This window comes from Atractosteus spatula, chromosome 4 (genome assembly GCF_055471065.1).
Source record: "Atractosteus spatula isolate fAtrSpa1 chromosome 4, fAtrSpa1.hap1, whole genome shotgun sequence".
In the NCBI taxonomy this organism is placed as follows: Eukaryota; Metazoa; Chordata; class Actinopteri; order Semionotiformes; family Lepisosteidae; genus Atractosteus; species Atractosteus spatula.
Window position 1 is genome coordinate 70,472,433 of NC_142709.1, and position 121,896 is coordinate 70,594,328.

A 121,896-nucleotide genomic window follows, 5' to 3' on the forward strand; every position below is an offset into this window, starting at 1 on the left:
GTCCTGGCTTAGTTATGAACTGAGCTTATAAAACCAAGCCTTATTAGGTTTCCCTGTTAATTCAGGTGATAAATGTGTGCTATGTAATAAGTTATAATGTCTGCCTCATGTCACCCAGGTTGTTACACTTCAGCAGTAGTATAGTAAATGAGGTGAGGAAGCACCTATAAATTTAAAATACTTTTTAGGCGAAAAAGCACTGAATAAATGGAATTTAGTAAGTGTATTATTATTATTATTATTATTATTATTATTATTATTAATTTTGTTACTGTTGTTAAACATGACATGACAGGTTCCAAAGTCAGTGTGCAGTGAGAGCTGCCTTCCTGGGACTCGTAAGGCCATTGAGAAAGGGAAGCCAGTCTGCTGCTTCATCTGCATTCCCTGTGCAGAGGGAGAGATCAGCAACACTACAGGTAAGAAGTGGCAATGCAGCAGATGAGTCAATCAGTAAAACTATTTATTGAGCTGATGTTAATTTAGAGCTTGTCACCTGAAATGCACGCTGGTTGCATGTGTCAAAAATGTTATAAACAGTAACACTACTGATGGCACCAATTGGAAACTTATTCCATGCTAACATAATCCATATTTAAGCTGCATTTGCAAAATTATTTCTTCAAACAATTTTAAAGTGTAATTAAATTAAATCTCACCACTGTTGTCAGTGAGCCAGATGTATTATTTTGCTTATGAGTTACAGTCATGAGGAGGATATAGAAAGTACAGCAGGTAAACAATCATGGATAAAAAATAAAAACATTAATCTGTAATGAGTATACTTTTTTTCTATTTTCAGATGCAGTGGACTGTTCTAGGTGTCCTTTGGAATACAGATCAAATGAACAACGAAATCAGTGCATCTTAAAAAACATTGAGTTTTTATCTTTTGGAGAATTAATGGGGATACTTTTAGTAGCATTTTCATTGCTTGGAACTTTCTTAACCATAGCAATAGCTTTAATCTTTTTCCAGTACAGATCCACTCCCATTGTTAGAGCCAATAACTCTGAACTGAGTTTCCTTCTTCTCTTTTCATTGACTCTGTGTTTCCTCTGTTCACTTACTTTCATTGGCCAGCCCTCTGACTGGTCCTGTATGTTGCGCCACACAGCATTTGGGATCACATTTGTCCTGTGCATCTCTTGTGTTCTGGGGAAAACAATAGTGGTGTTAATGGCCTTTAGGGCTACACTACCAGGCAATAACGTTATGAAATGGTTTGGGCCGACACAGCAGCGCTTAAGTGTTCTTGCTTTCACACTCATACAGGTCTTGATTTGTGTTCTTTGGTTGACAATATCACCTCCTTTTCCGAACAAGAATATGAACTACTATAGAGAAAAAATTATTTTAGAGTGTGATTTAGGATCAACAGCTGGATTTTGTGCTGTGTTAGGGTATATAGGATTCCTCTCTGTCATGTGCTTTGTGCTCGCTTTCCTGGCTCGGAAGCTGCCTGATAACTTCAATGAAGCCAAATTCATTACATTCAGCATGCTCATATTCTGTGCTGTCTGGATCACTTTTATCCCAGCTTATATCAGCTCTCCTGGGAAATTTACAGTAGCTGTAGAAATATTTGCAATTTTGGCTTCTAGTTTTGGGTTGCTTTTCTGTATTTTCATACCAAAATGTTACATTATTTTATTAAAGCCAGAGCAAAATACAAAAAAACATTTGATGAGTAAAATGCCCTCAAAATCACTTTAATATTATCTTTTTATTTATATATATATTGCATATTCACAGTAGTTTCAGAACATGCTGTCCTTAATTAAAATGAGTGAAATAAATATTCCTTTCCATTACCTTGTTAAAAATGGTATGCATTTTTAGAACTGGGGTTTGTAATTTTTTAAATAGAAGAAAAATGTTCTTTCTTAACTGTATTGTGCATGCTGCAGTTTAAGATTATTATAATTTTTAATTATTTATACTTTTGGTTTTGGAAATGAACTTCTAGTTGTATGTTCATATCTATCTGAATATTCGTTCCAGAAGCAGCTTTTCACAATATATAAGAAAATCCTGAATTAATGTATTGTAATTTTAAATTTAGTTTGTATGTCAGAATTCAATTATCTTTCAGTTTTTGCTGTTGGCCTTATTTTCCATTTCATTCAATGCACTTTTTGACATTCTATGCAATCAGTTTAGCTTAATGAACCTGCTGAACATTGTAGAATTGTACATTGTAGAAAATCATGTCCTGTGATTTCAATTGCATGCACTATATCTCAAACTAAAATTACATAAAATCACACCTTTCCCCTTCTCTAAACGACAGACTAATTTTTTTTCTAAATTCTCTCTATTCATTGTTGGTTTCATTTCACACCTCTCTTCGCCTATCCTGACTTCACACTACCTGATTGGCCACTCTGTCTGTCTCCTGCTCCCGCCACCCGCCCCTCCTCTCTCCCAGCTTTTGTTACCTTTGCTTACTGCCCAGTCTTTCTCACACCTGAAGGCGGCTCCACGGCCAAAACGTTGTGTTTTCTTTCTTCTCTTTTCAGCATGGAATAAACCCTATTACTTGTTCCTTTGCAGCCTATGCATGCTGACGCAGCTACCCACCTGAACTCAATTAATGATTAGCTTATATACCACCAAACTCAAAACTTAAAACCTTTTAGAAAAATGATGAATATGCTAAGTCAAAATACTGTACTGGCTATAGCTGTCTAGCATTTCATTTTAAGAACTAATGTGAAAACTGGAAATTGACAAACTTTAATAAAATATTCTAGGAACACTGTTCTTCTCTTGCCTCATGACTATTATTCAATAAGATTGTATGTATGTAACGAACAGTTCTTTCCGGACCCTATGCGGACGACACAGTCCGACGGAGTGGGGGAACACTAGGGAAAAGTCATGCAGGAAAACGGGGCTGAAGACAAGGGGGCGTGTCCAAGGTGCGCTGGTGCACGGGGGAGGCGTGGCGTGGCCGAGGCGAACAATCCCAAAGAGTAATCCATAGAGTATCCAAAACATGAAGGTAAGTCCAAAACCAGGAGATCCATCAGAGGAAGGAATTAAAAACCACGAAGGCCGGGTCGGAACCGGCGGACGGGGAACAGGAACGGGAACAGAGGTTAAAACCTTAACGGGACCAGGCGCTTCCAGGTCCCGGACTCGCATGATATGGAAATCAGATGCGGAGCCCGGATGAGCGTCAGCGCCTGGCTTTTAAGGTGGGCTGGGAATAGGGAACAGGTGCAGAGAATAAAGTCTTAGTGAAAGGGCTGGAGCACCCTTAAGGAGGGGGGACTATAATCGTGACAGTACGCCCCTCCTTTTCAGGGCGGCTCCGAAGCCCTAAGAAAAAAAAGGGGAGAAAAAAAAAAAACTGATGGAATCCAGGCTGCCAGGGTGCCGTCCGCGGGGTCCAGGTGTTGGCTCCGCATTCTGTAACGAACAGTTCTTTCCGGACCCTATGCGGACGACACAGTCCGACGGAGTGGGGGAACACTAGGGAAAAGTCATGCAGGAAAACGGGGCTGAAGACAAGGGGGCGTGTCCAAGGTGCGCTGGTGCACGGGGGAGGCGTGGCGTGGCCGAGGCGAACAATCCCAAAGAGTAATCCATAGAGTATCCAAAACATGAAGGTAAGTCCAAAACCAGGAGATCCATCAGAGGAAGGAATTAAAAACCACGAAGGCCGGGTCGGAACCGGCGGACGGGGAACAGGAACGGGAACAGAGGTTAAAACCTTAACGGGACCAGGCGCTTCCAGGTCCCGGACTCGCATGATATGGAAATCAGATGCGGAGCCCGGATGAGCGTCAGCGCCTGGCTTTTAAGGTGGGCTGGGAATAGGGAACAGGTGCAGAGAATAAAGTCTTAGTGAAAGGGCTGGAGCACCCTTAAGGAGGGGGGACTATAATCGTGACAATGTACACATCGAGAGATAGTCTTTGAAAAACTATACTGTACAACTGTTCTTGTTGATAAATAGGCACAGTACTGAAAACACTTATAATAATAACTCTTGAGCAAAAAAAAAGTAATCTTTACTCTTGGTAAAACTATCATCAACTGACCCCAATTCTAAACTTAGTACAGTATGTTTGTTTGTGTGAAAGGAAGAGTGTTAACATAGCAAACTGGCATCCTCACCATACTGTATTGTGTATTCCAGCCACAAAATTCTGTCACCACAATGCAGCACAAAATGTGATAACCCGCCACAATGGTGTGAATAATGAGACATCACTTACTGTATTATATTATTATAAATGATAATAGTAATTATTATTATTCTATTGCTTATTTGTAGTTTGCTCAAACAGTGGCCAGGCAGCTGGTGAGTCTGCACACAGCCGTCGCACCTTTCCAATGTCAAAAGCCCTTGATACTTCACACCCAGTACACACAAGTCATGTAATGTGCACATCAGACAGCTAAACATTAAAACCGAATGTTTCCGATTGTTCCTTTTTGCATGTGGTATCCAGAACATTTGCAGCAGACCCATACTCTCTGGAGTTAGTCGGGTGGGCTCAAATAAACTTATTTTTTAATCATGTTGTTGTCCACCACAAAACAAGCAACACAGCTAAAACCTACTGGGGAATAACAGCACATGTAGCACTTGGGAGAAGGCTCTATGAGCAATTAGCAACAGACAGTTTATCTGGCTCTCTTCTACAATAGTGTGTGGCATTTTTAATGGATTAAAAAGTGAACTCACCTCGTGAGATTTGGTGTGCATTTCAGTTTTGCTTTGTGTTTGTCATGGGAGATCTAAGCTGAAGTATATAAGTGTTTCAAAGTTAATCATTGGAGCTCCAAACTGACATGTTGCTGCTTGCAGGAATAATTTTAGCCATCTCTGTGGCAAGAGCTGAAAAACCTGTTTGTCAGCCATACGGGTCGCAAGAATTGCCTCAATTTTCAAAAGAAGGGGACATCACAATAGGAGGAATTTTGTCATTCCATAAAAATCCTATTATTTTGAGGCAAACATTTAAAGTAAACCCAGGGAATATAAAATGCGAAGGGTAAGCAATATTTTCAAACACTTTCTTTCCTGAGAGTATATGATACATTTCAATTAAGTATTGTGAATATTGCAATAGTATCTGTGATGATAATTATAATAACAGATGTTACAGATAATAACAGATAACAAAAGTACTTTTCTTGCAGGTTAAATCCAGGAGAATTACAATATGCGCAAGCTATGATCTTCACAATAGAAGAAATAAATAACAGTTCCGACCTTCTTCCTGATGTTTCTCTGGGTTATAAGATATATGATTCCTGTCGCTCTGTAGCTTTGTCTATAAAAGCATCACTGGAGTTAATGAATGAGAAGGAAATAGATCCTCTGTCTGACCTGTCCTGCACCAAACCGGCAGATGTCCAAGCAGTCATAGGAGACTCCAGTTCAACACCAACAATAGGAATTGCAACAACTGTTGGACGTTTTCACATACCAATGGTGAGGATCTACTTAAGCACAAGTAATCCTTGCATTAATGAACATTATTTCTAAATCCAAAAAATGTTACTTTTTATTTACATTTGTATTATTTTGGTGTAATTTCCATTCGGTATTTTTAAGATAACAGTAGGCAAAAGAAACTAAAAAAAGTATATGTAAGGTTCACATTTTATGCACTTGCTTCACATTATTCTCCCTTTTTTTTCACTGCTGTAGATCAGTCATTTGGCTACATGTGCCTGTCTCAGTAAAAGAAACGAGTTTCCAACCTTCTTCAGGACAATTCCTAGTGATTATTACCAAAGCAGAGCCCTGGCAAAGCTTGTGAAGCACTTTGGATGGACCTGGGTTGGGACCATTAGAAGTGACAATGATTATGGTAACAACGGGATGGCTACATTTGTTCAAGCTGCCCAGCAAGAGGGGATTTGCATTGAATACTCAGAGACAATTTACAGAACCGATCCCAGAGATAAATTCCTTAAAGTTGTAGATGAGATTAAAAAATCAACCTCAAAAGTAATTGTTGCATTTGCAGCTGATACGGATATGGATGTATTAATTAAAGAACTATTCATTCAGAACATTACAGGTTTCCAGTGGGTGGGCAGTGAAGGATGGATAACATATGGATACCTTGCTTCATCTGAAGGCTATAAAGTCCTGGGTGGGGCCATTGGCTTTGCAATTCCAGAAGCAGAAATACCAGGTTTTAAGGCATTTATTCTAAATTCACGGCCATCAAATATACCTGGAAACACAGGCTTAAATGAGTTTTGGGAGAGTATGTTCAACTGTAGCCTAACTTCCAAAACTAGTGGGAAAACTAAACCATGCAGAGGAACAGAGAATCTAAAAGAAATAAATAACCAATACACTGATGTATCAGACATGAGGATATTGAATAATGTACATAAAGCAGTGTATGCTATAGCCCACTCATTACACAATCTCCTGAAATGCAAAAATGAGCAAGAAACTTTAAATGGCAAGACATGTGCAAACAAAAGTAACACAGAACCATGGCAGGTAAAGGAATGTATTATACTTTATGCATTTTAACCCCAAGCAAAGATGACATAATCTGACAACTCATTTTCCTTTACATGTAGGTGCTTCAATACTTGTCAAGAGTTAACTTTACAACCAGGAGTGGAGAGAAGGTGTATTTTGATGAAAATGGGGATCCAGTAGCACGATATGCAATAGTAAACTGGCAGCAGAACAAGCAGGGAATCACCACTTTTCGTGTTATTGGTCTGTATGATGCTTCTTTACCAGAAGGACAACAGTTTGTAATGAATGGCGTCAGTGCTGTGTGGGCAGGTGATCATGATGAGGTGTGCTATTGTCCCTGTATTCAGAAAATCCCAATAGTATTTTTTTATGAGTATGAGATATGTTTGATCATTTTTGGTGTAGCCATATATTAAGCTTCATTATCAGTCAGTCTCACCCTGTTTCAGGTGCCAAAGTCGGTCTGCAGTGAGAGCTGCCTTCCAGGGACTCGTAAGGCCATTAAGAAAGGGAAGCCAGTCTGCTGCTTTGTCTGCATCCCCTGTGCAGAGGGAGAGATCAGCAACACTACAGGTATGACATAGCAATGCAGCAAATCTATTGAGTCAATCACTAAAACTATCTATTGAGCTGTTGTTTAGCAAGTAAAAATTAAGTCTGGTGATATCATCAATGATATCTGAGTTTGTCATGGAACATGGCACATGTCTCATACTTAAAATATCTTACCACTTTTATATTCATTATGACTATATTCAGTAATATCACAGATAAGCAATCAAAAGAGACAATTTAGTTCCTCTTGCATCTTAGTATATTATATACTTACTGTAAATAAATATATACAGGTAGGAGCCACAATCAAATAAACAGATTTTCTTAAAGGACCTAAATCCAGTTCCAACCTTTTGTTGCTGCTTGTGTTATCTGAGGTTGCATAGAACTGTATATAAGATAGAATTATAGAATTTATAAAATTGTATCTTCAACATACAATATATAATAACATGATACAAAATATACAATTACATCATTTGTGATCACTGAGTACATATTTCTTGAACTACTAAAAAAAATCACTTGATAACTGACTTGTGATCAGTGAGCTATGTGGTTTCCACTACATTCCAACAACTGGTATTCAATCAGAATGGATAATTTTCAATTTAAATTATAAATACAGTATAGTAATTTTTACATATTTATAATTTAAGATTAAAATTAGGCCTATAGTATAATGCAGGCATTTAAAGAGGAAAGAAACAACACAGGAACAAAAATAATTATACAATATTCTTTTTTTACTTTCAGATTCATTGGAGTGTTTTAAGTGTCCTTTGGAATACCGATCAAATGAAAATCGAAATCAGTGCATTTTAAAAAGCATTGAGTTTTTGTCTTTTGGAGAAATAATGGGAATACTTTTAACAGTATTGTCTTTGCTTGGAACTTCTCTATCTATAGCAATAGCTGCTATTTTTTTCCGATACAGATGTACTCCAATAGTAAGAGCCAATAACTCTGAACTGAGTTTCCTTCTGCTCTTTTCATTGACTCTGTGTTTCCTCTGTTCACTTACTTTCATCGGCCAGCCCTCTGACTGGTCCTGTATGTTGCGCCACACAGCATTTGGGATCACATTTGTCCTGTGCATCTCTTGTGTTCTGGGGAAAACAATAGTGGTGTTAATGGCCTTTAGGGCTACACTACCAGGCAATAACATTATGAAATGGTTTGGTCCCACACAGCAGCGGTTAAGTGTTCTTGGTTTCACACTTGTACAGGTATTGATATGTGTTCTTTGGTTGACAAAATCACCTCCTTTTTCCAACAAGAACACAAAATATTATGCAGAGAGAATCATTCTAGAGTGTGACCTGGGATCTGCTGGTGCATTCTGGGCTGTGTTAGGGTATATAGGATTCCTCTCTGCCTTGTGCTTTGTCCTCGCTTTCCTGGCTCGGAAGCTGCCTGATAACTTCAATGAAGCCAAATTCATTACATTCAGCATGCTCATATTCTGTGCTGTCTGGATCACCTTTATCCCAGCTTACATCAGCTCTCCTGGGAAGTATACAGTAGCCGTGGAAATATTTGCAATTTTGGCTTCTAGTTTTGGATTGCTATTGTGTATTTTTACACCAAAATGTTATATTATTATATTTAAACCAGAGAAAAACACGAAGAAACATATGATGGGTAAGGTGCCTTCAAAATCACTCTAAAATACAATTTGTGCATGTATAAGACCCAAAATTCAAATTTTACCAAAAGTAAATACTACATTTTTTATAATTCTACCCATACTGATATTTATTTAAAGAAATTTCTAAGAAATATTAAATAAAAGTAATTCTTAAATCAGTAAAGGAAAAACTGTACATAGTAATTGTATATGAAATCTGTTACTTCTGATGTTGTGTCTAACGTCACAAGTATTTGAATAACTCTCAGGTTGTGAATTTTTAGGTGTTAACCATAAAATACATTTTCTGTAGCCCCATCTTGAATATTTTCTTATTGGATCTAAATTTTACACAGGATCTTTCAGTTCAATGGAAAAACACCTTGAATGCACCAACTTATAAATATTATGAGGGAATTAATGTTTCCAATTAAAGGCCCATTATTATTTAACCCATTATTAAAAAATATAACAGAGTAGAACTAGGCTCTAACACAATGTTACTCACCTTTTGACTTCACATTCTACTACAATGTAATAACCCATAGACTTGACAATTAATTCAGTTTCATTAAGCATTGGTTAAATTTATATTTACCCTAGACGTAACAGTTACCAGCAATGAACTAATTTCTATTTTGGTATCTTTCTAGAATCTTGTCTCACCTAAAAAAATAAAAGAATATGAATAAAATGAATTTTTCTTTGCTAAAATATGTTTATTTGTAAAATGAATACTATTAAAAACATTTTATAATGTCTTAAAATGACATCACTACAGTCCAAAATGAAATGTATGTGTCAACTGTGAAGCAGTTGAATGTTTTTGCAATTCTAATGTTCTTATGTTTGTAGTTATGGTCTTGTAATTGTCTTGTATTTTATGTAATTCCACTTTTAATTTGCATTGTTTGCAGGACAGGACCTCATTTTAAATCAGCCTTGTGGGTTAACTTGGGCTATTTGGAATTGGATTGGGTATTATACAGTAAACAGTATACAGTATGTCGATTTATTTGACTCATAACCACTGTGTAAATGAATCAAGATAAAACATAAGAAGAAAATGTGTAATTATAGGTTTCATAACTACAGCAAGACTGACAGCTCTGCACGGAAAACTATTGACCTGAATGGAAATTCTCAAAAAAGGCCTGATGTCTGACCTCCTGACAAATGTCTGTCCTGATCTTCAGCTATCCAAAACTCTAGTTCCTTGCTTTCGGTTCACCTGGCACTGCTTCCCACACTGGGCAGGTTGAAGCAGTGTGTTGAGGAATCTAGTGGAAGAGGTATCTTCCTTCTGGGCCTCAAGGACTTCTTAGAGCTTTCAGCTCGGCTCTCAGGAGAGGGGGTTTCTTGAAGAACTGGAGTTGGGAAACTAAGTTCAATAAGTTTACACCCTGTTATCAGGGAGGATGGGTTAGGAATCAAGTAATGAAAAATCTGTCTGATATTCCAGAAAAAAATTATGTATATTTTTTTTAGCATTACAGAGACATCATGGGTGGTTGTCCTCGCTAGTCCTTCCACAAGCGCCAGGTGCAGCATGAGGTTTCCTCCTGGGTCTCTGCTTCCCACTGCTGAGCCACAGCATGTGTTAATGACCTATCCCTGCACCTCTGAAGCCAGACTGGTCTTGCTCCCACCTGGTTACAGCAGCATAGTGTGTATGAAGAAATCAATCTGCCATGTTTGCTCTGCTAGCGGTCCTACTTCTTCTATTTTTCTCTGCATTTAACTAACTCTTAAATATCAACTAGTTGATAAAAGGGCTGCATGGTCCCTAACTGCTCTCCAGTGCCTCCACAAGACTTGGACAACATCGTTCACACAGCACCAGAGATTCTCACAGTTGTCTTCTTCCCCTGCTGCATTTGTTTGTTTTTTTGTATCAAATGAGTTTCTTTGGTTTACTTTGACACAGTATGTGCAATTGATTATATTTTGATCTGGTTTAACGAACATTTGAGTGTTTCCATCATTTCTCTTCATTGTTTAATTATACAATAGGTTTGATGTACATAATTAATACTCATGCAATAGTATTGAGGTGGCTTGTGTGATTTGTGTATTAAAAAGGTATGACTGTATTATTATTTTTGTATTGTGCCACTTTCTATTTAAAAGCAATCACTTAAAAATAATTAAGATTAATGAGTCAAAAGAGGGACTGAAAGTGAAGGGAGTGTCAAATAAGAAACAAAAAAACAGTGTTGGCTGTGAAGTACAACCGTAAGAGCAACGACAGTTTCAATAGCCCTTGAGGTATTTTAAAACACAGTAAAAACCTAAAGGCACAGGAGCTGCTAAAATATTTGTATCATCAAATAATAAAACAAGGAGCCAAAGTAAAACTGGAACAATGTTAGCCTAATTGTTTGATCTCTTCAGGAAAACGTGTGGAATATCAGGAGAACAAGAAGATCATCACCCGTACAGGCCCATTTACATGTCCATATGGAACAATTAGGAGGGATGACAAATAAAATAAGGAGCCGAAAAAGACAGATAAGTGAGTTAGATCTTAACCAAAAGTTGTTGAATCTGGGTTTAGATTTCCTCCAGAAGCTGCATCTTTCTTTTCTCCAATGTTTCAAATACCTTGCACTGCACATTCTGATTCTAGTTATGCAGAAGCAGTAGTATTTTTTTACAGTAGTAGTTTATTTTTTATTAAGTATCACACAACTAGAAGCACAGTTAAAATCCACTGGGAAATAAGGACGAATAAGGTACAATGCATGAGCAGGGCTAACTAGTAACAAACAGATTAACTGGTTCAGACTTGATTATTTATTTCTTGTTTTCTTTCTCTTCTGAGCTCTCCTCTGAGAGTTGATGCTTTGAGACAAGCCTGAATGCCACTTCATGTTAAGCATGGGAGATTTGTATTGCAATATATAAGTCCCTTGAAGTATGAAGTGAATGATTTTGGCTCAGTACAGGGAGAGGAAACACACTGAGATGTTACTGTTTATAGAAGTTGCATTAATTGCTTTTCTCACAAGTGCTGAAAAGCCCATTTGTCTTCCATATGGAACACAAGACTTACCTCTGCTTTCAAAAGAGGCTGATATCACGATAGGAGCCATTTTCTCATTTAATAAAAATCCGGATATTGTGAATCCAACATATCTCTACAACCCAGGACGCATCAAATGTGAAGGGTAAGTGATATTTTCTATAAATCTATGAAATCTTATGAATTCTGTTTCTATAATTAATATTAAAATTAATAACAATGTAAAAACAACAACAATAGATGTTAAAGACGTAAAGCCAGTGAATGTATTTTTTACAGGTTAAATCCTGGGGAATTACAGTATGCTCAGACTATGATCTTTGCCATTGAAGAAATAAATAACAGTACAGACCTTCTTCCTGATGTTTCCCTGGGCTATAAGATATATGATTCCTGTCGCTCTGTACTACTGTCTATAAAGGCCTCTTTGGCTCTAATGAATGGGCAAGCAAAAGGATTTCTCTCAGAACAGTCCTGTACCAAACCCTCAACTGTTTGTGCTCTCATAGGAGACTCTAACTCCACACCGACCATTGGAATAGCAACCACTGTGGGCCCTTTTCAAATACCACTGGTGAGAAACACTCATTTACTCTGCAAAATAAATAAGTTACGAGATGGGAAAATGCATTTGGAAGTTGGCATGTGGAACTCAATCTTTAAATTAATCAGAGTTTAAGGTACAGAATATGTCTCTTCTTATTTTTAAAACTACAAGTACAATACAAGGTATTAATAAGGCAAAAGATAGTCATTTTAAATAATCTAATAGCAAAATGCCATAGATCTACACAAACCAGTCCTAAAACGATTCAATGAAATGTCAAGCAAAAACATGGTGATGACTCAACGGTCAAACGTTATTCTGTATATTGTCCTTCATCTTCATATCACTTTCTTTTTCATTTCCTCAGATCAGTCATTTGGCTACCTGTGCCTGTCTGAGTAACAGAAGGGAGTTTCCCACTTTTTTCAGGACAATTCCCAGTGATTATTACCAGAGCAGAGCCCTGGCAAAGCTTGTGAAGCACTTTGGATGGACCTGGGTTGGGGCCATTAGAAGTAATGATGCCTATGGTAACAATGGGATGGCTACATTTGTGGAAGCTGCTCAGCAAGAAGGGATTTGTATTGAATATTCAGAGGCCATTTACAGAACCGATCCCAGAGAAAAACTCCTGAAAGTTGTAGACACTATTAAAAAATCTACTTCGAAAGTAATTGTTGCTTTTGCAGCTGATACGGACATGGATTTATTAATAAAAGAATTATACATTCAGAACATTACAGGTTTCCAGTGGGTGGGCAGTGAAGGATGGATAACATATGGATACCTTGCTTCATCTGAAGGCTATACAGTCCTGGGTGGGGCCATTGGCTTCGCAATTCCAAATGCTGAAATACCAGGACTGAAAGAATTTATTCTAAATGCTCGTCCATCAACCACACCTGGAAACAGCAGCTTACAACAGTTTTGGGAGAGTTTTTTCAATTGTAGCCTAACTGATGCAAACACTGAGCCATGCCCAGGAAAAGAGTTTTTGAAATTGATTAGCGACCAATACACCGACGTGTCAGACATGAGAATATTAAGTAATGTGTACAAAGCAGTGTATGCTGTGGCCCATTCACTGCACAATCTGTTACAATGCAAAAATGGACAAGGACCTTTTTTTAATAAAACGTGTGCAAAAAAAGATAAAATAGAACCTTGGCAGGTAATATAAATATCATATTGTGGTGAATTTGCTACGCTATTATTAAGAATGAAAAAAGTAACTGATTCTGTAGACCTTTGGTTTTACTTCTAGGTGCTACATTACTTAAAAAGAATTAATTTCACAATATGGAACACAGAGAATGTCTATTTTGATGAAAATGGAGAGCCAGCAGCACGATACTCATTAGTAAATTGGCAGATGGACAAGAAGGGAATCACAACATTTCAAATAATTGGTCTGTATGATGCCTCTTTACCAGAAAGGCAGCAGTTTATAATGAATGGTGTCAGTCCTGTCTGGGCAGGCGATCAGGATAAGGTGAGATTATCCTCTCTGACAAATACAGGGAAAGGGTGCGTGTTCAAAAGATACTTGATAATATAATCGTGATCATCTGACTCAACATCGCTGTGTTACAGGTGCCAAAGTCAGTGTGCAGTGAGAGCTGCCTTCCAGGGACTCGTAAGGCCATTGAGAAAGGGAAGCCAATCTGCTGCTTTGTCTGCATCCCCTGTGCAGAGGGAGAGTTCAGTAATAGTACAGGTCTGTTAAAAACATATTAATTTATCTCTAAGTGCAAAGACTACTTACTGTAAATGATAACACCATTTAATTTATTATGACATTGTATATATCTTTAGGCAATTTTCTTTTTCATTCTGTTAGATTAGTAGAACTATTATATCTGATTAAGAATAGTGTTTAATCGTTTTTTCTATTACCAGATTCAGTGGAGTGTGCCAAGTGCCCTTTGGAATACAAATCTAATGAACAAAGGAACAAGTGTATCTTGAAAAGCATTGAATTTCTGTCATTTGGAGATTTGATGGGCATACTTTTGACAGCATTTTCTGTGCTTGGAATTTTCCTAACCATGGTAACAGCTTTTATTTTTTTCCAGTACAGATCTACTCCAATAGTAAGAGCCAATAACTCTGAACTGAGTTTCCTTCTGCTGGTTTCATTGACTCTGTGTTTCCTCTGTTCACTTACTTTCATTGGCCAGCCCTCTGACTGGTCCTGTATGTTGCGCCACACAGCATTTGGGATCACATTTGTCCTGTGCATCTCTTGTGTTCTGGGGAAAACAATAGTGGTGTTAATGGCCTTTAGGGCTACACTGCCAGGCAATAACATCATGAAATGGTTTAGGCCAACACATCAGCGGTTAAGTGTTCTTGCTTTCACACTTGTACAGGTCTTGATATGTACTCTTTGGTTGACAATATCACCTCCCTTTCCTTACAAGAATACAAAATACTACAAAGAAAAAATAATTCTAGAGTGTGATATAGGATCACTAGCAGGATTTTGTGCCGTATTAGGGTATATAGGAGTCCTCTCTGCAATGTGCTTTGTGCTCGCTTTCCTGGCTCGGAAGCTGCCTGATAACTTTAATGAAGCCAAATTCATTACATTCAGCATGCTCATATTCTGTGCTGTCTGGATCGCCTTTATTCCAGCTTATATCAGCTCCCCTGGGAAGTTCACAGTAGCTGTGGAAATATTTGCTATTTTAGCTTCAAGTTATGGGTTACTCTCATGTATTTTTATGCCAAAATGTTACATAATTTTATTAAAACCTGAAAAAAATAGCAAAAAACATTTAATGGGTAAAATCCCCACAAATTGCCTCTCGTAAATTAGCCAAAGTTTTGTATTTATCTGAAAACCAGCCATCCTTCATCAGAAAGCTTTTTAGTCCTGGTGAGGTTTCATAGCATTCCAGAAGAAACCATAAGACACAAGGTAAGATGCACTCTGGATGAGACATCAGCATACAGTATGTAACTCTTGAAGTGTTGTAAAATATTAAATGCAATCAGTAGTTTTGTATTATAGCTGTTAACAAATATGGGGTGTCAAGTGTGAGAAGACACAAATTTTACAAATTGAACATTTCTATTTGAGGCTTCATTTGAGGTTTCTTCAAATGAAACAAAATGTATAAATTCTAAAATCATTCTTAAATGTTTATACGTCTATACTTAGAGAGAGCTCATCAATCTAAAACATATTTAACACGTTTTCCCCTTAAATTGGTACTGTACCCATTCCTGAATTCAGCTTTGTCTTTTATGCCAATATTAAAACTCTCCCTCAGTAATGCAATGTGTCTAATGTGGGTTCTTCCTCTTGTGAACAGATTTTTCTGTAAATACTTTTTTATTATTCTAATAATATCAGTCAAGACTGATATGTCTACATGCACACAAATTAGTTCAGTAGCTATCTGTTCTGCGTTCACATATTTTTGTTTTAAGGGATGTGTCTTTTAAAACACTATGAGCCCACAGGTACCTATCTAGTGCCAGAGGTTGAAGTTGAGCAAAGAACTGAGGAAAATCTACCCAGCTCAATATGCAGTATCCAACATCTGCAGCATTTGACCAATTGTTTGCTGCCATGTGGGAGTCCCAGTTCCTGTCAGCTAATAGCACTGCCCAGCCTTGATTGGCTGATGCCTTGATCGGTTGGTGAGCTACTTGGAAGCATTTGTTTGCTTTAATACTTTGAAAGAAAGTCATTTCTACACATTGAGATCCAAAATCCTTAATTACAGCACATTATATTTAAGGACATGCTTATCACTGACAGACTTGTGCAGAATAAAGAAAAGTCTGTCTTCACCAATGTGGGGAGCTTCATTGTGTTCTTTGCTCTCTCCTGTGAACATTAATCCTCCAGAAAAGTGTTTTAAGTGCTTCCTGCTCCTTCCATCACTGCTATAGACGGTTTCCACATGCTGTGGGGTTTCCTCAAAACACTTTCAGATATTCTACTTAGTAATTTCCCTAGGTAAACTCTTATAGCAGTTTTGGAAGTATTCGCTAACACCCTCCATTGGCACTAAGTGGACCTTATATACTTTATATACTGTACACCTCTGCATAACTGTGGCAGAGACCATGAAAGATTCTCACAGTTCTCATGTCCTACACAGATAGAAATATTTAAATTCTGTTTGAGTGGGAGGCCATGTCAGCATGCAAGCTGCTAAGAAACAAGTAGATGTTGATTCTGCTCTGAAAAACAGAAGAAGAAACAGAACATTTCTGCAGTGCGGTTTTTTCAGGCATGTTACTTTTCAGCATGGATTTAACATCTGCTTGTTTCTTAACATTCACATTAGTCATGCTTGTGGCCCACCATTTTGAGGACCTTATACAACGTTATGACTAAAATGAAGTCATTCCTTAGGAAAATAAAATTAGCTTTTATAGATACCTGTGACATTTTTATAAAATTTAGGTTAGTTTTGTAAAGAATCACACATGGTTCCACCATTCTCAATCACCCAAAACTTATTTTTGAAGAAATATAATAACTATCTGCAGGCAAGATAAGTAAATGTACTAACAGTTAACACATAAATACACTAAAAACAGATAATAAATAATCACCTCAATTCTAAGGGGACCCATTTTGATTGGACTGAGAACCATGAGCCGGCTTTTCAACACCACTAGCTTCCATGTGTTACGCCAGGATGAGCCAGAGGTCACAACTCCCCAACCACAGAGCCACACACCTCCCGGTGCCGTGAGAACATGATCAGGTGATCCAGTCCATTCCACCTGCCCCCACTTATCGGGTAATTGCCTCACCAGCAGCACCACCAGTAATTACCGGATACTTCAGCCCTGCCCTGTCCACAGTCAGACACTCTGTAATTGTGTTTTCTTCCTGTGGAAAGAAGTGCTCCTTGCACGAACCAGCTTTCCAATTATTCGTCCTGCACTCCACTTGCACCCATCTGGACACTTCTATTCAGAAACCTTAGCCAGGACCTGATGACCATCTGGTTTCCCGTCTGTTTGCTAGTTTGTCCATGAGTGTGGACAGCATTGTTAGCAACCTCCCTGACCTTTCAGACCTTACCCATACAGATATCACTTCCCGTTCATTTCCAATCGGTGGAGGAACAGACTGGGTCCAAGCCGAGACACCCTATTATGCCAATCATGTTCAGTTGGGGATGGTGATGCATTTGGGCCTAACCAGTCCCATTGGAGACCACAGAGACCAAGTGCCAACACTTCAACATCTTCAGCCCTGGATCTGTGGTTAGACTTGACTGTGATGGGTCAGCTCCAGGCTGAGGGCCAAGTGCTGTTGCTGTTGGTGATACAGAGGGCAGGGTACCCACAACCCTCTGGGACACCTTGGAGTTGTAAGATAGAGTGCTGTGTCGCTCCTGTCCTAGAGATGGCATATGGTGCTCCAACAAGACACGTTGGATTCTCATGAAGAGTAAGGGGGCTTTAGGTTCCCCATGGAGAGATATTTTGGTGATGAGGAGAGGTCTGGGTACACAGGTCTATCATCATATTTCAAAGCCTCCAATACATCTGGCCTCCATGATCTGGCTCTATGACAGCTCTATGGGGCAGCCTAGACTATTCAAAAAAGACATTCTGACCTCAGGCAGGGGAAGTGTAGAGGGTATGGGATGCAGGAGCGTGTGCTGAGACTCTGACTCCCAGGGGGGCATCTTCACAGAAATAAACTGTGCTGGGCAATGCTTAGTGGAAATTTGCTTGTTGACCATGCAAAACTTTAAGTCACATCAATGGAGTAGTTATAAACAAGTATTTCCTGGGCTTGGAGTGTCTGTGCTGTAATAGATCAAGTGACATGTTTTTGCTCTACCTGCTAATTTGCCTGTGTTTAAGGTTATCTTGTTTGGTAAAACAAAGTTGCTTTAGACAGTAATTTCTAAGAGGCGTCCCATGTCACATGCTAACTAGGGGTACAGCAATGTTTTTCTTCATTCTTATTAACTTTTGACTATCAGTGATTTCTAATGGGAATATGTTCATAAGGGCAGAGATTAAATAATTGTCCTGGGGCAACATGAAAATCAAACCTTTGAGAATTCTTGCTTAACAGTGTCTGAACTTCTCTCAGTCTTGATCTAACCACCCCTGAGACTTCTCGCACAGTATAAAAGGCAACAAATGATAGTATTGTGTATTATACCCAGGTCGAGGTGTCTCTGTTCATTATAGAATGTTATTACGAGCAGCAGTATTGATGTTTGTTGCTGTTTTGAATGCAGCAGAACAGCCTGTTTGCAGGATTCAGGGGAGAGCTGCTTTTCCACATTTAACTAGTGAAAGAAACATTATGATTGGTGGCATGTTTTCAATCCATAGCAAGACTGACGACAAAATGCATCCTTTTACAGCCAAGCCAGAGCCTTCAGAATGCAAAAGGTCAGTGGGGAAAAATATTCCATTCATCCATCCATTTTCTAACTGCTTGATCCAATTTGGGGTCATTAGTATTATTAAAGTAATACTATAAAACACAATAGTAGTTATGCTTTTAAGTAGCATTTTAAATAATTTTAATTTTAATTATTTTATTTTTAATGCATTTATAAAATAGAAATTTTGAATGTTTGTCTTTGGCTTACATTAATCTGAAATAAAAATGTGGTGATTTAAACATTCAGAATCTGATTTATATAAATATACATGGATATAGTCCGGGCTTGAGCCCTAGGTCAGCTGGGCTAAACTCCTGCTTGCTGGAACTCTCCATAAAATGAAGTAGCTACAGTATGAATAATGGATGTCTATAGCATTTTTATTTCAATCTATATGTAATTCTGAATGAAAATTCCTTAAGCACAAACTTTCATACAATTTATTTTTTCCTAGTCTAAATTTCAGAGAATTTCGATTTGCTCAGACAATGATCTTCGCTATTGAAGAAATAAACAACAGGACAGATCTTCTTCCTGGAGTGTCTTTGGGATATAAAATCTATGACACGTGTGGCTCAATACCTTTGTCCATAAGAGCAGCCATGGCTTTAATGAATGGAAATGAGGAAACTCTCTCTGACACCTCCTGCTCCAGACCAGCTGCAGTTCAAGCTATAATTGGAGAATCTGGATCATCACCATCCATAGCAGTGTCGTCAGCTGTTGGACCTTTTCAGATTCCTTTGGTAAGATGCGCATGTTTTTTAAAACACATATTACATTTTAATTTTTTTATCTGGATCATACAATTCTTGGAGTGAGTACTCCTTTACTGGTTGGGTCACTAGCTAGCCCCACAGTAGATTGTTTAATTGTTTAATATATCTTTAGGTTATTTGTTTTATGTATGCTTCAAAACTACTTGGAAACCATTGTTTCATTGTATAAAATCATTTTTTCCTTTGCTTTTCAGATAAGTCACTTTGCTACTTGTTCTTGCTTAAGTGATAAAAATGAGTTCCCTACATTCTTCAGAACCATCCCCAGTGACTATTATCAGAGCAGAGCCCTGGCAAAGCTTGTGAAGCATTTTGGATGGACCTGGGTTGGGGCCATTAGAAGTGACAGTGATTATGGCAACAATGGGATGGCTACCTTTGTACAATCTGCCCAGCAAGAGGGGATCTGTATAGAATATTCAGTAGCCATTTACAGAACTGATCCAAGAGAGAAAATTCTCAAAGCCATTGATGTTATTATGAAGAACACAGCAAAGGTTATTGTGGCCTTTCTTGCTCAAGGAGAGATGGCTGTTTTATTAAAAGAATTATCACTTCAGAATGTGACTGGTTTCCAATGGGTTGGCAGTGAATCATGGATAACTGCCCGAAACCTGGCCACACTAGAAGGTTACAAGATTTTGGGAGGTTCTATTGGATTTGGCATCAGAAAGACCAAAATCTATGGGTTAAAAGATTTTCTGTTGAATGTCCGTCCATCTCAGATTCCTGAAAATACTCTTGTAAATGAGTTTTGGGAAACTGCTTTTAGTTGTTCCTTTTCACAAAAAGAGAATACAACAAACAGAAAGTCATGTACAGGATCTGAAAGCTTGGGAGAAATAAACAACCAGTATACAGATGTGTCTGAACTGAGAATATCCAATAATGTGTATAAAGCAGTGTATGCTATAGCTCATTCACTGCACAATCTGCTTGAGCACAATAAAATACACAGTGTTTCTACCAACTTTAGTATGGCACAAGAAATTGCAGTTGCGCCATGGCAGGTAATGGAGTTTTACAATATATTAAATTGCCCAGGAGCAGCCACCTTTATTTCTAGAAAATATCCCAATAAATTGCCTTTACTTTGTTTGCACAGGTTCTAGAGCAACTTAAAAATGTGAACTTCACCTTAAAAACTGGTGAGCACGTCTTCTTTGATGATAATGGAGATCCAATTGCAAGATATGAATTAGTGAACTGGCAGCTTGTTAATGAGAGCAATACACTGTTTGTGACTGTTGGATACTATGATGCTTCTCTGCCAGCAGCTCACCAGTTTGTCATGAATCATGTCAACATTGTGTGGGCAGGTGGTGAACACAGGGTAAGAGATGCACAGCCAGAAAAAATGTAAAGAGCATTACATTTTACATTTATGATTTACTATGTTATTACTGAGAGTAATGAGGACAAAAAGTACAGTACTTGCAGATAATTTTTAAATATATAATAAAATATTTTTTGTGGATAGCTGAATATTCATTTTAATTCAAGGTTGGAAGTTTAAACTACACGATTTTGTAGCAGGATATATTGTATATTAAATTATTGTTTTCATTTTGTAAGTATTATATGGGATATTTTCCATTTAACCAATCACAAATAATGATATTTTGAGGTTTGCAATATAATATCGTTACACAAAAAAATCCAATTGTGTTTTGAAATATACAAATATCTTCTTAGAATCTCTCTTATTCTACGTAAGACAAAATCTGGTTTTCATTATTTTACCTCTTGAGTTTCATGTAAATTCTCTTGTGTACTTGATCTTTATGAGCATAAATGCAGGAGCAATCTGCTACAATTCAATAGTCAGCAGTGCGTATCATACTAATTTCTACAGATATGCACTGTGTTGTTTCTTGTTTCTATGTAGAAACCTGAGTCAGTGTGCAGTGAGAGCTGTCTTCCAGGCACTAGAAAGGCTGTTCAGAGAGGAAGGCCTGTGTGTTGCTATGACTGTATTCAGTGTGCTGAAGGAGAGATCAGCAATACTACAGGTAAACAGCATTATTTGAAATGCAAACATAACAGTATTTTATGTTTATGCTATACAGTATATACACTGATGTACACAGATTTCTCCATTTAATCCAATTTTATTTTTTTTCTCTTATCACTGGTGTCATGATACATAAGAGAAGTTTTGAAACATGGTGCTTTTCTAAGTAGTTTAAGGAAAGCAGAGAAAAGTGAACAAAAACTAAGAAGAATTTTTAAGGATTACTGTTTTAATATACTGAAAAGGGAACACAAATGAAATATCACAGGTACATCTATGCAAACAGAAATTTAGAATTATAAAGGGGCTGGTATTGCATGTAGAATAACAAACAACCATGGAATTTATAAATAGGAACGTTATTATAATTTTTCTGTTTCCCTGAATTTTCTTGCAGACTCTATCATTTGTATTCAGTGTGATCTGGAATATTGGTCAAATGGAAAAAGAGACAAATGTATATTGAAGGCCGTTGAATTTTTATCTTTTGAAGAAATTATGGGAATACTACTTATAATTTTTTCATTGCTTGGCGTTTTGTTAACCTTCGGTGTAGCATTGGTTTTCTTTCAGCACAAGCATACTCCCATTGTCAAAGCCAATAACTCTGAACTGAGTTTCCTTCTGCTCTTTTCATTGACTCTGTGTTTCCTCTGTTCTCTTACTTTCATTGGCCAGCCCTCTGACTGGTCCTGTATGTTGCGCCACACAGCATTTGGGATCACATTTGTCCTGTGCATCTCTTGTGTTCTGGGGAAAACAATAGTGGTGTTAATGGCCTTTAGGGCTACACTGCCAGGCAATAACATCATGAAATGGTTTGGACCCACACAGCAGCGGTTAAGTGTTCTTGCTTTCACACTTATACAAGTCTTAATTTGTGCTCTCTGGGTGACAATATCACCTCCTCTTCCTTATAAGAACATGAAATACTACAAAGAAAAAATCATTCTGGAGTGTGACCTGGGATCTGCAGGTGCATTCTGGGCTGTGTTAGGGTATATAGGGTTCCTCTCTGCAATGTGCTTTGTGCTCGCTTTCCTGGCTCGGAAGCTGCCTGATAACTTCAATGAAGCCAAATTCATTACATTCAGCATGCTCATATTCTGTGCTGTCTGGATCACTTTTATCCCAGCTTATATCAGCTCTCCCGGGAAGTTCACAGTAGCTGTGGAAGTATTTGCAATATTAGCTTCTAGTTTTGGTTTACTCTTTTGTATTTTTTCTCCAAAATGTTATATTATTTTATTAAAGCCACAGTATAACACAAAGAAAAATATGATGGGGAAACCTTAATCAAAAATAATTTAGGAATGATACAATATTAGGATATTTTAATATGTTAGATGATCTATTCAGAGAGTGTATTGTTGAATAATGTGAATGATAATATATGCTAACATTCTGTTATTGAAATAAAAATATTAGAAATAACCTGAATGTTTTCCTTTAAAGTTACATACACTGTATACTGTTTTTTTCTTTCATAACACATAAAAAGATGTATGTGACTTCTAGTAAAATTCAGGGTTATGTCCCCTTACTTCACTGCAGTCACCTGCTTTACTGCAATACACACTTAACAGTATCACATTTTGTTTTCAGAGAGGTGCTTTTGCACATTGTTAAGTCAATCACCCAACAACTGTTTTCTCTGGAAACAGAAGCAGTGCTAATAATACTACAGCAATTTCTAACGCTAACCAGTGCTTTGTGAACTAGGGCATCTGGTTCTCCAATCTGTATATGATAACAGTAACTGTATTCTGCTTTCCACAGGCCATATACACACCTGCTCTCCATTCAAACTCTGGATAAAACTCTGTGGACTTTTGCTGAAATGTGCACTGTGGACTTGCATTGTATATTATTTATTCAGAATTAACTTGGATTTTATTATTCTGAAAATCAAAGAAAACTACTATAACATTTAAAGTTATGTACAGTACATATCCACTGTAATTCTAAAAAACCTTGCACAATCTTTACTGTACTTAACCACAACGAAGCTGTCATGGATAAAAGAAAAGAACATCTGTCATACTAATGCCACTGCTACTGTTACTATGACTGTAACTACTACTGATACTTACAATAACAACAATAAAAAAAATAAAATCTGATAAAATCTGAGAAAAGGCAACTGACATAATTTTTTCTTCTCAAATATACTGTAATTATCAAAACAGTAACCTTAATTACTAGGTTATGTTCTTCTTTGTTCTAGACTTGTAGAATCAGAAAGGGGGTTGATGTGATGTGAGTGTAAAATGTTACTGATAAGTATCTTAAATGTGCATTTATGCATTTTAATAAGATATAAGAAATGTACTGACTTGATCTAAATAATAAGATTAATTTATTAATTTTATTATATTTTTTTAAACTAGTTTCACCAGTTCTTTGACTGAAAATCTTCCATTGGGAAGTACAGTACAGTGAATTACTGAAGTTTTATTCCACTAAACAATTTCTATGACCTAAGCATTGTTTAAAAACAAAAACAAACATGGGAGTAAACTACAGTGATGCAGAAAAACAACAGTAAAGTCTAATAAAATTAAACAAACTGTTTCTTTCAAGATATCATATACATTTTCAGACATCTTCAGAAAATTATTATCATAACTGTGTTTTGTTTAAAACGTTCTGTACTGTTGTAATACTAAGACCTCTGTAATTAAACTTCAAGATGATCTTCATATCACAGATTAAACAACCATGAAAGAAAACCTTCGTTCACAGAGATCACTTCAAGAGTCTAAAGATACAGGCCTTCAAGAATAGTACAACACCAAGCAATTCTGCGAAAATCTGTGGTGCTGTTTAACATCAGCACTGTAATTCCTTATTTACCCTGCTGCTATACAGTAAATGAAAATTCAATAATTGTTTGTTAGGGAGCTCTGTTTGTAATAGCATCATTTTCTCCTTAAAGTAACAAGACAAACTGTATATATTGAAGAATTTCAGTAGAATCATTTTTACCTCAGTTGATAGTGCTGTAATTAAAAAGCACATTCCTGACTTACAGTTCAAATCACATGATTATTATTCAATAGCTCTGTTTCCCTTAGGGGGTTAAACTGCTGAATTTACTTCTGAGGATAAATGTGCTTTCCTGAGAGTGAGAATCTTTACATTCACCACCTGAGACTCACCGTGTACTACTGTATATATAAGCACATCGAATCACTGGACTGTGACTTCGAGGAGAAAGACCAATTTGAAATGTTGCTCTTGGTGGGAGTAACATTGACTGCTCTTCTCATCAGAGCAGAGGAGCCTGTCTGCATCTCCGAAGGGGGAAAAGAGCCCCCCATCCTTTCACAAGAAGGAGATGTTATAATAGGAGGAGTCTTTTCATTTCATGACCACCTTGTAGTTGAAGAGCAATCATTTACAACTGTGCCTGGTGCTTTAAAATGCAGAGAGTAAGTAGAAGTTCTTTAATAATGTAAATTCTACTAAAAGCTATATTAATCATAAGTTAGAAGCTGAAAATTTTTCTCGAACCTTTCCCTGTCTTTTCAAATGGATAAAGTGCATCTTAAAGTATACAGTATGTTTTTAATTTGTCCTATCTATTATTAAATAGCGCATTTTGGTAACACTTCATACTTCATTTTTTATATTAGGGTTTGTGTTTTTTTCACAGTTTATATATAAAGGAATATCATGTAGCTCTGGCTATGATCTTTGCCATTGAAGAAATAAATAACAGTTCAGAAATTCTTCCTGGTGTATTATTGGGTTATAAGATATATGATGCTTGTGGTTCCACGTCTTTGGCTATAAGGGCAGCAATGGCTTTAATGAATGAGCCAGCAGAAGCACTTCAATCAGACCAGTCCTGCAACAAGACCTCCTCTGCTATTGCAATAATAGGGCAATCTGGATCATCACCCACCATTGGAGTTGCAACAAGTGTGGGACCCTTTCATATACCTGTGGTGAGTAGCATATTACTTACAGTATATTTCTTCTGTTTCTCTATGCCACGTTCAATTCAGAAAAAAAAACCCTTAATTGTTTATTTCTATCATTCCTTTCTTATATCATTGCATTTCTATCATTGCTTATCATTCTGCATACATAGTTTTCATGACAGGTAGGTAACTTCCATCTGTCTTTCTCTTTTGAAAATGTATCAGTTTACTAGAATAATAATATTAGTCAAACAAGACAAGAAAAGCTGAAAAACAGAACTTCAATTATTTCTTATACTCTATTTTTTCTCTTTTATTACAGGTGAGTCACTTTGCGACATGTTCTTGTCTCAGTAACAGAAACAAGTATCCCACATTTTTCAGAACCATCCCCAGTGACTATCATCAGAGCAGAGCCCTAGCAAAGCTTATGAAGCACTTTGGATGGACCTGGATCGGTACCATTAGAAGTAACAATGATTATGGCAACAGTGGGATGGCTTCATTTGTACAAGCTGCCCAGCAGGAGGGGATCTGTATTGAATATTCAGAGGCCATTTATAGAACTGATAACAAAGAGAAGTTTCTTAACATTGTGGACGTCATTAAAAAATCTTCTTCAAAAGTCATTGTTGCTTTTGCGTCACCTATAGATATCGATTTTCTAGTGAAAGAATTGCTTCTTCAAAATGTCACAGGCTTCCAGTGGGTGGGCAGTGAATCCTGGATTACAGACAGAAATACTGCATCAGAAAAGGGTTATAAAGTACTGGGTGGGGCCATTGGCTTTGCAGTTACTAATGCTGAGATACCAGGCCTGGAAGACTTTCTACTCAAAGTCCACCCACTTGGTACACCTGGTATCACTGGGTTAGCAAAGCTTTGGAAACATGTTTTTGGCTGCACTTTCACCATCCACGACAATAACGAAACTGTTAAACTATGTACAGGGATGGAGAATTTAAAAGAAGCCAGCAGTGAGTACAGTGATGTATCAGATCTCAGGATACCAATTAATGCTTACAAAGCTGTCTATGCAGTGGCCCATTCATTACATGCTCTGTTAATGTGCCAAAGTGGTCAAGGACAGTCTGATAACACAACACGTGCAAGTAAAAAGAAAACAGAACCTTGGCAGGTAAGATAACCACTTACATATTACATTATCAAAAATAAAAAAAACGTATATTGTTAATGCTTACAGCTTGCCTTTACCTAGGTACTACATTACTTGAGAACAGTTCAATTTACGACCAAAAGTGGAGAGAAGGTCTATTTTGATGGAAACGGAGATCCAGCAGCACGATATGCATTAGTAAACTGGCAGCTGAACAAGGAGGGAATCACAACATTTACGATTATTGGTTTTTATGATGCCTCGTTACCAGAAGGACAGCAGTTTATAATGAATGATGTCAACATAGTGTGGGCAGGAGATCAGAAGAAGGTAAGTTCTTCAGGCTCACATTCACACTAATCGAAATGTGTTCTATCTAAAAAGATTTTTTTTAATAAAAGAGCACCTAACTAAATAGCTCATAAAAGCTCATGATGGTTTTCAGAAACCATTGTATTTCTATATGCTTCTGTGGCATTAGTGTGTGGATCGCAGTCTGGTTGCTGCTACTGTATGTCTTTTACTGCCTGTAAAGAAAGCTCTCAACCGGTCTCCAATGGGTTTCTAGGTGCCAAGATCAGTCTGCAGTGAGAGCTGCCTTCCAGGGACTCGTAAGGCCATTGAGAAAGGGAAGCCCGTCTGCTGCTTTGTCTGCATCCCCTGTGCAGAGGGAGAGTTCAGCAACACTACAGGTAAGTACAGTACCTGTCTAAGAAATGTTGTGTTTAAGTCGCTCTGAAGTATTTCAAGCTGAAGTAGTTTTGAAGAAATTATAAATTTGCCATGTTAGGACAAACTAGTTTTGCTTAGGTAACATTATTATGGAAAAACTAAAAGTCAAATGCCATTTTTAAATGAACATTTATAAGCTGAAATGCATAAACTGATCTCAAACTTGATTGTGAAAATAGAAAAGGTGTAAAACTGAGATTTTTAAAACATTTGTAAGAATTTCAGAAAAAAATAGAATTGAGGCTAAGACAATTGCATTTATTAATTTCCTAAAGACTTTTATTTTATGTTATTAGTGCTATTGAGAAAATAATAGCAGAAGAGCAGAGGCCTCAGCCAGTAATACGATGAAACAAATAACAGAGCTAAAAGAGTGCACATTTTGTCTTTGTGGATAAAATGAACCACTCTCCTGTGCTAAGCATTCTGTATTTTCAAGACAACCCAAACTGTTTCAACAGAGAACACTGTGTTAAAGCATATTGCTGTACAGTAGGTCTTTCACATCTGGACTCTGAAATTTTATATTGTTTCTATTTTACATTTACTATTTTAGCACAACCTCAATAGTATTTCTAGCAGTGCATGAGAGGGTTTTAGGTACAGATAAAATGATAGCCATCTCACATCAGGAAAGTAAAAATCAATCAATTTCCCAAAAATTTAAGTAAAATATAATAAATCAACATAAATTAAAATCTCTTTTTCCTTTTTTGTAGGGAGAATGTGTAGGGAGGATTTCAGAAAAAAAGGATTTTTCTGTTTAATTTCCTAATGACTTCTATTTCACGTTCTTACTAATAGCAGAAGAGCAGAGGTCTCAGCCAGGAATATGATCAAACAAATAGCAGAGCTAAAAGGGTACACACAATATTTAGTGTAGATGAAGACATTCTTGATTTGTTTTCATGGATAGACTGAACAACTGTCCAATGCTATGCCTTAGGTCTTTCCAAGACAGCTCAGATTGTTTCAACAGAGAACACTGTGTTGGGCTAAGACACATTACATTGCAGGTTTTTCACACTGGGACTCAGAAAGTGAAAATCAATCCATATCACAAAAGGTTATAGTAAAACATAACAAAAAACAGCAATTAAAATCTCTGATTCCTTTTTTTTAGATGCAGTTGATTGTGTAAAATGCCCTGAAGAATACAGCTCTAATGCTGAAAGAAACCAGTGCATCCTCAAGAAAGTTGAGTTCCTTTCATTTGAAGAAATAATGGGGATAATTTTAGTTTTTGTTTCTGCGAGTGGAGCTTGTTTAACTATAATTACTGCTATTATATTCTATAATAATAGAGACACTCCTCTTGTAAAAGCTAATAACTCTGAACTGAGTTTCCTTCTGCTCTTTTCATTGACTCTGTGTTTCCTCTGTTCACTTACTTTCATTGGCCAGCCCTCTGACTGGTCCTGTATGTTGCGCCACACAGCATTTGGGATCACATTTGTTCTGTGCATCTCTTGTGTTCTGGGGAAAACAATAGTGGTGTTAATGGCCTTTAGGGCTACACTGCCAGGCAATAACATCATGAAATGGTTTGGACCCACACAGCAGCGGTTAAGTGTTCTTGCTTTCACACTTATACAAGTCTTGATTTGTTCTCTCTGGGTGACAATATCACCTCCTCTTCCTTATAAGAACATGAAATACTACAAAGAAAAAATCATTCTGGAGTGTGGGCTGGGATCTGCAGGTGCATTCTGGGCTGTGTTAGGGTATATAGGATTCCTCTCTGCCATGTGCTTTGTGCTCGCTTTCCTGGCTCGGAATCTACCTGATAACTTCAATGAAGCCAAATTCATTACATTCAGCATGCTCATATTCTGTGCTGTTTGGATCACCTTTATCCCAGCTTATATCAGTTCCCCTGGAAAGTACACAGTAGCTGTGGAAATATTTGCTATTTTATCTTCAAGCTATGGGTTGCTTTTATGTATTTTTACTCCCAAATGTTACATTATCTTGCTAAAACCTGAAAAGAATTCTAGAAAAAATCTGATGGGCAGAATGCCCTCAAAATCTCTGTGAGAAAAAAGGTTCTTGTTCTCATCACTTACATGTTAATTAAATTTTTATATAATCTAGAATTTTAAAATTAGATACCACCTTAATAGAAATGTTTATTTTGTACATCAAACTTCTGTACTGTTTTTTTGATGATAAGAGAAAGTATGCAATCATAATTAATACACAACAATGTACTGTAAAAGTTTCTGAGACATTTCTGCTAAATATCTAAGGGATTTTACAACAAAAATCTCTGCCTTTTTTTACTATACCCACCCAATCTAGAACCACCGCTTGTCTATTTTCACTTCTCGGCTCACAGCAGTAAAGCCTGTGTTCTCACACAGGGGAGCAAGTGCAGGCTGAGTTGATAGCATTCGCTCCTTTACAGCAAATCAGTGGCAGTCTGTGAACTCCTACATCACTAATCCTGAGCAATCGTTAATTACAGAGGTCCAAGAAATGTGTTAATCTGCTAACTGGACAAACAACAATAAAACAAATATGAGTATTTTTAACTGAATACAATTAATTATTAAATTGCTCATTAAATTTTCAAACATTTGTATTATGATTTATTTAAAAATATATATTAAATGTTATGCTTTTAAAGTGTAGTGTCATAACATTGTGCTTATGAAATAAAAATATCAGAGAGAATCTGAATGTTTTCCTTCAAAGTTACATATACTGTTTTTTTCTTTCATAACTTATAAAAAATATATGTGACTTCTAGTGAATTACAGGTCATGTCCCATTACTTCCCTGCAGTCACCTGTTTTACTCCAATACACACTTAAGAGTATCACATTTGGTCACATTTAAGAGGTTTTTAGAGAGGTGTTTTCATGAAGTGTTACGTCAATCACCCAACAAGCAGTTTCTCTGGAAACAGAAGCAGTCCTAAAAATACTACAGCAATTTCTAAAACTAACTAGTGCTTTGTGAACTAGGGCATCAGGTTCTCCAATCTGTATATGGTAACAGGAACTAAATTCTACTTTCCACAGGCCATATACAGAACTGTTCTCTATTCAAACTCTGGATAAAGCCCTGTGGACTTTTGCTGATCATCCTGTAAGATGGCGAAGTTGTCATTAATGTTCCTGGGAAGAGAAACGATGTCAGGGCGGCATGGCAACACCAATGGAATGCAGTTGTTACTATTTGGGTTGATGAGCCAAGGGCTGTTTTTAGCTCGGGTGAGGGCCCTGTCAATTACATGCGTTTGGGTATCTCCTGTCAATGAAAAAAGAGTTCATTTTTAGAGCTTGGTTATGGAAGTCCATGTCTTCACTGCATAGTCATCAGACCTTGAGGAGACAGGAAGAAGACTGGCAGACCATTTCAGGGAAAAACTTCCCCATTTTACAGGATGAGCCCTCCACTGGCACCCTCTTTCCTGAGCACTCCATCATATCATCTCATATCAATGACCACCTAATCTGCGCAATTTTCTTGTTCAAAGCTCACAGTGTAAGCAGCGTTTGTGATAGGTGACAGAAATGGGAGGGAGGCTCCAATGATCTTTTCAGCTGTTTCCACAATTCGTTGCAGGGTCTTGCAGTCTGAAGCGTTGCAATTCCCAGGCCGAACAGTGATCCAGCTGGTCGAGGTGCTCTCAATGGTGCTTCTGTAGAAAGTGGCAAGAATGGGCGGGGGAAGGTTTGCCCTCCTCAGTTGCCACAGGAAATACAGACGCTGCTGTGCTTTCATGGCTAGGGAGGTGGTACTGAACGACCAAGTGAGGTCATCTATAATGTGTACACCAAGAAACTTGGTGCTTCTAACTGTCTCCACAAGGGAGCCGTTGATGTGCAGTGGGGAGTGATCAGCGTGGGCCCTCCTGAAGTCAATGATTATCTCTTTTGTTTTGTTTAATTCAAGAGATAGGTTGTTGTTTGTGCAGCAGTCCACTAGTTGCTCCACCTCCTCTCTGTTTGGTGACTCCTTGTTTTTGCTAATGAAGTCCACCACTGTCGTGTCATCGGCAAACTTGATGATGCAGTTTGAACTGTGCTGGGCAGTACAGTCATGAGTCATCAATCTGAACAGCAGTGGGCTGAGCACACAGCCCTGGGGGGTTCCGGTGCTCATTGTGATGGTGCTGGAGATGTTATTACCGATCCGGACTGTCTGAGGTCTCTTGGTCAGAAAGTCCAGAATCCAGTTACAGGGGGAGGTGTTAAGGTTCAGCAAGCTCAATTATCTGTCAGCTTCTGGGGAATGATTGTATTAAATGCTGAACTGAAGTCAATGAAAAGCATTCTTACATAAGAGTCTTTCTTATCCAGGTGGTACAGGGACAGGTGAAGGGAAAGAGATACAGCATCATCAGTAGACCAGTTGGGGTGGTATGCAAACTGAAGGGAGTCCAGAGGGGTAGGGAGTCTGGACTTTTTGTGGCTCATGACTAGTCTCTCGAAGCACTTCATGATAATTGGTGTGAGTGCCATGGGGCGATAGTCATTGAGGCAGGACACGGCTTACCTCTTCGGCACTGGTATAATAGTGGTGGATTTGAAGCATACAGGGATGACTGGCTGGCACAAGGAGATATTAAAAATATCTGAGAGGATGTCAGCTACAGTAACTGTTCTGCACATTCCTCGAGCACGCGACCAGGTATAATATCGGGTCCAGCAGCCTAACGTGGATTAACTTTGGCTAGTGTCCTCCTTACATCAGCTGTAGACAGGCAAAGCACCTGATCATTGGGAGGAAGTGTGGTTTTCCTCGAAGACACAACGTTCATAGTTTTAAATTATGCACAGAAGTTGTTCAGCACATCTGGGAGGGAGGCATCACCGTCACTGACACATGGGGTAGTTCTGTGACCAGTAATGGCCTGGATGCCCTGCCACATGCGCCGCATGTCTCTGGTGTCCAGGAAGTGACCATGGATTTTTTGCACATACAGTAGGTGTGGTTTGCCTCCCACGGGACAGGTTGACCCTCGCCGTACGGAGGGCTGCGTTGTCACCTGATCTGGATGCAGCTTCACAGGCTTTTAGCAAGTCTATACACTTACTGTAGGCGCGCACAGACACAGTGGCTGATCTGGGTCTGGAAAAAACAGTGCAAAATGTTGTCCCAGTGTTAAATGTTGTCTCGGTCAAATTTTTTCAAATGGTTACGATCGCCTGACCCACCTGGAAATTGAAAAACGATGCAAGGACTAACCGCTGAGTATTCTGATGGAGAAGCTAAGTAGCCTTGGCTTACTGAGAGCATCAGGTCCTGGTACAGCGGCACAACCTGGTGCAGGTGTCCGAATGAGGAGGCACCGAAAGCGGTGTGAAAGAAAAGAGAAACGAGGCAAGAGGGCTGGAATCTGTTGCAGGCTAAAAGCCAACCCTAACAGACCAGACCGGCTCTCCCACCAATTTTTCTATCCAATGTTCGTTCTCTGGAGAACAAGCTGGACTACCCAAGATTGCAACAGGCTGCTCAGCGAGAGATGAAGGAGTGCTGCGTCTTTTTTACTGAAACATATACTAAAGGACAATATTTTGGATACGGCCATTCAGCTAGATGGACTGACTTCCTTCCACGCAGACAGGAAAGTTTCAGAGACCGGTAATTCTCGCGGAGGTGGTTTGTGTGTTTATATAAACAGAAAATGGTGTGGAAATGCTGCAGTAGTCTCTAGTTACCGCTCACCACTAGTGGAATTTCTTACGGTTAAGTGTCAGCCATACTATTTACCAAGGGAATTTATAATGGTTATTATTGTGGCTGTGTACATCCTGCCCAGCACTGACTCTAAAGAGGCGCAGTGAGTGCATCAGCGATCATCATCCTGACAGCTTTGTCATTGTTGCCGACGACTTAAAGTTAGTTCTCCCTAAATTTTATCAATATGTTAACTTTGAAACCAGAGAGGTGAACACACTAGACTTAGTTTATACAAACATCCATGACGCATATAAGGCTGTTCCCCGCCCCCACCTGGGCTACTCTGACCACATCTCTGTTATGCTAGTCCCAGCATACAGACCACTGCTCAAACGTGCCATATCGTTTGTGAAACAGATCAGAGTATGGCCAGGTGGAGCCATCTCAGCATTACAGGACTGTTTTGAGCACACAGACTGGAATATATTCAGGGATATCTCATCAACTTAGAGGAGTATGCAGCATCTGTGACTGGCTGCAACTGTGACTAAAGAGAATTAAGGGCGAGAAGAAGTTTTCATTACAATTGGATGAGATGACAGACATCTCAAATGCTGCGCAACTACTTGTATTCGTTCTCTACTGCTATGAGGGAAAAATGCTTGAGGATTTGTTATTTTGCTGTGCACTTGAAGGAACGTGCACAGGGAAGGATATTTTTGATAAACTCAATAGCAAATTTGATGAAGAGGGTCTATGCTGGAATAATTGCATCAGTGTGTGCACAGACAGAGCAGGTGCCATGGTAGGGAAAAATAAAGGACTTAAAGCAATGGTTCATGATATAGCCTCGTACGTTCACTTCAGCCATTACATGATTCACCAGGAGGCCCTTGCAGCAAAAACGCTCCCTTCAGAGTTGAACAGTGTGCGGCAGACAGCAACACAAATGGTAAATTTCATCAAGTTCTGTCCGAGGTAAGATGGCTTTCGAGCGGAAAATTGCTTCAGCAGATATTTTCATTGCGAGATGAACCACGCATGTTTCTGCTTCATTGTGCATCTCCCTATGCATAGTATTTTACCGAACCGAAATGGCTTGCACATCTTGCATACCTGTTGGACATTTCTGATAGACTTAATACTGTTAATTTGTCATTTCAGGGCACTGACAGTGATTGACAAGATCGAGGGGTTTGTGACCGATGGAGAACGCAGCTTGAGGGGGGAGATGTGGACATGCTCCCCACCTTGGAGGTATTTATAACGGGAAATGAACTTAGCTTGGAGGCTATGAAAGAGGAAATCAGTCATCATCTACAAGCCCTTTCTGAATGTTTCAGGAAATATTTTCCTGAGCAACAGAGTTGGGACCAGCACAACTGGGTTCGTAACCCCTTCATTACCAACACAGGGTGTCAGCTGTTGTCAGACCAACTGGCTACTCTTCTGGAAGTTTAAAGTGACCGCACACTGAAAGCAGTCTTCAGTTCAACCCCACTTGCGGAGTTCTGGTTGTTAGCCGAGGCAGAGTACCCCGAACTGCCAAGACTCGCAACTGAAGCACTTTTGCCTTTTGCCTCGACTTGTTTCTGCGAAACAACATTTTCTGTACTTACTTACATTAAAAACTAATGCCGCTCATGATTAATGACACTGGAGGATGATTTACGACTAGCAGTGTCTGGAATTGAACCATCATCACACTGAATAAGGTCAGTTGTAAGCTATAGTATCCTCCCTTCAAGGTAAATTAATGAAAGGCGCTGAAATGCATGTACAGTAAGTATACACAAATGTTAGTTATATGCGTGAGTGGGTGTGACGAGGTTGTTCGCATTGTTTACTCAATGGGTTTTGGGTCAGGGGGTGAAAGTTCAAAGTTTTGGGGGGGGGGGGTGGACGCATGTCAAAAAAGATTGAAAACTCCTGGACTAGACAACCATGAGATCACGACAAGAGTTTGAAGATACAGGCCTTCACAAATAGCGGAACACCAAGCAGTTCTGAGAGAATCTATGGTGCTGTTTAACTTCAATATTGTCATTCCTTATTAACCCTCCTGCTTTATTGCTAATAACTGTTTGTTATGGAGTTTAATAGCATGATTTGCTCCTTTAATGTTATTTTACAAAATGAACTTTAAAGGCAAATTAGAAAAAAAAAGGGAATTATAGCATAAGGATGCATATCCACAACCATGGACGAGTGATAAATGCTTTTAAAAATATCTACATAATGTCTACATAAAATATAACCATACAGTGTTTCTCAGCATGAGAGTAGAGAATAAAACACTTTTCAATTCAAATGAGGAATTTGAAGGTTGCTTGATTAGTGTGAAAAATCCAACACATCTACTGTAAGTTATTGTTTACACCTTGAATTTAACATATTAAATATTCTTAAGTGTAGTTACATATGGTACATTAAGTAACAACTTACATTACATACAGTACAGTGCACATCACATGATTATTATTTGATCGCTCTGTTTCCCTTAGTGGATTCAAATGCTGAATTTACCTCTGATGATAAAGTAAATGTGCTTTGCTGAGAGTGAGAATCTCTTTATTCACCACCTGAGACTTACACTGTACTACAGTATGTACAGTATATAAAAGCACATCAATCACAGTTCTGTGACTCTAAGGAGAAAGAACACTCTGAAATGTTGCTCTTGGTGGGAGTAACATTGTCTGCTCTTTTCATCAGAGCAGAGAAGCCTGTCTGCAACTCAGAAGGAAGAAAAGAGCCCCCCATCTTTTCACAAGAAGGAGATGTTATAATAGGAGGAGTCTTTTCATTTTACAACAACCTTGTACTTGAAGAGCAATCCTTTACAACTGTACCTGGTGCATTAAAATGCAGAGAGTAAGAGGATTTTTTTTACTAATGTAAATTCTGTCAAAAGTTGTATTAATCAACCTTTTCCCTGTTTTTTTCAAATGATTAAACTGCATCTTGAACTATAGTGTACTATTTAAAGTTGTATGATTTATTATGAAACATCACACTTTGTTAACACTTAATACTTCAATTTTTTAGACTAACGTTTGTACTTTTCCACAGTTTAGATATAAAAGAATATCACGTAGCTCTGGCTATGATCTTTGCCATTGAAGAAATAAATAACAGTTCAGAAATTCTTCCTGGTGTATTATTGGGTTATAAGATATATGATGCTTGTGGTTCTACGTCTTTGGCTATAAGAGCAGCAATGGCTTTAATGAATGAACCAGCAGAAGCACTTCAATCAGACCAGTCCTGCAATAAGACCTCCTCTGCTATTGCAATAATAGGGCAATCTGAATCCTCACCCACCATTGGAGTTGCAACAAGCGTGGGACCCTTTCATATACCTGTGGTGAGTAACATAGTATTTATATTTCTAAATTTGTTCTAAGCCATCGCTGCAAAAATTTCAATCAATTTAAAAAAGAATCACTCTAAAGTATATGAGGGCAGAGTTAATTTCTGTAATTGCTTTCTTATAATATACTTAGGTTTCATGACCAGTAGGTATTTCCCATCTTGAAAAAATGTACTAGAATAATATTAATCATATAATCAAAATCAACACAAAATATTTTTTACAGAATTCTTGACAGGGAAAGCTTAAAAAAACAGAACTTCCATTATTTCTTATACTCTATTTTTTCTCTTTTATTACAGGTAAGTCACTTTGCGACATGTTCTTGTCTCAGTAACAGAAACAAGTATCCCACATTTTTCAGAACCATCCCCAGTGACTATCATCAGAGCAGAGCCCTAGCAAAGCTTGTGAAGCACTTTGGATGGACCTGGATCGGTACCATTAGAAGTAACAATGATTATGGCAACAGTGGGATGGCTTCATTTGTACAAGCTGCCCAGCAGGAGGGGATCTGTATTGAATATTCAGAGGCCATTTATAGAACTGATAACAAAGAGAAGTTTCTTAACATTGTGGACGTCATTAAAAAATCTTCTTCAAAAGTCATTGTTGCTTTTGCGTCACCTATAGATATCGATTTTCTAGTGAAAGAATTGCTTCTTCAAAATGTCACAGGCTTCCAGTGGGTGGGCAGTGAATCCTGGATTACAGACAGAAATACTGCATCAGAAAAGGGTTATAAAGTACTGGGTGGGGCCATTGGCTTTGCAGTTACTAATGCTGAGATACCAGGCCTGGAAGACTTTCTACTCAAAGTCCACCCACTTGGTACACCTGGTATCACTGGGTTAGCAAAGCTTTGGAAACATGTTTTTGGCTGCACTTTCACCATCCACGACAATAACGAAACTGTTAAACTATGTACAGGGATGGAGAATTTAAAAGAAGCCAGCAGTGAGTACAGTGATGTATCAGATCTCAGGATACCAATTAATGCTTACAAAGCTGTCTATGCAGTGGCCCATTCATTACATGCTCTGTTAATGTGCCAAAGTGGTCAAGGACAGTCTGATAACACAACACGTGCAAGTAAAAAGAAAACAGAACCTTGGCAGGTAAGATAACCACTTACATATTACATTATCAAAAATAAAAAAATGTATATTGTTAATGTTTAAAGCTTGCCTTTACCTAGGTACTACATTACTTGAGAACAGTTCAATTTACGACCAAAAGTGGAGAGAAGGTCTATTTTGATGGAAACGGAGATCCAGCAGCACGATATGCATTAGTAAACTGGCAGCTGAACAAGGAGGGAATCACAACATTTACGATTATTGGTCTTTATGATGCCTCGTTACCAGAAGGACAGCAGTTTATAATGAATGATGTCAACATAGTGTGGGCAGGAGATCAGAAGAAGGTAAGCTCTATGTGTTCTATCTAAAAATATTTTTTTTAAATAAAAGAGCACCTAACTAAATAGCTCATGATGCTTTTCAGAAACCATTGTATTTCTATATGCATCTACGGCATTAGTGTGTGGATCAGAGTCTGGTTGCTGCTACTGTACGCCTTTTACTGCCTGTAAAGAAAGCTCTCAACCGGTCTCCAATGGGTTTCTAGGTGCCAAGATCAGTCTGCAGTGAGAGCTGCCTTCCAGGGACTCGTAAGGCCATTGAGAAAGGGAAGCCCGTCTGCTGCTTTGTCTGCATCCCCTGTGCAGAGGGAGAGTTCAGCAACACTACAGGTAAGTACAGTACCTGTCTAAGAAATGTTGTGTTTAAGTCGCTCTGAAGTATTTCAAGCTGAAGTAGTTTTGAAGAAATTATAAATTTGCCATGTTAGGACAAACTAGTTTTGCTTAGGTAACATTATTATGGAAAAACTAAAAGTCAAATGCCGTTTTTAAATGAATATTTATAAGCTGAAATGCATAAACTGATCTCAAACTTGATTGTGAAAATAGAAAAGGTGTAAAACTGAGATTTTTAAAACATTTGTAAGAATTTCAGAAAAAAATAGAACTGAGGCTAAGACAATTGCACTTATTAATTTCCTAAAGACTTTTATTTTATGTTATTAGTGCTATTGAAAAAATAATAGCAGAAGAGCAGAGGCCTCAGCCAGTAATACGATGAAACAAATAACAGAGCTAAAAGAGTGCACATTTTGTCTTTGTGGATAAAATGAACCACTCTCCTGTGCTAAGCATTCTGTATTTTCAAGACAACCCAAACTGTTTCAACAGAGAACACTGTGTTAAAGCATATTGCTGTACAGTAGGTCTTTCACATCTGGACTCTTTATATGGAAATTTTATATTGTTTCTATTTTACATTTACTGTTTTAGCATAACCTCAATAGTATTTCTAGCAGTGCATGAGAGGGTTTTAGGTACAGATAAAACGATAGCCCTCTCACATCAGGAAAGTAAAAATCAATCAATTTCCCAAAAGTTTAAGTAAAATATAATAAATCAACATAAATTAAAATCTCTTTTTCCTTTTTTGTAGGGAGAATGTGTAGGGAGGATTTCAGAAAAAAAGGATTTTTCTGTTTAATTTCCTAATGACTTCTATTTCACGTTCTTACTAATAGCAGAAGAGCAGAGGCCTCAGCCAGGAATATGATCAAACAAATAGCAGAGCTAAAAGGGTACACACAATATTTAGTGCGGATGAAGACATTCTTGATTTGTTTTCATGGATAGAATGAACAACTGTCCAATGCTATGCCTTCGGTCTTTCCAAGACAGCTCAGATTGTTTCAACAGAGAACACTGTGTTGGGCTAAGACACATTACATTGCAGGTTTTTCACACTGGGACTCAGAAAGTGAAAATCAATCCATATCACAAAAGGTTATAGTAAAACATAACAAAAAACAGCAATTAAAATCTCTGATTCCTTTTTTTTAGATGCAGTTGATTGTGTAAAATGCCCTGAAGAATACAGCTCTAATGCTGAAAGAAACCAGTGCATCCTCAAGAAAGTTGAGTTCCTTTCATTTGAAGAAATAATGGGGATAATTTTAGTTTTTGTTTCTGCGAGTGGAGCTTGTTTAACTATAATTACTGCTATTATATTCTATAATAATAGAGACACTCCTCTTGTAAAAGCTAATAACTCTGAACTGAGTTTCCTTCTTCTCTTTTCATTGACTCTGTGTTTCCTCTGTTCATTTGCTTTCATTGGCCAGCCCTCTGACTGGTCCTGTATGTTGCGCCACACAGCATTTGGGATCACATTTGTTCTGTGCATCTCTTGTGTTCTGGGGAAAACAATAGTGGTGTTAATGGCCTTTAGGGCTACACTGCCAGGCAATAACATTATGAAATGGTTTGGGCCCAAACAGCAGCGATTAAGTGTTCTTGCTTTCACACTTATACAAGTCTTGATTTGTGTTCTCTGGGTGACAATATCACCTCCTCTTCCTTATAAGAACATGAAATACTACAAAGAAAAAATCATTCTAGAGTGTGACCTGGGATCTGCAGTTGCATTCTGGGCTGTGTTAGGGTATATAGGATTCCTCTCTGCCATGTGCTTTGTGCTCGCTTTCCTGGCTCGGAATCTACCTGATAACTTCAATGAAGCCAAATTCATTACATTCAGCATGCTCATATTCTGTGCTGTCTGGATCACCTTTATCCCAGCTTATATCAGCTCCCCTGGAAAGTATACAGTAGCTGTGGAAATATTTGCTATTTTATCTTCAAGCTATGGGTTGCTTTTGTGTATTTTTACTCCCAAATGTTACATTATCTTACTAAAACCAGAAAAAAATTCTAGAAAAAATTTGATGGGCAGAATGCCCTCAAAATCTCGTTGAGAAAAACGATTCTTGTTCTCATCACTTACTGTACATTTTTAAATATCTAGTTAAATGACATAATTTTAAAGTTAGACCACTTTAATACAGATGTTTATTTTTTACATCAGAATTCTACACACTTGATATGATTATCAGACATGATAATGTAAGTATGTAAGCATAATAAATTCACTACCATATAATAATTGTCCAGACATTTGCAGGATATAATGCGGAACATTTGAATTAAGAAACTTTTTGCATTTGAAAGAAAAACAATAAACTACCTAATAAAACTAATTTTCTTGAGCCTACGGTGAATACAATATGCAATTTTTTCTACTAATGATCAAATAGTTGCTATTTATGTTTTTGGGGAAAAAAAAAGCTTTAACTTGTTTTTTAATTTAGAATTGCTACTTGTTGTTTTACTATACCCACCCAATTCGGAATCACAGCAAAGCCTGTGTCCATACACAGGAGAGAACAAGCAAGTGCAGGCAGATGCAGACCCACCCCCTTGTACTCCAGATCCACCTGCTTGTACTCCAACACATCACGGCCAACACAGCCCCACGCTGGAGGACAGGAGCTTCACTCAACAACAGCGCTGCCAACCTGGGAGGCTGTGTTACTGAACACACTCTACCCTCGGCAGTGTACAACTGGCTTAATACAGGTGGGAAACTCTATCCAGCAGCCATATCACTCTGCAACTCACAACTGGCAACCCACTGAAGCTAAGCACGTGTGAGCCTGGTCAGTACCTGGATGGGAGACCTCCTGGGAAAAACTAAAGTTGCTAGGGGACACTATGCTGTAAACAGGCACTGTCCTTTGGATGACATGTAAAACTGAGGTCCTGATTTTCTGTGGTCATTGAAAATCCCAGGGCAATTGTTTTAAAAAAGAGTAGGGGTGTAACCCCAGCATCCTGGCCAAAATTTCCCAATGGCCCTTACCAATCATGGCCTCCTAATAATCCCCATCTTTGAATTGGTTTCATTACTCTGCTCTCCTCCCCACTGATAGCTGGTGTGTGGTGAGCGTTCTGGAGCACTATGGCTGCTGTCACATTATCCAGGTTGATGCTGCACATTGGTGATGGTGGAGGGGAGTCCCCATTACCTGTAAAGCGCTTTGAGTGGAGTGTCCAGAAAAGCGCTATATACTGTGTAGTGTTTCATAGCCGTTCAGGGACGCCAAATATGTAATCATAGTGGCTCTCTGAAGGCACCAGTTCTGTAGGGTTTGGGCATTTACTGAGACAATTATTAATTGTAGCAGTAAATCACAAAGTTGATTCTTTTGATGGCTTTAGAATCCAACCACGCGACATAACTCAAACAACGCGCACACACAGGTACTAATACACGAGGATAAATTTATTAATACATAGAATATGCCTTAACCTAACAGATCTTATCGTGAGGGTTATCAGAATACAAAAGGTATATATTCAATCAGTTACGAAGTGTTACACATCAAGAGGACATACGTTCAGTATATCATTCATTAAGACCGTTTCGTAAAGTGAACTTGGTTACAACTTCTACATTAGATACTCAAAACAAGTACATAACTCTTAGGAATTAAATTGATATCAACTGGTTGGGATAACAATTGAATTCTCGAGCTGTAATGCATTGAAGTTGAATACTCATCCAATTTCTGGGGATTCAGATCTCCTGCAGGCACAAACAATCAGCTGCAGGCTTGTTGCTGTCCAATCCGCGCTCTCTGGCTCCGTGCCAGGCTGTGCTGTGCGGCTTGCGACGGTGCGCTGCTGATGCTCACTGACCGGCTAGTTAGTGTTGGCTTTAACTAGCAAAGTTTGTGCACAGGAGAAAAGATGACTGTGGATCCCAGCAAGTCAGGAAGAGGACCGGTTCGTTCCTGATGAAGAGCTAGTTCTGAATAGTGATTCAGCTGTCCACAGTTCTGACCTGTCCACGAGGCCTGCTGCTGGTTACTCTCTGGCAACCTCCACTCTAGACTCTTAGAACAAAGGAAAGTTCTGGCACTCGGACACACTGGCCGTTCCGTGGTTGTCCGGGCTGAGTCTCGGGATGGTCAGGAGGCGCGCTGCGAGAATGTCCTGCCCTTGGGAGCCTTCTGCTCCTGGGCCGTCCTGCCCTGGAATTCTCCTTTGAATTCCCTTTAGAACAGTCCACAGAATCCTCTCCAGAATCTTACTGAATCTCCCGAATCTGAATCTTGTTGAATCTGAATCTTGTTGAATCTCTCAGGCTCTCTGTGTTGCCTGTTTTTACCTGGAGGAACTTCAGCTCGTTGATTGGCTGAAAGTTCCATGGGCATCAGAGTCCCACGTGGGTTACTCAGCCCTACCAGTCCCTGATTGGTTGATCAAGGTGAGATATGAGTCACTTAGTCCTGACACTTAGTAATGCAGTCCAGATGTCCATCCGGCACTCCCTAGACTGATAGGCGCCAGTGGATGACCATTGATCATGATAGCCAGACTTAGCTAAGTGCATCCCCCTTTGGGAGCTGTCCTAGGAAACCTTAAATCATCTTGCATGAATAGTTTCTCTGTGGCTGCACCACAGAGATGAACAGAGAAATGGGGCCTCATTTGGGAAGCTCAGAAACACTTAATTCTGCCTTATTATTAAGCCTCGCCGCTACATATCCCCCCTTTTTGAAGGTCACGAGGTCCTGAGGCGTTGTTGCCTTCAAAACAAAACAGAGTTAAGTGATGTCCCTTGCCATTAGAACATTAATCTTAAATGTCTACATTACTCCTCGAGAATTCATACCGGAACCAGCATTGGATACAAACAGGATGAATAACATCTGGAGTATGTATAAACACGGTAGGAGACATTATCTAAGTCTAGGAATAACACATCAGGAAGTTCACTGTCAATATCTGATACCTCTGTGGTAGATATTTGGGGAGAAGTCACTTCCTTTCTTTTGGCATGCTACCTTTGACTCATTCATGCTACCCGGAGTACATCTTGATGTAAGAGTACATCATTCAGAGTACACTGTCAGTCATGATCCAGCTACCCGGCAGCAGTGTTACAATAACACCAGTTCCTGTTCCCAGCCCCCCGATAAACCACAACACCTGTGTTGGGTATCTGCTAGGGTGGTTTGGAGGTTTGTTCCATTAAAGCAAACTAACTACCTGTACCTCTTCAGGGCTTACTGTTTCTTGGATTTCTATCCAATTCCTTAGTGTGGCACCTGAAGGCATCCATGACCTCAAGTTTGGTCTTATGTTGTCTGGTTCTAGACCGTACAGTGTTAAGTTACCATGCTGTACTATGGCCTCCTCAGGAACTTAAAGGAACTGTTTTATTAGGTAGCTGCATCATGCCTGTCACAAGTCACAGTGTCAGTTAAACGTGGTGTGCTGACCAGCCATTTACTTCCCACCTGCTCTTCATGGGGTTCATTAACCTTCCTCTGCTCGTTAGTAGCTTTACACCCTTCATTGGTGAATCGTTTAGACACAGCCAATGGATAGCTTTGGTAGCCATACCCATCTCAAGATTTGGAACCGAATTCAATCTTGGTTTGCCTTCTGGGTGAGCTATGAACGATGGGGTTAATGTCACACACTCCTCTACTGAGAAGAGTGGAATCAAGTGGGTTGGGAATTGTGCCGTGGTTAGACTGGCTACAGTGGCACTAAGCTCCCTTAACAGGTCTTGTGTCAACATTCTGGCCTGTTGCACACAAGCATAAACCCACTGTATAACACCAACAATCATGTCCACTGGTTGGGGAATAAGGTTTAACCCTGTTGCATAGGAAATTGCCTGTAGGGTTTTCCCTAAGCTTTCCAACTTTTGCTGCTGTCGATACAGTCTGTCACTACCCTCTGGTATCTCTGACACCTGCCTTCTTGGGGCAGTCAGGGTGAGAGTGCCAGTAGCACACAAACCTACCAGAAAAAGCAAACGTGCAACAGTGGCGGCAGCGATCAGTCCTCCCAAAAGTCTTTTCGGGTGGCTGATCCCAGTCATCTCCTTCTGAGTGACTGTCGCCTTTCTAAGCTGGCGCAGCGTGTACATGGTGTCTTTCTCAGTATGCCATGTGGCATCTTGGGCACCAACATCCTGGAAATCTGAGGAGATCTGACGCAGCTGCTGATGCTGCTCCTCCTTTTCCAGGGCATCTGCTTTTTCGATTTGTTCATGCCTGTGCTCTAGGAACCCTGCAGGGGGCGGTGCAGCGGTGGACCATGCCTGACCCTCGGCTGAGTGGTCATCTGGAGCACCTGAGTGATCTGGGATTGTTATCCCATTCTCACTGTTCAGGTCCACCCTGCACCCTTCCTGATTGAGGAATCCCTCTATCGGCATGTTTACAATCGTTCGCTGGGGGTAGGTGTAGGACACCTGCTCGCTCCCCCCTTCCCTCGCTAGGGGTTCAGGGAGCTGCCCCAGCACTGGGATAGCTAGTTCACTGTCTTCGAACTCGCTATCACCCACCAGGCCCATGTCAGTGCAGGCGGGGATTCTGACACCCCTCTTTGCGATGTCCTGCACTGACAGGCGGGTGGCTTGACCATCCAGCTCCAGTCTGGGTGAACCACTGTTGGTCAGACTCAGACTGACAGACTGAGCTGGTGGCTGTAAGAAAACCAGCTCGGCTTTCATTCCCTGTCCCTTCTGGGGGACTGGGTGTGTTGGCAACCCTGCCATTGAGGCAGGAACAATCAGGTCAGTCTCACTCACTACCTGGTAGTTGTGAGAAATAATGTTACCTGACTGCAGGTTCCCTGGGTCACAGCAGAGGGAATCGGCATCTGGGATCAGGTGTGTCCACAGCGCAGTAGTCTCAGCGTCCAGCTGGACCTCCTGTCTAACCTGTGAATGTTGCACCAGGGGCACCTGGCGGTGGCCCTGTGACAGCTGCTCAAGCAGATCCTCACTAATAGAGGACCTCTCAGGGCTAAGGGTGAGGGCTACATCACCAACCTGCTCTCCTGCCATCTGGATCCCTTCCACCACTGCAGGGTGGTGTTCCTGACCCCTCTTGGGTGCCAGGGTGCACAGGGAAAGCTCCTTTTCATCGCCAGGTGGGGAGATCTGCTCCTCTTTAGGGATGTAAAAGGGGTGTGCTTTACCTGGTGGATCAGGCGGCTGCTTGGAGCACCGCTCCTGTGGCAGGGAGGCTGTTGGGACCTCAGCCGGGACACGACTTCCCTGTATATCCGGGGAACAAGAAAATATTTTTATTTCTTGTCCAGAGGGAACAGAAGGAATCTCCACATAGGCTTCTGTGTTCGGTGGGCACTGTGTGAGCACAGTCTGCCTCTTGGCCCCCCTTTCCTTCTGTACAGAAGGCTTAGGAGCCTTGACCTGTTTCCACACTTTGCCTTTCTGGTGATCCACCAAAGGTTCCACTCTGAGTCGCATACCCTTTTCTTTTTCTACCCGTTTGAGCTTGCCGTGTGACATCAAACACCTTTCAACCTCAGTGTCAATCAGTGTCTCACTGGGTAAGACATCTCCCATGGCAGCCTTGAGGTAAAAGCTTCGTGCTTTTCCTCTGTGTTTTACTGCCTGCTCTGTGACTTCAGGGGTGGAGTCAGCACTCACTTGGGAGTGGCTGACCTCATCCAGGCAGGAACCCTTCCGCTCAATCAGATAGACTGAGGGAGGGAGAGGGGGCGGGTCTCCGCCTCCTCCAGTGGAGAGTATCAGCTCATTCACGCTTCCGGCAGCCTTGGGGAGCGGTTGTCCCTGTCCTAATAAAGCTTGTTCAAGCCTGGCCAGGCGGGCGGCTACTGAATCCTTTTGTTCAGCTTTATCTAGCCCTTTCCCTCCCCCGGTGTTCTCATGGCTCTTAGGACGCTGGGTGCGGTCCTGTGTGCCTGCTTTGGAACGGGGCTTAGCCAGCTCAGGAGCCTGTGCTCCTTCGAGCAGGGGGGAATTAACCCTGCTGGCTCTGACGGCGAACACAGTCGCTTTAACAGCTTTTTGCTCAGAGCGACTTTGGACATCATACTCCCAGGCTTTCTGCGCGAATCTCCTAATATCAGTCATTTTCATGGTCTGTGCATCTGTATGCATTAAGATCATCTTTCTGACTGACGGGTGGAGATTCGCAATGAATAAACCCTTGAAATGTGTGTTCTCTTCGCAACCCTCATAATTTCGCCCTGCAAAATAAGTTCGTCTAAGTCTCTCGTAATATTCGCGAGGGGACTCTGCTCTCTCGTGCTTAATGTTAAGGGCGGCGGCTATCGCGGCAGTCGGGTCAATAAACGCACTGTATTCTTCGATAAGTGCTTGACATAGCTGCTCAAAGTCATTACAGACTTCTTTCATCTGCCTAGCCGTCCACTCATGTACAGCTCTGCTGGTAGTTTTCCTGACCAGAAACACTTTCTCCTGTTCTGTGGCGTTTGGCAGGTACTGCAGGGTATACCTGAGGTCCTGAATATAACTCTCGATATTATTCTCTGACACTGCGGGGTCAAATCTCTCTATGTCCTTCGCTAGCTCTCTCAGAGAATGGAGATTTATTCTCCTAGCTTCTCCGCTGACGGAGATATGACGGAGATCGTGGTCAGACTTGTCGCTGCTAGAGAGAGTGCTTAATAGCGACTCGAATTCAGACCTTTTAGCAACCATCGTTAAACTTAAAGAGTATTACTTTTAAGTACGAAATCACAGTTTTACCACAGAAAACCACAAGATCAAGTATGCAATCAACCCGGTAGATTGCAAAAGATCACAAAACAATCAAGCACTGCTTAAAGAGCAAGGGGAACTTTTTTTCTTTCGGCTTTCAGCACACTGTATTGTCGTGTATGAAACCCGCGGCGTTTTATATGAATTATTCCGCTTGGTTGATTCATTTCAGTCTTGCCACGCCCACCCAGGGACGCCATAAATGTAGTGTTTCATAGCCGTTCAGGGACGCCAAATATGTAATCATAGTGGCTCTCTGAAGGCACCAGTTCTGTAGGGTTTGGGCATTTACTGAGACAATTATTAATTGTAGCAGTAAATCACAAAGTTGATTCTTTTGATGGCTTTAGAATCCAACCACGCGACATAACTCAAACAACGCGCACACACAGGTACTAATACACGAGGATAAATTTATTAATACATAGAATATGCCTTAACCTAACAGATCTTATCGTGAGGGTTATCAGAATACAAAAGGTATATATTCAATCAGTTACGAAGTGTTACACATCAAGAGGACATACGTTCAGTATATCATTCATTAAGACCGTTTCGTAAAGTGAACTTGGTTACAACTTCTACATTAGATACTCAAAACAAGTACATAACTCTTAGGAATTAAATTGATATCAACTGGTTGGGATAACAATTGAATTCTCGAGCTGTAATGCATTGAAGTTGAATACTCATCCAATTTCTGGGGATTCAGATCTCCTGCAGGCACAAACAATCAGCTGCAGGCTTGTTGCTGTCCAATCCGCGCTCTCTGGCTCCGTGCCAGGCTGTGCTGTGCGGCTTGCGACGGTGCGCTGCTGATGCTCACTGACCGGCTAGTTAGTGTTGGCTTTAACTAGCAAAGTTTGTGCACAGGAGAAAAGATGACTGTGGATCCCAGCAAGTCAGGAAGAGGACCGGTTCGTTCCTGATGAAGAGCTAGTTCTGAATAGTGATTCAGCTGTCCACAGTTCTGACCTGTCCACGAGGCCTGCTGCTGGTTACTCTCTGGCAACCTCCACTCTAGACTCTTAGAACAAAGGAAAGTTCTGGCACTCGGACACACTGGCCGTTCCGTGGTTGTCCGGGCTGAGTCTCGGGATGGTCAGGAGGCGCGCTGCGAGAATGTCCTGCCCTTGGGAGCCTTCTGCTCCTGGGCCGTCCTGCCCTGGAATTCTCCTTTGAATTCCCTTTAGAACAGTCCACAGAATCCTCTCCAGAATCTTACTGAATCTCCCGAATCTGAATCTTGTTGAATCTGAATCTTGTTGAATCTCTCAGGCTCTCTGTGTTGCCTGTTTTTACCTGGAGGAACTTCAGCTCGTTGATTGGCTGAAAGTTCCATGGGCATCAGAGTCCCACGTGGGTTACTCAGCCCTACCAGTCCCTGATTGGTTGATCAAGGTGAGATATGAGTCACTTAGTCCTGACACTTAGTAATGCAGTCCAGATGTCCATCCGGCACTCCCTAGACTGATAGGCGCCAGTGGATGACCATTGATCATGATAGCCAGACTTAGCTAAGTGCATCCCCCTTTGGGAGCTGTCCTAGGAAACCTTAAATCATCTTGCATGAATAGTTTCTCTGTGGCTGCACCACAGAGATGAACAGAGAAATGGGGCCTCATTTGGGAAGCTCAGAAACACTTAATTCTGCCTTATTATTAAGCCTCGCCGCTACAACTGTAAGTGCAAGCAATTATTAATTATTACCCTCAGCAGTGCACAACTGGCTGAACACAGGTTGGGAAATCTCTGTTTCAGTTAGCCATTGACATGAAGCAGCCTCCAATCACAGAACTGCAATGCAAAGATTCTGCAATCACAGAACTCACTTCATGATGGGACAACCAGCCTTACTAGATGAGCCATTAGGAAGGCCCAAATGTTTCTTCTTTGTAAGTGAGCAAGGTGGGACTGCGCAGCGGCTGTGATGCCAGTCCACTGCAGGGTGCACACACAGTGCAATTTAGTGGCAGTTAGTAAGTCCTAGGAACACTAAAATGAACTGGTGCCTCCAGAGACAACCCACACAGACACAGAGAGAATATCCAAACTGCACAGAGGGCATCCCAGAAAGTCTGGGATCTCAAAACTGAGAGCTAAGAGCTGTTGGGCACATGGTCTCACCCACTTACATAGTCGTGCTTGCAAAACACATTCAATAGCTTATTTTTTTAGTTTATTTGATTATATCATTCTGTTTTTTTTGTTTTTTTGTATTGTGCCAAGATGAGAATTTTTCCATATACAGTACAGTGAATTATCAGAATAAGGTCTTCTGTATTCTTTCTGCATTTGTGTAGTTAAAATGTGAATGACACAGATATTACAAGAAAAGGCACAGTGTGTAGTACTGAGTACCAAATAATAATCTAGCAAATGATCAGCTTTGATTATACCAAGATCTTGAATTGTCCTTGTGAGTTTTGTAAAAGCTCATCTCAACCTACAGGAAACATGTTGCATTATATTTTTGTTGGCATTTGATTCAACATTTTTTTTTCTATTTACTGAGCTTTGTTTAACAATTTATAGTGTTTTTTAAAGCTTGTTGTACTAATGCTTAGAAAAAAACAGTGCATAAATATTTCAGGATCTGCTTTTTTATTATCACTTTTTATAAAACTTGTATTACTGCAGCCTTAAGACTGTACTATTACTTTATAAACTGAATGTTAATAAAGTGGTGTGTAGCCAGTGCTGCTTACTCAAATCTGCAAGATCCTTGAAATAAAATTTGGACTGGAGCACTTGTCTGTATGGAGTTTGTGTGCATCTTCCCCAAGTAAATCAGTGTCCTCTGGGCTCCTAAAAGCATGTAGAAGAGAGCTGACTGGCTGCTTTAAATGCAAGAGTTCAAATGGTCAATAACCCATCTGTGATTATACAGGCAAAGGCATTGCTACAGGACAACAGTGGTCTCTGAGAAAATGATATTTCTCAGTTAATATAACGGAACTGATTTGTTTACTGAACAGTTATCTTTACGCCTCTCCCAATCTATTTTTTTTTGCACATGCTCATATACTTCAGCCCTGTTCCAGTATATTTAAGGTCTTTATTGTCATATTTCTTTTACTTCATAGAAAGAACATTTTTAATGGCCCAGCAAAAATGTAATCAGTACAGATTCCTTGCTTCATATGTCTTGTCAAAAAAAAAGTCAAGTGTTGTGTTCCTATGGGCAATATTTTGCAATTTCACACATCACTGGCAGAGAATATATTAATTTTTATTAAGGAAATTGATTAATGTGTAGCCAGTCCCTGCGTTATGCTGATGAGCATAGCTATGCAAATTAGATGAGCAATATATTTATTTATATCTCTAACTGTAAGGTTTGGCAGTGACGAGATTATGCATATAAAATCCTATAAAATTGATAGCATTTGCTACTATACAACAAATTAATGGCAGTCTGTACAATGTTCAATGTTTAATTGCAGTCCCAAAAATTAATCTTCTAACTGGATAAATAACAACAAAACAAATATAAGCATTACTGTATATATTTTTAACTTTAACTTAACTTTTAAAAGTAACTATTAAATTAATCATTAAACTTATAACTATTTTATTATGATTTATTTTGTGTTATGTGTTAGAATGTGTTCTAGAATGTGGACTTATGGAGTGTGACGTCATAACATTCTGCTTTTGAAATAAAAATGTCATACAGAATCTGAATGCATTCCTACAGTTCCTGTGTGCAGTATTATCCAACTTAACACATTATTAACAAAGAATGTACTAAAAGCAGCCAAAAGTGTCTGAAAAAAAAGTTACAGATAAGAGCAAATTATGACTAGTCCTAAAGGTCCCTTGGGACCCAAAATCCAGCAATGAGCATAAACAATGTCTAATTAGTGTTTGACTGCTAACCCTAACCCTAGCTGGGCTTTCAACACTGCAATCCTTCAGTACATTATATCCCTGAAACTCTCCAGTCATCAGATTTAAAAAGGTTCCTCAAACCAATAAATCTGAGTCTAAAATGTTCAAAAACATTAAAAACCATTCTGGGGAATGTATCTTCGTTCATAAAGTGTCTGCTTTTGGCACTTTTTCGGTCTGCTGAAAACTGCATTAAAAATGCTATTGAGATAAGTTTCAGGCAAGAGTAGGGTTTGGGTTACAAGAACCAATAAATGGTGTCTCCAGTTATACATCTAGTTGCACATTAAATGACAAAAGTAAGAACATTTCCCAAGTACTACAGGTTTTCTCACAACTTTTGATCTGAGTCAGTTTCTGGTTACAGTTACTTATCGATATATCGTACAATATGAGCAGCCAAAAGTCTCCGAAAAAAAAGGTTCAGATAGGAGCAAATTATCACTCATCCTAAAGTTCCCTTGGGATCCCAAGAACAACAATGAGAGTTAAAAATGTCTAAGTTGTGTGGGAATGCTAACCCTAACCCTAGCCTGGCTTTCAACACTGCAATCCTGCAATCTGTCCATTAAATCCTTCAGTCATCAAATTTGAAAATGTTCCTAAACCAAAAAATATGTGTCTAAAACAATAATAACCATTGAAAATCACTCTTGGGAGTGTGTCTTCTTTCATGCTGTGTCTGCTTCAAGCACTTTTTCAATCAGCGGAAAACTGCTGTAAAAATGGTATTGAAATGAACGTTTATTTCTGGTCATAGTTGGGTGTGGGTTACAAGAACCATTAAATGTTGACTCCAGTTATACATTTAAGTGAACATCAAATTAAAAACAGTTTGAGAATTTCCCAAGTAGAACAGGTTTTCTCACAACTTTTGATCTGACTCAGTTTTTGAATACAGTTACTGAATGCTGCAATATACTGTAAGCAGCCAAAAGTATCAGAAAAAAAAGTTGCAGATAGGAGCAAATTATCACTTGTCCTAAAGTTTCCTTGGGACCCCCAAAACAGCACTTAACTTAAAACATGTCTAAATGGTGTGGGAATAGTAACCCTAACCCTACCTGGGGTTTCAACAGAACAATCCCATAAACTGTCTCTGAAGCCCTTTAGTCATCAGATTAAAAATGTTCCTCAAGCCAAAGAATATGGATCAAGAAAAGTGAAATATGCTTTTGGAAATGTATCTTCTTCTGTAACGTGACTTCTTTAGTCACATTTTCAATCAGCTGAAAAATACTATAAAAATGTTATTGAAATGAGCTTCCCCTTCAGGCCAATATAGGGTTTGGGTTACAAGAACCATTTAATGTTGACACCAGTTCTACATGTAGCTGCGCTTTAAATGAGGAACATTTTCAAATCTAATGACTGGAGTAAGACAAACACAAAAAGAAGAGTTTCCCCTGTAGAACAAGCTTTTACAACTTTTGATCTGACTCAGTTTTGGAATATTATTACTGAACACTGCAACATACAAAAGACAGTATTAATTAGTATTAAGTGAATTGATTAATACGTAGCCATCATCCTTGCTTTATGCTGATTAGCTCAGCTGTGTAAATGAGATCAGCAAAAGTAATCACTGTAATCAGTTCTGTGTACTAGTTTACATTCTCGTTAATTAAATTTCCTTGCAGTTAGTAAGTACCGAGTAGTAGAACTATCACTTTTTTTGTCTAATCTGAATAAAGCTAAAAATATGCTACTGCCAGATAATGAAATAAATTAACTCTAGTCACAATGGATCCGGTAACATGATTGCATCTAACATGATTATAGTTATATTGCTTTTTATCCTCAGGCTCAGTGAGTCCTTATTGTACCTTTGAGGATTAATGTGCTGATGAGAACACAAACTCGTTTTCAGAGAATTAAACACACGTGCCACCAGCCATAGTATATAAGAGAACAACCTTTACTATTTAGAACTGGATTTTATTGCAATGATACTGATAGACATATTTTTCCTAGCTCTTTTAACAAGTGCAGAAGACCTTCCATGCATGCTGCAAGGATACCCTGAATATTCACAGCTTTCAAAGGATGGAGACATCATAATCGGAGGCATTTTTTCGTTTCACAGCAGCTGGAATGAGACAAAACTCACTTTTTCCAACATGCCTGAACCATTGAAATGCAAAAGGTAATTTTACAATGCAGATTACTTATAGTTAAAAGACACTAAATTAAAAATAGCTTACAGCTTTAATATAATGTAAGTTACTGATCAGTGTTAAAACAGACTAAATAATGACTTTTGATTTATCTGTATACATACACACTTGTTTAAATGTAGGATAAAAATATAATAAGAGTAAATTATAACAATACACATGCCACTTAATAATAATAATAACAATAACAATATAATAATAATTGGATTTTAACATGTTTGTTCAAGTTTAAATTTCAGAGCATATCAATATGCCCAGACTATGATTTTTGCTATAGAGGAGATAAACAACAGCACAGAAATTCTTCCTGATGTTTCACTGGGTTATAAGATCTATGATTCCTGTAGCTCTATAACTTTGGCTATAAGAGCAGCAATGGCTTTAGCAAATGGGCCAGAAGAAACAGTCTCTGACACAGCCTGCACCAGACCATCTACGGTTCAGGCTATAATAGGAGAGACTTCATCCACACCAACTATTGCTATTTCAACATCGATTGGACCTTTTCACATACCAGTGGTAAGTATATGAAATATTTAAAAAAATGCACACTGATTAAAAAAAAAAACACTGATAAGCTAACTTTTCCGCAGAAGTACAGCATTCTGAAAAAATGCCAGATATGTTTGCAGGTATATTAACCAAATCTTATTTTCCCTCTTGTTTTAGATCAGCCACTTTGCTACCTGTGCTTGTCTTAGTGACAAACAAAAATTCCCTTCCTTTCTCAGAACAATTCCAAGTGACTTTTATCAGAGCAGAGCTCTGGCTAAGCTTGTGAAGCACTTTGGATGGACCTGGATTGGGACTCTCTACAGCGATAATGACTATGGTAATAATGGGATGGCAAACTTTGTGGATGCTGCCCAGAGAGAAGGTGTTTGCATTGAATATTCTGAGTCTTTCTTTCGAACTAACCCTGTGAAGAAGATTCAGAGAATTGTGGACATCATTAAGAAGTCAACCTCTAAAGTTATTGTAGCTTTCATCTCTCACTTAGACATGGATGTCTTATTGAAAGAATTATCCCTACAGAATGTCACAGGCTTGCAGTGGATTGGCAGTGAATCATGGATTGCCGATTCACATTTTGCCTCAAGAGAAGGGCGCAATGTCTTGCGGGGATCCATAGGATTTGCAATCAGTAATGCTGTAATACAAGGGTTAAAAGACTTTTTGCTGAAAGTCCGTCCATCGACTGCCGATAATCTGTACAGGGAGCTCTGGGAAACTGTATTCAGCTGTACATTCTCATCCCCCCAAAATACTGAAATCCCCTTTGCGTGTACAGGAAATGAGGACTTAAGTGTAATAAATAACCAGTACACTGATGTGTCAGAATTACAAATCTCCAATAATGTTTACAAGGCAGTGTATGCCATAGCCAATGCACTGCATATGGTATATAGCTGTACAAGTAACCAAAATCAAAATAAGACATGTGTGAACACAAGGAAGACTGAACCATGGCAGGTAAGCCACTTAATACTAAAAGATCTGCATCCTCACGTTTGTGTGTAAATCTTTACGAAGTCTATTATATCAAAATCTACTTCATTGATTAACTTATTTATTCACTTTTTAGGTATTCGATTATTTGAGGAAAGTTAATTTCACTACTAAAACTGGTGAGACAGTATACTTTGATGAAAATGGGGACCCTGCAGCAAAATATGAGTTAGTAAACTGGCAGCTAAATGAAGAAGGCAAGACGGAGTTTGTCACAGTCGGTCACTATGATGCGTCTCTACCAGAAGATTCACAGCTTGAACTCACCGGTGCACACATTGTCTGGACACAGAATGAGGACCAGGTAAAGTTCAAATCTGGATTAAAAGGCCAATGTATACTGTAAGTCAGCAGTCCAGTATAAAAAAGTTAAAACAAAAGTTAAAACAAGTGATATTCACATGGGGCATCTTAGTGGCATGGCAGTTAGCTCAGCTGCTTCACAGTTCCTGGGTGCTGGGCTTGATTTCCAGCCTGCAGCCCCTCCTGGTGTGTTGGCCATGTGGGTTTTCACGAGGTGCTCTTGTTACCTTCACCTGTAGAAAGCATGTCTACAGTACAGTATGTGTGTGAGTGCATGTGGGCAGGCGTGCCCTGCGATGACCGATACCTTATTAAAGATGTACCCTGCTTAAACTGCAGCTCACTGCAAACCTCTGTTAGACTAAGAGGTGAAGGAAGTTAGCTTTCCCCTTTTCTGGTTCTCCATCGCAATTTATCCCTCAATTTGTGTCACTTTTGGCTGTTACTGCACAGTTTAATGAAGAGCCTCCTCAAATGAAAACAGATGGATGTACAGTACTGTATGTTCATATAAAAGAGGTTCATATTAGCTGGCTCTTTACATCCTTAACTCTAAAAAGAGAAAAAAGATCCATATGTCCATATGTGTGGAAGAAAAACATCTTTGTCTGGGGTCTATAAATTCCACAAGTGAATTTAAATTAATATATATATATAAAATAAACATAATTACTAGTCAATTTTTAAAATAATTTACTGTTTTTTTGTGAAATAACTAAAATATATCTGCCATTACATTATTATTTTCTTACAAAACAATCATGTTTCTGCTGTTTTAAAGGCTCCTGTGTCAGTGTGCAGTGAGAGCTGTGCTCCAGGCACTCGGAAGGCTGTTCAGAAGGGAAGGCCTGTCTGCTGCTTTGACTGTGTACCGTGTGCTGAAGGAGAGATCAGCAACACTACAGGTATACTGTATGTTTCAAAGAGGTTACAGTTGGCAGATGTGTCAGGATGCAGGCTACATGGGAACAAAGAGGTCATTCATTCCACACTGAAAATGCAAAAAAAAAACTTTAAATGTGATCTATTCTGTTATTCTATTCTATTATGTTTTTAGTGTAGAATTAACTTCAATCATTTTTTGGTGACATACATGCACAGTATATAAACATATGTTTATTATTTACCCATCTATAAAATATATAATCAAATTACTAATTATCTATGTTATTTTGTGAATATTATTGTCTATACAGTATCTAGTCAATGCTGTCCCAATAAGTACAATACAAGATGCAGACAAGCACAAAAATGGATGTGGAAATATGGTTGATAATAACTGTCTGGGTCCTGAAATTAATTATTGCTGAACCTTAAATGTTGGTCTTAATTAATCTTTATATATGTGTGTCCATATTTAGTCTGAAAAAAATGTTGAAACAAATAGGTAAAAGAAAGGTTAAAGGATATTCTTCAGTAAAGGATAGAATAATAAATTAATCTTCTTTTTGTCCTGCAGACTCAATTGACTGTGTAAAATGCCCACTGGAGTACTGGCCAAACAGTCAGAGAGATGAATGCATCTTAAAGGAAACTGAATTCCTTTCATATGAAGAAATAATGGGAAAAGTGCTGGTGTTTTTCTCCTTACTTGGAGCTACCATAACCTGTTCTATTACCATTGTTTTCTTTCGGTACAGAAATACTCCCATTGTTAAAGCCAATAACTCTGAACTGAGTTTCCTTCTGCTCTTTTCATTGACTCTGTGTTTCCTCTGTTCACTTACTTTCATTGGGCAGCCCTCTGACTGGTCCTGTATGTTGCGTCACACAGCATTTGGGATCACATTTGTCCTGTGCATCTCTTGTGTTCTGGGGAAAACAATAGTGGTGTTAATGGCCTTTAGGGCTACACTGCCAGGCAATAACATTATGAAATGGTTTGGCCCCACACAGCAGAGGTTAAGTGTTCTTGGTTTCACACTCATACAGGTCTTGATATGTACTCTTTGGTTGACAATATCACCTCCCTTTCCTTACAAGAATACAAAATACTACAAAGAAAAAGTCATTCTGGAGTGTGATATAGGATCACTAGCAGGATTTTGTGCTGTGTTAGGGTATATAGGATTCCTCTCTGCCATGTGCTTTGTGCTCGCTTTCCTGGCTCGGAATCTACCTGATAACTTCAATGAAGCCAAATTCATTACATTCAGCATGCTCATATTCTGTGCAGTCTGGACAACATTCATTCCAGCTTATATCAGCTCCCCTGGAAAATTCACAGATGCAGTGGAAATATTTGCTATTTTAGCATCAAGTTTTGGCTTACTTATATGTATTTATATGCCAAAATGTTATATTCTCTTACTAAAGCCCGAGAAAAATACAAAAAAATATCTAATGGGGAAAATGCCTTCAAAGTCACTTTGATGGAACACAAATTTTTTTCCCCCATTTATTACTTTCACTGTACATTTCATTAAATAGTTTGAATTGTTGTGGCCTTGGTCAGCAGAGTGTATTTTGTTGTTATTGCAAGTGAGTTCTGAACTGAACGTCTTTTGTTGATCACTAGTATACCACTCACAAAGAACTAACACATACATTGCAGTTATCCAAATTATTTATAAAAACCTGCAGAATTTAACTCTAAACTAAACTAAACATTCATTTTTATGTATACATAACCAATGCTTCTTCTAGCTCTTTAAGTGCTTTAGTGCACCACTGCCTGTGCTGCTGGGGGTCTCCCAGAAACTAAGACAAAATCCAGTGCTGTGGCACTAAAGCTGACGTACTGTACAGACTTCACCTGTTCCTCCCCATAAAGACACATATTCTGAACTTTTGCCTACATACTGCACACTTTCTTCTTTCCCTTTGTGTTTTTTTTTATTTTAGAACAACAAATTCCAGTTTCCCTTCACTATGACAACAACCCAGTGGTGAACAAGAAGGACAACAATTTATTGGCATACCGTCCGCTTTTCCTCATTAACCTGTCCATTAGCTGGAGCAAAGCCAAGTGCAAGCCCAGCCCATTGAAGAGCCACAGAGACTCTCCAGCCTTAATTCCAAGGAACTACGAAGTCAGCCCACCGGGCCACAAGAGTCAAGACTGTCGCATCTGAGAATACTAAGGTCACTTGGGTCACCTTAAATATCCCAAATTGTAACAACTGTGTAATGTGCAGCTCCCATAATTTGCAATGTAATTATATAATTTATTTGAGCGTTTTATTGCATGATAAATAAAAACTAATCAGAAAAAAAGGACTGTTGAAAAATGTTTCTAAATACACAAAATCGCCCAAAAGAGAGTTTCAGAGTCAAACTGTATGTATGACTGGGTAATTGCATGGCTATGAGGACCCCACGAACACAACACCAAGTCGTCAATGAACCCGGTAAACATTTCTTTATAAATCCACTATAAAAATAATAAGAAAGCCAAAACTACTACCTCTACTACTACTTCTACTACTAATAATAATTAATAAAGTAATGTGGGGGAGACTGTGCTTGGCAAGCAACAAGTGCAAGGCAGGGTAAACCTTAGACAGGACAGGACTGTCACTGGTTGTAATCTTCCAGTGACAAACAGCTCTACACAACAATTTCATTAGCTGTTTTTTTCCTCAATGCATTCTGGTAACTAACACATTAAAAGTCAGGGAGCTGGTGTCAAGGCAGAGGATGTTGCCCTGGTTACAAACAATGCACTGCTCTCACAAAAATATATATTTCATCAATTAAAATTAAACATAATTTTCACAGTGAAAACCAGATCTGAAATTACATACTGTATTTAAGAAATAAAAAGAAACAAATCATTTGAGAAAAAATGATCTGAGGAGGTACTGTACAGGTACTGTACATTTATACTGATTTGAGCTCCAAAACCACAGTGGCCCAGATCAGGACACTATCTGGCTGTTCATTCTTTCCCTTGCGGCTCTCTTTAAGTTTGCCATTGAGAATTAATTCTTTAGCAAGAACAAGATTAACTGAATGTCTCTTTGAGCACCTGTGACACACAGCCTGCTATAAAAAGACTCCATATGGTAATAAACAGAATGGACATAAAAGAAACTGTGCAATGCTCTTGGAAATTGTGCTCATTGCTATTTTAGCAAGTGCAGATGACTTGTTATGCAGACTACAAGGAAAACCTGAATATCCACAGTTGTCAAAGGATGGAGACATTATAATTGGAGGGATTTTTCCATTCCACAGCAGCTGGAGTGATACAAACCTCACTTTCTCATATGTGCCAGAGCCTCTGAAATGCTTGAAGTAAGTAAGAAGCCTTTAAATCATCATACAATTCAAGAGTAAAAGAACCAAAGAAAGAGAATTATAGTTCCTGACTTCAGTATATACAACAAAGCTGCAATTATAAATAAAATAGGAAAAGAGAAATTTGATGTATTAATGAATGTTTAGGAGTACTCAATATAAAGGAATGTATAAGACTATCTTGCTCATTCACAAATATATTTGCTTCCAGTTTAAATTTCAGATCATTTCAGTATGCTCAGACTATCATCTTTGCCATAGAGGAGATAAATAACAGCACAGACATTCTCCCAAATGTTTCACTGGGTTATAGAATCTATGATTCATGTGGTTCAGTGAGCCTGGCCATAAGAGCTGCAATGGCTTTAGCAAATGGCTATAAAGAAACAGCGTCTGACAAGCCCTGCACAAGATCAGCTGCAGTTCAAGCTATAATAGGAGAAACATCATCATCACCGACTATAGCGATTTCAGCATCCGTGGGACCTTTTTACATACCTGTGGTAAGAATGCAAAAAATACTTTTATTTTGTTGGTATTTGTTATACATTTATATGGTTACATCTTAACATTTTCTCGATCAATATGTTCACTCTTTCACAGATCAGTCACTTTGCTACCTGTGCATGTTTAAGCAACAAAAACAAATTCCCTTCATTTCTCAGAACTATACCAAGTGACTATTATCAAAGTAGAGCCCTGGCTCAGCTTGTGAAACACTTTGGATGGACCTGGATCGGTACCATTAGAACTGATGATGATTATGGCAATAATGGGATGGCTACATTTGTGGAAGCTGCAAAACAAGAAGGTGTTTGCATTGAATATTCAGAGCCGTTTTTTAGAACCTATTCAAAAAAGAGACTTCTGCGAATTTTAGATATAATAAAGAAGTCAACTTCAAAGGTAATTGTAGCTTTCCTCAATCACATGGATATGGATGTTTTATTAAAAGAGCTCTCAGATCATAACATCACTGGCTTTCAGTGGATAGGCAGTGAGTCCTGGATTTCTGACTCTTACATTGCCTCACTAGAAGGGCACAATGTATTGAGTGGGTCAATAGGATTTGCGATTGCTAAAGCTGAAATAAGAGGTTTGAAAGAATTCTTGCTGAATGTTTTACCACCAAACTCACCTGGAAACACTATTTTCAAAGAATTTTGGGAAACATTGTTCAGTTGTAAATTTCCTACCCAGGAGACTGTTAAAAATGCTACATCGTGTACTGGCAGAGAGGACTTAAGTGAAGTGAATAGCACCTACACAGATTTATCTCAAATGCAAATTTTCAGCAATGTCTATAAAGGAGTGTACGCTGTAGCCCATGCACTGCATGGTGTTTTCAACTGCACACCTGACCGCAGTCACTCTGGTAATGAGACGTGTGTGAACGAGAAGAGGACTGATCCATGGCAGGTAAGGTGACCCAGGAAATAGCAGATCGTAAAGAAGACTAAAGGCCTTCTTTATTCAAACCCACTTGTACTGTATGCTCTCTCACTTTGCAGGTACTACATCATTTGAAAAATGTTCGTTTCAAAACCAAAGAAGGCGATGAAGTTTACTTTGATGAAAATGGAGACCCAGCAGCAAAGTATGACTTGCTAAACTGGCAGATGAATAAAGATGGCAGGATTGAATTTGTCACTGTCGGCTTCTATGATGCCTCTTTGCCAGAAGGCCAGCAGTTAATCTTAAACAATGTCAGCACTGTCTGGGCACACAACACACACAAGGTAAGGCTGAGTTTCAAGGCAATTTGCTGCTGCTTCATTTAGAATCAAAAAGACTACAGTTCTGTGTTCTTGATTTTGGATATTTAAATTGAAACATTTTTTGGTAATTATACATAAGCATACAATATACATCTCTTTAAGGTTTCAGGTGAACCATTAGATTCTGTCACCATCAGTTTAGTAACTTGAATAGATTTTGCTCATGACAAAGGCACAAAAATATTTTCTATCTGAACACAAGTGCTTGTGAGGCCAAAACTCATTAACTCAATTTATGGCAAATGTAATTTAATACAATTATTAAAAGAATGTAAATCAACACAATAATATAATGGTACCTTGTAAAATATAGTATTAGGTAGTTTGATTCTGATACACACAAACAACACAACTGCAATGGAGTTGTGCAAGTGCAACACGATATTCCTTAAAATATGAAAAATGCAAAATAGAACGGATCAGATGTTTAACTGTAAATCTTTGTAGCACTATTTTTTAAACTATTTGAGTTCACATAATTGCAATATGATAAGAGTGAGACTTAATTCCTCTCATTCCCCAGGCGCCGGTGTCAGTGTGCAGTGAGAGCTGTCCTCCAGGCACTCGGAAGGCTGTTCAGAAGGGAAGACCTGTCTGCTGTTTTGACTGCATACTGTGTCCTGAAGGGGAAATCAGCAACACAACAGGTGTTGTGACTGTTCTGTTAATACTTGCCTTTTAATTTCCTGTTTTGGGGCCTGCTGTTTTCTTAGCAGACTGCAAAACCACAATCATCAGAGCGATAATAAGGAATTAGATGGAAATGAATCCTAAAATATATTAGACAAGTGTGCTCCAGACAAACATTTTACTCTGGGAGACCCTAGCTGTCTCAGCAAAACATTTAGATGCTAGAGGACTCAATCACAATTAAACTAAATTACTGATTTTTGTGAATAACACTTAGAAATGAATTAAAGTTAATTGTGCTGTTTATTAATATTTTTTAGCATTGATGATTCTTTATTTTCACTTAATCTAAAGCATCGTTTTATGCCTTACATCTCAAAGTGCAGCAGAACAATAAAAATATTTTTGCAAGTTTTTAGGTGGGATCCAAAAAATTATTATTCAAGCTGTTTCTTACAGACACAGAAAAAGTATTCCACAGCTGATGTAACACAACACTCAGATAATGTGAAGGCTTTATTGCAGGTTGAAATAGAACTAAATGCTTCTCAAAAATAAAAAAATAAGACAAACAGCAATTTCCTCTATAGTACCACCCTAAACAGAGAACAGGAGTGTTTACCTGCACTCCTGATCCATCACACTCAATCTCACATCTGATACTTTCTCTCTATAACCAACTCTACCAATACAAACTCAATCCATGCTTATAATAAAACAATAAATCATATAGTTAGTTATCGACTTCTTAACAACAGGTGAAATGTTCATGAATTAATTAATAAAAATGTTCATGAATTAGACTTTGACATTATATTAAAATGATGGTTCCATCTAGTGGCCAATTCCTTGTTACTGCAGCCTCTAGTACGATATCACAGGGCACTACTGTACATCATCTATGACATTTTTATGCTCTACACATGATTCAAATTATTGCTTTTTTTTCTAAAGAATAACTTGTCTTAAATACAACCTTAATCAAATGATTTTCAGTTTTATATATATATATATCTTGGCTTAACAAAGTTGCAATCTTACATAATATAACAAATAAGGTTGTATAGGATAATGTGTACATCTTGAAAACTACAAATAAAATAAAGTTGTGATCATAATAGCACCGTAAAAAGGCAAATTATAATTTATCATGATAAAAATAATTTGTTACAATTCCAGTATAATATCGTTTTTATCAAGACCGATTATTCAATCACAAACTTGTTCTATGAATACATCTGGAGAGCACTTTATGCTGGTATCTAACCTTGGGAAATAATCTCTCATTTTATTTCTTGTAGATTCTGTTGATTGTCTGAAATGCCACCCAGAATACTGGTCGAATAAACAGAGAGATGAGTGCATCTTCAAGGAAATTGAATTCCTTTCTTATGAGGAAGTAATGGGAACACTATTGGCATCGTTTTCAATTCTTGGAACATTAATAACCATCATTGTAGCCATTGTTTTCTTTAGATACAAAGATACACCCATTGTCAAAGCCAATAACTCTGAACTGAGTTTCCTTCTGCTCTTTTCATTGACTCTGTGTTTCCTCTGTTCACTTACTTTCATTGGCCAGCCCTCTGACTGGTCCTGTATGTTGCGCCACACAGCATTTGGGATCACATTTGTCCTGTGCATCTCTTGTGTTCTGGGGAAAACAATAGTGGTGTTAATGGCCTTTAGGGCTACACTGCCAGGCAATAACATTATGAAATGGTTTGGCCCCACACAGCAGCGGCTAAGCATTTTTTCATTTACATTCATTCAAGCTTTAATATGTATCATTTGGCTGACTACATCTCCCCCTTATCCAAAGAAAAATATGAATTATTATAAGGAAAAAATCATATTAGAATGTGACCTGGGATCTACAGAAGCATTTAGTGCTGTGTTAGGGTATATAGGATTCCTCGCTGCTGTATGCTTAATATTTGCCTTTCTGGCTCGGAAGCTGCCTGATAACTTCAATGAAGCCAAATTCATTACATTCAGCATGCTCATATTCTGCGCAGTGTGGCTGACTTTCATTCCAGCTTATATCAGCTCCCCAGGAAAGTTCACTGTAGCAGTAGAGATATTTGCAATTTTAGCCTCTAGTTTTGGACTGTTGTTCTGTATTTTTGCTCCCAAATGTTATGTTATATTAATTACACCTGAAAATAATACAAAAAAGCATTTGATGGGCAAAATGCCTTCAAAGTCTATTTAGACAGTGATCATAATATCTTTATAATCTATAATATTGTAGCATTTTCGGGATCACGTGGGTATGCACCCTCGTCACTGCCGCCTTAGGTCGGCCCCCCACCTCTGGGGGCTTGAACCCGGGTCTCCGGCGTCACTCAACAGGGACCCAACCAGTTGAGCTAAAGGGAAATCTCCACTCAGCCCAACGGCTGCGGTCCCTGCTATTCACAGGGAAGGGCGGTGACGTCACTGTGCTGGCAAGCCAGCTCGCACAACCTGTAATGTCGGCCGTATGCGTTACAATATTTTTGATTGTCAATATTTTCACCTCCCAGCATGCATTTGTAATGATTTATTAGTATGGTAATGTCTTATATACTGTAATTGTATATATCCATGTTTCTACCTATACATTTTCAGTAAGCTGGTTTTCTTAGTGAAGGTGAGAAAACAACTGTTACTCCATTGATAGGCTGATATGTAAATAACAAAACAAAGCAATATTCTGTCCGGAGATTGAACTGGTCACATTCCGAGTAGCAAGCAGCTGTCTAAATTGCTGTGCTAAACTGGGCACTTGGGCACAACCCCTTACATTACAATCTATGATCATTTCATTGTCTATTACAACAATAAGAACAGCAAAAGTCAGTCAAATGAGTGTCAAAATGTTTCCAGAATATCCACGTCATATTTTTAGCTGCCAAAATTGATTTAATTATATGATTCCATATTAATATTCCCTATTAAGTGGAATTAAATCAGTACTACAACTATTAAATCAATACTTTTTTTACAACAGCAAGTACAGTGTTCTTATTATGTATTCTTAGGATAAAACATTATAGCTTTGTATGAAGTATTTAAACTTGATATAGTTAGAACAAACACATCAAAACATTTCCAAAATAACCGCCATAAGTTACGAACTTAAAAACTTTTATGCAAAAGATGTTTGTGAAGAAGGAGGAATACTGATGTGCACTTTGTTTTTTTTAAATTTAGCTATCGCTACCATCTACTGTACAGTATGTACATTATATATATATTACTTATGAGACCGTATGGCTTTAAAGCCACTACAGTACAGTATGTAAAATATATTTTTTACAATCAAAATGTAAATTTAAATTGTTTTCTGATTACACATTGCTGAAATTTGCATTACAATAGGTACAGGTACAACATTTCCCTTTAGTTTTAAAATTCCATACTAATATTCCATATTAAGTGGATTTAAACATACACAGTAGATAAACAGAGTAAATGAAGCAATCTAACAGCTAACGCACATCTAACATATAACAAGTGCCACCTTATAACAAGTGGCTTTGGTGAGTGAACTACTGTTCATAAAGCAGCATGCAATGAGAAGAGACACTGTGGATCCTGCGTGGTAAGGAATAATGGCATACTGTACTGTAAAGAAGACATGCCTTTTTACAGAGAGATGACTCAGCTGGCAAAGGAGCAATAGCACAATTTTCAAAATCTACACTGTTTTTAAATAGACAAGAAATATTGGGACGAGAGCCGGTTATTCAAGTTTGACAAATATTCCCACATTACTATGTATTCCAGATAAAGTGAAATGTTCTTACCCCCCAAATCCCAAATTCTTCTAAAAAATTATAAAGGCCAGAAGTCAAAATACAGATGGAATACAGGTATGGAGGACTAAAACTCAACTGTCCAGATTAAGAAATAATTTTGCAATGATATTTTGAATGCACTGTATTGAAACACAGTGTTATTAATATGTTAGAACATAAACTAACAGAGGACAATTCAAAGTGACGTGTCTTTCAGACAGCTCCTTGAATGTCTTCATAACATTAAAAGCAAAATGTTAGCAGCCATTTAACAATCTATGCCTTTGAGACTTTGTGTCTTAGCAACTTAAATTTACAATGAATAACTAATGCTAGGTATGTCAACAAACAGTAACCAGAGTACCATTGCAGGATAAAGACCTACTGTACTCACGACAGAAAACAAAACCTTTATACCTTTTAACCTTAATTTAGCAAAAGTGCACATTAATTAGACAAAAATTAAAAGGCAACAAATAAAATACTCTTTTCTATAGGAAATTAAATCAATCAGTGCAACCAGTGTTGTTGACAATGTACTGTAACAATTTTATCACCATCCCCAGTGGCTATCAGCTCATCAAGGACTTTGGATGGACCTGGGTTGGGGCAGTCAGTGGTGAAAGTGAGTGGACAGATAGGACAGAGCCCCATCACGAACTGCTCAGAATAGTCAATATTATAAAACACTCCACATCCAAAGTCATTGTAGCCTTCACGTCACATATTGAACTGAACATTCTGGTCGAGGAAATGCATCACCGAAATATCACAGGTTTCAGCAGTGAATCGAGGATCACATACAGTATGCAGCATTCTTTTTCAGCAGTTTTATCAGGCTTTGTAGCAATCTGATAAGTTATTTTTTTCTTTTAGGTTATTTGTAAATTAATTCTTAACTTTATCAAGAGAAAACTCTAGTGCATGGCTAGTTGCCAGGCTCTCTTATACAGTACGATCTATGAATGTTATTGCTCAGCAAAGCTGAACAAGACTTAGCTAAAAAAAAATACAAATTAATAACAGCTCCACTTACTCAACAATCCCTTCATAAATATATGGAATTTAAACATGGGAGTGAGATAAGCATTATAAGTTCAAAAATATTTAAAAGAATGTTGGGAATTATAAGTCATAAGTAAATGTCAATTTAAAACTTAATATGAAAAATGTATACAATTCCTTGTTCTTAGTATTTGATTGTCATACCAAACATTTCACAGGATGTTTTATGTTTTAAACAACTGTAAATTTCTTATCATCTATATCATCTATCATCTCTTCTTATCATCTATATTCGGTATGTATAGATTTTCTAAGCATCTGCAGGCTTACGGATCCAATAATCAGCAGTGCTTATCCATTAAATGTGCTGATGTTTTCTACAGAAGCTTTCAACTCACCCTGTATTTAAAAAATAAGGGAGCAAGGCTATTACAATAATAGAGTTCATCCTTTAAAAAGAATACACTGCTTTTCAAAACATCTTTTAAATACAGCTAATTGTAGTATAATTTCTATTATTTACATTTATGAAATGACACTGTGAAGCAATCAAATGGCGGAGTGTGGTAGAGCATCTACAGATCAAGCTCCAATGATCTGAGGAGGTACTGTACGTCTGTGCAGACAAGAGCACCAAATAAGCCAAAACCACAGTGGCCCAGATCAGGACGCTATCTGGCTGCTCATTCTTTCCCTTGCGGCTCTCTTTAAGTTTGCCATTGAGAATTGATTCTTTAGCAAGAACAAGATTAACTGAATGTCTCTTTGAGCACCTGTGACACACAGCCTGCTATAAAAAGACTCCATATGGTAGAAAACAGAATGGACATAAAAGAAACTGTGCAATGCTCTTGGAAATTGTGCTGATTGCTGCTATGGCAAGTGCTGATGCCCAGCTATGCAGACTACAAGGAAAACCTGAATATCCACAGTTGTCAAAGGATGGAGACATTATAATTGGAGGGATATTTTCATTTCACAGCAGCTGGAATGATACAAAGCTTACTTTCTCACAGGTGCCAGAGCCTCTGAAATGCATAACGTAAGACGCTAATGCTTTATAAATTCAAGTATGAAAGAAAACAAAACAGAATAATGGATTTCTTATAACTCATGCTATAATTTTATAACCTGAAGAAACCGAATCATTAATAAATGCAAAAGAGGTTTTTATTTGACTAAAAGCAGAAACCAGTCATGTTCACTCATGAAATTATTTTCTTTGTTTCTTCCAGCTTAAATTTCAGGTCATTTCAGTATGCTCAGACTATCATCTTTGCCATAGAGGAGATAAATAACAGCACAGACATTCTCCCGAACATTTCACTGGGTTATAGAATCTATGATTCATGTGGGTCAGTGAGCCTGGCCACAAGAGCAGCAATGGCTTTAGCAAATGGCTATGAAGAAACAACCTCTGACAAGCCCTGCACAAGATCAGCTGCAGTTCAAGCTATAATAGGAGAAACATCATCATCACCGACTATGGCGATTTCAGCATCCGTGGGACCTTTTTACATACCTGTGGTAAGAATGCAAAAAATTCTCTTTCGATATTTTGATTTTGATCATGTCATAGTTTGTTTCTCATTTATACTGTTAAGCTTACATATTAAATTTTTAAATTAAATTTGATCGTTCTTTCACAGATTAGTCACTTTGCGACCTGTGCATGTCTAAGCAATAGGAGAAGATTCCCTTCATTCTTCAGAACCATCCCCAGTGACTATTATCAGAGCAGAGCCCTGGCTCAGCTTGTGAAGCACTTTGGATGGACCTGGGTTGGAGCCATTAGAAGTGATGATGACTATGGCAACAATGGGATGGCTACATTTGTGGAAGCTGCAAAACAAGAAGGTGTTTGCATTGAATATTCAGAGCCATTCTTTAGAAATTACTCAAAGGAAAAAGTTCTCAGAATTTTAGACATAGTAAAGAAGTCAACTTCAAAGGTAATTGTAGCTTTCCTCAATCACATGGATATGGATGTTTTATTAAAAGAGCTCTCAGATCATAACATCACTGGCTTTCAGTGGATAGGCAGTGAGGGCTGGATTTCTGACTCTTACATTGCCTCAGTAGAAGGGCACAATGTATTGAGTGGGGCAATAGGATTTGCCATTGCTAAAGCTGAAGTAAGAGGTTTGAAAGAATTCTTGCTGAATGTTTTACCACCAAACTCACCTGGAAACACTATTTTCAAAGAATTTTGGGAAACATTGTTCAGTTGTAAATTTCCTACCCAGGAGAATGTTAAAAATTCTAAATCGTGTACTGGCAGAGAAGACTTAAGTGAAGTCAACAGCACCTACACAGATTTATCGTTAATGCAAATTTTCAGCAATGTCTATAAAGGAGTGTACGCTGTAGCCCATGCACTGCATGGTGTTTTCAACTGCACACCTGACCGCAGTCACTCTGGTAATGAGACGTGTGTGAACGAGAAGTGGACTGATCCATGGCAGGTAAGGCGACCCAGGAAACAGCAGATTGTAATGATGACTAAAGGACTTCTTTATTCAAAACCACTTGTACTGTATGCTCTCTCACTTTGCAGGTACTACATCATTTGAAAAAAGTTCGTTTCAAAACCAAAGAAGGCGATGAAGTTTACTTTGATGAAAATGGAGACCCAGCAGCAAAGTATGACTTGCTAAACTGGCAGATGAATAAAGATGGCAGGATTGAATTTGTCACTGTCGGCTTCTATGATGCCTCTTTGCCAGAGGGACAGCAGTTAATCTTAAACAATGTCAGTACTGTCTGGGCACACAACACACACAAGGTAAGGCTGAGTTTCACAGCAATTTGCTGTTGCTTCATTTAGTATCAAAAAGACTACAGATCTGTGTTCTTGTTTCAGAAAATTCTTCAAAATTGAAATGAAATAAAATTAAATGGAATACATCAAAATTAAACTGTACATACTGTATGTGCATTTTCCCTGCCAATTAGGCAAAATGTTGGATCAAAATGATTTTGGATATTTAAATTGAAACATTTTTTGGTAATTATACATAAGCATACAGTATAAATCTCTTTAAGGTTTCAGGTGAACCATTAGATTCTGTCACCATCAGTTTAGTAACTTGAATAGATTTTGCTCATGACAAAGGCACAAAAATATTTTCTATCTGAGCACAAGTGCTTCTAAGGGCAAACCTCATTAACTCATTTCATGGCAAATGTAATTTAATACAATTATTAAAAGAATGTAAATCAACACAATAATATAATGGTACCCTGTTACATATAGTATTAGGTAGTTTGATTCTGATACACACAAACAACACAACTTCAATTGAGTTGTGCAACTGCAACACGATATTCCCTATAATATGAAAAACGCAAAATAGAATGGATCAGATGTTTACACTGCAAATCTTTGTAGCACTATTTTTTAAACTATTTGAGTTCACATAATTGCAATATGATAAGAGTGAGACTTAATTCCTCTCATTCCCCAGGCGCCGGTGTCAGTGTGCAGTGAGAGCTGTCCTCCAGGCACTCGGAAGGCTGTTCAGAAGGGAAGGCCTGTCTGCTGTTTTGACTGTGTACCGTGTGCTGAAGGGGAAATCAGCAACACAACAGGTATTGTGACTGTTCTGTTAATACTTGCCTTTTAATTTCCTGCTTTGAGGTATTTTCCAAAGCCTGCTGTTTTCTAAGCAGACTGCAGAACCACAATCATCAGAACGATAATAAGGAATTAGATGGAAATGAATCCTGAAATATATTAGACAAACGTGCTCAAACATTTTACTCTGAGAGACCCTAGCTGTCTCAGCAAAACCTTAAGATGCTAGAGGACTCAATCACAATTAAACTAAATTACTGATTTTTAAAAAAATAACACTTAGAAATGAATGAAAAGGTGCCTGTGCTTTTTCTTAATATTTTTCAGCTTTGATGATGCTTTATTTTCACTTGTTCTAAAACATCTTTTTATGCCTTACATCTCAAAGTGCAGCAGAAGAATAAAATTATAAAAAATTAAGTAGAATAAACTATAATTAGTTAAAAGACAGTACATCAAAGCTGGGATCCAAACAATATTAATTTAAGCTGTTTCTTACAGACACAGAAAAAGTATTCCACAGCTGATGTAATGCATTGATCCCAGAAAATGTGAAGGCTTTATCACAGGTTGAAATATAACAGACCTAAATGCTTCTCAAAAATAAAAAAATAAGACAAACAACAACTTCCTCCATAGTACCACCCCAAACAGAGAACAGGAGTGTTTACCTGCACTCCTGATCCATCACACTCAGTCTCACATCTGATACTCTCACTCTATATCCAACCCTATCAATACAAACTCAGTCCATGCTTATAGTTAAAAAATAAATCATACAGGAACAAGTAATAGGTTTATTCCATGCTGAAAAAAAGCTCACACCTGAAGAAGGCTCCACGGCCGAAACGTTGTGTTCTCTTTCTTCTTTTTTTCAGCATGGAATAAACCTATTACTTGTTCCTTTGCAGCCTACGCATGCTGACGCAGCTACCCACCTGAACTAATAAACCATATAGTTAGTTATCGACCTCATAACAACAGGTAAAATGTTCATGAATTAAGTAGACTTTGACATAATATTGAAATGATGGTTACACCTAGTGGCCAATTACTGCTTTTTTTTCAATAGAATAACTTCTCTTCAATACAACCTGAATCAAATGAATTTCAGTTATAAATATATATATATACTGTATCTATCTTGGCTTAACAAAGGTGCAATCATACATAATATAACAAGAAGGTTATATAGAATAATGTGTACAACTTGAAAAATACAAAAAAAATAAAGTTGTGATCATAATAGCACTGTGAAAAACCAAATTATAATTTATCATGATAATAAAAATAATTTGTTACAATTCCAGTATAATGCTTTTATCAAGACCGATTATCCAATCATTAACTTGTTCTATGAATACATCTGGAGAGCACTTTATGCTGGTATCTAACCTTGGGAAATAATCTCTCATTTTATTTTTTGTAGATTCTGTTGATTGTCTGAAATGCCATCCAGAATACTGGTCGAATAAACAGAGAGATGAGTGCATCTTCAAGGAAATTGAATTCCTTTCTTATGAGGAAGTAATGGGAACACTATTGGCATTGTTTTCAATTCTTGGAACATTAATAACCATCATTGTAGCCATTGTTTTCTTTAGATACAAAGGTACGCCCATTGTTAAAGCCAATAACTCTGAACTGAGTTTTCTTCTGCTCTTTTCATTGACTCTGTGTTTCCTCTGTTCACTTACTTTCATCGGCCAGCCCTCTGACTGGTCCTGTATGTTACGCCACACAGCATTTGGGATCACATTTGTCCTGTGCATCTCCTGTGTTCTGGGGAAAACAATAGTGGTGTTAATGGCCTTTAAGGCTACACTGCCAGGAAGTAACATTATGAAATGGTTTGGACCCACACAGCAGCGGTTAAGCATTTTTTCACTTACATTCATTCAAGCTTTAATATGTATCATTTGGCTGACTACATCTCCTCCTTATCCAAAGAAAAATATGAATTATTATAAGGAAAAAATCATATTAGAATGTGACCTGGGATCTACAGAAGCATTTAGTGCTGTGTTAGGGTATATAGGATTCCTCGCTGCTGTATGCTTAATATTTGCCTTTCTGGCTCGGAAGCTGCCTGATAACTTCAATGAAGCCAAATTCATTACATTCAGCATGCTCATATTCTGCGCAGTGTGGCTGACTTTCATCCCAGCTTATATCAGCTCCCCAGGAAAGTTCACTGTAGCAGTAGAGATATTTGCAATTTTAGCCTCTAGTTTTGGACTGTTGTTCTGCATTTTTGCTCCCAAATGTTACATTATATTAATTACACCTGAAAAGAATACAAAAAAGCATTTGATGGGCAAAATGCCTTTAAAGTCTCTTTAGACAGTGATAATAATATATTTATAATCTATAATGTTTTTGAGTGTCAATATTTTCACCTCCCAACAAGCATCTGTAATGATTTATTAGTATGGTAATGTCTTATATACTGTAATTACATCTATATCCATGTATCCAACTATCCATTATCAGAAAGCTGGTTTTGTTAGTGAAGGTGAGCAAACAACTGTTACTCCATGGATAGCCCATCACAGAACATTGGAGATCAATCTGATCTAACTGGCATAACTGTAGGTTTGGAAAACACTAGAGGACCCAAAAAGAAATTCAACATGAAAGTGGAGAGAACATGCAGAATGCACACCGACAGCGCGGCACTACACAGGAGGGGCGTGTCCAGTGAAGAGGCGGAGCCCTGGGGGAAAGGTGACACCTCGCCTTTGTAATCACAGCTGCACTGGCTAATCAAGGACGAGCTGCAGCTGTGAGGGTCTTTAAAGGCACATTGAGTACTGCACATCCCCGCAAAGGGACAAGCAGGGCTGAACCCCCCGGAAGGGGAGGATCCGTACACTGGCATTTCCGGAGAGGGCTGTACCCCGAGCCTGAGGCCGTATTTCTTCTTTTGATTTTCTTTTAGCCTGTCCCGTCCTGTCTTGTGTCTCTACTGGGGACAGGCTTACCTTATTCACGTGTTCAGTTTCTACTTGTAGCCATGCGCTCCCTGCCTGCTGCCCCAGACTGGATAGGGAAAGTCCAGTCTGGTCCCGCCACCGAGCAGGGTCTTTTCCCAGGATGGATGCCGCTCAATTAACAGAGCAATTTTGTATCGTTCCTTTTTGTTTTGTTTTCCTTCGGTTCTCTCTAGCCACACACCAGTCCTCTGACCCCTCAGACAGGGCGTCGATTTGTACCATTGATCGCCGGGGCTGCTCCCACTTCAGCCTTGGTACAACAGAGGCTCAAGACCTGATTCAAAACACAGGCCTTTCATTGCACACATCAGTTTGATGTCAGCCGCACTACAGTCTTATTTTACTACTACAAATGCAATTCTTATTCACTGTCATAATACAATAAAGCTTTGTATACATATCTTTTAAAAAAAATCACCTTGTCATGGTCTCAAGTTTACATTACTTTTTATGTTACACTTATCACATGTTTTGTTCTGTAGAAAATTCAATGGCTGGTTTATAATTACTTTGAATGAAGAAGGCTCCTGTGTCAATGTTTGTGGTTTTATATTAAATCAAATTCCAAACAGATTAACTTCAGAACATCTTATGTTTTTTGCTGTTGGCTAAATGAGACAAAGAGAAAGTCAAATCAGTTAGGATCTTGGAATTTAATAAAAGTCAAAAATATTTCACATAACAAAACTGTCAAAGCAGACCTTAAATTTAGATCGGATATCACAGTAGGTGTTGGAAGTGTTGAGATTTTAAGAAAGTAGTAAACGTATGTGTGTTAACATAAACTCATTTGCTAAAACTGGAAGAGCAAGGTAACGTTTTGCTCATTGAGATAGGCTACAATACAGTCACGCAGACAGATTTAAAATTCTTAAGCAAATTTCTTTTTAAGTTGATCAAATTCAGCTATTTTGCAAGTCATACACGACCACTCAAAACACACCCCTTCCTCTTGTGCAAACTCAGCAAAGGGTTGATTTTTTATAATTCCAAAACCTCGGGCGGTATGCCTCAGGGACTCATTCATATTATAATCAAAACAAAACACCCGCTGCGTCTCGGTGTATCGGAGCTAGTTTGGACACGGTGATGTCATCACCCTGGGCCTGGTCTAAGGGAGGTCTCCTTTAGCTCACTCGGCTGGTTCCCTGTTTTCTTACACCGGAGATCCGGGTTCCCGCCCAGGTGCTCTGGGACTAATAGGCGGGGCGGAGCAACGAGGTCACAAGCCCACACGGAAACATGACGGTCACATCATCTCCCGACGTTCCACTCACGCAAATCCCATGAAGCCATATCTACAGATACTGTATATCGAAACAGTGCACACGTCAATTAACTGTAGTGTGATCATGTACTGTAAAAATACTGTATACTGTATATACAGTATGAAACCGCATGCTTTTCAAGCCACTAAAGTATAGTATGTGTGAAATAGATTTTGTAATCAAAATTTAAAGTAAAATGATTTCTTGATTACGGGTCGCTAAACCTTGCATTAAGACAAATATCTTTTAAGACAAGATCTTCTCAGTGTGGAGGTAAACCTGAACGAAGCACATCACATTCACAACAATCTATAATAATAATAACAATAATAATAATAAACTTTTTTATATATCTGTATAGCTATGTAAAAAATACAAAGCAATATTCTGTCCAGAGTTTGAACTGCTCACAATCCGAGTATCAAGCAGCTGTCTAAACCGCTGTGCTAAACTGCCACTTGGGGACAACCCCTTACATTACAATCTATGAGCGTTTCACTGTCTACTACAACTATAAGGACTGCAACAGTCATTAAAATGAATGTCAAAATGATTCCAAAATATCTACAAGTGATATTTTTAGCTGCGAAAACCTCTTTAATTACATTCCATATTGATATTCCCTATTAAGTAGTATTAAATCAGTATTACAACTTTTTTTATCACAATAACAATAGCAAGTACAGTGTTCTTATTATGTATTCTTGGAAAATGATAAAACATTATAGCATTTTATGAAGTATTTAAACTTAATATACAATAGTTAGAAAAAATACATCAAACCTTTTCCAAAATTACCACCATAAGTTAAAAACATAAAAACCTTCAGGGTAAAAATGTTTATGAAGAAGGAGGAATACTGTGCACTTTGTTTTTAATATTTAGCTATCAATACCATCTACTGTATGTACATTAAGCATATATTACATATGAGACCGTTTGGCTTTAAAGCCACTACAGTACAGTATGTAAAATATATTTTTCACAATTAAAATTTAAAGTTCAATTGCTAAAATATGCGTTATGTTAGGTACTGTATATATTATGGTAGTAGTTCAGGTGGGTAGCTGCGTCAGCATGCGTAGGCTGCAAAGGAACAAGTAATAGGTTTATTCCATGCTGAAAAAAAGAAGAAAGAGAACACAACGTTTCGGCCGTGGAGCCTTCTTCAGGTGTGAGAGAGACAGGGCAGTAGGCAAAGGTAAAGTAGCGGGAGAACAAAGGTTGGGAGGGAGGAGGAGTGAGAGGCGGGAGCAGGGGACAGAAAGAGAGGCCAATCAAGAGGTGTGAAGTCAGAATGGGTGCAGAGAGGTGTGAAATGAAACTTCCAATGAATGGAGAAAATTTAAAAGAACAGTAGTCTGTCGTTAAGGGAAGGGAGAAGGTGTGATCCTAGCTGCAGAATAATTTTAGTTTCGGTGGTCTTTCTGATGTATGAGTTTGGAAAACCGTCTTTGAGAACACAGACGGAGAGATTAGAGTGGTCGTGGCCGTCAGAGGTGAAATGAGAAACAATGGGCTTGGAGAGATCTTTAATCTTTACAGCCCTGACGTGTTCTCTGAAACGGTCTCCGAGTCTCCTTCCTGTTTCTCCAATGTAGATGGCTGGGCATTTACTGCAAGAGATACAGTAAATAAGGTTGCTGGAGGTACAAGATGCTGTCTGGGTGATCCAGAATTGTCCTGAGGGGCCTTGAATGAGTGTGGTGGTGGCTGTGTATTTGCAGGTGATACAGCGAGCTCTGTTGCAAGGGAAAGTGCCTGGTGTGGATGGTTGTTGTGGGCGGTCAAGGGAGCTGTGAACAAGGAGGTTACGCAGATTAGGTGGTCGGCGATATGAGATGATAGGGCGATCAGAAAAGAGGGCCCCAATGGAGGGATCATCCTGTAGGATGGAAAAGTTGTGGTTAATGGTCCTGGGGATAGGAAGTGTGTTAGGGTGGTAAGGAAGCACCAGAGGAATGCGGTTGTTACGGCGGGAGTTCCTGATCGGGTTGATGGTCCGGGGGGTGTTTTTGGCTCGGGCAAGGGCCCTGTCAATCACACTGCTGGGGTATCCTCTGTTGATGAAAAATGAGTACATTTCGAGGGCTTGGTTCTCGAAGTCGATGTCGTCGCTGCATAATCGTCGTAACCTAAGGAACTGTGAAAAAGGAAGAGAGTTTTTAGTGTGGTTGGGGTGAAATGAGCTGTACAGGAGGTAGCTGTGTGAATCCGTGGGTTTGTAATAAACTGAAGTGGACAGTCGGGGGTAGTTGGGGGTAGTCGGGGGTAGTTCCTTAGGTTACGACGATTATGCAGCGACGACATCGATCCGGATCACCCAGACAGCATCTTGTACCTCCAGTAACCTTATTTACTGTATCTCTTGCAGTAAATGCCCAGCCATCTACATTGGAGAAACAGGAAGGAGACTCGGAGACCGTTTCAGAGAACACGTCAGGGCTGTAAAGATTAAAGATCTCTCCAAGCCCATTGTTTCTCATTTCACCTCTGACGGCCACGACCACTCTAATCTCTCCGTCTGTGTTCTCAAAGACGGTTTTCCAAACTCATACATCAGAAAGACCACCGAAACTAAAATTATTCTGCAGCTAGGATCACACCTTCTCCCTTCCCTTAACGACAGACTACTGTTCTTTTAAATTTTCTCCATTCATTGGAAGTTTCATTTCACACCTCTCTGCACCCATTCTGACTTCACACCTCTTGATTGGCCTCTCTTTCTGTCCCCTGCTCCCGCCTCTCACTCCTCCTCCCTCCCAACCTTTGTTCTCCCGCTACTTTACCTTTGCCTACTGCCCTGTCTCTCTCACACCTGAAGAAGGCTCCACGGCCGAAACGTTGTGTTCTCTTTCTTCTTTTTTTCAGCATGGAATAAACCTATTACTTGTTCCTACTGTATATATTATGTTATACTTCCGTTTTTTTTAGCTACCAAAATTTCCCTTTACTTTTAAAATTCCTTAATTTAGCAGAAATGTACATTAATTAGATAAAAAAAGGCTGCAAATAAAATACTCTTTTATATAAAAAATTAAATCAACCAGAGCAACCAATGTTGTTGACAATGTACTGTATCAATTTTATTGCCATCCCCAGTGTCTATCAGCTCATAAGGGACTTTGGACGGGCCTGGGTTGGGGCAGACAGTGGTGACAGTAAGTGGACAGATAGGACAGAGCCCCATCACGAACTGCTCAGAATAGTCAACATTATAAAACACTTCACCTCCAAAGTCATTGTAGCCTTCACGTCACATATTGAACTGAACATTCTGGTCTAGGAAATGCTTCACCGAAATATCACGGGTTTCAGCAGTGAATCAAGGATCACATACGCAGCATTCTTTTTCAGCAGTTTTATCAGGCTTTGAAGCAATCTGATCAATTATTTAATTCTAAACTTTATCAAGAGAAAACTCTAAAGCATGGCTGGTTGCCAGGGTCTCTTATACAGTATGATCTATGAATGTTATTGCTCAGCAAAGCTGAAAAAGACAGCTAAAAAAATACAAATTACTAACAGCTCCACTTACTCAACAGTCCCTTCATAAATGTATGGAATTTAAACATGGGAGTGAGATAAACATTATAGGTTCAAAAATATTTAAACGAATGTTGGGGATTATAAAGTAAAGTAAAATATAAATTAAAATTTTAATATGAAAAAAAGTTTACAATTCCTTGTTCTTCTTAGTTTTTCATTGTCATACTAAACATTTCACAGAACGTGTTATGTTTTAATTCAAATTTCTACAGAATTATGGACATACAGTATAGTATCTATATATGTATAGATTTTCTGAGTATTTTCTGAGGCTTACGGATGCAGTAATCAGCAGTGCTTATCCATTGGATGTGCTAATGTTTTCTACAGTAGCTTTCAACTCACCCTGTATTTAAAAAATAAGGGAGCAAGGCTATTACAATAATAGAGTTCATTCTTTAAAAAGAATACACTGCTTTTCAAAACATCTTTTAAATACAGCTAATTTTAGTATAATTTCAATTATTTACATTTATGAAATGACACTGTAAAGCAATCAAATGGCGGAGTGTGGTAGAGCATCTACAGATCAAGCTCCAATGATCTGAGGAGGTACTGTTCGTCTGTGCAGACAAGAGCACCAAATAAGCCAAAACCACAGTGGCCCAGATCAGGACGCTATCTGGCTGCTCATTCTTTCCCTTGCGGCTCTCCTTAAGTTTGCCATTGAGAATTAATTCTTTAGCAAGAACAAGATTAACTGAATGTCTCTTTGAGCACCTGTGACACACAGCCTGCTATAAAAAGACTCCATATGGTAGAAAACAGAATGGACATAAAAGAAACTGTGCAATGCTCTTGGAAATTGTGCTGATTGCTGCTCTGGCAAGTGCTGATGCCCAGCTATGCAGACTACAAGGAAAACCTGAATATCCACAGTTGTCAAAGGATGGAGACATTATAATTGGAGGGATATTTTCATTTCACAGCAGCTGGAATGATACAAAGCTTACTTTCTCACAGGTGCCAGAGCCTCTGAAATGCATAAAGTAAGATGCTAATGCTTCATACAATTCAAGTATGAAAGAAAACAAAACAGAATAATGGATTTCTGATTACACATACTATAATTTTATAAACTGAAGAACCTGAATCATTAATAAATGCAAAAGAGGTTTTTATTTGACTAAAAGCAGAAACCAGTCATTTTCACTCATGAAATTATTTTCTTTGTTTCTTCTAGTTTAAATTTCAGGTCATTTCAGTATGCTCAGACTATCATCTTTGCCATAGAGGAGATAAATAACAGCACAGACATTCTCCCGAACGTTTCACTGGGTTATAGAATCTATGATTCATGTGGGTCAGTGAGCCTGGCCATAAGAGCTGCAATGGCTTTAGCAAATGGCTATGAAGAAACAACCTCTGACAAGCCCTGCACAAGATCAGCTGCAGTTCAAGCTATTATAGGAGAAACATCATCATCACCGACTATGGCGATTTCAGCATCCGTGGGACCTTTTTACATACCTGTGGTAAGAATGCAAAAAATTATCTTTCGATATTTTGATTTTGATCATGTCATAGTTTGTTTCTCATTTACACTGTTATGTTTACATATTAAAAATGTCTTATTAAATTTGATCGTTCGTTCACAGATCAGTCACTTTGCTACCTGTGCATGTTTAAGCAACAAAATCAAATTCCCTTCATTTCTCAGAACCATCCCCAGTGACTATTATCAGAGCAGAGCCCTGGCTCAGCTGGTGAAGCACTTTGGATGGACCTGGGTTGGAGCCATTAGAAGTGATGATGACTATGGCAATAATGGGATAGCTACATTTGTGGAAGCTGCAAAACAAGAAGGTGTTTGCATTGAATATTCAGAGCCATTTTTTAGAACTTACTCAAAGGAAAAAGTTCTCAGAATTTTAGATATAATAAAGAAGTCAACTTCAAAGGTAATTGTAGCTTTCCTTTCTCACATGGATATGGATGTTTTATTAAAGGAGCTCTCAGATCATAACATCACTGGCTTTCAGTGGATAGGCAGTGAGTCCTGGATTTCTGACTCTTACATTGCCTCAGTAGAAGGGCACAATGTATTGAGTGGGGCAATAGGATTTGCCATTGCTAAAGCTGAAGTAAGAGGTTTGAAAGAATTCTTGCTGAATGTTTTACCATCAAACTCACCTGGAAACACTATTTTCAAAGAATTTTGGGAAACATTGTTCAGTTGTAAATTTCCTACCCATGAGAATGTTAAAAATTCTAAATCGTGTACTGGCAGAGAAGACTTAAGTGAAGTCAACAGCACCTACACAGATTTATCGCTGATGCAAATTTTCAGCAATGTCTATAAAGGAGTGTACGCTGTAGCCCATGCACTGCATGGTGTTTTCAACTGCACACCTGACCGCAGTCACTCTAGTAATGAGACGTGTGTGAACGAGAAGTGGACTGATCCATGGCAGGTAAGGTGACCCAGGAAACAGCAGATCGTAATGATGACTAAAGGACTTCTTTATTCAAAACCACTTGTACTGTATGCTCTCTCACTTTGCAGGTACTACATCAGTTGAAAAAAGTTCGTTTCAAAACCAAAGAAGGCGATGAAGTTTACTTTGATGAAAATGGAGACCCAGCAGCAAAGTATGACTTGCTAAACTGGCAGATGAATAAAGATGGCAGGATTGAATTTGTCACTGTCGGCTTCTATGATGCCTCTTTGCCAGAAGGCCAGCAGTTAATCTTAAACAATGTCAGCACTGTCTGGGCACACAACACACACAAGGTAAGGCTGAGATTCACAGCAATTTGCTGCTGCTTCATTTAGTATCAAAAAGACTACAGATCTGTGTTCTTGTTTCAGAAAATTCTTCAAAATTGAAATGAAATAAAATTAAATGGAATGCATGAAAACTGAATTGTACATACTGTATGTGTATTTTCCCTGCTAAATAGGCCAAAAATGTTGTATCAAGATGATTTTGGATATTTAAATTGAAACATTTTTCGGTAATTATACATAAGCATACAATATACATCTCTTTAAGGTTTCAGGTGAACCATTAGATTCTGTCACCATCAGTTTAGTAACTTGAATAAAGTTTGTTCATGACAAAGGCACAGAAGTGCTTCTGAGGCCAAACCTCATTAACTCATTTCATGGCAAATATAATTTAATATAATTATTAAAAGAATGTAAATCAACACAATAATATAATGGTATCCTGTTACATACTGTATAGTATTAGGTAGTTTGATTCTGATACACACAAACAACACAATTGCAATTGAGTTGTGCAAGTGCAACACAATATTCCCTATAATACGAAAAACGCAAAATAGAATGGATTAGATGTTTACACTGCAAATCTTTGTAGCACTATTTTTTAAACTGTTTGAGTTCACATAATTGCAATATGATAAGAGTGAGACTTAATTCCTTTCATTCCCCAGGTGCCTGTGTCAGTGTGCAGTGAGAGCTGTCCTCCAGGCACTCGGAAGGCTGTTCAGAAGGGAAGGCCCGTCTGCTGCTTTGACTGTGTACCGTGTGCTGAAGGGGAAATCAGCAACACAACAGGTGTTGTGACTGTTCTGTTAATACTTGCCTTTTAATTTCCTGCTTTGGGGCCTGCTGTTTTCTAAGCAGACTGCAGAACCACAATCATCAGAGTGATAATAAGGAATTAGATGGAAATGAATACTGAAATATATTAGACAAGTGTGCTCCAGACAAACGTTTTACTCTGGGAGACCCAGCTTTCTCAGAAAACTTTTAGATGCTAGAGGACTCAATCACAATTAAACTAAATTACTGATTTTTGTGAATAACACTTAGAAATGAATTAAAGTTAATTGTGCTGTTTCTTATTATTTTTTTACTTTGATGATTCTTTATTTTCACTTGTTCTAAAGCATAATTTTATGCCTTACATCTCAATGTGTATCAGAAGAATAAAATTATAAAAAAATTAGTAGAATAAACTACAGGTATAATTAGTTAAAAGACAGTACATTGAAGTAAGTCTCTAGCTGGGATCCAAAAATATGTACTCAAACTGTGTTCACAGACACAGACAAAGTATTCCACAGCTGATGTAATGCATTGATCCCAGATAATGTGAATACTTTACTACAAGTTGAAATATAACAGTACTAAATGCTTCTCAAAAATAAAAAAATAAGACAAAGCAATTTCCTCTATAGTACCACTCTAAACAAAGAACTGGAGTGTTTACTGTACCTGCACTCCTGATCCATCACACTCAGTCTCACATCTGATACTCTCTCTCTATAACCAACCCTACCAATACAAACTTAATCCATGCTTACAGTAAAACAATAAATCATATAGTTAGTTATCGACTTCTTAACAACAGGTGAAATGTTCATGACTTAATTAGACTTTGAAATGATACTAAAATGATGGTTCCATCTAATGGCCAATTCCATGTTACTGCACCCTCTAGTATGATATCACAGGGCACTAGGCCACATAATCTATGGCATTTGTACGATCTACACATGATTCAAATTATTGCTTTTTTTTCTAAAGAATACCTTATCTTCCATACAAGCTGTATCAAATGATTTTCAGTTATAAATATATATATATATCTTGGCTTAACAAAGTTGCAATCTTACATAATATATCAGAAAAGGTTGGATAATGTGTGCAACTTGAAAAATACAAAAAAAATAGTTGTGATCATAATAGTACTGAAAAAAGCAAAATAATAATTTACTATAATAATAAAAATAATTTGTTACAATTCCAGTATAATATTGTTTTTATCAAGACCGATTATCCAATCACTAACTTGTTCTATGGACACATGTGGAGAGCACTTTATGCTGGTATCTAACCTTGGGAAATAATCTCTCATTTTATTTCTTGCAGATTCTATTGATTGTCTGAAATGCCACCCAGAATACTGGTCAAATAAACAGAGAGATGAGTGCATCTTCAAGGAAATTGAATTCCTTTCTTATGAGGAAGTAATGGGAACACTATTAGCATCGTTTTCAGTTCTTGGAACATTAATAACCATCATTGTAGCTGTTGTTTTCTTTAGATACAAAGATACACCTGTTGTCAAAGCCAATAACTCTGAACTGAGTTTTCTTCTGCTCTTTTCATTGACTCTGTGTTTCCTCTGTTCACTTACTTTCATTGGCCAGCCCTCTGACTGGTCCTGTATGTTGCGCCACACAGCATTTGGGATCACATTTGTCCTGTGCATCTCCTGTGTTCTGGGGAAAACAATAGTGGTGTTAATGGCCTTTAGGGCTACACTGCCAGGCAATAACATTATGAAATGGTTTGGCCCAACACAGCAGCGGTTAAGCATTTTTTCATTTACATTCATTCAAGCTTTAATATGTATCATTTGGCTGACTACATCTTCTCCTTATCCAAAGAAAAATATGAATTATTATAAGGAAAAAATAATATTAGAATGTGACCTGGGATCTACAGAAGCATTTAGTGCTGTGTTAGGGTATATAGGATTCCTCGCTGCTGTATGCTTAATATTTGCCTTTCTGGCTCGGAAGCTGCCTGATAACTTCAATGAAGCCAAATTCATTACATTCAGCATGCTCATATTCTGTGCTGTCTGGATCACCTTTATCCCAGCTTATATCAGCTCCCCTGGGAAGTTCACTGTAGCAGTAGAGATATTTGCAATTTTAGCCTCTAGTTTTGGACTGTTGTTCTGTATTTTTGCTCCCAAATGTTATGTTATATTAATTACACCTGAAAAGAATACAAAAAAGCATTTGATGGGCAAAATGCCTTCAAAGTCTATTTAGACAGTGATCATAATATCTTTATAATCTATAATATTGTAGCACTTTCGGGATCACGTGGGTATGCGCCCTCGCCACTGCCGCCCCAGGTCGTCCCCCCACCTCTGGGGGCTCAAAGCCGGGCCTCCGGCGTCACTCAACAGGGAACCAGTCAGTTGAGCTAAAGTAGAGATCTCCCCTCAACCCAACGGCTGAGGTCCCTGCTATTCACACAGAAGGGCGGTGATGTTACAGCGCTGGCAAGCCGGCTCGCACAACCTGTAATGTCGGCCGTATGCGTTACAATATTTTTGAGTTTCAATATTTTCACTTCCCAACAAGCATCTGTAATGATTTATTAGTATGGTAATGTCTTATATACTGTAATTGTATATATCCATGCATCCAACCATCCATTATCAGAAAGCTGGTTTTCTTAGTGAAGGTGAGCAAGCAAACAACTGTTACTCCATGGATAGCCCATCACAGAACATTGGAGATCTCTCTGATCTAGCAGGCATAACTGTAGGTTTGGAAAACCACTATAGGACCCAAAAAGAAATTCAACATGAAAGTGGAGAGAACATGCAGAATGCACACCGACAGCGCGGCACTACACAGGAGGGGCGTGTCCAGTGAGGAGGCGGAGCCCTGGGGGAAAGGTGACGCCTCGCCTTTGTAATCACAGCTACACTGGATAATCAAGGATGAGCTGCAGCTGTGAGGGTCTTTAAAGGCACATTGAGTACTGCACATCCCTGCAAAGGGACGAGTAGGGCTGAACCCCCCGGAAGGGGAGGATCCGTACACTGGCAGTCCCGGAGAGGACTGTACCCCGAGCCTGAGGCCCTTTTTCTTCTTTTTTTTTTCTTTTAGCCTGTCCCGTCCTGTCTTGTGTCTCTACCGGGGACAGGCTTACCTTATTCACGTGTTCAGTTTCTACTTGTAGCCCTGCGCTCCCTGCCTGCTGCACCAGACTGGATGGGGAAAGTCCAGTCTGATCCCTGCCGCCAAGCGGGGTCTTTTTCCAGGCTGGACGCCACTCTGCACGACAGAGCAGTGCCCCTGTACTTAATGGCGCAATTTTGTATCGTTCCTTTTTGTTTCGTTTACCTTCGGTTCTCTCTAACCTCACACTGTGAGGTGCCTCCGACCCCTCAGACAGGGCGTCGATTTGTACCGGTTCTCGCCACGGCTGCTCCCACTTCAGCCTTGGTACAACAGAGGCTCAGGACCTGATTCAAAACACAGGCCCTTCATTGCACACATCAGTTTGATGTCAGCCGCACTGCATTCTTATTTTACTCCTTCAAATGCAATTTGTATTCACTGTCATAATACAATAAAGCTTTGTATACATATCTTTTTTGTAAAAAAAATCACCTTGTCATGGTCTCAAGTTTACATAACTTTTTATGTTACACTTATTACATATTTTCTTCTGTAGAAAATTATATGGCTGGTTTATAATTACTTCGAATGAGGAAGGCTCCTGTGTCAATGTAAGTGGTTTTATATTAAATCAAATTCCAAACAGATTAACTTCAGAACATCTTATTTTTTTTTGGTTGTTGGCTAAATTAGACAAATAGAAAGTCAAATCAGTCAGGATCTTGGAATTTTATAAAAGTCAAAAATATTTCACATAACAAAACTGTCAAAGCAGACCTTATGTTTAGATCGGATATCACAGTAGGTGTCGGAACTGTTAATTTTTTACAATTTACCTGAGAGAATGGTTGAAAAAAAGCAGTAAACATATTCTTCTGTGTTAACATAAACTCATCTTCTAGGTGTCGGAACTGTTGAGTTTTTAAGCTAGTTTGGACACGGTGATGTCATCACCCTGGGCCTGGGCTGAGGGAGGTCTCCTTTAGCTCACTTGGCTGGTTCCCTGTTTCCTTACACCGGAGATCCGGGTTCCCGCCCAGGTGCTGTGGGACTAATAGGCGGGGCGGAGCGACGAGGTCACGAGCCCACACGGAAACATGACGGTCACATCATCTCCCGACGTTCCACTCACGCGAATCCCATGAAGCCATATCTACAGATACTGTATATCGAAACAGTGCACACGTCAATTAACTGTAGTGTGATCATGTACTGTAAAAATATACTGTATATACAGTATGAAACCGCATGGTTTTCAGGCCACTACCATATAGTATGTGTGAAATAGATTTTGTAATCAAAATTTAAAGTAAAATGGTTTCTTGATTACGGGTTGCTGAATCTTGCATTAAGACAAGATCTTCTCAGTGTGAAGGTAAACCTGACCGAGGCACATGACAGTCACAACAATCAATAATAACAATAATAATAATAAACTTTTTTATATATCTGTATAGCTATGTAAAAAATACAAAGCAATGTTCTGTACAGAGTTTGAACTGGTCACAATCCGAGTAGCAGGCAGCTGCCTAAACTGCTGTGCTAAACTGGGCACTTGGGCACAACCCCTTACATTACAATCTATGATCATTTCATTGTCTATTACAACTATAAAGACTGCAAAAGTCATTTAAATGGATGTCAAAATATTTCCAAAATATCCAGAAGTGATATTTTAGCTGACAAAACTTATTTAATTACATGATTCCATATTAATATTCCCTATTAAGTGGTATTAAATCAGTACTACACCTTTTCTTATGACAATAACAACAGCAAGTACTGTGTTCTTATTATGTATTCTTGGAAAATGATAAAACATTATAGCATTTTATGAAGTATTTAAACTTTATATACAGTAGTTAGAACAAACACATCAAAACATTTCCAAAATAACCACCGTAAGTTAAAAACTTAAAAACTTTCATGCAAAAGATCTTTATGAAGGACGAATTCTGTTGTGCACTTTGTTTTTTTTATATTTAGCTATCAATACCATCTACTGTATGTACATTAAGTATATATTACATATGAGACCGTATGGCCTTAAAGCCACTACAGTACAGTATGTAAAATATATATTTTTACAAATCAGAAATGAAAGTTAAATTGTTTCCTGATTACACATTGCTGAAATAAATTTGCATTACATTAGGTACTGTATATATTATGTTATACTTCCGTTTTTCTTTACATCTACCAAAATGTCCCTTTACTTTTAAAATTCCTTAATTTAGCAGAAGTGTACATTAATTAGATGAAAAAAGGCTGCAAATAAAATACTCTGTTCTATAGAAAATGAAATCAACCAGAGCAACCAATGATGTTGACAATGTACTGTAACAATTTTATCACCATCCCCAGTGGCTATCAGCTCATCAAGGACTTTGGATGGACCTGGGTTGGGGCAGTCAGTGGTGACAGTGAGTGGACAGATAGGACAGAGCCCCATCACGAACTGCTCAGAATAGTCAACATTATAAAACACTTCACCTCCAAAATCATTGTAGCCTTCACGTCACATATTGAACTGAACATTCTGATGGAATTCACCAAAATATCACCAAGATTTCAGCAGTGAATCGAGGATCATATACGCAGCATTCTTTTTCAGTAGTTTTATCAGGCTTTGTAGCAATCTGATCAGTTATTTAATTCTAAACTTTATCAAGAGAAAACTCTAGTGCATGGCTGGTTGCCAGGGTCTCTTATACAGTACGATCTATGAATGTTATTGCTCAGCAAAGCTGAACAAGACTTAGCTAAAAAAATACAAATTACTAACACCTCCACTTACTCAAATAAAAGAAACTCCACAGTCCCTTCATAAATGTATGAAATTTAAACATGGGAGTGAGATAAACATTATAGGTTCAAAAATATTTAAACGAATGTTGGGGATTATAAAGTAAAGTAAAATATAAATTAAAATTTTAATATGAAAAAAAGTTTACAATTCCTAAGTTCTTCTTAGTTTTTCATTGTCATACTAAACATTTCACAGAACGTGTTATGTTTTAATCAACTGCAAATTTCTACAGAATTATGGACATTTAGCATCTATATACATATAGATTTTCCGAGCATCTGCAGGCTTATCCATTAATCAGCAGTGCTTATCCATTAAATGTGCTGATGTTTTCTACAGTAGCTTTCAACTCACCCTGTATTTAAAAAATAAGGGAGCAAGGCTATTACAATAATAGAGTTCATCCTTTAAAAAGAATACACTGCTTTTCAAAACATCTTTTAAATACAGCTAATTGTAGTATAATTTCTATTATTTACATTTATGAAATGACACTGTAAAGCAATCAAATGGCGGAGTGTGGTAGAGCATCTACAGATCAAGCTCCAATGATCTGAGGAGGTACTGTACGTCTGTGCAGACAAGAGCACCAAATAAGCCAAAACCACAGTGGCCCAGATCAGGACGCTATCTGGCTGCTCATTCTTTCCCTTGCGGCTCTCTTTAAGTTTGCCATTGAGAATAAATTATTTAGCAAGAACAAGATTAACTAAACGTCTCTTTGAGCACCTGTGACATACAGCCTGCTATAAAAAGACTCCATATGGTAGAAAACAGAATGGACATAAAAGAAACTGTGCAATGCTCTTGGAAATTGTGCTGATTGCTGCTCTGGCAAGTGCTGATGCCCAGCTATGCAGACTACAAGGAAAACCTGAATATCCACAGTTGTCAAAGGATGGAGACATTATAATTGGAGGGATATTTTCATTTCACAGCAGCTGGAATGATACAAAGCTTACTTTCTCACAGGTGCCAGAGCCTCTGAAATGCATAAAGTAAGATGCTAATGCTTCATACAATTCAAGTATGAAAGAAAACAAAAGAGAATTATGGATTTCTGATAACACATGCTATAATTTTATAAACTGAAGAACCTGAATCATTAATAAATGCAAAAGAGGTTTTTATTTGACTAAAAGCAGAAACCAGTCATGTTCACTCATGAAATTATTTTCTTTGTTTCTTCTAGTTTAAATTTCAGGTCATTTCAGTATGCTCAGACTATGATCTTTGCTATAGAGGAGATAAATAACAGCACAGACATTCTCCCGAACGTTTCACTGGGTTATAGAATCTATGATTCATGTGGGTCAGTGAGCCTGGCCATAAGAGCTGCAATGGCTTTAGCAAATGGCTATGAAGAAACAACCTCTGACAAGCCCTGCACAAGATCAGCTGCAGTTCAAGCTATAATAGGAGAATCATCATCATCACCGACTATGGCGATTTCAGCATCTGTGGGACCTTTTTACATACCTGTGGTAATAATGCAAAAAATACTCTTTCGATATTTTGATTTTGATCATTTCATAGTTTGTTTCTCATTTATACTCTTATGGTTACATATTAAAAATGTCTCATTAAATATGATTATTTTATGATCTTTTACAGATCAGTCACTATTCTACCTGTGCATGTTTAAGCAACAAAATCAAATTCCCTTCATTTCTCAGAACCATCCCTAGTGACTATTATCAAAGCAAAGCCCTGGCTCAGCTGGTGAAGCACTTTGGATGGACCTGGGTTGGGGCCATTAGAACTGATGATGACTATGGCAACAATGGGATGGCTACATTTGTGGAAGCTGCAAAACAAGAAGGAGTTTGCATTGAATATTCAGAGCCGTTTTTTAGAACTTACTCAAAGGAAAAAGTTCTCAAACTTTTAGATATAATAAAGAAGTCAACTTCAAAGGTAATTGTAGCTTACCTCTCTCACATGGATATGGATGTTTTATTAAAGGAGCTCTCAGATCATAACATCACTGGCTTTCAGTGGATAGGCAGTGAGGGCTGGATTTCTGACTCTTACATTGCCTCAGTAGAAGGGCACAATGTATTGAGTGGGGCAATAGGATTTGCCATTGCTAAAGCTGAAGTAAGAGGTTTGAAAGAATTCTTGCTGAATGTTTTACCAGCAAACTCACCTGGCAACACTATTTTCAAAGAATTTTGGGAAACATTGTTTAGTTGTAAATTTCCTACCCACCAGAATGTTAAAAATGCTAAATCATGTACTGGCAATGAACACTTAAGTGAAGTCAACAGCACCTACACAGATTTATCTCAAATGCAAATTTTCAGCAATGTCTATAAAGGAGTGTATGCTGTAGCCCATGCACTGCATGGTGTTTTCAACTGCACACCTGACCGCAGTCACTCTGGTAATGAGACGTGTGTGAACGAGAAGAGGACTGATCCATGGCAGGTAAGGTGACCCAGGAAATAGCAGATCGTAAAGAAGACTAAAGGCCTTCTTTATTCAAAACCACTTGTGCTGTATGCTCTCTCACTTTGCAGGTACTACATCAGTTGAAAAAAGTTCGTTTCAAAACCAAAGAAGGCGATGAAGTTTACTTTGATGAAAATGGAGACCCAGCAGCAAAGTATGACTTGCTAAACTGGCAGATGAATAAAGATGGCAGGATTGAATTTGTCACTGTCGGCTTCTATGATGCCTCTTTGCCAGAAGGCCAGCAGTTAATCTTAAACAATGTCAGCACTGTCTGGGCACACAACACACACAAGGTAAGGCTGAGATTCACAGCAATTTGCTGTTGCTTCATTTAGTATCAAAAAGACTACAGATCTGTGTTCTTGTTTCAGAAAATTCGTCAAAATTGAAATGAAATAAAATTAAATGGAATATATCAAAACTAAACTGTACATACTGTATGTGTATTTTCCCTGCCAAATAGGCCAAAAATGTTGGATCAATGTGATTATGAACATTTAACTTGAAACATTTTTTGGTAATTATACATAAGCATACAGTATACATCTCTTTAAGGTTTCAGGTGAACCATTAGATTCTGTCACCATCAGTTTAGTAACTTGAATAGATTTTGTTCATGACAAAGGCGCAAAAATATTTTCTATCTGAGCAAAAGTGCTTCTGAGGGCAAACCTCATTAACTTATTTCATGGCAAATGTAATTTAATCAAATTATTAAAATAATGTAAATCAACACAATAATATAATGGTATCGTGTTACATACAGTATTAGGTAGTTTGATTCTGATACACACAAACAACACAATTGCAATTGAGTTGTGCAAGTGCAACACAATATTCCCTATAATACGAAAAACGCAAAATAGAACGGATCAGATGTTTACACTGCAAATCTTTGTAGCACTATTTTTTAAACTGTTTGAGCTCAAATAATTGCGATATGATAAGAGTGAGACTTAATTCCTCTCATTCCCCAGGCGCCGGTGTCAGTGTGCAGTGAGAGCTGTCCTCCAGGCACTCGGAAGGCTGTTCAGAAGGGAAGGCCTGCCTGCTGCTTTGACTGTGTACCGTGTGCTGAAGGGGAAATCAGCAACACAACAGGTGTTGTGACTGTTCTGTTAATACTTGCCTTTTAATTTCCTGCTTTGGGGTATTTTCCAAGGTCTGCTGTTTTCTAAGCAGACTGCAGAACCACAATCATCAGAGTGATAATAAGGAATTAGATGGAAATGAATACTGAAATATCTTAGACAAGCATGCTCCAGACAAACATTTTACTCTGGGAGACCCAGCTTTCTCAGAAAACTTTTAGATGCTAGAGGACTCAATCGCAATTAAACTAAATTACTGATTTTTTGAATAACACTTAAAAATTAATGAAAAAGTGCCTGTGCTGTTTCTTAATATTTTTAGCTTTGATAATGTTGATAAAGCATAATTTTATGTCTTACATCTCAATGTGCATCAGAAGAATAAAATTATAAAAAATTAAGTAGAATAAACTACAGGTATAATTAGTTAAAAGACAGTACATTAAAGTAAGTCTCTAGTTGGGATCCAAAAAATATTTACTCAAGCTGATTCTTAGGTACACAGACAAAGTATTCCACAGCTGTTGTAATGAATTGATCCCAGATAATGTGAATAATTTATTACAGGTTGAAATATAATAAAACTAAATGATATGATACTAAACTCCACCTAATGGCCAATTCCTTGCTACTGCACCCTCTAGTATGATATCAAAGGGCACTAGGCCACATAATGTATGGCCTTTTTATGCTCTACGCATGATTCGAATTATTGCTTTTTTTCCTAAAGAATAACTTATCTTCATTACAACCTGTATCAAATGATTTTCAGTTATAAGTATATATACTGTATATCTTGGCTTAACAAAGGTGCATTTTACATAATATATCAAAAAAGGTTGGATAATGTGTGCAACTTGAAAAATAGAAAAAAATAAAGTTATGATCATAATAGCACTGAAAAAAAGCAAAACAATACTTTACTATAATAATAAAAAATAAACTGTTACAATTCCAGGATAATATTGTTTTTAACAAAACTGATTATCCAATCACTAACTTGTTCTATGTATAAATCTGGAGAGCACTTTATGCTGGTACTGTATCTAACCCTGGAAAATAATCTCTCATTTTATTTCTTGCAGATTCTATTGATTGTCTGAAATGCCATCCAGAATACTGGTCAAATAAACAGAGAGATGAGTGCATCTGCAAGGAAATTGAATTCCTTTCTTATGAGGAAGTAATGGGAACACTATTGGCATCGTTTTCTATTCTTGGAACATTAATAACCATCATTGTAGCCATCGTTTTCTTTAGATACAAAGATACACCCGTTGTCAAAGCCAATAACTCTGAACTGAGTTTTCTTCTGCTCTTTTCATTGACTCTGTGTTTCCTCTGTTCACTTACTTTCATTGGCCAGCCCTCTGACTGGTCCTGTATGTTGCGCCACACAGCATTTGGGATCACATTTGTCCTGTGCATCTCCTGTGTTCTGGGGAAAACAATAGTGGTGTTAATGGCCTTTAGGGCTACACTGCCAGGCAATAACATTATGAAATGGTTTGGCCCCACACAGCAGAGGTTAAGCATTTTTTCATTCACATTCATCCAAGCTTTAATATGTATCATTTGGCTGACTACATCTTCTCCTTATCCAAAGAAAAATATGAATTATTATAAGGAAAAAATCATATTAGAATGTGACCTGGGATCTACAGAAGCATTTAGTGCTGTGTTAGGGTATATAGGATTCCTCGCTGCTGTATGCTTAATATTTGCCTTTCTGGCTCGGAAGCTGCCTGATAACTTCAATGAAGCCAAATTCATTACATTCAGCATGCTCATATTCTGCGCAGTGTGGCTGACTTTCATCCCAGCTTATATCAGCTCCCCAGGAAAGTTCACTGTAGCAGTAGAGATATTTGCAATTTTAGCCTCTAGTTTTGGACTGTTGTTCTGTATCTTTGCTCCCAAATGTTACATTATATTAATTACACCTGAAAAGAATACAAAAAAGCATTTGATGGGCAAAATGCCTTTAAAGTCTCTTTAGAAAGTGCTAATAATATATTTATAATCTATAATGTTTTTGAGTGTCAATATTTTCACTTCCCAACAAGCATCTGTAATGATTTATTAATATGGTAATGTCTTATATACTGTAATTACATCTATATCCATGTATCCAACTATCCATTATCAGAAAGCTGGTTTTGTTAGTGAAGGTGAGCAAACAACTGTTACTCCATGGATAGCCCATCACAGAACATTGGAGATCAATCTGATCTAACTGGCATAACTGTAGGTTTGGAAAACACTACAGGACCCAAAAAGAAATTCAACGTGAAAGTGGAGAGAACATGCAGAATGCACACCGACAGCGCGGCACTACACAGGAGGGGCGTGTCCAGTGAGGAGGCGGAGCTCTGGGGGAAAGGTGACGCCTCGCCTTTGTAATCACAGCTGCATCAGGGAATCAAGGACAAGCTGTAGCTGTGAGGGTCTTTAAAGGCACATTGAGTACTGCACATCCCTGCAAAGGGACAAGCAGGGCTGAACCCCCCGGAAGGGGAGGATCCGTACACTGGCATTTCCGGAGAGGACTGTACCCCGAGCCTGAGGCCGTATTTCTTCTTTTGATTTTCTTTTAGCCTGTCCCGTCCTGTCTTGTGTCTCTACCGGGGACAGGCTTACCTTATTCACGTGTTCAGTTTCTACTTGTAGCCAAGCGCTCCCTGCCTGCTGCACCAGACTGTATAGGGAAAGTCCAGTCTGATCCCTGCCGCCAAGCGGGGTCTTTTTCCAGGCTGGACGCCACTCTGCACGACAGAGCAGTGCCCCTGTACTTAATGGCGCAATTTTGTATCGTTCCTTTTTGTTTCGTTTACCTTCGGTTCTCTCTAACCTCACACTGTGAGGTGCCTCCGACCCCTCAGACAGGGCGTCGATTTGTACCGGTTCTCGCCACGGCTGCTCCCACTTCAGCCTTGGTACAACAGAGGCTCAGGACCTGATTCAAAACACAGGCCTTTCATTGCACACATCAGTTTTATGTCATACTAAAGACTGCCACATTGTCAGCTGCACTGCATTCTTATTTTACTCCTTCAAATGCAATTTTTATTCACTGTCATAATACAATAAAGCTTTGTATATATATATCTTTTTTTGTAAAAAAAAACACCTTGTAATGGTCTCAAGTTTACATAACTTTTTATGTTACACTTATCACGTTTTGTTCTGTAGAAAATTCAATGGCTGGTTTATAATTACTTTGAATGAGGAAAGTTCCTGTGTCAATGTTAGTGGTTTTATATTAAATCAAATTCCAAACAGATTCACTTCAGAACATCTTATGTTTTTTGCTGTTGGCTAAATGAGACAAATAGAAAGTCAAATCAGTCAGGATCTTGGAATTTAATAAAAGTCAAAACTGTCAAAGCAGACCTTAAGTTTAGATCAGATATCACAGTAAGTGTCGGAACTGTTGAGTTTTTAAGAAAGTAGTAAACGTACTCTTGTGTGTTAAAACAAACTCATTTGCTAAAACTGGAAGAGCAAGGTGACGTTTTGCTCAATGAGATAAGAGATACAGTCATGCAGACAGATTTTAAATTCTTAGGCAAAATTTCTTTTTAAGTTGATCAAATTCAGCTACTTTGCAAGTCGTTCACGACTTCTCAAAACACACCCCTTTCTCTTGAGCAAACTCAGCAAAGGGTTGATTTTTTTATAATTCCAAAACCTCGGGCGGTATGCCTCAGTGACTCATTCATATTAAAATTAAAGCAAAACACCCGCTGCGTCTCGTATCTACAGATATAGAGTATCGAAACAGTAGCGCACATGTCAATTAACTGTAGTGTGATCGTGTACCATATAAATAAACTATATACCACATGGTTTTCAAGCCACCAAAGTATAGTATGTGTGGAATATATTTTATAATCAAAAGTTTCAGTTAAATTGTTTCTTGATTATGCATTGCGGAATTTTGCAGTGAGACAAATATAGATTTTTTCAATGTGGAGGTATTAAATCAGTACTATAACTATTAAATCAATACTTTTTTTTACAACAGCAAGTTCAGTGTTCTTATTATGCATTCTTAGGATAAAACGTTATAGCTTTTTATGAAGTATTGAAACTTTATATAGTTAGAACAAACACATCAATACATTTCCAAAATAACCACCATAAGTTACAAACTTAAAAGCTTTCATGCAAAAAATGTTTATGAAGAAAGAGGAATACTGTTGTGCACTTTGTTTTTCATATTTAGATATCGCTACCATCTGCTGTACAGTATGTACATTAAGTATATATTACATATGACACCATATGGCTTTAAAGCCATTACAGTACAGTATGTAAAATATATTTTTCACAATCAAAATTTAAAGTTAAATTATTTCCTGATTACACATTGCTGAAATTTGCATTACATTAGGTGCTGTATATATTATGTTATACTTACATTTTTCTTTTCAGCTACCAAAATTTCCCTTTAGTTTTAAAATTCCTTAATTTCCTTAATTCCTTAATTTAGCAGAAGTGTACATTAATTAGATGAAAAAAGGCTGCAAATAAAATAGTCTTTTCGATAGAAAATTAAATCAACAAGCGCAACCAGTGTTGTTGACAATGTACTGTAACAATTTTATCACCATCCCCAGTGGCTATCGCTCATCAAGGACTTTGGACGGACCTGGGTTGGGGCAGTCAGTGGTGACAGTGAGTGGACAGATAGGACAGAGCCCCATCACGAACTGCTCAGAATAGTCAACATTATAAAACACTTCACCTCCAAAGTCATTGTAGCCTTCACGTCACATATTGAACTGAACATTCTGGTCGAGGAAATGCTTCACCGAAATATCACAGGTTTCAGCAGTGAATCGAGGATCACATACGCAGCATTCTTTTTCAGTAGTTTTATCAGGCTTTGTAGCAATCTGATCAGTTATTTATTTTTTTTAGTTTATTTATAAATTAATTCTAAACTTTATCAAGAGAAAACTCTAGTGCATGGCTGGTTGCTAGGGTCTCTTATACAGTACGATCTATGAATGTTATTGCTCAGCAAAGCTGAACAAGACTTAGCTAAAAAAAAATACAAATTAATAACAGCTCCACTTACTCAAATAAAAGAAACTCCACAGTCCCTTCATAAATGTATGGAATTTAAACATGGGAGTGAGATAAACATTATAGGTTCAAAAATATTTAAACGAATGCTGGGGATTATAAAGTAAAGTAAAATATACATTAAAATTTTAATATGAAAAAAATGTTTACAATTCCTTGTTCTTCTTAGTTTTTCATTGTCATACCAAGCATTTCACAGGACGTGTTATGTTTTAACAGAATTATGGACATTTAGTATCTATATACATATAGAATTTCCGAGCATCTGCAAGCTTATCCATTAATCAGCAGTGCTTATCCATTAAATGTGCTGTTGTTTTCTACAGTAGCTTTCAACTCACCATGTATTTAAAAAATAAGGGAGCAAGGCTATTAATAGTGGAGTTCCTTTTTTAAAAAGAATACACTGCTTTTCAAAACATCTTTTAAATACAGCTAATTGTAGTATAATTTGGTATAATAGTGGCCCAGTCCAGGACGCTATCTGGCTGTTCATTCTTTCCCTTGCGGCTCTCTTTAAGTTTGCCATTGAGAATTAATTCTTTAGCAAGAACAAGATTAACTGAATGTCTCTTTGAGCACCTGTGACACACAGCCTGCTATAAAAAGACTCCATATGGTAATAAACAGAATGGAGATAAAAGAAACTGTGCAATGCTCTTGGAAATTGTGCTGATTGCTGCTCTGGCAAGTGCTGATGACCAGCTATGTAGACTACAAGGAAAACCTGAATATCCACAGTTGTCAAAGGATGGAGACATTATAATTGGAGGGATATTTTCATTTCACAGCAGCTGGAATGATACAAAGCTTACTTTCTCACAGGTGCCAGAGCCTCTGAAATGCATAAAGTAAGATGCTAATGCTTCATACAATTCAAGTATGAAAGAAAACAAAAGAGAATTTTGGATTTCTGATAACTCATGCTATAATTTTATAAACTGAAGAACCTGAATCATTAATAAATGCAAAAGAGGTTTTTATTTGACTAAAAGCAGAAACCAGTCATGTTCACTCATGAAATTATTTTCTTTGTTTCTTCTAGTTTAAATTTCAGGTCATTTCAGTATGCTCAGACTATGATCTTTGCTATAGAGGAGATAAATAACAGCACAGACATTCTCCCGAACATTTCACTGGGTTATAGAATCTATGATTCATGTGGGTCAGTGAGCCTGGCCATAAGAGCTGCAATGGCTTTAGCAAATGGCTATGAAGAAACAACCTCTGACAAGCCCTGCACAAGATCAGCTGCAGTTCAAGCTATAATAGGAGAAACATCATCATCACCGACTATGGCGATTTCAGCATCTGTGGGACCTTTTTACATACCTGTGGTAATAATGCAAAAAATCTTTTGATATTTTGATTTTGATCATTTCATAGTTTGTTTCTCATTTATACTCTTATGGTTACATATTAAATATGTCTCATTAAATTTGATCATTCTTTTACAGATCAGTCACTATTCTACTTGTGCATGTTTAAGCAACAAAATCAAATTCCCTTCATTTCTCAGAACCATCCCTAGTGACTATTATCAAAGCAAAGCCCTGGCTAAGCTTGTGAAGCACTTTGGATGGACCTGGGTTGGGGCCATTAGAACTGATGATGACTATGGCAACAATGGGATGGCTACATTTGTGGAAGCTGCAAAACAAGAAGGAGTTTGGATTGAATATTCAGAGCCGTTTTTTAGAACTTACTCAAAGGAAAAAGTTCTCAAACTTTTAGATATAATAAAGAAGTCAACTTCAAAGGTAATTGTAGCTTACCTCTCTCACATGGATATGGATGTTTTATTAAAGGAGCTATCAGATCATAACATCACTGGCTTTCAGTGGATAGCCAGTGAGGGCTGGATTTTTGACTCTTACATTGCCTCACTAGAAGGGCACAATGTATTGAGTGGGGCAATAGGATTTGCCATTGCTAAAGCTGAAGTAAGAGGTTTGAAAGAATTCTTGCTGAATGTTTTACCATCCAACTCACCTGGAAACACTATTTTCAAAGAATTTTGGGAAACATTGTTCAGTTGTAAATTTCCTACCCACCAGAATGTTAAAAATGCTAAATCATGTACTGGCAATGAACACTTAAGTGAAGTCAACAGCACCTACACAGATTTATCTCAAATGCAAATTTTCAGCAATGTCTATAAAGGAGTGTATGCTGTAGCCCATGCACTGCATGGTGTTTTCAACTGCACACCTGACCGCAGTCACTCTGGTAATGAGACGTGTGTGAACGAGAAGAGGACTGATCCATGGCAGGTAAGGTGACCCAGGAAATAGCAGATCGTAAAGAAGACTAAAGGCCTTCTTTATTCAAAACCACTTGTGCTGTATGCTCTCTCACTTTGCAGGTACTACATCATTTGAAAAAAGTTCGTTTCAAAACCAAAGAAGGCGATGAAGTTTACTTTGATGAAAATGGAGACCCAGCAGCAAAGTATGACTTGTTAAACTGGCAGATGAATAAAGATGGCAGGATAGAATTTGTCACTATCGGCTTCTATGATGCCTCTTTGCCAGAAGGCCAGCAGTTAATCTTAAACAATGTCAGCACTGTCTGGGCACACAACACACACAAGGTAAGGCTGAGATTCACAGCAATTTGCTGCTGCTTCATTTAGTATCAAAAAGACTACAGATCTGTATTGTTCATTTATTAAATTATTTTCTGTGACTACAGACAATATATACAGTAGATCGTCGCTGTCAGAAAGCTTAGAAATTTAAGTATAATTCATAAGAAATAGTCCATTCTCAATAATGTGTATTGATGAGAATGTATTGTCTCAATAATGTGTATTGATATTAAAACTTATCTAAACATGGTCAATTGTTATGAGTATCACATGAAGTATTTTACTATGCTTACATGAATTCTAGTTAGATGGTTTCCTTTTGTTTCAAGAGATCAAGAAACAATTTGTTTTCTGGGGCACAATTGCTTAAGAAATCAAAATATTTAAATTAAACATTGCTTATGGTCATTTTACTTTTACAAAATTATTTAATAATCTGATTTACAATACAAGAGTGCAAATGAATGTAATAAAATGTTATTAAATGCATCATATTAGAAAGTACATCAGTAATTAATTTACTATATACATGTGAAATCTGAAAAGATTAGAACTGGGTGTTTTCAAATATTGTAGTGAGGCACTGTTCAAACCTCAAATTCTAGTTGCACTGTGAAGATGTATAAGTATAAAATCAGTTACAAATCATTACAATAGCTTGTGACTTAATTCCTCTCATTCCCCAGGTGCCTGTGTCAGTGTGCAGTGAGAGCTGTCCTCCAGGCACTCGGAAGGCTGTTCAGAAGGGAAGGCCTGTCTGCTGCTTTGACTGCATACAGTGTGCTGAAGGAGAGATCAGCAACACCACAGGTGCTGTGACTGTACTGTTAAATCCTTGCTTTTTAATGACCTGCTTTGGGCTATTTTCCAAGGCATGGACATTTCAAAACATAAGACATTATAAAATTATTATTTGTAACATCGCCAATTTGTTATTTTCTTGTTTTTAGACATCTGTAGTATCTGACTAAAGTAGCCTCCATATTTATTTATATCCCAGATGAACTAAATGGTAATTTAGCATGAAAACCTACAGTAGGTGTATTTGATACAATTTCAAATACAAATAGATATAATAATAAATTTATTTTATATACTGTAATGCCTTTAAAAGTACAGTAGCGTCTCAAGGTGATTTACAGTAGAAAAATTAAGATACATATATCATACAATACAGGCATGCCATTTCTCCACAGAAATTCTCAGAAAATCTCAACAGCTCCTCCAGGTTGCGCAGTACAGAAGCACATTGCTGCCATTAAGGAAAAAAAATCCTGAGTTATCTCGTAATAACTAGATATAATTAGAGTGTATGAACAATCCGTGCACTGACAGCAGCTCTAGAAACTACTAGCTGCTTTGCCGGAAGTGTGGGTTTTGTGTTTGTGACAAATGTGCAACGCTGCAATGTTGCATGTGCACAGACTTACTTTCCACTTTTTTATTCATAATGAAAAGTTACCGTGTGTACCTCATGTGAACTCAGTTCTAACCATGAGGACACTCACACGTACTCTCAAACAAGAGCGAGTGTGCTCTGAAATCAATTCCACTGCTTAAAACTCAGAGTCAGATAATGATAATGTAGGTTTTGTATGACAGTTGTGCTATCGCATGATCACATACAGTATGCAAGAAAGATAACCTGCTATCTCGGAATTACAGGATGGCAGCAATACATTTCTGTAGTGTGTGGCCTGTGCTTCTGACGTGCTTTCTGCAGCTTGTACAATAAATGTGTGACCACAGCCTTGTGACACAGCAGGATCCCATTGGACTCTCCTGGCATGTTAGTGTGACAAGTGTAGCTCCCCCTGCTCCTGTCGGGATTCGCTCCCAGTCACTCCGAGCACAGCACCACTCTCTAGACTGCGGATAACTCCACCATGCTGAAAGACTAGGTCCTCTGCCTGTCAATCAAATCTCTCATTTTGCACGCTCTCTTATCCATTTGATCTTTAAACTCTGCACAGTTCTCTTATTGCAAAGTTAATTCGCCACCAACCTTCTGTTTCCTGGCAGAAACAAACAGGTTTTGACTGAAATCTTGATAAATCTTGGAATCCATCAGCCCCATAGCTCTAACTCAGACATCAGGACCAGAGGCCAGTTGTGATGAGTGCAGCTAACCCTGCCAGGAAGCCTGCCAGCAGATGCAGCGCTACTCCTTAGACAGCAAATAGCTCTGCCTCACCAAAAAACCAGATCGTCTCCCCCAGCAGGGTTCTATACTGACTTGGTTTCACAGGGGGGTAACGTCCGTTCAGTAACTGGCTCAGTGCACTTAGCTTTGTTGCACAAGACAATCTTAAAGCAGCCCATAGCCAACAGTATTCTCACCGAAGGGCTAGTCAAGAGCTCATGTTAATCACCCTGTGTGTGGCTGTCCAAAAACCTGATTTGTGTTACGTCAAACCACATCATATTGTACCATTTACCTTTAGATTCAGTTAATTGCTGGTTGGCAAATTCACTTTTCTGTTTTTTGCCATGGAACTCTGCCTAAGACACCAGATTCATGAAGTTGCCTCTGATCTGTGTCTTGGATACAGTGTCCTAATTGTTTCCCTTGAGTGCAAATTGGTTTACTGAACCTCTGTTATGCCTGCACATTTGGAAAAATCTTCATCCTCATCCTGGTGCAGTACAAACTACTTTCCCTTGAATGTCATGGTCATGGATGTCTGGATGAAATTAGGAGGTTATAATAGACTGTAATAGGAGCTAATAGAATTGTTGAAAATCTTTTAAGCTAGAGCTTCTGCCAAATCTCTTACTAAACCTATTATGATAAAGAACATCCTTCAGTACCTAGTGGTAATTAGAGGTCATGTGAAGGGGCATCTATAATTTTTCATAGGCAATATGAAAGTATCAGATGACTGAAACAAATATTAAACTTTTTCAATTATTTACCTATTTAGACAATATGAGTCAATTTAAACATTGTGTGTTCTGAAATACATTTAATTATTTTTTTCAGTTAAAGTGTTGTACAGTATATGTTTTCACACATTTTTAACATTTTAATTTGGAAATTTAGGTTTGGCATGTAAATTGATTTTTTGGCTAAATCATTTCATTTACACTATACATAAATTTGGAGAGAAATTGGTAAAAATATTTTGGAAAACAATTTGTCATTTTTATTATGTTATTTCTTGCAGATTCTATTGATTGTCTGAAGTGCCATCCAGAATACTGGTCGAATAAACAGAGAGATGAGTGCATCTTCAAGGAAATTGAATTCCTTTCTTATGAGGAAGTAATGGGAACACTATTAGCATCGTTTTCAGTTCTTGGAATATTAATAACCATCATTGTAGCCATTGTTTTCTTTAGATACAAAGATACTCCCATTGTTAAAGCCAATAACTCTGAACTGAGTTTCCTTCTGCTCTTTTCATTGACTCTGTGTTTCCTCTGTTCACTTACTTTCATCGGCCAGCCCTCTGACTGGTCCTGTATGTTGCGCCACACAGCATTTGGGATCACATTTGTCCTGTGCATCTCTTGTGTTCTGGGGAAAACAATAGTGGTGTTAATGGCCTTTAGGGCTACACTGCCAGGCAATAACATTATGAAATGGTTTGGACCAAGGCAGCAGCGATTAAGCATTTTTTCTTTTACATTCATTCAAGCTTTAATATGTATCATTTGGTTGACCACATCTCCTCCTTATCCAAACCATAATATGCAATACTATAAAGAAAGGATCATATTAGAATGTGAACTGGGATCATCAATAGGCTTCTGGGCTGTGTTAGGGTATATAGGATTCCTCTCTGCCATGTGCTTTGTACTTGCTTTCCTGGCTCGGAAGCTGCCTGATAACTTCAATGAAGCCAAATTCATTACATTCAGCATGCTCATATTCTGTGCAGTCTGGATCACCTTTATCCCAGCTTATATCAGCTCCCCTGGGAAGTTCACAGTAGCTGTGGAAATATTTGCTATTTTGGCTTCAAGCTTTGGGTTGCTGTTCTGTATTTTTATGCCAAAATGTTACATAATTTTATTAAATCCTGAGAAAAATACAAAAAAACATTTAATGGGTAAAATGCTGTCAAAGTCTCTGTAAAAACAAAGTGCCAAATTGTATTTTTTGCCTGCGATAAAATACAAATTTGTTGCCTATAATTGCACTTTGACGTTACTTTGTATGGGATAATGACATTACATTCCCCCTAAACAATAGATCCATGGCCCCAAGAATAATTTGCAGATGTTTTTGTCACATTCTCTGTTGTTCACTGATTACATTTGTTTCAACTCCTTGAATGAGAATGGTATCCAGGAACTAAGTTATTCAAAAACAGTAAATGTGATGATACACGCTATTCGATTGTTTCCAAATGTGACCAACACAGAACTGATCTTAACACAACAGAAACTCAGTCTCCTGCCCTACCACACTTGTACCTGTACTCTACTCAATAACTTTTGTATGATCCTTGCTGTCATGCATTTAGCTTGTACACAGGGATAGGCAAAATGACTAGCACTCAATTACCTAGAAGAAAAGTGTGTGTGAGCTTAGAGCTCATAATAGGCCCATTGTCTGTTTTGTGCTCATGGTTTCATGTGTTCCTGAGGAACTTCTCTTAAAGCTTAAAGATGGAGAAGCCAATAATGCCTTAAGAACTGCCTGAGTCCCAACCTTTCTTACTCTGTGATATCAACATTTGTTTCAAGATGTGGTTGAAGCACTGCGTGAGTCTGTTCATTTGACTGTGACAGAATTTCTTCAAATTTTCTCCACAAAAGGGTTGCAAATACATGCCTTAAACTGGAGATAAAAATAGTGTCTAAATCAGTCAGGATTGATTTAGCTGTACATTCTAGATGTAAAAAAAGGAAGAGGATAGCAAGATTAGGGTGACTGTTCAGTTGAAACCTATATTCTCTTACATCACCTGCTTAGTGATGAGACCAACCAAGATGGGGCATAAACAATTTCCATTTTTGTTTATCACTTCACTATCACTTCTTGCCACCAAGATCTTGTCAGGTATTGTTGGTGAAAGAAGTTGTAGCTCAACTGGTCCAGGTAGGCCAATAGCAGCCTCTAGAACCTGGGAAATCATAACCCAGAATTAAGGCAGAGTAGACCCGACACTACACCTGCCCAGATTATTTAGTTATGCTGTTGCATTCAGAGGGTGGTAGGGTAATAGGGTTTAATTTTTTTTGTAGACAAGTGAAGGTGAAGTACCACAGGCAATCCATCTCCCCCGGTTTTACCACACATGCAGATGCCAGGCTGGCAATATGATAATATTTTACAGGTAATAGCCAGTTAATAGCCAAGCTTTAAATTCTGCCACCTAAGTGGATGCCAGGATAGGCACTTTGTACTTGTCCCTTCAACTGTAACTCAATGGACACAACTTCCAAGTCCTCCAGCTGTCAGGTGAATGGTGATAACGAGTTTGACCAGTTCATGGCAGAGTCCCGATGTGACCTCAATTTGATTCTGTGGAAACTGGATTAGTGCCATGGGCACTTCCTGCTACTCTTGGGCTGCTTTCCTTTGTGTCTGAATGTCGTCCTGTGCTCTCTGTTGCACCCTGTTATGTCTTGTTGAGCAGCAGAAGGTAGAATCAGAACCTTTATGAAATTCTCTGTGTACAAGAAAGCGGCCATGGTCAACCACAGTTCTTCCTGGGATTATGTAAAGGTGGTTTTAGGTAGCATGTGTGGTTGACATGCTGGGAAGTTTTGTTCAGTGTGTCTGCAGCTTTACTATTGGGACTTATCTTTGCCTTCACTCCTTGTGTTATCAAGGTGGATTCTTAACAGGCTCCTTTGTCCTGTTCAAGGTAACGCAGGAAAGTCTTGTTTCTCATGAAGGGTATGAGAAGGTCTTCTGTCCTTCACAGGGATTTGTTTTGTCCTGCTGTTCTTGCTCCGGTACAGTATCTTTTTCCAGTGTTTGAATATTGGTGGAGCTCTGTGGATTGAACACAGAAGAATCAAAAGCCAGAAAGCCTTCCTTCCCCGTGGCTCTGATGTGTCTTTCTTCACTGCTCCTGTGATTGCAGTGCTACATGAATCTTTGTAGCCCCTGTGTTCTAATACAGAAATGGAGATGAGTGCTTTACATCCTGGGACAGCGAGTGGCTGCTGATGGCCTCATGTGCATACCATTGGTATTTCACCAATCAACCAAAAGAGTACGAAGTGAAAGTAGAGGTTAGATCATGTGACCACTAACACAGAAAACTGCATCAATACACTAATTGCTCTTTATTAAACATCTTAGGCAGTCTGGTGTGGGGAAGGGAAAAAAGACCTCTCATACAGATGTTCCTAAACTTAGCTTATTAATTAATAATTGATAGTGTTCACCTGAAAAACAAATATTTCATACAAACCTATGCAGGTGATTTACCACTGAATTTCACAAAAGTGTATGTCTTAGTTAACTATGTTGTTTTAAAGTCATGCTTCAACATGATAATGGCCATTCAACAATCACCAGAATTAATTCAATTGAATTAGCTATGTTTTTTTATGAAAAACAACAGTGAAAACTACAGACACAAATACTTAGAAGAAATAAATAATTTCTCTCTCGAGTTGTATACATGGCACTGTAATGATCCCCGGAATTAAATTAAATGTTTCACATAAGGACGTGCCTGTTTTCATCAGAAAATAATTCTTACAGAGGTGTGATTTCTCATACAGGCAGTGCTAATTTTCTTGTAAAGCATATCCTGCATAGACATAGACAGTTCAAAGCTTTGTCTTTCCCCCTTATTGCCCCACACACCCAAAGGAGGCTCCATAGTTGAGACCTTTGTTTTGGTCTTGTCAGTGTGGCAATACACTCTTTTCTCCTATCTAACAACCTCTGTCTGTGACATTGCAACTTAGCAACATAAACCTTAGAAACACACGACTGAATAGCCAACATTGAAAACAGCCTTACAAACTAACATCACGTTTATAATCAGCTGGAAAATGTTTAAAAAAACAAATTCGGGTTATAAAAAAATAATCTCAGTGGCTCAGACCTCTGTTGGTTGTTATTTGACTGCTCTTTCTCTAGAGGCACCTTCCAACATTTGATTTACCTTAGAGAATCAGCAGTTTAATACGAGTAAGAACTTCTCCTAAGCACCTGAGATACGCAAGATACTATATAACAGCAAGAAAATGAATTAATTTGTCATTGAGCTATTAGGCAACTCTGAAATGCTGCTTCTGAACATAGTACTGGTTGCACTGCTGATAAGTGCAGAGGAGCCAGTCTGCAGGCTGCAGGACAGAGAAAAACTACCCGAGCTATCTAAAGATGGTGATATCATTATTGGAGGAATATTTTCATTTCGTACTGGGATAGACAGTGAAATTTACTCCTTTGAGACAAAGCCACAACCTTCACAATGCAAAAAGTAAGTACAGTGCTGAAAATTGACGTTCACATTCTGTCCTAATGCCTGTACTTGAGTTTTATTTGAGGAATTGTTTGTATTTTACCATTGCACCTACAGTATATATCAGGTCACAGCTTACCGCTAATGCAATCTTAAGATTACTGTACTATTAAGAAATTGCATAATGATTGCTATAACTGATTAAACTTCTTCAGCTTAAATTTCAGAGAATTTCGATTTGCTCAGACAATGATCTTCACAATAGAGGAAATAAATAAAAACACAGAAATTCTCCCAGAGGTTTCCCTTGGCTATAAGATTTATAATGACTGCGGTTCTATGAACATACTAAGAGCTGCAATGGCCCTGATGAATGGACTAGAAGAAACAGCCAGCAATAGGTCCTGTTCTAAACCAGTCCAGGCTATAATTGGGCACTCTGGATCCACGCCGACAATTGGATTTGCAAGAATTACTGGACGGTTTCAGATACCGGTGGTAAGAAACACTCATTGTTTTTACCTCACCAATAGTGCATTACAGGAATTAACTGTCACAAGAACAAAGCATCCTAAAAAAATCAAATAATGTCTCAAATTCAATTTGGGAAAGACAATCACCAGAATCCTGTTATGCTGAGCTGTAATCATTAAAGTAATAATTATTTGTCCATTCAAATTAATTAACTAGTGTAGTAAGTTTACATGTCAAATTCTACGGTGCTTTGCATTATATTTCCTTTCCACATAGATCAGTCACTTTGCTACCTGTGCTTGCCTGAGCAACAGAAAGGAGTTCCCTTCATTCTTCAGAACCATCCCTAGCGACTATTATCAGAGCAGAGCCCTGGCGCAGCTCGTCAAGCACTTCGGATGGACCTGGGTCGGGGCAGTCAGTGGTGACAATGATTATGGGAACAGTGGGATGGCAACATTCGTACAGGCTGCCCAAGAGGAGGGAGTGTGTGTTGAGTATTCACAGGCATTTCTCAGGACAGGGCCCCACCACAAGCTGCTCAGAATAGTGAACATTATAAAGCACTCCACCTCCAAAGTCATTGTAGCCTTCATGTCCCACATTGAAATTAACGTTCTGGTTGAGGAAATGCTTCGCCAAAATATCACAGGTGTGCAGTGGATAGGCAGTGATGCCTGGATCACAGAGAATTCTGTTGTAGCAGGGGGAGGCTATAAGCTACTCAGGGGTGCAATGGGCTTTGCAGTCAGCAAGACAGAAATCCCAGGTCTGAATGACTTTTTACAGGATCTCCGTCCCACTCAGTCTTCTAGCGGAGAATTTCTGAGGGAATTTTGGGAAACTGTTTTTAACTGCACTTTTTCAATCCATGGCATGGAGTATGAGAATAAAAAGCTATGCAATGGGTCTGAAGACCTAAGAGACGTGGACAACCAGCTGACTGGTATGTCTGAGCTGAGATTCTCCAATAACGTCTACAAAGCTGTGTACGCTGTGGCACACGCGCTGCACAGCCTGTATGTGTGTGAAGACAGCCACGGTCCCTTCACCAACAACACCTGTGCAAGTAGGACACAGATACAGCCGTGGCAGGTATGAAATATCAGCTATGGCAGTTCACAATTGCTTTAAGATATAAAATTAGATCTTTTTAAATCATGATTTGTGGCAGATAATTTGGTTCCGGAATACTTGTGAAATAATCTCGCATAACACTTTGCTAAATGTCTTTCTGCAATATCTGTGAAATTCTGCACTTTGACTGCTACAGTGCTGGCAACGACCATAATTTTGTAAGGATAGTGAATACACTAAGTCTAGAGGCAAACTCGCTGAATGATTATACAGGTCTGTAACTGCATTTCATCAGTGATAAACTGTTGTTTCAGGTGTTGCATTACCTGCAAACAGTGAATTTTACAACTACATATGGAGAGAGAGTGTTTTTTGACTATAATGGAGACCCACCAGCAAGGTATGACTTAATAAACTTACAAAGCAATGAAGAAGGACACACTGAATTTGTCACTATTGGTTACTATGACACATCTCGGCCAAAAGGACAACAGTTCATTATGAACAATGTTAATATCGTTTGGGGAGGTGGCTGGGATAAGGTGAGATTTTTTTCCTCTAACATTAAATGTGATTTGTCGTAGATATTTTCCATCTTATGTTAAAAGTGTGTTTTTGCATAAATTGAATGGAAAAACAATGAATATTAATGGAAACCATTTCAAGCCCTTCATCTGCTAATTAAAGAATGAGCCTAGACTTAGTAAAAAAAAAATACATCACCATATCACTGTTTTATTTCCAGGCATCTTTATATGCCTGTGCACGAGGCACTTATTTTTAAGCATGGAAAAACATTTTACTATTTTTAATAAATTCTCATTTCAAGGTGCCTGTGTCAGTGTGCAGTGAGAGCTGTCCTCCAGGCACTCGGAAGGCTGTTCAGAAGGGAAGGCCTGTCTGCTGCTTTGACTGTGTACCATGTGCTGAAGGAGAGATCAGCAACATAACGGGTAAACATAATATACATGTTTTCATCATTTCTAAACAAGTTTCTCAAATTACTCATCTTCTTCTAAATTCTAAATGATAATTATTCAAGGAAAATGAGAACTTTTCAATGCTTTTTACACAATATACTGTAGACATACAGTAAATGCACTTCTCACAAGTACTATAGGAATTAAAACTGTATTATTCATTCTTAGAGTTCTCGTGTATAATGTATGCATAAACTGTTATTATAATTGCTCTAACTGTAAATATTTCTGAGACTAATCTCTCATACATGACTGGAACCTCAGCTCTTTTTTGAATATAATTAAAAAACTTCCTTAAAATATCTATTGTTATTTATGTTCTCAGTTATACCACAGACAATTATTAATTAAGTGTGGAAAGAAATACCATTTCTCTTCTGTGCAGAACAAGTAAACAAAATGGCTATATGAATTCTGTTTACAAGGCAGTATATTTACATATAAAAGAATAAAGATTTGTATATACTGTAGAATCATACAACCACAAATCTTTAACACTACTCCTTTTTACTTTAAATGCTGAAATACTAGCCCACACTTGCTTATAATACCGTATACACAAAATTAAAAATTGTGCACAGAGAAAACCATTGTATATACAAGAATAAATAAAATACTCATGTATACATTGAAAAGTTCACTAACTAAAACTTTGTTTTTAATCCAGATTCGATTGGCTGTGTGAAGTGTCCTCTTGAATACTGGTCCAATGCTAAAAGGGATGAATGCATCTATAAGGAGCCAGAATTCTTGTCGTACAGAGAAACAATGGGAATATTGTTGGTGTTGTTTTCAATAACAGGCACTTGCCTTACAATAATTACAGTTATAATATTTTATTGTTATAGAGACACTCCACTTGTAAGAGCCAATAACTCTGAACTGAGTTTCCTTCTGCTCTTTTCACTGACACTGTGTTTCCTCTGTTCACTTACTTTCATCGGCCAGCCCTCTGACTGGTCCTGTATGTTGCGCCACACAGCATTTGGGATCACATTTGTCCTGTGCATCTCTTGTGTTCTGGGGAAAACAATAGTGGTGTTGATGGCCTTTAGGGCTACACTGCCAGGCAGTAACATTATGAAATGGTTTGGCCCCACACAGCAGCGGTTAAGTGTTCTTGGTTTCACACTTGTGCAGGTCTTAATTTGTGTTCTTTGGTTAACAATATCACCTCCTTATCCAAATAGGAACATGAAATACTACAGAGAAAAAATAATTCTGGAGTGTGACTTGGGATCTGCAGGTGCATTCTGGGCTGTGTTAGGGTATATAGGATTCCTCTCTGCCTTGTGCTTTGTGCTCGCTTTCCTGGCTCGGAAGCTGCCTGATAACTTCAATGAAGCCAAATTCATTACATTCAGCATGCTCATATTCTGTGCTGTCTGGATCACCTTTATCCCAGCTTATATCAGCTCCCCTGGGAAGTTCACAGTAGCTGTGGAAATATTTGCTATTTTAGCTTCTAGTTATGGTTTGCTGTTCTGTATTTTTATACCAAAATGTTATGTTATATTATTCCATCCTGAGAAAAATACAAAAAAGCATTTAATGGGTAAAATGTCCAAGTGATCAAAGTGAGGCTGCTATTAAAATTATTTCACTAAAGGTTTTATTCCTTAATGTATGAGATTAACTAATGTAAACATCCTAAAGCTGCCTACCTCGTACAAATTGCCATGCAGTACACAATCTAAAGATTGTCAAATGATTCAGATACCTGTTAGATGTTAAAACTGACTTGTACAGTAACAATGATGTTTAAGACAGTAAGACATCAGTCCTAAGTGATGAACTAACCTACCACCTGCTGGTGGAAATTAGAGCAGGTTTACCTTGCAGGTGTTTTTTTTTGCTCTACCATAGGGAATTCCCCTGGCTTCATTCAATTAAGCTGCTGGTCTGAAATAAACACAGCTGGTTTATCACAGGATTGGTTTCATTGTGGAATATTTTTTCATCTCAAATAAAGGCAATAGGTTTTTTTTCTTTACTTTTTAAAACTGCCTTAAGCTGCATATACAGTAGATATACTGTCATTTAACATAAATCCTCCTATACTGACCTCCTTAGGTTTGTATAAGGCAAATTTTTATAACCTAGTCTTTTGTAGGCCCTTAATTCCAAAAGTATAAAATATAAAGAAGAAAAAAGGTTTTCTACAACTACAACTGCTTTTATTTATTTGTTATTAATATTCTGTACTATACTGTACAATACAGCAACTACAGTACTGATTATATCATTATGGAAGTGAGTTTGAGTTTTGTTTCAGAAATATAAACCATTCAGTTAACGATAACCATCTTATTAAATAAAAATATAGTAAAATTCATCTAATAGCATTAGAATATGGTAAAACACCTTAACTACAGGAAACTAACCATTGGAAAACAGAGGGGTTGTCAAATTAATTTAATAATACTAATAAAAAGAATGCAAATTAGGAAGAGGAAAACAGGAAGTAAACTCCATATAACTTTTTCCTTTAAAATGAAAATACGACTTTGAGAGTTAATATACAGAAAAAACACACCTGATACGCTAAAAAAGCAGAAAGAAAGAAGAAAAACAAAGGCACAAAGGCCTGCAGGTTCTTCTTTTTCAAAACTAACATAAAAAAATAGGCAGTGAGCTACAGTAAATCTATATTCTATTAAATATATACAATATACAATATATATACAATAGCATATACAACATTACAGCATGACTATCTGCTAACCAGATCACAGCTCCACACCTTTCTTAGATTGTTAACTAATATAAACTGCAATATTTAACTGCAATAAACAGAGCAAAGTTTCAGAATCTTGTGACGCATTATCCTGAACATTTTTAGTAAACATACAGTTTTAACATGTAGTCAAAATTAGCTGATGTTAGGACTGATGTTTTGTTCTTAAAAACTAAAATTTAAATTATTTGTGATTTTGGGGGGAATCTGTGAACCTTTCTGCAGTACATATACAATATAAATATCTGTCTTTTTTTTCTTTTTAAATTAATGGTAATGTCTTTATACAATTTAACATTTAATGGTTGCAGTATGTGAGAAAAACTGTATTATCCAACATTGACACATTGAAAATAGTATCTCCAAATGAATCAGTGTGCACGATATCAAAGCTTTGGACTGGATTAGAAATTAAACTATTTCTGAAGGCCACGCTTCTACCATGATTACTGTATATCAGGTGTATGCCTAGATACAACCACTTTCCAACTGTATTTCTTCCACCCAGAAAGGCCCTGTAACAAAATTATCAATGCTGATTTCACAAATATACTGTACGATAATTTTTTCTACAAAGTTTTGGCTATCATATAGGAACAAGTAAGTGGAAACTATTAATAATCTATTTCTTTGTGCTGAACATTATTACAAAACATACAGTTCAACATATAATTAAAATTGGCTAAATGTTTTCCACTAATTACAGAACTTTGTGTTACCTTTAAAATTAAGAGATTGTTTCCAAGACAGGACAGTATTTGATACAAGGTGAGAAATATGTACAGTTGTTATGCCTAAACAGCATAATGGACAGCAATAAAAAACTCAGAAAATAAAATATTATACAAGAATTATACAAATGTAAAGAAAGGTGGCAGAAACATTTGGAAGTCCACCGAAGAACAGAAAGGTCAATAGCTGAAAATGTTAGCAAGACCAAGAAAACAAACAAGAAAAATCTCTAATGGCCTAAATGTAAAAGCCATAAAATCTCTTTTTGAATGACATAAAAAAGAAGCAGAACTGGTAAAGGTATCAGCTTGAAAGAGAGCAGTACAGTGATTCCAGATTTGATGGCACTTCTTTTTTTCCAAATTAACTTAAATTAAATCTGTGCAACTTAAATAAAAAAACTGTCATACTGGAGTGTGATCTGGGATTTGCAGGTACATTTTGTGCTGTCTTAGGGTATATATTCCTCTCTGCCATGTGCTCACTTTCCTGGGCAAATTCATTACATTCATATTCTGTGCATATTTTCTTTTATTTATCAGCTCCCCTTAGAAGATCACTTTAGCAGTGGGCATATTTATTAATTAGCCTTTCATTTTGGGCTACTGTTCAGCTTCCAGATGTTACATTATTATTTATAATTGAAAAGAATATAAAGTTGGGTTATATGTCTTCAAAAGCTCTTTTGCCAGAAAAATATACTTTAAATATGCTCCACATAAATTTGATATTCAATTAGGGTAATATGAGCAAAACCGATTCAGCTCCCTTACTTTGACCACCATGGAAATCACTGCTTTAAAAAAACTCACAGCTGAAGCATTGTGGGAGGATTGTTACATACATTCAGTGTCCTATATAAAATAAAGGTTGTTATTAAAATTGCATAATGCGTTGTAAAATAGAACATATTCTGCAGTTACTACAATGTAAAACATATGTTACTTTCACTGAAAAATATTTTAAGAAATGGGCAAGTTATGTTTATGTAATAATTTTGGAAAAATTCAGTCTACTTCTGGCCCCTGCAGCAAAGAAGTGAAGCTGGCCTTAACTTTCACAACCCTAGTACTTTCTCTTTGCCCTGTAACTAACCCCAGGCTACATGCACAGAACCCACCCGTGGCTCTAATCAATATTATTCCTGGAAAATCAAACAGATTTAGCAAACATCTTTTACCAAAAGTCATATTCCTCTTTTGAATGTTGGCTGACATTATCAGCAAAGAGAGGAATAACAATTAACACACAATAATTAATACATACAGTGGTGTGAAAAAGTGTTTGCCCCCTTCCTGATTTCTTATTTTTTTGCATGTTTGTCACACTGAAATGTTTCAGATCATCAAACAAATTGAAATATTAGACAAAGATAACACAAGTAAACACAAAATGCAGTTTTTAAATGAAGGTTTTTATTATTAAAGGAAAAAAAACCAAACCTACATGGCCCTGTGTGAAAAAGTGATTGCCCCCCCTGTTAAAACATAAATCAACTGTGGTTTATCACATCTTTGGAAAGCTGAGTTCAATTTCTCTAGCCACACCCAGGCCTGATTACAGCCACACTTGTTCTCAATCAAGAAATCACTTAAATAGGACCTGCCTGACAAAGTGAAGTAGACCAAAAGGTCCTCAAAAGCTAGACATCATGCTGCGATCCAAAGAAATTCAGGAACAAATGAGAAACAGAGTAATTGAGATTTATCAGTCTGGAAAAGGTTATAAAGCCATTTCTAAACCTTTGGTACTCCAGCGAACCACAGTGAGAGCCATTATCCACAAATGGCGAAAACATGGAACAGTGGTGAACCTTCCCAGGAGTGGCCGGCCAACCAAAATTACCCCAAGAGCGCAGCGACGACTCATCCAAGAGTTCAGAAAAAGCCCCACAACAACATCCAAAGAACTGCAGGCTTCACTTGCCTCAGTTAAGGTCAGTGTTCATGACTCCACCATAAGAAAGAGACTGGGCAAAAATGGCCTGCATGGCAGAGTTCCAAGACCAAAACCACTGCTGAGCAAAAAGAACATAAAGACTTGTCTCAGTTTTGCCAGAAAACATCTTGATGATCCCCAAGACTTTTGGGAAAATACTCTGTGGACTGAAGAGACAAAAGTTGAACTTTTTGGAAGGTGTGTGTCCCATTACATCTGGCGTAAAAGTATAACAGCATTTTAGAAAAGGAACATCATACCAACAGTAAAATATGGTGGTGGTAGTGTGATGGTCTGGGGCTGTTTTGCTGCTTCAGGACCTGGAAGACTTGCTGTGGTAAATGGAACCATGAATTCTGCTGTCTACCAAAAAATCCTGAAGGAGAATGTCCGGCCATCTGTTCGTGACCTCAAGCTGAAGCGCACTTGGGTTCTGCAGCAGGACAATGATCCAAAACACACCAGCAAGTCCACCTCTGAATGGCTTAAGAAAAACAAAATGAAGACTTTGGAGTGGCCTAGTCAAAGTCCTGACCTGAATCTGATTGAGATGTTGTGGCATGACCTTAAAAAAGCGGTTAAGGCTCGAAAACCCTCCAATTTGGCTGAATTACAACAATTCTGCAAAGATGAGTGGGCCAAAATTCCTCCACAGCGCTGTAAAAGACTCATTGCCAGTTATCGCAAACGCTTGATTGCAGTTGTTGCTGCTAAGGGTGGCCCAACCAGTTATTAGGTTTAGGCGGCAATCACTTTTTCACACAGGGCCATGTAGGTTTGGATTTTTTTTCCCTTATAATAAAAACCTTCATTTAAAAACTGCATTTTGTGTTTACTTGTGTTATCTTTGTCTAATATTTCAATTTGTTTGATGATCTGAAACATTTCAGTGTGACAAACATGCAAAAAAATAAGAAATGAGGAAGGGGGCAAACACTTTTTCACACCACTGTAGTGTTATATTTGATGTACTACTGCTTGAGCTGTGAATTGCTAAAAAGATGGATTCATGTAGTGATGTGGAATATTTTATCAAGCTGATGAACAAAGTAGAAAGTCGGCACTTTGTTGGGACTGAAAACCGAAATGAAATGCCTTGTATATACTGAAAGCTAAGCTCAGCAGCCAAAATGCAAAATCCAATAATGATTCTATGCATCATTTCAGAATAAACCTTAGCATGGCAGCAAAAGAGTCATGAATCAAATTCATACAGTACCTCATGTTGATAAAACATATATTTTACCCATATGTGGTGATGAACATTTCCACACAAAGGTTTATCTTTTGAAAGTGCAATGTGTACAGTTACATGATAATTGCAATTAAGACCACGGCCTACTAGCTCAAAGAACATGATACAGCTAGCACATGTTAGTTCACATTTTAAAATCAACTGGGAAATTAAATAAATTAAAAACAACAACTTCGAAATGACAAGAACAGCACGCATATCCTCCATGGTTCAGTGGCTTGTTATTCGGCTGTTCGTTCTCTGGAGGCACCTTCCAACATTCAATTCACCTTGGAGACTCATTGATTTGAAGAAAATAGTTAAGAAACGTAAGCACCTACAATACCCATGATGCTATATAATGGCAAAAAGCACAGCGTTGTATCATTGAAGGGTTAGGCTACTCTGAAATGCTGCTTCCTGCCGTAGTTCTGATCGCACTGCTGATAAGAGCAGAGGAGCCAGTGTGCAGGCTGCAGGACAAAGAAGAACTACCCGAGTTATCAAAGCATGAGGAAGGCATTATTGGAGGACTATGCAGATTTCACATTGGGCTGGACTGCGAACCATGCACCTTTGAAATAATACCTGTTCCTCCAACTAAGAAGCAGTAAGTATGCTCATATACAGTATACAGTATTATAGCATCATTAGACTTAATTTATACATAGCGCTATTTATCAGCAATACGTTTTGCTATATTGTCTAGCAGAATACCATAAACAGTTTACCTGTATACTCTCTCGTCTCTAAGTGTTTTAATTTAGCATCTTACATGTATATTATTACATGAAGTACAAGAGGGTACTCTAGCTGCGTCAGCATGTGTAGGCTGCAAAAGAACAAGTAAAGGTTGTGTCACACCTGAAGAAGGCTTCACACCCGAAACATCGTGTTTCTTTTCTTCTCATTTCAGCATGGACTAAACCTTTACCTGTTCCTGTATTTTTACATAATATACATACCAACGTATAGAATTATTAAAAGAATAACAGTTCTGGCAATAGAAATATTTTATCCAGGAATTATGTGATTTTGATACGGTATGCACACATTTTGTTATACAGTAATTCAATCAAACTTCTGTCTTCAGTTTGAATTTCAGAGAACTTCGGTTTGCTCAGACAATGATCTTTGCAATAGAAGAAATAAATAAAAACACAGAAATTCTCCCGGAGGTTTCCCTTGGCTATATGATCTATAACAGCTGTGGTGACATGAACATACTGAGAGCTTTAATGGCTCTGATGAATAGACTGGAAGAAACATCCAACAACAGGTCCTGTTCTAAACCAGTCCAGGTTATCATTGACCACTCTGGATTCACCCCGGCAACTGGACTGGCCAGAATAACTGGATGGTTTCAAATACCAGTGGTAAGAAACACTCATTGTTACCTGACCTACTGTACATGTACTGTATAGTGGATTACAAGAATTAAGAATCACAAGCAGTAAGCATTCTAAGACATTCAAAGGATTTTCTTAAACTTAATTTAGGAAATAAAACAACTTTGATCTTTATATAGACTTTAAAAATTAAAATAACAATTACTGTATACTGTATACGTATATTAAAACTAAATTGCTAGTTCTATATAGTTTATATTTACACAACCTTTTACAGTGCTTTGCAATATACTTCCTTTCCACACAGATCAGTCACTTTGCTACCTGTGCTTGCCTGAGCAACAGAAAGGAGTTCCCTTCATTCTTCAGAACCATCCCTAGCGACTATTATCAGAGCAAAGCCCTGGCGCAGCTCGTCAAGCACTTCGGATGGACCTGGGTCGGGGCAGTCAGTGGTGACAGTGATTATGGGAACAGTGGGATGGCAACATTCGTACAGGCTGTCCAAGAGGAGGGAGTGTGTGTCGAGTATTCAGAGGCATTTCTCAGGACAGGGCCCCACCACAAGCTGCTCAGAATAGTGAACATTATAAAGCACTCCACCTCCAAAGTCATTGTAGCCTTCATGTCCCACATTGAAATTAACGTTCTGGTCGAGAAAAAACTTAGACAAAATAGAACTGGCAACAAAACAGGAGTTATGGAAAGTCCTGGTGCAAACGATGGGAATTACAAAATTCTCACTGGCATGATCAACTTTGCAGTCAGCAAGATTTTACAGGATTCTACCAGTTCATTTAGAAGCCAGTTTTTGAGGGAGTCATGGGGAACTGTGCTTAATCATCCTTTGACAACTCACAGTGTGGTACATGAAAAGAAAATGACATGCATTGAATCTGAACATTTAAGAGACATGGATGACCAATCTACTGAAGTTCCTGAGCGGAGCCACTACAAAAGAGTACACAACGCTCTGAACTCAGTGGTAAATGAGCAGTGCTGTCTGTGTGAATGCAAGGATGCACATGCTCCTCTTGTTAGTGAAGACTGCATAAACAAGACAAATACAAAACCATGGCAGGTAAGAAACAATACTAATACTACTGTTGTGTTTACTTCATAATAAGTTACTAAATTAGTATTTTGAAACATATTTCAAGCTACTGAAAAATTAACGTAAAAAACATACTTGATTTATGTATACTAAACCCTTTTAAATAAAAATTGTGTTGTTGGGAACAAATTTGTCCAGATTCCTGCTCCTTTACATGACTGTTTATATTGTAAATATTTGTGTACTGTATCAACAGTGTAACTGATTTAGCAAACCTCCCTACTCACTTATTATAGTGCTGGTTTACTCTTACTGTGCGATATGCCTTTTTCAGGTGTTACATTATCTATGGATAGTGAATTTCATAGCCGAAAATGGAGAAAGAGTATTTTTCAACAGCAGCAGAGACCCGCCAGCGATATATGAATTAATAAACTTACAAAGAAATGTAGACGACAGCACTGAATTAGTCAATGTTATTTACCATGACACATCTCTACCAAAAGGACAACAGTGCATTATAAATAATGTTAACATCATTTGTGGGGGTGACTGGGATAAGGTATGATTTTCTCTTCTCATATTAAATGTAGGAACCACAAGAAATCATGTTTTATGACGAAATATAGTAAAGAAACAGTAAACAATATTTAAAACATTTCATCTTCACAGTAAAGACTTATTTGTGTACAAAATTAAATTGAACATACATATTAATCATGATTTTATCAACAGGTTGTTGCATATCTTTGCATGATAAAAATAAATTACATGAACATTTCTCTCAGGAATACAAATGCTTCAATGTCACTATCATCATCGTTCACTGATTTAAAGGTGCCTGTGTCAGTGTGCAGTCTCCCAGGCACGGGTAATGATGTTCAGAGAGGAAAGCCTGACTGCTGCTCACACTGTATGCCATGCACTGAATCTCTCACAGCAGGTATTTACAAAACAATATAATCTACAAATCAATATTTCTTTCTTTTCATATGTAGAATACTGTTCAAAAACATAAAAGAACAATTTAACATTTATTACAAATTATTGACTTAAAAGTGTTTTTACAAGTGTAAATAAATTCATAGTAAACTTTTTTGTTAAGTTAGATAAATACAGTACAGGTTTATGCTACAGTAATAGTTATAAGTGATCCTGTACTCCCAAAAAGTTCTATATGTAACATTAGTTTCTTTAAACGACCAAATACATACAGTACAAATACATGTTATTCATAGTTAAACATTAAGCAAGGATGCATAGAAATTATATAAATCATAGAATAAGTTATAGCGTACATCACTAAAATGCAATTTCATTTTGTTCCCTTTAAAAAACAGATTCCATTGACTGCATGAAATGTGCATTTGAATACTGGTCCAATGAAAATGGAGCTGAGCTGATCTTAAAGGAGACTGAATTTTTGTCCATTGGAGAATTAATTGGAATATTGTTTATGTTATTTTTGTTAACAGGTGCTTGCCTTACCGTAGGCACAGGTATTATATTTTATTGTTATAGAGAAACTCCACTCACAACAACCAATAACTCTGAACTGAGTTTCCTTCTGCTCTTGTCATTGACACTGTGTTTCCTCTGTTCACTTACTTTCATTGGCCAGCCCTCTGACTGGTCCTGTATGTTGCGCCACACAGCATTTGGGATCACATTTGTCCTGTGCGTCTCTTGTGTTCTGGGGAAAACAATAGTGGTGTTAATGGCCTTTAGGGCTACACTGCCAGGCAATAACATCATGAAACGGTTTGGGCCCAAACAGCAAAAGTTAAGTGTTCTTGCTTTCACACTCATACAAGCTTTAATATGCACCGTATGGCTGATTCTTTCTTCTCCTTTTACAAAGCAAAATATGAAATATTATAAAGATAGAATCATTCTAGACTGTGAGCTGGGATCTGCAGGTGCATTCTGTGCTGTGTTAGGGTATATAGGATTCCTCTCTGCCATGTGCTTTGTGCTCGCTTTCCTGGCTTGGAAGCTGCCTGATAACTTCAATGAAGCCAAATTCATTACATTCAGCATGCTCATATTCTGTGCTGTCTGGATCACTTTTATTCCAGCTTATATCACCCTGTCTAGGAAGTTCAGAGTAGCTGTGGAAATATTTGCTATTTTAGCATCAGGTTCTGGTTTGTTTATCTTTACGTTTGTCCCCAAATATTACATTATATCACTTCAAACTGTGAAAAATTTTAAGAAAATAACATGAGACTGCAAAAAAAAAGTGTTCTCACAATTTAGCAGTTATGTTTTGTTCATATGATTTTCTCTTAATATTTTACATGAACTTTTATTTGCAAACAATGATTACTAACAGTGTAATAGTTTTACAAAAAACACTAAAATTATAGGCTGAACAATAATGACAAATTGCATACATGCTATCTAAGAGAAACCAATGAGTAATAAAACAAAAGAGAATAAACAATTCAATGAACATATTGTGCTATATACTTTATACAGCACAGACAAGACCTAGCCTATCCATTGTGATTGTGATGTACAATCACAGCACATTTACCTGAATTCGTTTCCCTTTTTTTGCGCCAAACAGCTATTTAATTCATAAACAAATGTCCCTGTGAAGTTAATGTTTATGTTATTAGGGTTTTCCTGTGATTTCCCAAAGTCAAATAAGGAATACAGACAGCGTGCTTTTACTTTTTAAATCTTATCTGCCTCCCTGCTTTACTGTACTGTACTGTACTGTATGTGCTACACATAGACACCCTATGCTTCAACAAAATGATAAGAAATAAAAAAATGTAATTCATTACAAAACCCACCCACGACTCCAAATTCATCATGTAAGATTCAAAATATATACTGTAGTGTCTCTTGCTAAGCCTCAATTATAGATCTGTAAAGGATAAATATATCTGATATCTGAGAAATTAAGAAAACAAAAATTAACTTTACTACTTCTTATTATGGTTATTATGATTATTTATTATTTCTTAATTTACCTGAATCCAAAACAACTTGATAGTCTTTCTCAGATTTCAGAACTAATAATGTTGCTGAGATTGGATAAAATACCTTTCATGAGGAGACACCTGCAACATCACTGCCCATGACCTGAAGTCACCCAAGATCTGGGGAGGAGTCTACAACCCTAAACACTGCTCCGTACTGCTGCTGACTGTCATTATAATTAACTTTCTATATCATGCAACACGCTGACCTAATGTGTGTCTAGAGCCTTTTTTTGTTAATCATTTGCAAAGCTTTTTCATCGTTGTCATCATTTAATGAAGTAAAAATAAACATTTTCAAAGACTCTTCTTTGTTCATTCTGTGTCCAGATTGTCACAAAGCTCATTTTTTAAAATGTAACATCTGCAGGGCAAAGCAAGCCAGTCAAATAATTCAGAAAATAATACTGTAAGATGAAAATTCTGAAGAAAGTTAATACAGATGCTTAAAAAAATCTTTCTGCTTGCATACTGTAAGTACTATCCAGTTATGTCCCATTTTGTTGAGTCAAAAATGATTTATATACTTGCAAGGTGCTAAGATACACTTCCCACTTGTTATACAGTACCCTTCCTTTCATGTGTGTCTTTCTATAGAATTTCTATAGCTGCTTGATATTCCTGGTTAAATCTTTGCTTACAATTCACTCACTAGCTGTCTGCGGCACCTTACTGACGTACTGTAAGTAACCATAATTGTGATACACAGATAAGTGTAAGGAATTATAATTATTAATTGTGTGACTTCTCAAAATATGTGCACCTAAATTGAATTAGGTTTGCCATATGAAAAGGGGCTTTAAAAAGTGTGCATATATCATTTGAGATTCCACAAAACAGTAAATCATTGGTACACTTACTGTACAAAACACTGTACAATGCTGAAGCTGCTATTGTTTTAATCAATAATGGCATCTAATTGGCTCATGGCATCATAATTGCAGCATTTGTTTCAACCAGAGACAGTCTCTCCAATTGTTTAATGAAGTATTTGAGTTTCAATGTTTAACTCTGATCTAAAAACACAGCTGAGATTGAAAGTACTAAAGGTCTGAGATTGCCTTCTGACCTAAGGATCCCGTATTGCGTATTGAGCAATAGGGTACCTTCAGTACAATATGGAACTGGGCAGTGCATAATAAATAAAATATCAAAATACAAACATTTTGTAATGAGCAACACAAAATGTGTATAAACTCCCATTCTCATTATTATTTGGGATCACGCATTAACATTGCTTTTTATTATTTAAAATCAAATACATATGAGAATAAAGCAATAATTTTATTCTGGCTAAAGAGATACCTACAGTATTACCTGTAGGATTATGGGATGTGGCTTAACATTAGAAAACAGGAAATCCTTTCAAGACTGCCTTTACAATTCACCCCAGGGCAGAACAAGACTGACTCACCCTTTATTCCACCCCTGCTAATTACATTGGAACTGAATGTAACAAAAACAAAAGAACTGGTGGTAGATTTCAGGAGGAAAAAGGTCAAACCTACTCCTGTCTACATCCATGGGAGTGGCGTGGAGATGGTGGACTCGTATTAGTACCTGGGAGTGCACATCGACGATAGACTGGAATGGTCTAAGAACATCGAGGCCATCTACAAGAAGGGTCAGAGCCGACTTTACTTCTTGAGGAGGCTCAGGTCCTCCAATGTGTGTAGTAAGATGCTACACATGTTCTATCAGTCGGTGGTAGCGAGTGCCATTTTCTAAAGCAGTGGTATGCTGGGGTCCTGGGATTAGAGCAGTGGATTCTAAAAGGCTGAATAAGCTCATCAGGAGACCAAGCTCTGTCATTGGGTCTGACCTGGACTCCTTGGAGGTAGTGGCTGAGAAGAGAAGGTGTCCA

The 121,896-nt window shown here is 38.0% G+C and overlaps 13 protein-coding genes and 1 pseudogene across 18 annotated transcripts in view; all 14 read left to right on the top strand.

Moving 5' to 3' along the window:
- The window catches only part of LOC148837075 (extracellular calcium-sensing receptor-like), a 3,314-nt gene extending 2,869 nt beyond the window's left edge, over positions 1-445 (top strand). Inside the window, exon 5 of the mRNA XM_088914258.1 lies at positions 296-445. Within this exon, the coding sequence (XP_088770384.1) occupies positions 296-445 (150 nt within the window). The remainder of the gene's footprint in view (positions 1-295) is intronic.
- LOC148837074 (extracellular calcium-sensing receptor pseudogene) overlaps positions 1-1,716 on the top strand; it is a 4,585-nt pseudogene extending 2,869 nt beyond the window's left edge.
- A 3,093-nt stretch (positions 1,717-4,809) lies between these two features.
- On the top strand, positions 4,810-8,700 carry LOC148837076 (extracellular calcium-sensing receptor-like). Of its 3 annotated transcripts, none has more exons than XM_088914736.1 (6): positions 4,810-5,012; positions 5,161-5,455; positions 5,675-6,487; positions 6,571-6,798; positions 6,925-7,135; positions 7,736-8,700. In XM_088914736.1, exon 6 carries the CDS (start codon positions 7,888-7,890, stop codon positions 8,698-8,700), a length of 813 nt encoding a protein of 270 aa, XP_088770862.1. In that variant the 5' UTR covers positions 4,810-5,012; positions 5,161-5,455; positions 5,675-6,487; positions 6,571-6,798; positions 6,925-7,135; positions 7,736-7,887. The 3 variants fall into 3 exon arrangements, with proteins under 3 accessions (XP_088770862.1, XP_088770864.1, XP_088770865.1); XM_088914738.1 differs by having other exon boundaries at positions 6,925-7,048; positions 7,787-8,700; XM_088914739.1 differs by lacking the exons at positions 4,810-5,012; positions 5,675-6,487; positions 6,571-6,798 and having other exon boundaries at positions 5,195-5,455; positions 6,925-7,048; positions 7,787-8,700.
- Positions 8,701-11,627: 2,927 nt separating this feature from the next.
- Positions 11,628-15,048, top strand: LOC148837077 (extracellular calcium-sensing receptor-like). Its single transcript, XM_088914259.1, has 6 exons — positions 11,628-11,830; positions 11,965-12,259; positions 12,600-13,403; positions 13,497-13,724; positions 13,826-13,949; positions 14,132-15,048. Exons 1-6 carry the CDS (start codon positions 11,628-11,630, stop codon positions 15,046-15,048), a joined length of 2,571 nt encoding a protein of 856 aa, XP_088770385.1.
- A 3,371-nt stretch (positions 15,049-18,419) lies between these two features.
- LOC148837078 (extracellular calcium-sensing receptor-like) lies at positions 18,420-22,710 on the top strand. The gene is made up of 6 exons (XM_088914260.1): positions 18,420-18,625; positions 19,076-19,367; positions 19,595-20,410; positions 20,506-20,733; positions 21,289-21,412; positions 21,812-22,710. The coding sequence occupies exons 1-6, from the start codon at positions 18,420-18,422 to the stop codon at positions 22,708-22,710; spliced, it is 2,565 nt and encodes an 854-aa protein (XP_088770386.1).
- A 2,393-nt stretch (positions 22,711-25,103) lies between these two features.
- LOC148837079 (extracellular calcium-sensing receptor-like) lies at positions 25,104-29,229 on the top strand. The gene is made up of 5 exons (XM_088912524.1): positions 25,104-25,367; positions 25,666-26,481; positions 26,563-26,790; positions 27,029-27,152; positions 28,316-29,229. The coding sequence occupies exons 1-5, from the start codon at positions 25,107-25,109 to the stop codon at positions 29,227-29,229; spliced, it is 2,343 nt and encodes a 780-aa protein (XP_088768650.1). The 5' UTR covers positions 25,104-25,106.
- Positions 29,230-35,575: 6,346 nt separating this feature from the next.
- LOC148837080 (extracellular calcium-sensing receptor-like) lies at positions 35,576-40,036 on the top strand. The gene is made up of 6 exons (XM_088914261.1): positions 35,576-35,700; positions 35,899-36,193; positions 36,502-37,317; positions 37,398-37,625; positions 37,829-37,952; positions 39,123-40,036. The coding sequence occupies exons 2-6, from the start codon at positions 35,933-35,935 to the stop codon at positions 40,034-40,036; spliced, it is 2,343 nt and encodes a 780-aa protein (XP_088770387.1). The 5' UTR covers positions 35,576-35,700; positions 35,899-35,932.
- Positions 40,037-52,607: 12,571 nt separating this feature from the next.
- Positions 52,608-56,954, top strand: LOC148837081 (extracellular calcium-sensing receptor-like). 2 transcript variants are annotated; one of them, XM_088913981.1, is made up of 6 exons: positions 52,608-52,738; positions 52,997-53,288; positions 53,439-54,242; positions 54,355-54,582; positions 55,363-55,486; positions 56,041-56,954. In XM_088913981.1, exons 1-6 carry the CDS (start codon positions 52,713-52,715, stop codon positions 56,952-56,954), a joined length of 2,388 nt encoding a protein of 795 aa, XP_088770107.1. In that variant the 5' UTR covers positions 52,608-52,712. The 2 variants fall into 2 exon arrangements, with proteins under 2 accessions (XP_088770107.1, XP_088770108.1); XM_088913982.1 differs by lacking the exon at positions 52,608-52,738 and adding an exon at positions 54,248-54,268 and having other exon boundaries at positions 53,007-53,288; positions 53,439-54,212.
- Positions 56,955-58,623: 1,669 nt separating this feature from the next.
- Positions 58,624-63,446, top strand: LOC148837082 (extracellular calcium-sensing receptor-like). The gene is made up of 6 exons (XM_088914262.1): positions 58,624-58,820; positions 59,035-59,326; positions 59,427-60,242; positions 60,335-60,562; positions 61,125-61,248; positions 62,533-63,446. Exons 1-6 carry the CDS (start codon positions 58,624-58,626, stop codon positions 63,444-63,446), a joined length of 2,571 nt encoding a protein of 856 aa, XP_088770388.1.
- A 3,429-nt stretch (positions 63,447-66,875) lies between these two features.
- Positions 66,876-71,941, top strand: LOC148837083 (extracellular calcium-sensing receptor-like). The gene is made up of 6 exons (XM_088914039.1): positions 66,876-67,063; positions 67,257-67,548; positions 67,671-68,486; positions 68,579-68,806; positions 69,489-69,612; positions 71,028-71,941. Exons 1-6 carry the CDS (start codon positions 66,897-66,899, stop codon positions 71,939-71,941), a joined length of 2,541 nt encoding a protein of 846 aa, XP_088770165.1. The 5' UTR covers positions 66,876-66,896.
- Positions 71,942-78,203: 6,262 nt separating this feature from the next.
- LOC148837084 (extracellular calcium-sensing receptor-like) lies at positions 78,204-83,171 on the top strand. Its single transcript, XM_088914263.1, has 6 exons — positions 78,204-78,400; positions 78,595-78,886; positions 79,010-79,825; positions 79,918-80,145; positions 80,814-80,937; positions 82,258-83,171. Exons 1-6 carry the CDS (start codon positions 78,204-78,206, stop codon positions 83,169-83,171), a joined length of 2,571 nt encoding a protein of 856 aa, XP_088770389.1.
- A 4,486-nt stretch (positions 83,172-87,657) lies between these two features.
- Positions 87,658-92,394, top strand: LOC148837085 (extracellular calcium-sensing receptor-like). Of its 2 annotated transcripts, none has more exons than XM_088913764.1 (6): positions 87,658-87,845; positions 88,040-88,331; positions 88,462-89,277; positions 89,370-89,597; positions 90,282-90,405; positions 91,481-92,394. In XM_088913764.1, exons 2-6 carry the CDS (start codon positions 88,074-88,076, stop codon positions 92,392-92,394), a joined length of 2,340 nt encoding a protein of 779 aa, XP_088769890.1. In that variant the 5' UTR covers positions 87,658-87,845; positions 88,040-88,073. The 2 variants fall into 2 exon arrangements, with proteins under 2 accessions (XP_088769890.1, XP_088769891.1); XM_088913765.1 differs by having other exon boundaries at positions 87,700-87,839; positions 88,031-88,331.
- A 3,758-nt stretch (positions 92,395-96,152) lies between these two features.
- LOC148837086 (extracellular calcium-sensing receptor-like) lies at positions 96,153-102,160 on the top strand. Of its 2 annotated transcripts, none has more exons than XM_088914375.1 (6): positions 96,153-96,340; positions 96,535-96,826; positions 96,947-97,762; positions 97,855-98,082; positions 98,766-98,889; positions 101,247-102,160. In XM_088914375.1, exons 2-6 carry the CDS (start codon positions 96,569-96,571, stop codon positions 102,158-102,160), a joined length of 2,340 nt encoding a protein of 779 aa, XP_088770501.1. In that variant the 5' UTR covers positions 96,153-96,340; positions 96,535-96,568. The 2 variants fall into 2 exon arrangements, with proteins under 2 accessions (XP_088770501.1, XP_088770502.1); XM_088914376.1 differs by having other exon boundaries at positions 96,192-96,334; positions 96,526-96,826.
- Positions 102,161-105,330: 3,170 nt separating this feature from the next.
- On the top strand, positions 105,331-109,567 carry LOC148837087 (extracellular calcium-sensing receptor-like). Its single transcript, XM_088914265.1, has 6 exons — positions 105,331-105,482; positions 105,680-105,962; positions 106,215-107,033; positions 107,330-107,557; positions 107,845-107,968; positions 108,663-109,567. Exons 2-6 carry the CDS (start codon positions 105,714-105,716, stop codon positions 109,565-109,567), a joined length of 2,325 nt encoding a protein of 774 aa, XP_088770391.1. The 5' UTR covers positions 105,331-105,482; positions 105,680-105,713.
- Positions 109,568-121,896: the final 12,329 nt, after the last annotated feature.

Excerpts from the sequence above, each read along its gene's own strand:
- LOC148837080 (XM_088914261.1), top strand. The coding sequence starts at position 35,933 with ATGATCTTTGCCATTGAAGAAATAAATAACAGTTCAGAAATTCTTCCT. Across the intron at positions 36,194-36,501 it reads GACCCTTTCATATACCTGTG|GTAAGTCACTTTGCGACATG; the intron begins GTGAGTAACATA and ends CTTTTATTACAG. Across the intron at positions 37,626-37,828 it reads GGGCAGGAGATCAGAAGAAG|GTGCCAAGATCAGTCTGCAG; the intron begins GTAAGCTCTATG and ends ATGGGTTTCTAG.
- LOC148837081 (XM_088913981.1), top strand. The coding sequence starts at position 52,713 with ATGCCTGAACCATTGAAATGCAAAAG. Across the intron at positions 52,739-52,996 it reads GAACCATTGAAATGCAAAAG|TTTAAATTTCAGAGCATATC; the intron begins GTAATTTTACAA and ends TGTTTGTTCAAG. Across the intron at positions 54,583-55,362 it reads GGACACAGAATGAGGACCAG|GCTCCTGTGTCAGTGTGCAG; the intron begins GTAAAGTTCAAA and ends GCTGTTTTAAAG.
- LOC148837085 (XM_088913764.1), top strand. The coding sequence starts at position 88,074 with ATGATCTTTGCTATAGAGGAGATAAATAACAGCACAGACATTCTCCCG. Across the intron at positions 88,332-88,461 it reads GACCTTTTTACATACCTGTG|ATCAGTCACTATTCTACCTG; the intron begins GTAATAATGCAA and ends GATCTTTTACAG. Across the intron at positions 90,406-91,480 it reads GGAAATCAGCAACACAACAG|ATTCTATTGATTGTCTGAAA; the intron begins GTGTTGTGACTG and ends TATTTCTTGCAG.
- LOC148837083 (XM_088914039.1), top strand. The coding sequence starts at position 66,897 with ATGGCAAGTGCTGATGCCCAGCTATGCAGACTACAAGGAAAACCTGAA. Across the intron at positions 68,487-68,578 it reads AGTGGACTGATCCATGGCAG|GTACTACATCATTTGAAAAA; the intron begins GTAAGGCGACCC and ends CTCACTTTGCAG. Across the intron at positions 68,807-69,488 it reads GGGCACACAACACACACAAG|GCGCCGGTGTCAGTGTGCAG; the intron begins GTAAGGCTGAGT and ends CTCATTCCCCAG.
- LOC148837079 (XM_088912524.1), top strand. The coding sequence starts at position 25,107 with ATGATCTTTGCCATTGAAGAAATAAATAACAGTTCAGAAATTCTTCCT. Across the intron at positions 26,791-27,028 it reads GGGCAGGAGATCAGAAGAAG|GTGCCAAGATCAGTCTGCAG; the intron begins GTAAGTTCTTCA and ends ATGGGTTTCTAG. Across the intron at positions 27,153-28,315 it reads AGAGTTCAGCAACACTACAG|ATGCAGTTGATTGTGTAAAA; the intron begins GTAAGTACAGTA and ends CCTTTTTTTTAG.
- LOC148837087 (XM_088914265.1), top strand. The coding sequence starts at position 105,714 with ATGATCTTCACAATAGAGGAAATAAATAAAAACACAGAAATTCTCCCA. Across the intron at positions 107,558-107,844 it reads GGGGAGGTGGCTGGGATAAG|GTGCCTGTGTCAGTGTGCAG; the intron begins GTGAGATTTTTT and ends TCTCATTTCAAG. Across the intron at positions 107,969-108,662 it reads AGAGATCAGCAACATAACGG|ATTCGATTGGCTGTGTGAAG; the intron begins GTAAACATAATA and ends TTTTTAATCCAG.
- LOC148837078 (XM_088914260.1), top strand. The coding sequence starts at position 18,420 with ATGTTATTACGAGCAGCAGTATTGATGTTTGTTGCTGTTTTGAATGCA. Across the intron at positions 18,626-19,075 it reads GAGCCTTCAGAATGCAAAAG|TCTAAATTTCAGAGAATTTC; the intron begins GTCAGTGGGGAA and ends ATTTTTTCCTAG. Across the intron at positions 21,413-21,811 it reads AGAGATCAGCAATACTACAG|ACTCTATCATTTGTATTCAG; the intron begins GTAAACAGCATT and ends ATTTTCTTGCAG.
- LOC148837076 (XM_088914738.1), top strand. The coding sequence starts at position 4,810 with ATGTTGCTGCTTGCAGGAATAATTTTAGCCATCTCTGTGGCAAGAGCT. Across the intron at positions 5,013-5,160 it reads GGGAATATAAAATGCGAAGG|GTTAAATCCAGGAGAATTAC; the intron begins GTAAGCAATATT and ends CTTTTCTTGCAG. Across the intron at positions 6,799-6,924 it reads GGGCAGGTGATCATGATGAG|GTGCCAAAGTCGGTCTGCAG; the intron begins GTGTGCTATTGT and ends ACCCTGTTTCAG.
- LOC148837084 (XM_088914263.1), top strand. The coding sequence starts at position 78,204 with ATGCTCTTGGAAATTGTGCTGATTGCTGCTCTGGCAAGTGCTGATGCC. Across the intron at positions 79,826-79,917 it reads AGTGGACTGATCCATGGCAG|GTACTACATCAGTTGAAAAA; the intron begins GTAAGGTGACCC and ends CTCACTTTGCAG. Across the intron at positions 80,938-82,257 it reads GGAAATCAGCAACACAACAG|ATTCTATTGATTGTCTGAAA; the intron begins GTGTTGTGACTG and ends TATTTCTTGCAG.
- LOC148837086 (XM_088914375.1), top strand. The coding sequence starts at position 96,569 with ATGATCTTTGCTATAGAGGAGATAAATAACAGCACAGACATTCTCCCG. Across the intron at positions 97,763-97,854 it reads AGAGGACTGATCCATGGCAG|GTACTACATCATTTGAAAAA; the intron begins GTAAGGTGACCC and ends CTCACTTTGCAG. Across the intron at positions 98,083-98,765 it reads GGGCACACAACACACACAAG|GTGCCTGTGTCAGTGTGCAG; the intron begins GTAAGGCTGAGA and ends CTCATTCCCCAG.
- LOC148837077 (XM_088914259.1), top strand. The coding sequence starts at position 11,628 with ATGTTACTGTTTATAGAAGTTGCATTAATTGCTTTTCTCACAAGTGCT. Across the intron at positions 12,260-12,599 it reads GCCCTTTTCAAATACCACTG|ATCAGTCATTTGGCTACCTG; the intron begins GTGAGAAACACT and ends TCATTTCCTCAG. Across the intron at positions 13,725-13,825 it reads GGGCAGGCGATCAGGATAAG|GTGCCAAAGTCAGTGTGCAG; the intron begins GTGAGATTATCC and ends GCTGTGTTACAG.
- LOC148837082 (XM_088914262.1), top strand. The coding sequence starts at position 58,624 with ATGCTCTTGGAAATTGTGCTCATTGCTATTTTAGCAAGTGCAGATGAC. Across the intron at positions 58,821-59,034 it reads GAGCCTCTGAAATGCTTGAA|TTTAAATTTCAGATCATTTC; the intron begins GTAAGTAAGAAG and ends ATTTGCTTCCAG. Across the intron at positions 61,249-62,532 it reads GGAAATCAGCAACACAACAG|ATTCTGTTGATTGTCTGAAA; the intron begins GTGTTGTGACTG and ends TATTTCTTGTAG.